The following is a 109,177-nucleotide window of genomic DNA, read 5'->3' on the forward strand; positions in this document are numbered from 1 at the left end:
GGAGCAGCCTGTGCCTGTGCAGGCACAAAAAAATGTCACAGTACTGATATTTACCAACTGATTAGCAATGACAGATGCATCCACCTTAAGCAAAAGAACCACCAGAGCCCAGGAGGAATTACATAAAACAAACTCTCACCTTGAGAACATATTGACATTATTTAAAATTCATGCTCCTGGTGACTCTGCTGCCTTTGCTTGTGCCCCTCATGATGGCAGCTGTGGTGGATTGCTGCCTTGAGTCAGCCATGCCAGTGACCTTCACTCTCCCAGAGGTGGGACTCTTGCCCCCGATGGACAGGACTGGGTGCTTTAATTGCAGCCTCTTCCCCCAAGACTGGAGCCTCAGAGGAGCAGAGCTGTTCCTCCCAGGGACAGCTGGGATACTGAGGCCTCACCCTCTGGAATGCCGGGCCATGGTGCTCCTGGGCTCTGGTGATCCTTCTGCTGTAGGTAGATGCACTCATCACTGCTGCGCATTTGCAACCAGCCCTCAAGGATCATTTCCATGACTGAGAGCCATTAGTCATCTGATCATCTTGCTCACCACTCCAGCAAGTTCTGCTGCTGCACTCCTTACATAGAAAAAGGCAGCTTTAATTTGGGGGAGGCAGCTTTAATCCTGCTGGAGGAGAAAAGTCATCAGGAGTTCATTCAGTGCAGTTTGACGGGAGCACTCTGTGTCGGCTCTCACGCCATCAGACGCTTAGTGAGAAGCAACTCCAATTGGGAATTAACCCATTTTGCAGTCACTGCTAAACCTCTGGGTTTAATTATTTTTAAGAAAGTATTTTAATCCCCATTGCTAGGTTGTTGTTTGTTGGTTGGTTTTTTGGGTTTTTTTCTCCCAGAGATCTCTTGGCCTCCAAGCAGGTTCATTTCTACAATGGCAGCTTCAGAACTTTGTATGAGATAGGTCAGATCCTGAGCTTAGGGGGCTCCAGGCCATCAGACATATCCAGGTATTCCAAGACTATAAGCCTCAAGGGCTCTTTACTCATAAAAATAGCCTTTGACTTTGCCCCTCCCTCCCCCACTGGTACAGCTAAATTTTATTTTCCTTTATGCCAAGCCTTTATTCCTGAACAACAGACTGGCCAGAGAGAAGGATAAAGAGGAACTGTCTAGAGGTTTGTGTATTGTAGGGTCACAGCAGGCCTTTCCTGATGTAAGTCACTAATAGCATGGCTAGACACATTAAATGACATAAAAGTCAAGAGTGGACAATTAAATATAATTTCAAAGTGATAGTTATCCTACTTGGGAAGGCCATTGGATTTACAATGTCTAATCCTTTGCAAAATGTCTGTATATTAAATAGCAACCATTAATTCAACCACATATCCTCTCTGTGACCTCGTTAGTCTATTCCCTTGCTAAAAATACTCTTGGTTTGTCCCTGGGAATACAGTGATTCTCATTAGCAAATCATGGTCACTCTTATTTAATACAGCAGCAGAGACTTAGAAACATGAAGAATACATCAAAGAAACTAAACAATGGCTTTCTGAGGGGTACAAACAGTCAGAGCAATCAGTTATTTTCTTGTGATAATACAAAAGACCCACCAGACCCCTACATGCAAAGCCCAGCAATAACCTTGTGCAGGCATAAACTAGTCCCTACCCCTCTGTGTGCTCAGACCATGCAACGTACCCACACTACACTCTTTTATTCCCTTCATGGCACATCTCGGAGGTCCTTGACAGGAGCTGCACTGACCTGGCAGGGTTGTGCCACCTGGAACCACCACCTCACTGAGAGCTCTACACCTGCGTCAGGCTCAGCTCTTGTTCAAGACACAGCTCTCAAATGTCTCGTCATCACAAGATGCTGGCCCTGAGTTACAGGCAGTTTCTCGTTGAATTTTTCCATGCTGTCACATCACTCCTGCAGAAGTTCTCCAGCCTGTGAGATGCAGCATGAGCCCTGCACTGACCTTCCACATAAAGGCTCAATTTGCTAAAAAAATGTGCTTACAGAAGTATTAAAGCAAAAAACTAGACTATACAAAGCATTTCCCATGAGCGTGCTGGTCACGGGGCTGGTCAGGATCTCCCTTTCTCCCTCTCTGTCCATCACCGAACCCAAAAGCAGAACTCAGTGAGGAGCAGCTGGTAACACCGGAGACAAATCAAAATTGATGAATCCAGCCCCTGTCACAGCTGGAAGCAGAGCTGCATGTGAGAAGCTCCCCTGCCTGGAGGAAGCTGTGCCTGAGAGGGAGCTGAAGCTCTCAGCTCTCAGCAGCTTTTCCAAAGGCCATTTAAAGACCTGACTTCTTCCCTGGCCTTAACCATCCTTCAGCAGCAAAACCCTAAGAACCTTCCAAACAGGATGAAAGAAAAGCAGTATTTTCCCTAACATTTCTTTTCAAATCACTGTTGCTTTCATAAAACTCATTTTACCTGTAATTTTATCAAATTGTTTTGGTGAAAACTGTTCACTTCCTACTTGGTGATAGTCACAAACAAAACCTGTTCATACGCCTATAGTAATGCTGGAAACATGTTCCACATTTGTTTTCTATACCTAAAATTATTTGAAATAACTTTCCATCAAGACATATAAACCTAATCTGTGACCCACACATTTCACCTGGTTCCACATCATCCACTGGAGCTGGAAGGAAAATGGACTTTAAATTAACATAAACCATAGCATCTGAGTATTTAACATTGCATCTTTTTTAATTGAGGACAAACAACTCCTCTGTTACATCCTTTCTGTTCACCACTTTTTTCAGCTGAGGACACACAATTATTTGTGATAGAAATTCTAAGAAGTAAATAAAGTTAGTTCTAATAAGTAACCAAAGTAACTTTTACTGAATAAGTAAACTACAAATCTTTTCTTTGTACCTACAGGACATATGCTCTCTTATATTGCCTATGATCATATTACCAGAGTCCTGCAATTGGGCAAACCTGGTAAATGAAGCACAGAAATATCAGGCATTCTGCAAGGTGTGAACAGGGCATCATCCATCTATGATAAAACATGCACTAACAATAACTTTTAAAAAGAATGTTCAGCTACTATTTACGCATTCAAAATATTTTTTAGCCATTCAAGACAGTTTAATTTTTTTGTCCCCTTTTTAAAGTAATTCATCCCACTCCACCTTGACATCTTGTTTACAATTTGTTTCTAGCCACAGAGAGCTGACAGATGTGATGCGATTAGCAAGACAAGACATTCTAAATACAGAGCAGACAGCACAGCAGACAACACGCAAGGGGCCTGCAAGCTCCTCTGCACACTCCATCATCCCTACCAGCCCTGGGTGTTCCCATCTGACAGTGGAGATGGGCACTAACCCCTGCAAGTCCACACAAGGGTTGGTTTCAAGATGGGCTGCACTTAGGAGCAAACCCAGTTTCTGTTGAATTGTAGAGAAAAAGTAGGCAGCTTTCTGCAGCCCAGCTCTTTCAGACAGGAACATTTCCAGCTCAGTTCCACTATCATTAGCAGAGTTATCAAAATAATTTTTGAAGTTCAGCTTGTGTGCTGTGACCTTGTTCTTGGTGCCACCTCAGCAGTGCAATGGGAACAGGAGCAAAGTCCCACAGCTGCTCTGAGCTGCAGGAGCAGAGCTGCCTGTGGTGAAACCCTCCCCTCCAGTATCCCGAGCTGTCAGACATGGAATCATCTGTGTGTTTTCCAAGCAAAGGGATGAGGATTGGAGGGCAGAGAGAAAACTGAGGAACTGTCTAACAAACCCAAATGAGCATTTCTGGTGTTGGCAAATTCAGATACCTGGGGTCTCTCTTGCCGAGGTCTTTCCATTATAATGCTTTGGCTTCTCAAACAGCTCCCTCCTTCCCCAGTCAAGCATCCAGAGAAGAAGCTACTTTATTCATTTGATGGAGTCTTTCCAAAATACTGCTCCCCAGTTTTGAAAGGTGCACAAGGCCATCCAATATCCACCTCTCAGTACCACACATCTGAGAATGTGCTAGCCAAGATCTGCAGACAATGGGGTCACAAGCCTCTGCAGATGCCTTTACTTACTGTCCTGGTGAAGTGTTTTCACCTAAAGCTGTCAAATCACACGGATAAAGTCCACGGTTAGAGACTGGAATTTAGAAGTTGAAAAAGGGGCATCCCACCTTCAGCAGGAACAGCACAGTGGGTTCAGGGACTGATTGTTCCCATCACGGCAGCCAAGCTCAGCATTTTGCAGAGGTATTAACCAACAGGGATGAGTTCAGATCCAGGAGGAGCAGCCTGCATTAGATACTTGGTCACAGCAGGCTTTCATTCACTTACTCTTGTGATGAACCCAATTACTTGCAGTTCAAGGGCTGTTCTCATAAAATAACCAGTGGTCATGAGGTTCTCCTGTGCTTTCTGTGGGTGGCCAATACAGCCACTTGACAGCAACACTCTTTGCTGTTGACATCAAAAATGTCACCTGACCCCCCCATCCTCCTTCAGGTAGATCACCTGACATTAGGGCTTTTGAGAAAAAACAAAAAGTAATGTCGATAAACAATTGGAGAAAACAAGTGTTTCAAACCTTAGCTGATAGCCAGCTTCAGAAGAGTGTAATAAATTATTTGTTCCCATTTTATGTGTAAGGGAATACAATCTTCCCAAGTGGCTTAGAAAAGAAACAGGAAAGAGAAAGGGCTATCTCCAGCAAGCAGAACTAGGAAAATAAAATGTATCATATCCCCTGACCAAGACCCAGCCACCGGGTAGGCCAGGCCAAAGATGCCCCTCCCAGACTCTGGCCCTGCTCTCCCCACATCCCCATCCAGAACCTGAACAAATGGCAGTGCTGGTTACTGAGGAGCCACCCTGCTGGACATCACCTCTCCCTGGAGGTTCATGGCACTCCTGCTCTCAGGCCACTGGTTATGCCCACCAGCCACAACATTCAGGGCTTCTTCCACCAGGTCCCTCCCTCCATGCCCAGCAGTGTGCCCCTAAGATTTAGCAATACAGAGGTTTCACTTGCCTCTTGGCTTTCATATTTGCATCACACACATTGAGATTCTTCTGCTTAATCCTGACCCCTTTCCAGTGGCAAAGCAGTAACGATGAACACAGGGTGTAATGGTTTGAATCTGCAAAGTCAGCTCTACATGGGGTGTAGGGAGAAAGCTCAGAGCAGAGGTTTCTGTAAAAAGAAACTCCAGTAATTTTTAGTCTGTTTGCTAATTGACAAACTGATTTTAGACCACATGAAAGACTAACTGCTATTCTTTTCAGCCAGTGAACTGTTAATGAAGCTGGAATTTGTCCTAAAGACCATATGGCATATGTCATCTCTATCAAGTTATCTAAATTCCAGAAAGTCAACATTTATAAGTGTGTAAATATGGAAGAGGAAAATGAAATGTGATTCTTTAAGAAGCGTAGTTTCTGCTGTAATCCTAAATTCCTAGCTGCATCTGTTTATTGAATAGCATTGGTCTCTCATGCCACATGATATTAAGACAAAAAAAAAATCTTAATTTTGAAAAGACAGCAAAAATTAAGAGATGAAGAATGTGAGGCATCTTTTAGAACTCCCAATCTGATGCCTGGTGTAATGAAAATGCTGGTTTACAGTGAGGATGGGTTTTCTTTGGAGAGGAAGTAAGGATAGGGAGAGCAAACAAGGTCACAGCTTTTTTCTCATCAGCATCTCTAAGTACAGGGTACATGCTTGGTGACAGGAAGAGGTCTCAGTCATGCCCCTAACTACTTAAACCTCTGCATGGCCCAGCCTGCCTGGAATCAGACTCACAAAATGTCTGAGAAATATTTAGGGCCTTGGCAGAAAACTGGGAGTGGAGGGGGAAGAAATCCCCACTCTCTCCAAAAGCAGTACCTGATGAGTGCTAAAACTAGATGAGATCTCCTGGACATGATCTTAGTGATCTCTACATGCAATGATTGCAGCTCAAATTTGTCCAATGCTTTGGAGAGCCAAGATTCAAAGTATTCTGATGAACAATCAAAGATAAAAGAGAAAATCCTTCCTCCATGCAGCTGGATGAAGGTATTTTTATGTCTCTGCTGTCCACAGCAGAGCCCTGCTGGTCCCTGCTCAGAGGGGCACAGCAGCACCTGCCTCCCCAAGGTCACGCTCCATCCCTTCAGCCTCCCAGAGCCACGGGCTGGAGCCCAGCTAGGGCAGAGCTGGCCACAGATGGCCCCTGGCTCTGGGCAGCTCTGGCACAGTGGGGACTGGACCCATCTCCCTGACAGGAGCAGGGATGGGATTTGAGGCTCCGGTGCCTCGGTGCAGGCAAGTATACGTTGTTATTCCATGGTGTAAGACAAAAGTCACAGAGCAGGGAATAATGTAAAGATGTTTCGTTTTTCCTTTCCCAGCACAGTGTCACTGCAGGCCAAATAGAAACCTCCTGGGTTATTACACAAGATAAATTTGACAGGATTGTAAATCATAAAATTGTCCCAAATAGCTGCTGACAGCAGACACTATCATTGAGTTGCATCTGATGTTTCCTTTTCTTTGTTTCTTCTTGCCACAAAAAGAAATATTCCCTCCTTAAAACTTTGTAAAATGAAAAGGTGAAGCAGAAACCCCAAAAAGATCTGAATGATGAACCAAAACCTGACATTTCATGTTTCCTGGGTCTGACTAAATGCAGTAATGCTGAAATAACGAGATACATAAAATCTCTTCTAAAAAGGCTTAGAAAAAAAACAGAAAAGTGTATCCTCTAATATTTTATGTATTTTTAAAATATTATTCAGAATTGACTAGGTAGAAAACACTGTGACTTATGGGAACTAGGGCATCACTTATGTGACATGAACACTTGAGACATCCCATTACACACAAAGTCAAATAGTAATAGTGTGGTATATCAACAGAAGCAATCTCTGTTTTGGGGACAGACGTAGGGATTTATTTTACTGTCTTTATTTACAGCAACAATCCTTTCACTGCTAATATCCTCAACCCCTGACAAAACATGCTTAAGGGATAGCAGCTCTCTCTTCCCTTTCTGGAAACTTGGGCTGTGCTTTAACTGCAATTAGGAAGCTGCTTTGATTTTGGTTCCAAGTTCACTGCTCCTGACCGTGGTAGAGGTTCTTCAGTCACACAAGGTTGTTCCCCTGGAGATGGAAGAACATCAGCCCCAATGAGTCTTCCCGGGTAGGAAGGGAACCTCACAGCCAGGGGCCGAGGAAACCTCAGCACCCAGTGCCTCGCCCACATGCGAGCAGGGAATACACACTCTATAAATAGCTACTGTAGGCACTCGTTGCAGTTACTGATCTGAAAGAGACAAATATTCAAAACTAAAGTTAACCACAGGCCAAAATGATCTGTACTTAAATGTATGAAACAGGGCAGCCCTGTTCTTCAAAGCAATTTTTTCAGAAGTTTTTAAGAAAAGATATGACCCCTCTTTACCCAAACTAACAGTGCAGCACACATCAGTAGGAATTTTATGACTCTGTGATGGTATTTGTTGACAGCTGTCAAACATTTGGGTAAAAATATGGAAAGATACATTGGCAGGCACTGAGTAAGAAACATGGGGAGGGGACTCAGGTGATCAGTGGTGTGTTTATTTCGAAGCATAAAACATTTAAGGAAAATTATTTCCACATTTCTAAGAAAAGGTTACAAGCAATGAAAAACAAACGGAAAAAAAAACCAAGCAATTTTTTTTACAGTAATGTTGAACAAGGGAAGTAAAGGCAAAGTTGTTAATTCAACAGAAGCCAAGTATTTAGGAACAATCCTGGTTATGAGGAGCACAGGTTAAAATAGACTAATTTTTCCTTTATTAGTGAATACTGTTCTGTGAAACAATGTTTAAAATCTGAAATGTTCCTAGAGTTCTTTTTACTGCAGTGTTGTGCAGAGAGATAAGAATAAACAAACTTGCTCTCCACTTAGGGCTGGAAAGTGTGACCCAACACCGACCTTCCCTCCCACAATCTCCATCTGGGCACAGAAGAAAGAGCAGAATCAAAGGCCAACAAGAAGTATAGTTACCCAAGGGGTTCCTGTGTCTGCCCCCTTCCAGAGCACTCAGCAGCTCGTATGCACAGCCTGTGCACAACTCCCCTTGCAAAGGGGATGAGAACACTCTGGTGGTCTTTAGATGCCCAGGTTACTAAAATTTTCAGCCTGAGATTTGCCTCCTGCACACAGATTTTAGCTGGGTTTGGGAACATCTTGCAAAGCAGTGAGGGGCTGGTGGGGAATTAAATGTCAAAGCCATGGCCCGCAGACTATGGGTCCACATAGTCTTTAGCTCCACAGGCATTTTAGGTGTAAGAATCCAAGCTCAGATTTATTTTGGAACTCAATCAACAGGCAGCAGGAATGACAGGAGGTGCTCTTACACAAGGAAACAGATGCCAGACAGCACAGAATGCTGTGGTTTGAGGGAGGATATGGCAACAGGCCAGCCAAGAGTGCAAGCAGGTACAAACCACTGAGCTTTGACTCACTTAAGCTAACTACAACTTATTAAAAAAATTCTATATATATATCACTTCCTATTCAGTCTGTGAGAGCTCAAAGTCCAAGCTAACTTCTAAACCATGACAAAAAATTCTAAAACAATATACATTTCTGTTCCAGTCCCAAACACATTTTCATCCGAGATCTTTTCACCTTGTGGAACAATTTCTCCTAAACCCTTACGAAACAGAGCTCCAAACAGAAAAGGTTTAATAACCATGTGGATAGCCTGACAGCATGAAGCTCTGAAAGAGCCACCTGAACCTTCTGCTCCCACTGCAGACTCACAGAAGCATTACTCATTTAATTAATAAAAAGTTAAAAATTCAAACAGCAGCAATAAATACTCCCACAGATGGGGTGCGGGGGGCAAACCAGCACAGGGGCCAAAGTAATATATATAGTAAGAGATTATCCCCTCAGAAATGTCAGCCACTTATGGCTCCTGCTGTAGCACCACTCCCAGATTATCTGGGCTACGTCATCTATACAAATTACCAGGTCATTAAAGAACTCTGGAAGACTCCTCTGTGTCACTGATGGTGGAATTCCTGAAAAGAACAAGCCATGTTTTTTTCAGTAAGACAGGTTGTGAAACCACATCCCACCATGTTTTCCCCAGAGTGGGTAATCAGCACGTCCAACAGAGCTGGACATCAAAATATGGAGCCTATGGACTGAGAAAAGAAGTTCACTTAATGACGTGTAAAAGACTAGCAACAAGAACATGTGAACTGGTGACAGGCAGGAAAGCCATCCAGATTTCCTAGCTTGCTCTCAAACTGCAATCACCTTTTCACAGCTGAACAGGTCCTGCAATACTCACAGGACTAAAAACTGCATCAATGAAGCAAAGTACAACTCTGCCTTTTAAGACTTCTTTTTCTGACCACATTTCTACACATAGAATCATTATTCACATTTAAACTAAAATACAAAAGAAAAAATCCCCATAAGCTACATATGGAGTGCAAGTAAAGAACACTTCCACAGAGCATGGAAAGCATAAAGTTCCACATGAGAGCCTGACTCTCCCTCCAGATCTCTGGGTAACTACTGCACACAACCCTCCACACACCACATAAGGTGCAAGCCAGGAGGAAACAGGACACACATTACTCCTGCAACATGCACATGCCTTTCACTAGCTTACAACTGCTCATGTATTTCCAAGAGTGCACAAGCTGAATTTATGAACACATTTATCAACAATGGGCTATTCTCTCTCTTGATGTAAGGACAGTGCCACTAAAAAAGCCTCATCTGTATCTCTGCTGATCAGGAGCAGAGGAAGCAACACAGATGTCAGGTACAAAACCAAATGATTAAAAAAACAGTGACCAGCAGATTCAGACACCAGTGTAAAGGTGAGGTGATCCCCATCTGGAGGGCAGATTAAGAAGGAACAACAATTCTGGTAGGCAGAATGAATTTAGCAAAGAAAAGTGCTATGATCTTTTCTGATCAGATCATCCCCAACTCTTTGGTTAGAAACTTCTCCAGATATTTGAACTGCACTTGTTGCTGTGGTATCAAATTATATTTTGATGTCCAACCAGCCCATCAGATTAAGACTGTAAGACTTATTTATCTGCATGTGAATTGCCCTAATCCATCATTGCCATTATTCCACTTGAAGTCCAGACAAGTGGTTTGAGCTTCTGACTGTTACCAGAATGCTACTTGTTAGAGATCTCACCCCTCAGAAACAGAATGGGCAACTTAAAAACAGCATTGCTGATAAGAAAACAAATCACTTTTGTCCTGAGAACAGGTAAAGTGATTCTTCCCACCCAAGGGGCCTGTAGAGCCACAGCCAGGCTGTCAGCCACATTCTGCTGCACCAGTGCTCATCCCTTCAGCACAACTCCATTATCCCAAGAAACCACAAGACTGGCTGGATCCTGGCAGGAATTGCTTTCTCTGGGCCAGGTTCTTGGACTTCACAACTTTCTAAGGGGAGGGAAATCACAGAAAAATGGTTATCTGCAGATGATGAACTCTCTGATGTTAACAGGGCAAAGAAACTTTACATAACCTAGATTTTCCCAGGTCTTCTTCCCTTTGCTCTTGTCCTACCTCAAAACGGACCAAGGGAAACATCATGTCTGGAGTCAGAGTGCTGGGTTTTGTAGGGATATCAGATGAGCCTTTGGGCAAATTGTATACGGAAGTGAGCACTTTTGGCATTTGCTACTGATTGGGCACCAAAAACGCAAAGTCTGAATGAATTTTGCAGTGTGTGTCTGCATCACTGGGAGAGGGCAGACAGCTCCCGTGGCTCTCCCAGCTGGCACACCATGTAGTCTTAATTTCATCCAAGTGCAATAGCTATAATTGCTTTTTATCCAGATACTTGTCTAATTTAGATACCACAACAGCAATGTGAGAGAATCCAAGACTTATGAAAAGGCAGCCTGACTGGAAATGGAGATGGGTATTTGCTGTATCCATGTGCACATGTACAGCTGTAGATTCAGAGATGGAAAGGCGTTCTTATGCTATGGTTAAGAAAGATGCAATGAGCATCAAATCATTTTATACTACATTACAGAAGAAACCAGCTTGCAGTTTTGGACAAGTCTTTGATGTTTGTTTTCAATCCTAGTGAGTAAATGTTAACTAATGCCATTATAAATACTTTAATCCAGAGGGAGATTAAAAAAACAAAAACAAAAACAAACCAAAGATTAATTTCATTGAAGCACTACATTTAATCCACTGACGACAAAATGTTCAAAAATAATTCTTCCACTTATGTAGAACAGATAATGAGTCACTTAAAAAAACCCAACAAAACAATAAACCAAAATCCCCTCAAGATTGTGGCTATATTCCAGCTCGTGGCTATTCAAGGCTCAGACACAAAACTGACATCCTGGCTTTAAACCACCTCAGAATGATCAGAACCCATATGTTAAGTTTCTTCCAAACAGAGAATACCAATGAAGATACCCACTTTAAACAGTGTCCCTCATCCCCAGCATACAAACAGCGGGATACATTTACATTATCCTAAAGGAACTGCAACTCCTTCAAGTACTTTTCAGTTTAATTAATAAAAGAGACACTGAATATGGATTTCAGGGGATTTAAACTCAAGCAGGGTCTAAAATATGGTCACTTGAGCTGCAAAAATATTTAGTAGCATGTGATACTTAAATGACTGACAAATCCTTAAAAGACAGAGCAACATTTTTCTATCCAGTGCTTTGGACAGCGTAAGAAGAGTATTCTTAGGGTGATGAGTCAATTTATCTTCACTGGCCAGTTTCCAGGAGTATCCACATATGCCACCATTCCACCTCCAACAACCTTGCATAGCCACATGGAATTGAGACTTCAATTTTTTTAAGAGGAAGAATTGCTTTTGATCTTAACCAAAACACTTATGAAACCTAAAGCTTAAATGTAGATTTTGGTAGTGACCATTACTAGTAAACTGCACAAAGAATAAATATCAGTACTTCCAAAACTGACACCACAGTAATCCTGCTGCTTGATGCATCAGCAGGGACCAAATACAAATAGCAAACTCCCAACAAAAGTCTATTAAGCTTCACTTGGTTATTATTAATAGGTAACACAGTAAGCTGGTTTAAACGGTTTTCCCCAGAGGATGCCTCTGTGACTGTGTTCATTAGCAAAATGACTTGTAACATTATGGGAAGTTCAGAACAAGCACAATGGCAAAATCAGAGCTGCAGTTTGTCAGCAGGGCACTGTATTTTGTCAGGTAAAGATTCCTGTGTATTTGCATGGCTGCACGCATAAGCAGTTCTCCAAGGAAAAAACATTAAGACTGTTTTTTCATCAGTCCCTAACAATAAAATGAATGCATCAGACCAAAATAGTTTCTTAAAAGTAGGTCAAAAATACCCATTCATGATCACTTCTGCATTGGTTTCCTAGCAAATTCATCTACCCACGTGGATATACGTAATGCGTATCCTGGAGACAGTGAGGCAGAGGAAGAAAACCAAATACATTAATGAGGTAGCTTAGACTGGGTAACTGCAGTTAAAAGTTTTATTGAACAAAAGAAGTAAAACGTGGTAGTCCAGGGTCACTGAGCAAAAGCAGCTCTCTTACTGAAGCTGCACTTTGTGCTAAATAACCTTATTAACTGAGTCTATACAGAGGACACATTATGCAAGTTACCTCAACAGCAAAGGAGAAAAGGTAGATTAAATTTGAAGGGATGGAACCATTTGGTCAAATTCAGTGGCTTAAGTTACTGTTTCTAGCCCTTAACTACCCATATTCAGTGCAGCCATACAACAGAATACACAACTGCACTGAGTCCCCATTTGTTAATAGTGTGTGCTCCCATGCAAGCGGAAGCCAAGTCCTAAAAAAAAAAAAAAAAAAGAAAAAGAAAAGAAAGAAAAAAACACAAACACGTTTAGGATGTTTTGTTTGAGGCATCATTCAACTGACTCGGGAAAAACACTTGATATATGTTATAAAAAACTCTCGGCCTCTACAAGGTTTGCTCCTGTACAGTGCTAATATTTTAAAATTATTTTACTTCTTCCCTCTGCCTAAGAAACTTCATATGCTCTGAAAGCACCCACAAAGTCAGGTGGGTAAACAGATATGTCAAAAATACTCTGTGTAAAGAGGGAGGTAGCTCAGGCCCCCTGGCATCCTTCAGACAGTTCACATTGATGTGGTCTACCTACCCCTGTAATCTGCAGTCAAAAATGAAAGGAAAAAGGATTTTAACATGAAATTTAGTGACATGCTCAATACAAATTTGACTCACTGGGTTCCCAAATGTAAGCTATAAGGTACCTCACACCCAACATACAACATTAATAACGTACCTAGTTCATACATTTTATAGACAATATCCTCTCATTTGTTAAACATTTGGCTCGGGTGAGTACATCTTTTATTGTTAACCACTTGAGAGACATTCTATGCCAAACAAACAGCACGAATAATGTCAAAGTCTTTTCTTTTTCCAGTAATTGTATGAAATGCTGTAGGCTGAGCCTAACAGAAACTACTGAAGGAAAATAATAGACCCCATGATGCACTGCAGAGGTGTTACTACGACATGGTGAGTCACGGGATGGTTCTAGGGTGCTGAAAGAGGAGACTCTCTAGACGGTGACCCTGTATTGTCCTCCGGAGGGAAAACAGTGAGAGTGCAGGCTCGAATGCCACCAAGGGACTCTGGAAGGTCAAATACTTTATGCCACTCATCTTTTTCTGGATCATACTTCTGAACTATTTCCACCATACACCGGTTATTCCAAGAATATCCTCCAACAACATAGATTTTATTTTCAAAGACAGCAACCCCAACATCACTTTGCCCACGTAACATGGCAGCAATTGGAGTCCACTGGTCTAGAGTTGGTGAGTAATATTCACAGCTTAGAACATCATCATAATCACTTGTTCCTCTGAAGTGATTTCCACCAATAACATACAGCTTGTCTCCTACAGTACACATGCAATGCAGACCTCTGACTGTCGTCATCGGAGCTTTCTGAGTCCATTTGTCTGTGTCAGGGTCAAAACACATGAGTTCCTTTTGGAAAGTATCATGGGTAATCCCCCCTAAAGAAACAAGACACATGTTAGAGTAGTGCTCACCCTAATAAGCATTAAATAGCAAAAAATACATTTTACTCAAGGAATGCCATCTTCCTTAAAACTTCTTCACTCTAGCTTAGATTACCATCACAAATGACGATTACCATTTCAAATGACGTTTGTTCCTTTAAATGGGAATATGGACAGAGGCCATGTCTCACATTGCACCTCATTACACATTTGATACTGGCACATTTTAAAAGAACAAAAAACTGTTAGCTATGCTTCTATTTTGCGAAATAATTTCTTTGCTTACATTCATTCAGTTTGCTAGTTTTGTTTCTCACCATCAAGAATCCATTTCCCTTTCAAGTTTTGATACCATGCCACTGTGTTTTAACTTTCACAGTAGAATTTTCATCAGAAAGCTTTTTTCATCAACTTCATGTGAATAGGGAGAGGACACAGATTTCAAATATTCTTCAGTTAATAGTTACCTATGCTTCCCTCTACATTTACCTCCTACATAGCTCCCTGCAAAAGCATCTGGAGAGGCTACAGGACAAAAGGAAAAGAAAAATCTCTAGGATCTACATAAAAAAACACAGCAGACAGCATATGCATAGGCCACCTGCAGTAAAACAAGCAAAATGGGCAAAACACAACTGACAACAGCACAGCAATTAGGAGCTCAATGGACTTGCTCACAGAAAAATAAGCACCTGTACCTTGTAGTAAATTCTAAAGCAAATTCCTCCTAGTCTACTGGCACAAGGGCCCCTAAATTAAGCTGCTCCAGAACATCTCCCCACCCAGTCCCTGTCAGCTAAGCAACTTTGTCCCACCTCCTGCCCTGAATTTCAGCTTAGTTCTTAGAAATTAAAATTTCAGTAGGAGAATACAGTCCTGTGATCTCTGCAACGATCACTGACAGACAGATTGATTCTTCTTTAAAAATTAAGCTAATAGCAGATTTTCAGACAACCCATTTGGAAAAAATAATGTTATGAAACTACAACCTCAGTGACATACAGGGCCAAGCATATTCCAAATTAAAAAATGGTGAAAGTACAGATTTCACTTACACAATATGATTAGCATGGGAACTTAGCCCTTTCCATTACCTCAATGAAGGTAAATGTTGTTCTCTGAAGTAATAAAATTTCCAATGCATTCCAAAGTTTATAGGGAGGGTGTGTTTAATTACATTGCTATATTATATCATATCATAATGATATATATACATGTTATAATTATTTATTACTGTTATATACAAATATAATTATATATTATAACAGTATTATATTTAATTATAATTTAATTGGTATATAAATTTATATATGTGGCTACACATATATAAAAACTTTATTCTGATTGGTAAAGTGAGTATATTCAATTACTAAGCATAATATTATCTACAATAATTTTGTCAGAGCCTGCAGTGCATGTGCTGTTTGACTAGCTTCATATGAAACTGCATCACTGCTGATACCATGGCAATCCTGCTGCAACCACAGGCTAATTTGTACTGTCTGCTGCTGAAACAGAAAAAGTTAGGTAAGCAATTGTTTCACAAAGATGATATCACGGCATGATTTACCTGAAATATACATTAAGCCCCCATACACGGTTCCAGCGTGACCATAGTGGGGTTCATTCATTTTTGCCACGTAGCTCCACTCGTTCATTCTGGGGTTGTAACATTCCACAGTGGCTGTTGGAGACAAATGAGAGCACAGAAGTGTTGAAACCAGCACGGCAGTTCGGTGCTGAGCTCAGCGCAGTGGCAGAAACATTCACAGAGGAAATGCCAACAAGTAACACTGTTCAGCTGAGGGAGTCTCAAGGGAATTATTGAGCATTGTCACAGAAACACAGAACAGATGGGGTTGGAAAGGGCCTCTGGAAATCATCTAGTCCAACTCCTCTGCTAAAGCAGGGTCACCAAGAACAGGTTGCACAGGATTGTGTCCAGTTGGGTTGTACCATCAGCAAACTTGCTGAGAGAACACTTTGTCCCATGCTGACTAATATTCTATTGCATTGCAGGGTTTTATTAAGGAGTGCAAAGCAACATACAGCACAGCATATGCAAGTCACTACATCAGTTTACCAAAGCCAAGCTAAAAAAAAAAATTTAAAAAAATTAAACATCCCTGAATCTGGAAAGGAGATGATCAGTGCCTGTATTGATGTACAACTCTATTTGTGCAGTTTTCTCTGTGAGCTGGAATGTTAAAATGATCAAGGGTTTTATCAGATCAGAAATCACAGAGGGCAGTACCAAGTTAAGAAGAAACCCAGCACCCAGTAGTCAGTGCAAAATGGATTCCTGAGAAGGAAACCTCTCTCTGACATAAGACAGGAGAGATGCAGAAAAAGGGCGTGCAAGAAGCATAGGGAAATACAAATAGAAGGCAGATTCAATAACGGAGCAAGCTCTGAGTATTGGCAGCTTGAATACTATAGTATGATCAGAGGGGCACAAGATCCTCAAAAAATGCATAATATATAGAATTTATGACCCACAGAGCAATTGTCAATAATTTAGTTATCTTAAAGACAAATCAAATCTCAATTTAAATAATTAAAGCCTGCCTAATCTCTGTTGGACGTTTATGAACTATATATAGAAAAATCCAATCTGTCTTTAAAAGTTGCATTTTACTTGCTCTAGAACAAGGTTTTTATTGAATCAAGGGTGGAAAATCTGAGTCAGCTCTATGGAATCAGTGATGGTGATTTAACAGTGCAGGATTACACATCAACTGAAAGAGAAAATACTCTTAGAATCTGAGAAACTTGCCATTATAAAGGCAGGATCTAGTTAGTGTTAACTTAAGCCTAATTACAGAATTATAGAGCAGGCCAGTAAAGAACATCAGACCGTAACACTTACAGAGTGACTATAAGGCACCTCACCCTAACTCCAAAGCTATTTCAAAAAGATCCTCTGGATAAGTTTGGAAGAGTATAGCTATGATCTCGGACTACAAAAAAAAAAAAATCCCTAATCATGAAAAAATATTATAAGGAACATTAGAGTGACCTTCTGAATTCTCTTTTAGTTGCTGCATAACCTCCTTATTGCAAAACAGAATGATAATACATAATTCCATGCAATTAGTGTCTCAAGTACACACATTGAAAAGAGAAGCTTTCAGTTCCAATGTCAGAAATACTGTTTGCCAGTTCAGTGATCATCTAAGGCTAGAAGTGAAAAACAAAAAAATCTACTTTGCACCTAAGAATTGTTAAATTGTTACAGCACATTGGATTTGCTTCAGCTTTTCCCTACCCAGGAGCTGAACTTGAAATTTATGAAATGCAGAAAAGTGCCAGTGCAGAACATTAAGTTCATAATATAAGGCAAAACACACTAAATTTCTGCTTTCTTCTGAACAAATTATATGTTGATTTGCATGTATACAATTATTAATTTCATATTCTTGAAACTGTTTCAAAATAGTAATAAAATCTTGAAATGCATCTGATTCTGTGAGAGTGCCTTGCACAAGGACTCCCAGTTCTGCCGTCTCAGTGACGTGTAAGATGAACAAAAAAATAAAACCAATACAAAGTAACCGAAGTCATGTGTGTCTGCAAGTACTTGTGATGCACCAAATTCTCGATTTTAAAAATCTGCCCAATATATTGGCAAGTTTCCAAGTCTCTTTAAGAGATCTGCCTTGGTTGTTTCAGTTTTCTTAATAAAGACAGAAATCTCCTCTTAAAAAAAACTTGTATTCTTTTCCATTTGATATGCTGCAGGCCTTCTGTATCCCATCAAGAACTTAGCCATAAAATCAGTGATGCTGGAGACACTCTCTTGCCCAAAGAAAGGTATAGGCACAAAGAACTGAGTCCACAAATGACACCTAAATTAAATCTGTGAGTTGTGTTTCTGTGCAGTGCCACCTTGACATCACATGCAGTTTTTGCCCAATTCCCAAATTCACACTCCCTCTTGTAAACATATCCATCCATTCAAATGTTCTTTTTTTAAAAAGGAAAGCTCCTTTCCACTCTGCTCTATTTAGCAATCAGATGCAAAGATGTGCAGAAATTTCAAAATCAGAAAGAAACAGATTTGATATGCAAGTAATTATAGCTGTCTCAGTTCCACCCCTAGAGCAGCCCTTTCCAACCCGCTGTTTGCTGCTCCTCTGCATCAAAACCATCACTCTACTGCTTGCACAACAACTGCATCCCCCTTCCCAAAGTGCTTCCACTCTGCACAGAGGTGAGGAACTTGTATTTTCAACACACTCCAAGGACAGGAAGGGCAGAGGATGTGCAAAGCAACTGCAGAGCCAGCAGCACTCAGACAAACATGACATTCAATGCTGGACAGTTTTATCTCACTCTGCACAACAAACTGCACTTAAGACAGAAGCCATAGCCAAAGTATCCCTTTAGCAAGAGAAGATAAACACGCAGAACTGGTACCCATTACCACCATCACTATCACCATGTTGTAAAGACATTATTTATCTGAGAAAGGATGATGCTGAGTCCAAGACCCATCACTTTCTGATGTGGCTTCAAAACTGTCTGGAACATTCCTAATATAGCTTAAGTACTGTCTGACACTCTTTCAGGCAAGCTATTCCAACTGAAACCTCTCATCCACTGTGCTGTAAAACAAAGCTGATCCCTTTCCAGCTGAAAAACCATACTCTTCTGTTAGACTGATCTGTACACTTGTTTCCCTGTTACATTGCAAGGTCATTCGATTTCTCTTTTAGCAAGATATTCTTCTGCACTGAAAAGAAAAAAATATTCAAAATTCCGGCTATTAAAGGTGCCCATAATTTAAGAGAGACATCTCTAGAAAAACTCCAGACAGAGGAGAGTTCACAAAGCACTCTAAAACTGCTACTTTAATGCACCTAAGTGAGAGTTATGGATTCATTCTTCCAACACTATGAATGATTCAGACCAGGCTTTATTTATGTTTAACAGCAGAACTTCTGATGTGTTCATTAGCATAATCCAGGGAAGACAGGCCTCATTTTAATAGAATTAAGCAATCTCAAAAAGACATGAAGTTTTGGCAGTCCCAAGGGATGTTCAGCCTGCACTCATTTTATAGTGCCATCTGTGATGCTATTTGAGGAGTATACAGATATTTAACACTTCTCTGTCAGCAGCTTCTATAGTGTCTTGAGGTCTGTTACAGCAGCACTTAGCAACTCTGTGATGTCCCAAACTCAGGCTCCTAATTTCGTTATATTATTTCTATAATACAGCTGGTTCCTGTACAACTCCAAGCTGACTTAGTTAAATAGTCCTGACTAATTTTGTCCTAGCATACCAAGGAGCCACTCCAAAATAAGCCTCTGCACAAGAGGTCCTCTAGTTCACACTCTGGTCTGGTATTCACAACACTACTCTGACAGTAAACAGCCCAATTGGGTACTGGTGCATATCAATCAACAACATTTAAAATACATTAGCTATACCTTTATATACATACATACATATATGTACACACACACTCTCTCACAGGGGAAGTTTTTACATAAACAAGGAAGGTTCAACATCACAGAGGGCATCTGAAAATAACTACCTTCCAACCTGATGGGCAGAGAGTCAAAAGAACAGGTAACTGGCCTGGCGGTTTTCTCTTTCTGGTTTTATTGCAGCACACTGAATGAATCTATGGCTTAGCCACAACCCAACATCCCTTAAAGTGCTTAGGAAAAGCCCATATATAAAAATGCCAAACTCTACTCAAGCCTATCAACAGCAGAGCCTGAAGTATCTGGAAGTACTGAAATGCACAAGTGTTCGAGTACTTACACACGGTGCTTCTGCCACCATCAAGCACCACAACTGAACTGTTAAAAGGAGCTATAAAAATCTACTTGTCAGAATAGAAAACAGACTCCAGTGTTTAGTTGGAATCTGCCAATGTGCTGTGCTCACAAGTATCTCTGTGAGCCACACCCAGCTTTCTCTTGGTCTCTTTTTCCAAAAAGTCCTGTTTTTTGCACAGTGGCCTTCTCCAGGCTGGGCTCCTCCCCATGCCCAAGTGTTGTTCTCCTGCTTTCTGGGAATACTTCTGGCAGGTGCCTGCCTTGACATTTAAAGGGAACTAACCAGAATTATCTACAATCCTTCCAGAAGTGGTGCTTAATTCTGCACAGCCCTAAGCTGTCACAGGTTTGAAAAAAATCTAAATTATAATATCATCATTCAGGACATTTAAAGGATACATTTACTACATTCCAACACATGTACCATGTACATGGAAATCCTGTCAAGTGAACCAAACTTTTCTCAGTGGCAGGCACTGGTAAAATAGCAGCTCATTATTACATTGAAGCAAGTGTTACAGATGTAGAAAGTGGCATTTACAAAGTTCTCAGAAGATGAAACATCTGAAAACTGATTTGAAAAGGTTTGATTAAAAGCCTCAAAAATGTAATTTTTATTCCTGTGAATGTCAGGAAAAAAAAATCATTTTAGTAACTTTAATCCTTTGGCCCTTTTCCATAAGAGCTGATCTTCCAGAAGGCTCAGTTCAGGATTTTGGAATTTTTCTCCTCTAACAACAGACTGAAATTAGTTTGAACCCAAGGGCAACTTCTTTAATATCTGTCCAACACACATTTGACCTTCTCTTCTATGAAAGGCCTGAGAGTTTTTCTCTTCTGAACAGAATGCGAAGTTTAAGCTGGATTGCATCTTCCAGTTGTCAAGGTTTATGAAAGAAATATGGAAATGGAAAGTGACTCACCTCACAATTAACAAGAAAAGAACCTGAAGCCCCAAATCAAAGCATCAGACAGCTACAATATTTAGCATTTAGAGTGCTCTTCCCACAGACTGATCCAGTGGCATTTTTCAGGTCTGTGTAGCAATTGTTACAGCATTTTAATGATATCTTTACAAAATAATTTTAGATAGGTGATAGATTTTGTATTTTAATTAAAGCAGAAGAGTTGAGGTCAGCAGAATGACACTGCTTGCTCTTAATTAAGGTAACGCTGCACTCAATGCCTCCACACACAGGTTGCACTGGCTTACTGACAATATTATTGTTTTTGTCAGACTTGCAAACTTTTCACTGACATTTTTATAACCCTACTTGGTTCAGCTTTTACAGTGCACAAGGTCAGCAATCTGATTATCTGCTATTAATTCATACTGTTAGAAAATAGCTCACTGAAGCTATATATCAGGTTTTCTGATGCTCAAAGATCAATACATGATGTTAGCTCGTACACTGAGTCTTTCAGAGGATATTGAAATTGTTTAGGATGTATTTTCAGGGAAATAAAGTGATACATATTAAAAAATTCTGAAAACCTCAGGATCTACATCAGAAAATGGCTGTCTAGGGAAAACAAGTTATTGCTAAGCAATTTCCCCTCTTTTTGAACAGGGAGCATTTTTAAATGTCCCATTTCACCAAACATTGGGATGGATTTTAAATTTCTAGCAAAGCCAGGCCACTTTTGTATGGTGGAAGCAGTGTACTGTATGTTTTCTATGAAAATTTGCAATATGACAATAAATTAAACCTGTGTATGTGAATAACCAAGAGGCTGTAATTTTAAGAAGTCACAGATCCTGCAGTAGAAATCAAGTTTTGTGTTGTTTCAATTAAAAATGTTTCTCACTGCATTTACTGATATCTGTGCAGTTCCGAAAAGCAAATCTTAGTAGCAAGAGGTAGAAGCCAGAAATGGACAAGGGACACTTGAGTATTGGGCTGAAAGCAGCAAAATAAATAAGATGAGATGATACATCTGGTTTAGATATAATACTATGCTAAACTTCCAAGCACAATCTCTGGGACATTTCACTTTTAAAGCACAGACAAATTTACAGTTGAGTCTCCTATCCCAGACTTGACTAAATGCTAACCACTATAGCTTTGCATAATGCAGTGGATTAATAGGGGTCATCCTCTGCAGATTTTTATTAAATTTAAACTTATCATATATTTATTCATTGTTTTTATATTGTTTCCTGGAAACTGATATTGGGAGTGGTTCTTCTGGTTTGTTTGGGTTTTTTGTTTGTTTTTGTGGGGGTGTGTTTGTTTTGTTTTTGTTGTTGGGTTTTGGTTGGTTGGTTGGGTTGGGTTTTAGGGGTTTTTTTGTTGCTTTGGTTTGGGGGGGGGGTTGGTGTTTTGTTTTGTTGGTTTTATTTTTCTGTTTGGGTTTGGGGTTTTTTTTGGTCAAGCTAAGTTAAATATTTGCAAGGAGGGACAAGAAGAGGCATCAGACCAAATCACTCAATCAACTCAACCATTCGTATAAATAAGTTACCTGCATCACAAGATCATAGGTGAAATATATCATTTTTAATAACTAAAAACAGAACATTAGAATATCTGAATTTCGCTAATCTGTGGGTGAAACAAATCACAGTCATTAGACTAAAACTAAACAAAACAAAACCTCATCAAAAAATGCCTTGGCATTTCAAATGCCAAATTTCAAACTATTCAGGAAAATTTGTGTCTTTTAAAATGTAATGTTCATTCGACAGCAAGTTTCAGCTAGAGTGATGTATCCTTCTTTGGATACAAATGGATTTTGTTTCTCAGCTGAAGTAAGGATTAATTTTTTCTTTTTAAAACTGCAGTTATATTCCCCCACACTTACACAGGCAGACATACACGCTTACTTTATGTTTCGTGGTAAAGGCCAAGACACTGAATATTATGCATCAATATACAAGACACACACATTTGGAATTTTTTTTTGTGGGACCCCTTCTAAAATTAACTTCTAATAGTATCCAGACAAATTTCTCTCTGCATTTGCAGTATTTCCAGAGAGGAGCAGCACTCCAATGACTTCAGCTTGTTTCTCTCCACCCATTCCCTGGGCAGCTCAACAAAAGGCATGGGACTGGCTCCAGGAGGACTCACCTAGCTCACCCGCTGCATTCCGACCTCCGACTGCGTACAAATGTCCTTTGAGGGCACTTAGGTGGAAGAAGGTCCGTTTCTCGTTTAAAGATGCCACTTGCATCCACTTGTTGTAGCGAGGATCAAACCTGAAGACCGTGTCGACCGCCGTCTTTCCCTTCGTGTCATAATTGCTCTGGCCCCCCACCACGTACAGGAAGTTCCCGATCACGGCGATGCCGTGCTGGTACCTTGGCGCATCCATGGGAGCCAAGGATTTCCACTCGTGGGCCTTCTCGTCATACATCCGTAACTCCTTGCTGACCACCAGCTGCTGCCTGAGCACTCCCCCCAGGGTCACCAGGTGCGTGCTGTCTGAGCGGATGGCCGTCCGCTCCGACTGCATCACCGGCTGCATGTACGGCATCATTTGGTAATTGCTGGCCTCCAGAAGCAAGTTGACACAGGTATTGTCAGTTCTCATGAAGTCCACCGTCTGAACGTAGTTAATAAGATCCTGGGGTGTCATCAGGGGAAACCTGATGTTCTTCATGAGCTTTGCAGCGTACTCCATGCGAGGTTCCTCATAGCGCAGCCAGCGACATGCCGCCTTGAAGAGTTCAAGTTCAGTGCAGTGCTTAAGGCTATTACTTGAAAGCACGAAGGCAAGACGTTCAAAGGGGAGTTTCACAAATTCACCAGTACTTAATAATGCTGGGAAGTTCTTCAGGATGAAATTATTAACATATTTATCCACTTCTGTGAGATTGTATGTGTTGGCAATTCGCCCAACCTCAACACAGTTTTCCAATGAAACCTATTGAGTAAACAGAAAAAGGAATCAAAACACTTTCTTAATTTGGTGTCTAAATGATAATGTAAAATCTAATGAATACTGTAGAATCAGCAATATTTCAGCATTTTGCAGTGCTCCAGGTGATTTACACATGAGCAAATATTCAATGCAGTATATATATTCATGACTGCAAGGGAGACCCAATTTATTCCTTATTTTGAAGAAAGAAATGAGACAAGCAACAAGCAGATGGCATATATTATGTCAAATACCTTATACAATGATGAGGCATAGCAGTTATATAGCACTTCATCTTTGAAAAGCTCTGAAAACATCTTTGTAAGAAAGATATGTAGAAAATAAAGTTAAGGCAGAAGTGATCAGCCCAAGAGAGCAAAACAAAAGTCTCACCATTAGGCATTTTCTGACATTATTGAAATTGAATTGACATAATAAAACCAAAGAGAATGGCACAGCTAACCCCTGTTATTAACTACATATTTCAGACAACTTATATTTACAGTGTTCAATCCCATATATAAATTTCTTCCTTAATAAATCAAGGCAGTGTTCTTACAGACTGTTCAAAATTAAATACATGCCAAAAATAAGAAAAAGGTGGTGATTCTAGTTTATACATTATTTTTTAAAAGAATGAAACTAGGAGGATTTCCCCTAAAAATACCCAGCTCATTAAATGCTTTAGCAGTATGGATCACATCCTAATTTAACTCAGTACTCAAGTGACTGTATCTTGGTAATCATCTGTTTTACACTGTAGCTGCATCTGCCTTTTTATATCTTTGGCTCCTGAATTTCTACGGTCACTTGGGATCCAAGACACAGGGAGGAAGAAACATGCCAGGTATGGGGCACAACTTCTAGTGGGTTTTCAGTGAATCCAGACAGTTCATTACAGAAAGCTCTCTGGTACATGTGCCCAGCAAGTCACTCAATTGCTTCTTGCTGAGAATTGTGGCTTTTTTTGCATTCAAACCTGATTCCAATCCAAGCTTATTTTACACTGTGCATGTCAGTCCTACTCAGTGTCAACCATCTCCACAACTTTGTGATTCTCATTACATTTGTAATGCCAGAAGAATTTAAGCTTACGAATCTCACGGTTATTTTTAAAAAGATTATAAAGTTTGAGGACTATGACCTGACTAGAGCCTAAGAATTCAAAAACCTTCAAATGACCTTCTGGTCATGACAGAGATTAGAAGATTTTAATACTGTATAACTCATTCTGATCATTGTCCTTTAATACCAGACAATTCAAATGTCTAATGAGCACAGGAATAGGAGATTTTCTTAATTCACTAGAAATTGATCTAACTTGCCCTAGAGTTAAGATCTACAGTCATCCAAAGTCTTCATTCACGCATCCTGAAATGCCTACTAATCCTGCAATCAGGTCCTATCTATAAAATGAATGTGCAGCAGACTGTCAGGAGTTCTATTATGAAAATATCTGTGCTTTATATGCATGGAAATAATTTTTATATTACAAGACAAATCACACTGTTTATATCAAAATATAATCACACCAACTAGCAATAGCCTGTAAAATATTCACTGACTGGGTTTGAGGATCAGCATCAAACAGGTTGCCCAGAGAAGCTGTGGCTGCTCCATTGCTGAAGTGTTCAAGGCCAGGCTGGATGGGGTTCTGAGCAACCTGGTCTAGTGGAAGATCCCAGTCCACAGCAGGGAGCTTGGAACTGGATGATCTTTAAGGTCTCTTCTGACCCAGGCCATTCTATTATTCTAATTTCTGTACATTTCCTTTTAGGTATTTTAATTTAAATAAATTCCTTGCATAATGGAAATAACAGAATACATAACCTGAGTAAATGAAACAGAATATTCTTACTTCTAAAATTTCTTTCAAGTTGTATTACAAAACAAAGCAATGGAAAAAACACTCCTTAACAAACAGCTGACTAGCAGTATACCACAAATCTTAACTCTTGCTATATAGTTACAGTATTTAAAAATCACTTTGGAATATATTGACTGGCACAAACTAGAGAAATGCAGCGCTTCCTCCACATCAAAGGCAGGCAAGATATTGTTGCATACGGAAAGGCACGCTTGGACTTAAAAGATCAAAGCAAAACCTGTACAGATTCTGTACTACTGGCATGTGTTCAGGATGCAATTGAGTATTTGGAGCTATTGCCGACTGGCTGCCACTTATTAAGTGCCCAGAGTGCATCAAGTTATATATTACCACAATTATGTTACACTGTAAATTTATGCAACTGAGCACAGTCCTGGACTTCTTATGTTTGAGAAATTTATTGACACATTACACACTGTTAATGACTGATGAACATGACATCAGCAGTTTCCAGTCAACCCCTGATTCTTGGAAAATTTACTTTACTTTGCCTTTATTATGCCTTTATTAATCCACCGGGACTGTACTTCACTCAGAGTTGATTTTTTCATATATGATTGCAAATACTTACCAGTGTGCTTATGAAATTGTCCACTATGTTTCACTCACGAACAAATTCCACCATTCACCTCAAATCAGACTGCCATATTAAATATTGTCTTAAAGGTTATTTATCTGGCAAAATTACTATTACCCTCTTTACTGTGCTCTATTATAATAATCAGTGTACCAGGCTAAATTATATTGCAAAAACTTAAAAGTAATAAAAATATATATTCTAGAGATTCTTAAATCCTGAGCCAAAAAATTACCCTTCAACAAAAAGAAATGTTGTAGCTACTTCCACTTGAATGTTCAAAACTGTGCAGGGTTCAGTAAAATAATGTTATTTAAATAAATACTTCAGTTACCCAAACATTAGGGGTTTTCTGGTTTTTTAGAAGTTTGACTTATGCTGTGGTTCTGTGTGGAAGTCAGTCAATCAGGAGCTCTTCAACAAAGAGAAGGAACTGATACTCTGGAAATCCCAATGAAATGAACAGGAAGAATGGAAGTATCAGATGAAAACATAAGACTGACTGTACAGTGTGTCCAATAACTAGTAAAAATACTCACAAGGAAAGAGCTAAAAGCCATAAATGTTCAAACAGCTAAGCAGCTCTACAAGAATTTGAGAATTTAATTTAAATAAATCCTATTTTGCATGGACTTTGACTACTGAGCAGAGCTGCTCACTCACATTACTCATTGTAATTGCTCATTACAAAGCAGAAGTTGCAGAAAATACTAAAATGCTTTTCAAAAAAGAAAGGTCAAGCACAGCACTGTGTTATGACAGCCTAAAAAATCCCAAAGCAAAACCCAAAGTACTTTCTTGAGAAAGCAGTTCACTTAATTCTTTGAAATTTTGAAGCAACCACTTTTCAAGCTCTCATAAAAACTTGACTATAAAACACTACAAAACTGGACACAGCAAAATGATTGCAAGTATAGGAGCCTTGGAGAACAGCTCAGGAAAAGTAACACGCACAAAAAATCAAGCCGTCAAACCCAGTAGCACAAAACAATCAGGTGTCCAACTTTGTTTTGTTTCAATGAGTGCACTTAATGTAGTGCTACAGAGAGTCAAAGTTTAAAAGGGTAAACACACTCCTGAAACCTTCAATATTTCCTGTGGGCTTGCATTGACAGAAGCCCAGAAAAAAACAGCACAGAAATTTGACTGGCTCAGAAAACAGAATCCATTGTACCCCTACAGTCCAAAGTCAAGTTTCTGGTGGCTGTCAGAGCTGGTTCCAGGGTCAAATCCCATGCTCCCACACAACAGATTAATTTGCTCCATCCTCAGATAACCAAGGTCTTTTGACAAGATATGACTTCCAAGTATTAAGTTCTCAATATTTGACTATTTCCTAGTAATTACAAAAGCATAAAGCACCAAATTATAGAAGGGATATATTTTTTTTTGTGCAGGTACATCCAAGACATTAATTTTCAGTGTTTGGGAATGTTTTCTTTAATTATAGCGTAACAACCCTTTCCCCATTACCCTGTGATTTTCCCAAGTGCTGTAATTCGCTTGGGTAAGTTTCTCATCTTTCTGCATTCTGTACGCTGCTGCTACTTTTGCAAAATCAGTACTGTGTCTAGAACTCACTACTTCGAAAACATTTCCAAAGCATTTCTGTGAATTTTAATTACATTACAGCTCAGTTAGATATGAACATGAGAGTCATCCTAGTCTATTGTACAACTACAATTATTTAAAACGAATAGTAACACTAAGACTAAAAACATCTTAGGAAGTATTCCATTGTTTCTCTGAGAGTCTGTTTGGTTGCAGAGCAAAGACAATCAGAGCAATGGGCTACTTGACAGTATGGGTGTAAATGCAGAGCAAATAAACACTTTTAAGTCAGCTACAACAGATACTAGTCTTTGAACGTCTCATTATTTTTGTTACACAAATTAAGCTGTTACCTTAAGCTTCAGTTTCTCTTTGTTAATATTTCCAATACCCTCTTTATGAAGTACACAATTACATTATGCCTTACATAAACTGACTTCTATAATCTCTTTAATAATGGACTCCCTAGACAATTCAAAGACAATTAAGTATTTGTCTGGGAATGGTTACCTCAGCACTCAAGCCAGCTAACTTCAGTAGAAATAACCTCAATACTTGCTCAGAATATTCATTTAAATTACAGAAACTCTCTTTCGAAAAGAAGGTCATTTGCTCACCAACTCCTGTTTCAACAAATTTAGAAGTAAGGTCATTCAAAAATTCATTACATAAGGATGCTAAGAACATAACTAGGCTAACAGAACAACCTCAATTTTGTACTTCCTCTGCAGCTATACCATGTATGAGATAATGTCCCCTTAGACATTGGTCTAAATGAAAGTATTCCTGAAAAAAAACCCAATTAATAAATTAATAGAGTCTTCCTCATTCTTTAAAAATGCGGTATCAAAAAAGGTATTTCTTATTTGAACAAAAACAGTGACTGAGTCAACATCACAAGTGAACACACTTTCAGAGAATGAGCGTTTTAAACAATAACATGATTTAATATGAAAAAAGTTCTTTCTTTAACAAAGCAAAATAAACAAGCAGCTGCCCTACCCAGAAAGGGGAAAGGGCAACATGGTGTCCTCAGGGCTCAGCTCCCATCACAGGACGCCCTTTTCAAATACCTGATTCAAAACACTACCAAGACCTTTTTCCAAGTTGGTATTTATAGTAATGTCAAACCTGGAAAGGCATCATTTTAGAGGGTAAAAAAATCTGAGCAACAGAAAATAGGTGGGGTAGGATTGAAGAGTATTAAGCTTAATGAAACATTATCACAACATTATCAGATGACTAGTCAGTTGGAAAAAATTTCCAAATTACAAGCAAAACATCATTATCAAGCCTAAATATGTCTAACACATCATATGAAATAGGTTGCTGTTATAACCAGCTTGGAGTCCTCTGGTTTGCATAAATCCTGGTACATATTTTTCAGTTAGGGAGGTCATATTTCTAAGCCTGTACTCCGCAGAGCAACAGGAATACCTGCTTCTTTATTTCACATTACAGAATCAAAAAGCTGAATTCCAAATAATTTTGTAATTTGTGTGGAGTACACCAGTCTCCCTGTTAAAGTCAGAGCTCTAGTGAGGTATGTAAGCACTTAACATCAACATTAGAAAACCTCCCGGAAACATTAAAAATAACTGCAGAGTGTCTCGCCAAGCAGAACTGCTCTGACAGCACAGCTCTTGCATCACTGCTGTTCTACAGCCCCACAGAGCAGGTGCTCCTCACTGCTGGCAGGACAGGAGGGCAAGGAAAGTTACTGAGGGATCCTATCTGGGTGTTGCTTTTACACTGTGTTTGAGTCAGCAAACACGTAACTGAACCCCCATCGAGATGGAAGGGCTCATATATACATATATGTATGTATGTATGTATGTATGTATGTATAAAAATACAGGAATAAAGTGAATGTAACTGAAGCACACCTAATGAATGCAGCAAGCAGACTAAAGCTAGAGTGAGTGCAATCATGCAGGGAGACCCTGAAACATCTCATATCAGACACGTAAGGGAAGAATTTTAATGCGGTAGAACACTTGTATCAAACTCATACTGTATCTAATACACAGAAGAAAACCAAATTTTTCAAGGAACCTATAAAGCTAGTTTGTTCTTTATGAATCGAAACTATGAATAATGGCAAGTTTTAGACATAACTTCTACTATTACGTAAGTCAAGTGTCATCACAGAAGAAAAAAAAAACTCCATACCAAGGCCTTAAACATTGTAAATGGGAAATGAATATTCTTACCCCAGAGATAAGAAATACTTTACAGAAGTCCAAAACAGGTAAAATCTGCAAAAAACTGGCAGCTTCCAGAGTGTCCTGAAGGTTGTCCATGTTAAGTGAAAGTTTTGCAGTGTAGATGAAATCAATGATCTTCTTTAGGCCTATTTTGTTCACACCATGAAGCTTAATGCACATTAAATCTTGTTCCTTCATTCCTCCTGAAATACACATGCAGGTAAATGTATATGATCATTTTGATGTGGTTGAAATTATTTCATAAATTTAGAGATAACTAAAGTACAATTTTAAAATTTAATTTAAAAAACCCACATGCAACAGTAAAGAGAGAGATGTTTAGTCCACAGTGTTGTTTGCAATCCTGGACTGACTCACACACAGCACTGAACTTGTGTCTCAGTGTCTGAATGAGAGAAATTTGGAGACAGCAGTACATGGCTTTAATAAAAACACCACCTGTGAACATGGCCTTGAAGTAATCACTTGCAGAAGCCATCATTGCTCTGTGGACAGGAAACACCTCATCACCATCTCCAGGAACAAGCGTCACATCACAGAGCAAACCTTCCACACGCAGTTGGTCAAAACCCTGCAGGAAAAGCACAATGCAAAGCATCTCTTTGATTTGGGAGGAGAATAGGAATCTTTCATTTTCTTTATGTAAATATTTATTTACTTTTATGTACATGTGTACTGTAGGTCCAAAAAAGTGACAAAGAAATAATTTGTCATCCTAAAAACATTATCTGTAATATACTTAATGATCATTATTAATTGAAAACAAGCAGAATAATCATTATTTTCCAGATACAGCTGACGAATGCAAACTACACCAAGCATTAGACAGTAGTTTTATTCAAATAATTAAGTTATTTTCAGGAAGGAGTTTCTTTTATAAGCTTTCACAATAGCAGTTGTTTCAGGTAGGACTGCTATCTTTTTTGGACCTACCCCTTCCGGTCACATATGCATTCTAGATACATTTCTGTTCCACAGCAATTTAAGGGGTTTGCAACCTAACGGGCTGCAAAAGTCTGTGGCCTGAAAGGAAAGCTGTTACCTGGTTCTATGATTATCAAATTTATTATGAAAGTTGACATGCTAAAAACTCCAAAATAAGCTTCCATTATACATCTGATCTCCCCTGAATTACTTACAACATCTAACTGTAATTAAAAAAAGCCATCTACAGCAGCATCCTAGAGCAAGATTTTCTCCAAAGATGTGCCCAGTTTTGGATACTGGAGGATGGATTAAATACTCTCCCCTCCTTCATTTACTGTGCAACAGAAGCTCAAACATTAAACATTTTCCTTCAAACTGATATTTTTCTAATACTAGCAAGAATGTATATATTGTCTCTGTACCACACAGTAGTGCCATAGTCAGACCCAGCACAGGGCACAACACCAAACCTGGCAGGGCTCTGCCATCTTAGGGACATGCCTTCCTTAATTAAATAATAATATTTAAGTGAGCTTCTTTGATACAGCTGTCACATCACAGTTTAAAAGTTGTTACCTCTTGGAACTTGAGAATGGACTGGGGTAGGACCCCGGGAAAAGGCCAGGGGTTTTTTCAAAGCTGCTGCTAAAACCTCTATCTCACAGGAAAAGAAGTCCCAAGGAATGCTTGCTTGTGGGCTTGACAGTACAAGAACAAGAGAGTTTTTGAAACTTTATAGGAAATATTAGACTAATAAAATCTATTGAGTGGACACATTGTTTAGAGTAGCCAAAATTCTCAGTACAGCTCAATACAGGCATGAGAATATCTGATTACCTGTAATACCACAGAACTGTGTGTATTGCTGGTGAAAAATCTTGTGGTTCCTGTCTTTGAAGACTGTAGATGGGCAGAGACGCCCATATCGCTGCTACCAAGAGATACTTTCATATGAGGATCCTCCTCTTCCACCAGAGATCTAAGAAAATTGGAACACAGAAACCTTAAGACCAAACTCATTTTCATTCAGTGATCTTTTGTTCTAAACCCATAGTCTTCAGGGATGAAATGTGGCAGCACAGAGGCTACAGGAAAAAAATCAGCAGGCAACAGAATCAGTCCTTAGTGGTTCCCTTCAGCTAATTCAAGAAAGTGAAGTGTTAATAGTCACTAAAAAGGCAACTAACTACTTTTTGGCTAGTAAGTTTTTCCTTTTCTTTCCATCCCCAGCTCCCTGATTTAGACACTTGCACACCATGTTATTTCTATGAGCCAGTATTTTAGAATGCTTGTAGAGGTTTCATCAGGTTTCCAAAATCAGGCATCTTAGCTTTTCCTTGGCAAACTGGTGAAGCACTAAGTGTAATATTAAAGAAAGTCTTTTCATTCTAACAGCTTGCATTACACCTCATTCATGCATGACTATTCATAATAAAAAATGTACATCATGGAGTTTCAAGCTGCAGCTTTAACCTGCTTTTAGAAGCACACAATTAAAACTCCTTTAGGACATGATAGCCAGTATTTTGTTAATGTGCAGGCAAATGCTTCATAATTTTAATTCAAGATTTGATTCCAAGCAATTACTGTCCAAATCTAGACAGGATGAGCTAATTTTAGGCAGACTTGTTAAAGAATTATTGCAGTATTATTAGCCAACTATTTTAATCTTGAGATGTAAATTAGGTTACATCTGAAAGCCTAACCTGTAATGCTAACCTGTGATTATTATACAATGTAAATAAAACTCTTCTACAGAAATATTAACAACTAGTTTCTGTAATTTCTGTGATCTAATGTTCTACCTATGAGCCTGTATAGAGGTATAACAAATATGTACACAATTTTAATTAGCAAACATAGGCTCTTAATCCACAGAAGAGGCATCTCCGTTATTAATCAAGACTCTATATCTCAAAAAAGATTTATAGCTGTTTGATGTAGTTGCTGCAAATTTCAGATACAAAAGGATTTTCCAAATTTTAAACATGCAGGTTAAAACATTGGCCTCAAAGCTAGTTTCAGAAATTACTTAAAGTAACAAGAATGTGCTTAAATTCTCCTCCTTCCCCCGGTTTTGATTATGACCACTATGTAAGGACAAATTTGGAATTTGTGGAAGAAAAATAATATTCATAATTTCCTTTTTTAAAAAAATATTTATCTCCACCTTTTTTAGGTACAAAGACCATGCAGAGCACTTTCTGAAACTCATATATTACCCTCATAGCATCGATGTGCCTTGTTCAAACCCATGAGTACAAAAGGTCAGCTACAAAAACATATTCAAAACAAATTCACCATTCAACAGTGTACATGGGCTTGAAACGGAGAGATTTTATGCATACAGACATAACATTGTAGGAACAAGGGTACATCTAAACAGCTGTGACTTCTAATGTATTCAGCTGAATAAACTAATGTGGATGAACTGCAGCATGCAAGACTTGTTCTATTTTTGAAGCACAATTATCTCTTTCATAAAACAAATCCAGATTAATTTAAACAAAGTTTCCAGGGTATACCTTAGAAAAGGGCTCTCCAGACTATCTCTGCATCCAACAAAAACAACTATGCAACAGAGCAGCAAGCAGTTGACAGCTCATGACCCAAAATATTTTTATTCACTCAGTTCTATGGTGTTTTGGGGTTGGTTGGTATTGTTTATTTTAGTTTTCATACAATCACATGGAGACAAGAGTCTTACATAATTTCAAAGGACATCCAGCATCTAAATTTGTACATGTCTTTCTAAGAAGAAATACAAAATAATGTGTGGAGACTTGTAAGAACGGGTGTGAAGAACAACAGATTCAACAAGCATGAATCTGACTCTTTGCTCTTGAAGCATCCTCCCAAAATGTTAGATCAGATAGATGTTACACGAAAGAGTATTTAAAATTCTTTCTCTGAACTAGGAAGAAAATAGAAAGTGAATAGTCGTTTAAAATCATTACGAAAAGAAACAGACAAGTAAACCAACCTTCTTGGTTGTTTGGAGTAGGTCTTTTACCATGTTTGCTACATTGCTACTTGACTTCCTGACAGACAGCATAATTCATAAGTTTTACAAATGAAGGCAAAGACCTTGAGCATGATTCATGTATTCCAAGAACGGCTGGGATAATGGAAGCATTTTTCTGAACGTGACACACAACTTCTCATAGCTCTGTTCTATACCTGTCATCCTCTATAGAACACAATGCCTTGTTAAAACTGCACAGTCAACAAAGAGGATATAATAAATTTTAAAATACTTGCAATACCTAAAAGTAGACATTTGACATGCCTGGTGTGGCTATAAGCAGTTATTTCCTCTACCTGATTTTCAATATATAATGAGTAGTTCTCCACATAACACACTTATGTGCAGCTCACCACCTGAAGCTCTTCTGCAGAAAAGATTTTTACTATTTCTCTTCCACATGTGTTCTTATGTATAGTCAGAAACATGTGAATGAGGCATTAAAAACTGCAAATTCCACACTATAAAAATTCCACAGAGTACCACCGTTACAATTCTAGTCCTAAACACTAACTTGGCTGCGTATGATTCCACATGAATAAAGACAAGCAGATTATATTAATCCTATATGGGTTTTAGCTTATATCTAAACAACTATGACCAAAAAAAAATTGTAATGTGAGTTTTTTTGTTTCTTTGTGGAGACTGGGGATTTTTGTTTTATTTGTTGCTAAATACATCACCTTTTTAAGCTACAGTTTAACAGTTCCAGAGGGCTGAGCACCCTCTCCCTGTTGCAGAAAGTGACATTCAGGAGCTCGGTTTGGCAGAAGTTCCAAAGCAAGTCAGCAATAACACCTGGCAATAAGGCACTGATCCCCTGAATTCCAGCCCGTGACATTCACCAAGAGGGAAAGAGTACTCCCAGAGCGACCACAAATTACGTCTTTGTCACTGGCTTTGCTGCAGTTCAGCATTTATCTCCACACACCACTAAGAACCTGTCTTTGTAAGACAAAGTGAAACTGCAACAGTGCTTAAGCTCTGTGTTAACAGCAATATACAAAGAGCAAAACTCAAGCATTGCATCATATACCTTGCAACAAAATCTTAAAGTATTTGGAATGTAGCTTCTGTTGCAGGGGCTGTAACATTAAGATTCAGAAATAATTCTGCCATTCACACCCAGAACAGATGGGAAATGCTCTGGATGCCCAACTGACTTCCCAACAAAACCACAGTAAGTTCATCTGTCTTGTTTGGACACTTACCAAAGGCATTATTTACATTTATTAACTTAGGTCTACAAAGCACTATAATTAACTCAATAGTAATGAATGTAAACCATATTGATTTTTTTTAAAACTTTAAGTACAGTATATCACAATTAAGCATACTACCAAAGAAGAAAGTTAATTCACTTTCTAATTAATTCTATTGTTCTGATCAATAGAAATCGTTAAACAAGAAGTACAGCAGTACCATTTTAACCAGACATTTAAAAAGTTAGGAAACAAAAGTTAAAAGAAGTTAAAACTACAGTAACATGTAGGGAGAATTCAGAACAAGCTGCTCTAAATGTAGATGTTAAAACCACCATCAACACACACACTTGGTCTGGAGAGGATTGAACATTATAGTGGTAAGAACAAGGTGGATGTGAAATGAATATTAACACTGCAGGAGGAAGATAGAGGACCTGCCTAACTTTCTGCAACCTCTGGGAAGCAGTGGCTTGCAGTTCAGAGAGAGGTGCCAGAGGTTAATTAGTTGCTATTACAAAGTAGGTTGAATCAGAATTTTCTTTCTAACTGCGTGTTGATTATTTCAAGTACAGCATAGCTTTTTCCTACAGACTGTAACCAAATGTGCTTTTCTCATGACTCCAAGTTAATCCTCCAAGTACTTCCAACTGATATTTTTGTAGTGATGAAATATGGAGTGTTCATTATATGGATATTAACACGGTTTAACTTTACAGCAAATACTGACAGATTTCACGGGCTGGAGTTACAACATGATCCACAGAGGCAAACTGCTTTCTAAACCACTTAGCAAACATTAACCTGTTAAAACTGTTCAGAGACGTCCAGGTGACCCATGATAAGCAAAGATCCATGAAAATCGTGACAAATTTTATTCTCAACTAGAATATTCAAATCATGGAGTTGCCATTTTGTAGAACTTAATGGCACAAATGAAATGAACCAATATTCTTTTATGATGATTTGTTCAGAAGTAGTCGAGTTTATTCTGACGCAACAGAAACAAGGCAACTAAGAACATTATTAAGGATTTGTTAATTTCCAACAGTAATCCATTCATCTGTTTCTCAGACTATTGCAGATACTCTCTGAAAACAAAGTAAGGAGATCAGCCTACAGCTACAAATATTTTAGAGTACATGTTCTCCAATTTATTTAAAATGCAGTCTTTACATAACTCAGTAAAAGCTTTGCCAAAGCCAGATTGGCCATAGAGTGAGTTCTTAATTTGGTGAAGCTCAACAGCTCATTTTTGAAAGGACTATAACCTTATTTTCTGTCAAATTACTGTTCAATGAACCGCGATCACAAGTGTTTGGTCACTGGTAAAATGACTTCGGATGCAATGACCCCTGGCATGTGCCAGGACTCTGGTATTTATCAGGTAACAAGGACAGCTATTTCAATTTCATATTAGGTTATTCTTATTGCAGGCCAAATCTCTGATTTTATGACCTACTAAATTAAAAAGGGGTACATTCCAGGGCTATCCTATGCGTGCACCTATGCATGTAATTTGCTAATGAACCTATTAATTAAAATTATTTACTATACTGCTGTCTTCCCATTATGTATAGATGTTCCAACTTCTTGAGTAATGAATTTAGGAATTCCCCAACAAAGTACCTAGCCACGTTGGAGCTCAGTAAGCAGAGCTGATATGGCAGCCTTGTATTAAAGAAAGCTTAATTTTTTTAAGAAATTCAAATATTAATATAATGTAGATTAAAAAATTATGCAATCGTGGTATTTCACATTTCCATTCCATATCTTCTACTCACATAATTTCAGAAAATCCTTTATTCAGGCAAAGAAGTTACTTTTATATTTGTCCTCCACTAAAATAACATCTCTTCCTTTTATTACTATTTTTTATCAAGAATTTCTAATTTAATTCTTTTATGGTATCAGCAACCAAGTAAATCTAATCAGTTTCATGAAATGATCAATGATTTCTTACTACAAAAAAGTTTCTATAGGAAATGCAAGTTCATGTTTTGAAACAGATGCATGATTCCAGCTAGCAAAGAAAGAGAAAAGGTCATTTTTGTTCCAATAGGCTGACATAGCAAGTTAACTCCTCTCCACAGACCAACAAGCAGGGGCAAACTTCAGTTCTTTCTTTGAGGCACACAGGAACTGACAGCGCTGCTGCTCAAGAGCCAAATGTACCATGAACACAAGAACAACACTGGAAGGCAGGACCTAAATTGCTTTGCATGGATCACCTCTGTGACACACACAGTGCATTAGGAGTGGGAACCATGCCTTTGTTTTCCTTTATCATTATGGCCAGTTGTCCTACGCTATCAGCTTCAGATGTCACTGTTTTTACTGGACAGTTTAAAGACCATATTATTATTAGATGAACTTGAGGCTGCCACTGAAACTAAAAACACCTGTAAAAGCCTGTATTTGCCAGGCTACTGAATTTCTTCAAAATGCTGTTTAATTCTGTTCACTTGAAAGGGGCCACTGCAACCAGAAGTTTACAAGGCCTCTGCCTCAAGTGAATTATTATTGCACTGTAATGCAATAATATTGTGAATTCAGTGTCCTAAAACATCTATGGCAGCTAGTGCAGAATACTACTCACTTCAGACTATGTTCTGATGTTAATATTTTAATATTTCACTTTTTAGACCTGAGCTTTTTCATATATTTGAAGGACAGCAGTGACAGCAGAACATCTAAAAATATTTTCTTAGTAACTCCATACTGAGCTCTTCTAAATCTCCACTCCAGGAGAAAGGCACAAGGTAAAACTTACTGTTTTTTAAATTAAAAAGCAAACAGATATGCCATTTTCCACCTTTCTTCTAAACTGAGTGTGTTCTGTAAAAGCAGAACATAAAAACAGGCTCCATATAATAGACCAAAGCAGTGAGAAGTGGGTCTTTAATTTTACAAGGCTCTGGGCACTGGAAGGAGGAGATGAGGACACAGGATTTGCAAATCCCCAAAATCAGCAGAGAAAGATGAAGGTTGTTTGTGGGTGCACGCTGACGGGCAGAGACAGGCAGTGCACCATCTTTACCTGCTGTTTTGACACAGTTACAGCCCAAGATGTTCACTGCAGTGACCAGCTGAAGAAGGTGAAAGTCAGCACAGAAGCAATGTAGCCTGAGCAGCTCTGCCAGCCCCATCACCAAAGGCAGCAAGACTACAAGGGGAACAACAACCACAACCTCACCTGAAGGACAAGAGACCATGACGTGCTTAACCACAGTCAGGCTCCAGGTAACCAACTGAAGATATTTCTAGAAGCAAAGTTTTGGAGACTAGTACTTAAATGTCAAGTCTTAGTCTTTCCATTCTTTTGTCCCTCTTTTTTCCCTTTTTTTTTTTTTTTTTTTTTGTTTGTTTGTTTGTTTGTTTTGTGGGATTTTTTTTTGTTTGTTTTTTAGGTGGTTTTTTTTGGTTTAATACAGTCAAGTGTCTTTGGATTTCAACATGAAATCACCACATTGTGCCCAGACACACAAGCCCACACCATCAGAAATTATATGAGCTCCTACAAACACTCTGGTGATTCAAGACATTGTCATTGCTCCCAGCACCAGTGGATCTCAATGGCAAGTAGGAGAACACAGAAACAAAGAGACTCTCAACATCACTTAAATGTTTTTGTATCGCTTTCTAGTAAGGCCACACCATGACCAAAGACAGCAGAAGATCAGTTGCCACAAAGCTAGCAGAAGAGGACTGAGCAACATCAACTGTTTTGGTATGATTTCCCAGGAATATGCACACAGAAAATATTTTCTTCAAAATTCTTTTTTAAACAACTAAACAATCACAGGTCTCAAGCTGTTTTCAGCATAATTACAGCCCGCTGGTTAATTCAAATTTGTTTTCCACAGAAACAAAGCAATATTTGGCTCAGTCAGTGCTATAAAGCTTTTGTTCCTAACAGCATTTAATCTCTCTGGGAGCCTTAGTATCACATCCACATTTATCTGTTTGACAAAGGGTTTGCATTCATTGAGTCATTTGTAGCTTAAATTTGCAGACTTGTATTGTTTAATGACACTAAATTAGAAACAGTTCGCTGATGACGTTTTGCCAAAGTTGGTGTTTGTCTATTGATTTCTACTATTGGAAACAGAAAAAAGCAAAGGAAATACACATTTTGTAGCTTTTCTACATAAGGAGAACTATTTTATGCCCTTAATGTTGAAAAAGGTAAAATAGAACAGTCAGAGGTTTCACAGCTTAGGCTGGTCTAACACTGCACTTATTTTCTGCTCTTTATATTTCATCTTAAGGACTCAAGAGTTAAATAAGAATTTTGAGTAGGCAGCTTAATACTTCCTGTGTATTACAAAACACTTACAAAAACCATTCTGCACGCACCAGCAGATTACAGTTGTACCTCATGTGTCCTTAGTTTTCACACACAGGAATTAGTTAACAGAATTGCTCCTTAGAGACAAATATAAGTCTAAGGAGGCACCTGCACATTCAACATTTGGTCATAGAACATACAACCATTGTGTTCCTATAACCGAAATACAAACTGCTCCTTTCGAGAGTGTTAGATGGTCAGAATAATTCTGTATACCTTAAAAGTCAGTAAGATTCTAACATAAGGCTTTGGTTTGTAGGTGAGGTTGTGGTTCTGCTTCCACAGCAGAACCACATTCCTCTTGCTCTGTCACTTCTCACAGATGTTTTAGCATTCTTTTACTGCAGTTTGCTGGAGAAGATGTAGAAGGGCATTAACTACTTTCAATTCTAAAATATTTCTCTCCTATGTGATAAAGCATTTAGATCTATGCATGACAGATAAGAGGAGCATGTGACTTGTTCATCCCATGAAAAAACATATTTTTTCAATTTAGACATTGATACAATCTTAGTCACTGCCGGACAGAATATTACAATACTATAGCAATAATATAGATGTGCACTTCCACTTTAGTGTGATAGCTACATATTATTACACTACAATTCCCATTATATTACCATTTAGAACAAGCAACCACTATTTTAAAACACAAATATTCACCATGCACTTTTTGGAAATGCATAGGTACTCCCATCCAAATGTCAACAGAAAATACCACTTAACACTAGAAAAGCCAGTGAGTAGAATGTGACTGGAGAGCAAGGTTTTTTTCACAGTAACAAAGAAATAATGGCAAAAAAAAAACAAACTGGCAGAACTGACATGCTGGTAGAACAGGCTGAGTAACATATCCTAGATAATTCAATAAAGATACTTTACTATGTCAAAACACAATGTCAGTATTGCAACATCCTGCTGTATAAAGAGAAGTGTGTAATTCTGGGGACCTGTAAGCCACACCATCTCCTATAATGTCTCCCCAGAAAAAAAAAAGTAGCCCCAGGAGACTTCATTACAAACAAGTCGGAGGTTTTTTCTCATTTTTCTCAGTTTATAACAGATAAACTAAGAATGATCTATTGAAATACCTATTACATAAAGAGCAGAAGAAAGATCAACAGGCATAAAGGAGAACTCTATACTCAAAATTTCTGGGATTAAAAGCAGTCTCCTACTAGTATGATACAAGCCCCTTCTAGTCCCCAGTCATCCAATTCATCTGTTTGCATGTATTATCAGATAATTTTAAAAAACATTTGAGGTGAGCCGCGTATTGACTTTCAACATGCTGAAATCTGAAATATCAAGGAAGCAATGTCATAAAATGGAAATGGTGCCAAAGACAAGTGAGCGTGAATATCATGTAGTCTGTCAAAAGCTAAGGAGCCCAACAAAAGGTTTCATTTACCAAAAATGACCATTGAAGGCAGCAGACACACATAGGGTGGTCTCACCAAAGAGAACTGATACAGGAGGTGTAAAGAATTACACACACATCTTTTCCCATTTAAGTATATATCACTGAATAGCATAAATTCAAAGAGCTCCTTGTACAGCAAAGCAGATAGTTGGAAGAAGACACAAAAACATTAATCTATATAACTAATATAAGCAGCTAAAACTAATGCTGCTTACTCCAGCGTATTAAGAATTTATTCCACTTTTCTGCATAGTAACTGATTTCCATGAGAGCAAAGCATTTCCTATCAGACAAATTTCATAACCATGTGACTCCAGACAGACTGTGTTGCAAGCCCTTTGATAGCAATATATTTGGAATACCACATCTATTTATTTCTCCTAACATTAGCCAATTATTTATGAAAACACGCACAAAGGATAGTTTCCATTTAATATCAACATACTATTCCATTTGAATGGATAGAAGGCTCTAAGATTACAGGTGGATTATTCTGAATTAAGGATTATTTTATTTTACTTATCTTCAAAATTGGCATGAAGGTGACTAAAACCACGTAAGTCAACATTTAACTGTCTAAAAAGCAGCTAAGAATATTCTTGCATGACACAACTTTAACAGAACAGTCCTTCGTAAAGGGTTTTTGCAAATAGTGCTTTTTGCATTACTGAATTCTTTGTAGATGTTCATCATAGCACTTTAATCTCCTGAGTTTCCACTAATATCTCTTCCATTTGTATTAATGGAAGATTTGCACAATTTTTTTTAAATGACATTACTGGTGTGAATAAGAAATAATTCTCTTACTTCTCCATTATGAGATGTCGTGCCCCATGAACAATAATTGGGACTCATGTTCCTTTATGCCTCAAAGCTGTTAAATACAATTCAGAACTGTTCCTCACCCTCACTGTAGTTGTCCTTTAATTCTTAACCTCTGCTTGTGTCAGTCACTTTTTTTGTTTTTAAACATTTGGCAGTCATGTTAAAAAACAGCTAAGATGCCACAAGACAACACTTTTTCAAGTGTTATTCACTGTGTTATTCACTTTCCTCTAATTTGCTTGCTGAAACTGTCCACATAATATATGAAATCACATAGGTCTCTCTCCACATAGTTAACACAACCACAAATATGAATATGATTTGACTAGTGGCGCATAAACTTGCTGTAACAGCTTTCACAATGTTTGACAAACGGCATCTATACTCTAAATCCCAGCAAAACAAGTGCCATGAAAGAAAATGCAGGCTGACAAAGGCGTGTGCATGTACCAGAGCCGCACATTCCTAACTCGTGCACTAAGCCAGCTGCACTACACCTACATATACTGGCACATGCCAGTGTTCCAATTCTAATAGTGCCTAATTTTCCCTGAGCAATGTCACTGGATCTCTCCAGCTTGCGGGAAAGTTCAAGTTACTCCAGATCAATTTCACCAGAAGTCAGAGAATGTGTGCCTTCCCTATGAGCAGGACCCTTCACCCTCTGTAGAATGTCAAGAGTTACCTCTTGCAGTCACGATGTCTTGAAAATATCCCTAATAAATAACTGGTGGTATACCAATTCACCAGCCAAGAGGCAGCAAGTCTCTGCTGCTCCTTCCCGTTGCCAGGAAAGGGGTACCAGATCCTGCAAACCAAGCAGACATCTCAGTGACAGAACCACAACCTCACCTACAAACTCATCACACCTCAACTTCTGCAGGTCCTTCATTTCAGGTACTACACAGCCATAAGATCTCCACGGCACAGAACTCTCCAAGATGAGCTCCTCATGCTGATTTTCCCCCATCAGCAACTACCACAAACTCCCCAAGCAGAGACTGAGCTAAGCCTGCACAGCTGCAGGACAGCCAACATTTTGCAGTGGCACTTTGTACATAGGTGCTTCATCCAAGAAGCCAAATCTGCTCACAACCACAAATCTCAGCATTTTGAGACAGGGAAACTAAGGCAGAGTTCAGCTATCATGTACGTAGACCAAAAAACTGTAATAAAATCTATGTGCCCTGATCATCAGTTTAATCTCTAGATAAGTTGCTTGTAAATCATAAGCAGGTGCTTTAAAAGCAGATGAAGCTTTTAAAGCTAAGGCCAGCTTTACCAGAGCAACCTGAAAAACTGGAATTTCATTTTAAATACATGGAAAAAAAACCACTTTTAAGACCTTCCTATTTTGCATTCCAAACTACACTAAACCCCCTATTTTGTAAGATTGAGATGTCAAGTATTAAAGGGATTAAAAGCTCATGCATACCTTTGTAGACCCTAGATCTAAAATATTTAGTAACAAAGTGTTTATCTGTGAATTCTGGAGTTTTATGGCCATTTATTTTACATCAATATGTGTTCCATTTCACACATCACTTATTCCTCAATCCTTTACTCAAAACATAAGCCCTTTGCCAGTCTGCAGAATACTACTTATGACAGAAAACTTATAAATACAAATATGAAAAACATCAGGTAATATAAAACAGTATCAAATCAACTGTTATCTCTGCAATGAAGGTAATTAATCCCATCACCTATTCCACTGGTCAACCTAAATTACAAGGGATTTTTTAATTAGTTGATTTATATTGCCTAACCAAATAGGTGCCATTTTCTAATCTTTCTCATTCTTTATAATAAAATATATGAATCATTTTAGCGTTAGATATACGAGTCCTCCTAACGTCGGGTCTGTGTGCCAATAAAGAAATGTCTTCATAAACATTGAGATACATTGACTCATTATCAAGAGATGATTAAGGCTGCTGATCACATATTTCTCATGCTCCAGATAAACCCAGCATCATATAGTTTAAACATAACTAAACCTGTTCATACTTTCAACACACTGATAAAATCAGCCACACGATCCCCATCACAAAGGCTCCAGCATTCTCAGGGCTAAGATTAGCACTTTAAAGGCAGCGCACAAAAGAAATGCTCCGTTTCAGCAGCAGAGAGATCAGGCTGGGCTAGTTATGATTTTTCTTGCATTTCAGACTACTACAGTTTAAAAACAACAGCATAAGATAAAACACTAATGGCACTGTTTCCCTGAAATAAGTTAAAAGGTCTCACAACTCTTATCATCATGATACTTTCCTTATATTTAAGTCACCTCTTTTTAACAACTCAGAATAGGTAGCAATTCATTGGAAATAGCTTCTCATCTGGTAGCCTTAAGTATATTTGATGCTTCCCATAAAAAGACTGAAGCACATCCACGTGTTGTAATAAGATTAATTAATCTTAAATGTGAGTGCACCTAGCACAGGTTTTGTACAGCCAGGTTTGTTCCCTCAGCCTTTCTGCCTGAGAACAATAGTGACCATGCACATGGCGCTGGATTCTTTCAGCCCCACCATAACAATGCTATGCTCCATAACAACAAAAAAATATACATTTAGATGACCTGTGCACCTCTCTTACAGCATGTACGTACTGTAGCTGAAGCAAAAGCCGATCTGCAAGCAGACAATACAAGCTTAAAAGTATTAATATTGTAGGCATTCGGCTGGAATATTATTGGAAAGTAGTAGCCTTTACAGCAATTTCCAGATAGAAAAGTCACTTACACTGCTACCTGTGCATTTTAGGCAGGAAGAATTTAGTACCTGGAGCTTAGTAGTTTTATTTCAGAGAAGGAAAAAAAAAGCCACCTGTATATGCTAACACTCACAGCACAGAACTCACAGCAACAAAAGGTGAACAAAAGCTGCACCAGGATTTGGCAAGACAAAGGCAAATTGTGAAGCTCCTTTACACTGACAACCTGTATTACTATGTAAGTATTCAGATATGAATGATTCAAATTTATGTTTTAAGCTTTCATTGTAACTTTTTATGAAGATATTCAATTTGTATTAAGGCTAAGACTTTAGAGAATAAAACAAAGCAGGATGATTTTGTCTCTACAAGAACTCACACGAACAAAAGTGCAGTACAATACAGCAGGTGATTTCAAGCTCAATTTCCAAATGAAATAGTTAGGAAGAGGAAATGTTCACATAAACACTATACAGAAAGCCTGCCAGCCTCAAAGCTTAACTTGTCATTTCAAGATCAGCTCTACAAATTAACACCACCACAAACTTTTCAAATGAATATACACAATATCATTATGAACAGGGCTTAATCTGCACAATTTCTCTACGTTTCAACAGAAAGGGAAAGACTTGACACGACATCCATCATGAAACATCCAGGATAAAATCAGGGTGGGGGGTCTACATAGCAAACAAGATAAAATTCTGGGTGCCAATGTTATTTAATATGTAACAGGGTATTTTGCCACAGGGTAGTCTCACGAAAAGAATTCCCACCTTATTATCCTCATTTCTCTCACTTACATGTATGCTGGAGAAAGTGGCGATGACCTGGATGTTTTAAGCACAGGAACTGGGAATTTCCAGATAGCAGGAGAGCTCGTTTTCCATTTCAATGGCATGTTGTCACCACGGTACTACAATAACAGTAAACAGCGTTTCCATAACAGACTACCAACTAGGACTTCCATTCCACACACTACTGACACAGCAGTGGCTGCTGCTAAGAACAAGGAAATGATTCTGCCAATGCCCTTAAACCGATGCTTCCAATCTGTAAAACAGGGCTGTAAGGCATCTCCTTTTAAATCCTGCTGTCCCCTAAAGCAGTATGATGATTCTATCCTTCTAACTCAACAATAGTGCCACCTCGTTAGAGAAGCACTGACTGCAGTATATGTTAAGAAAAAAAAGGAAAGACTGCACTCTGCACACCAGCATAATGCAGCTTTATTTAATAAAAGCAGCTAATTTTTAAAGAACTGTTTCTGATACTATTGTTCTACCTTAACAGGGACACTGCAGCACTGTACTATAGTCTCTTCCTATTAACCTCATTTCTGACCAAGGGAAGCAGAAAAAAAAATGGGTTTCATATGAAAATGAAACAACATACCTACTCAGAATACACTTGTCATCCTCTGAACATTCTTCTTTTGAGCTGCAACAATACAAATGGGATATAAATCTCAGCATAGCCTTAGGCCACGGCTAATAGAGATCAGTGACTAAATTCAGCAGCCTGTTTTCCTCCTGTGCAAGCTCTGACCAAACAATACAAGAATGCCATTATGGAAAAAGCCCATTGTAAAAATCAGTCCTTCTAATCCATAGCTAGGAAGACAAAATAAAGCAGAAATTGCTGCAGGTTTCTGCATGCTCTTCTAATAGCTTCTGGTTCAGGATGCTCTCATTTTCCTATTCTCATTTCCAAGGAGGAAGAGCAAAATCTCATGCATTTTACAACATGATATGCGAACACAAATATCACTCTGTCTTCTGCAGTAGAGAAGCAGAGACTAGCAGGCTGCTAATAGCAGTCTTTGTAGGAACGCTATCAACAATCTAATTCTCAACGCCCCCCCAGCAGCTCCCAAATTGCCTCCAGAACTGACGAAGCAGATGGTCACGCAGGTCCCCATCAGGGACCACTCCGCAACTCAGGGCTCTGCTTGGTGACCTCCCGGGGCTGACGACAGCGGGGAGCAGGGAAGGCAAGCTATTAAAAAGGGAATGGGGAATTTAATAGCATCTTATGCAGAAGCAGAGCGGGTTTCTAGGCAAAAGAAGGCAGAGACTCAGCTATATTGATTACCTTACAGAAAAAAAAATACATCACATCTAATTTATTGCCACAGCAGACCAAACCAGCACTAAGATATTTAGTCCACAGATTTCAGAATAGTCTCTGTACAGCATGACAATTTTTCTATTCATCAGGACATCTTAATCCTCTCATTAAAAAGCCAACACCCTGTCACACTACTTAAGAATAAGGAATTGAACCAGGAGATATTTCTATAAATTTATTCATTCTAGTAACATTTAACAACACTCTGATAGGTTTTTTGCAATAGTGAAACATCTTAAGTTTCACTGTTACACAATGTTTTTCACAATATTAAATTCAATTTTGGGATGAAATCACCAGGGAATAATTACTGCTCCTCATCAGCATTACTGAAAATGTTTGCCCAAAACAGTTTTGAAGCTGTTACCAAAACCAAAGGCAAGAAATGAAAATAACACAGGACAACTTCACTCAAAACCAGATGCACCCCTTGGACAAACAATTGAGGGCCTCTCTCCCGCTTCTCTGAAGTTCTAAATTACGAATGAGCAGCATTAACTGAGGCAACAAATTTCACAGGAACTGAGAAATTTGCTGTGCTACTGAGACACTGAACAGACACCTCTGTGTATGACAACAGTGTTTATATGCTGTGACTATTAAAAAACACAAGTCCTGCAAAAACATCTATGCGGTTTTAGCACAGATATACTTTCAGCAAAAGAATTCAAGTATTTACATGCCAACAGGCACTCCTGGCTATACACTTGGTCCATACTGTGACTAGTCTCTCACACAAACACCACACTGGACTACTACATTATGCCAGCTCTGCACTGAAGGTCTAGAAATCAGGTTGAAAGATGCTAGATAGCAGCTATTATAATCACAAAGTAAAAAAAAAAATCATAAATTTGCATTCATGCACTCAACTTCGCTTTTACATTCACCATTATACAGCAAGTGTCTCTTAAAACACAATAAGCAAACACAGTTACTTCCTTCCTCACAGAGAGTGCAGTCAGTGCAACCAACTGGGAACTGCTTGTAAGGTCTCTGTTTTACTGCTCTGTCACCCCCAAGGAGATCTTCACATGTTTTATTTATTAAGAGTAGTGTGACTAATTAAAAAAAAGAAAAAAAGAATGAGGCTAAAGACAATCAATGAACCCTTTTTTCAGAAGTAACTCCTGAAATACCCTTTTGATCAGTAAAACAAAATCCAGCTCAAGCCACAAAGTCATTCCCAAGCATTGACGGACATTTAAGTCAATCCACACAGGCACAGAAATCAGAGTTACTTCCTACTTTTGACTCCAACTAGACCCCACCCTAGAGGGCAACATGAGTCCTCAAATACCTGCTCTCCTTTGTGCGCTCCTGGTCCTACTTACTTTTCCACTTACCCTACAAACAACATAAATAAAACTTTTGCAGAAAAACAGTAAACATTTTTTGAAAGTACAGGAATTTCAAGCACTGCCAACCAAGTCCCCTCCCAAAATCCAGCACAAACTACTCCACCAAACAGCCTGTGTACAAAATCCAGAACTGAAGAAAGTAGCAGTGCCAGGTACTCTAAAAATAGGGAAATGCCTGTCACTTGCTAAGGAACAACCATGTGAGAAATGAATCACCTATCCACACATAAGGAGAAAAAACATAAATCAAATTCCATTTTCCTCCTGACAGTCACAGATTGGTTGCATATTCACAAGGAAAATACTATTATTATGCATTTTATGCTTTACATAAACTATTCCTAAGACAATACAACATCTCAGTATATAATTCTGGTTGTTTAATTAAGATTTTAAATTAACAGTTTAGCTGCAGATTTAAAAATATGGGAAAAGTAATCTGATCTCCTGGAGTGCATTGCACCCACTGAAAATGCATTTTCTGTTCTCATATTACATAGCTTTGCCACTCATCCTCAAATGACGAATTCTGAGGGCCAAAAGCAGCATTACAGCTCTTGTGCAGAATCCTCCTTGCTGAGAAAAGTTATTCCCAGACAAGTGTTCTGAAAACATACCAACTTGGCACACAAACTGGAGACATGCTTTAAGTTTAAAACTCCTAAATGCTGAAATCCCATGATAACTGCACAAATTAAATGTAATTTTGGGACCATTCAAAGGACTTGTTTTTCTGTTGTTTTCTCACAAGCAAGTTCACATTCAAAATTAAAAGCATCTACTATTTATAACTTGCTTGAAGTTACATTCTACTTATTATACAAGTCTCCCACACATCCTTTATTCTGTGTACAAAGACAAGAAAGTGTTTGGGGTTTAAGCAATTATCTCCATGCTCGTTTTTCCAAAGCTTCACTGAGCACAGAAAGTAACTGACAGAGTATCACGAACTTCTGCACAAAACTCAGCCATAAAGGAAAGGAACAGGTGGCATAAGAAGAAAAAAGTAAATAGTGCCACCAAGGGCAAGATCTTAAGGTGCCATATTACACACCTGAGATGTTAAGCAAGGCCAGAAGCCACTGGCTGGGGCTGAACAGCAGTGCAGCTCTGATCTCACAAAGAAACGTGCTTGTATTAAGAAAGGAAAGTATTTTCTAGCCCTCTTCCTCTATCCCTGCACCTACATCCTGCTTCGCTATTGACCAACAAGCAAAATTTGGCCCCAAATGAGAAGAGCAGACACACAGCATCACACTCAGCAAGCACATGACCAAATCACACACAGAGCCCTCTTTGCCAGGGCACTGATCACAGTATCTTTTCTTCTGCAAGCTCTTCCTGACCTTCAGAGCAGGAACACACCTAAAACCATATCCCTTGTGCCCCTCTTCCTTTTCTGTGGATATCCTCTTCCTTCCTTTGTGCAACTTGAATGGTAAGCTGCTACCACCGTTGTGTCGCACATACCAAGTGTCAACACATTGTCCTCTTACAGCCCCCTGCGTTCACATGTCTGGGGCATCTGTACTTCCAACAAAACTTTTAAACCATCTCCCATAAGACTTAATTTCACAAATGTTCAAAAAAGAAGAAAAAAGCACAGGCAGAAAGCTGTATCAGAGCCCAGGCAATATAAAACTGCACTGAAAGTATTTATTCTTAGCCTTTGAATGCCACCCAAATTTTTGTACAAAAATTAAGTAGGAAAAAGTTAACTTCTAGAGATATTGCTGGATTTTCATCCGTTTTCACAGATGAGTTTGACTCTTTTTCTTCAGTTCTTAAACTGTTAAAAAAAAACCTGAAAAAAATACTTGCTCAGTCAAGTGTTTTGCTGTGTTTAAAAAAAATTGCTATTCCAGTTTAACAGGCTACTTACTCTCTCCCTTTATTAATCTCTTAGGAGTCAGAGGAGCTGAAAGCACTAGGTGAAAAGTAGGGTTATGCTATATCACAACTTTCTCAATTCTTCCTAACCCTTTCTAGCATGACCTGAAAAGTCTTCTCACTTCCAGAACCTCAGGCTCCTTAAGCTTTCCAGAAAGAAAAACAGTCAAAGCTACAGTGACAGTATGATGTACATCTCCCATTCTTATCTAGAAATGTAGACAACAGAAAGGTCTTAATATTTGTGTCACTATTTCCTATTGATTTAGTGTTTATATAAGAAAAAATTCCAGATTCAACAACAAGATAAATACCTTAAAATGGTAGTGTAAGAACAGTAAACATATTCAAACTTCTGAGATTCTTTTCCCCTACACCTGTGTTCAAAAATTCATTGATACAAAAGCATTTTGTATCGTTTCCATTTTAAAATGCACTTTTTTAATATCATAAAATCTTGTTTTATGATATTAGCAAGCACAGCTTGCTTCAAATTGAAGGCAGAAAATCAGTTTCACACAGGGAGGAATTGCTTTTATCTTTTCTATACCTTCAAACCATCAGCCTCCTGAGCTGATGAATCCTACACTACATACCAGTATTTTAATACAGAAGAAAATAAAGCAGAACCCCCAAAATCCAGCAAAACATTCCCAAAGGCCTGGAGCTCAAATGCAGTAATCATTTCAATACCAAAATCATTTCAGCAATTTAAATACGGCTGAAAAGGCACAAGTCTAGAAACTGAAAAAGTGCACATAAGGATGTGTACCATTTCTCTACAGGTTCCCTAAAAAACTGACTGTGTAATAATTTGATTGGCTTCCTTATTCAGCTCTTTCCACTTCACGTGGGTGCTTCTCATGCCTCCACCTCTGGCTTTTCAGTCTATTAAACTGCAGCTGTTCCAATTACTGGAAGAGAATAATTAAAATATGGTGTTGACAGTACTGCCCTATATGTGTTCAGTTAATTAATACAATTTCTTTGACCACATATTGTCAAAATATTCATACCAAAATTCATATGAAGGGAAAACAAACCGTTGCCTAAGGAGGAATCAAAAGGAAACCACTGCAGTCACATTTGCAGTCCTCTCACAGCAACACTGTAACATTCCCCAAATACTGAAGTACAGAAAAAGATTGGCAATATGCACCTTGGAAATGCTTTTACTGAAATGGCAGCTTTTCTAGAAACAGCAAAGATTTTACTAAGAAACAGTCTTTGCATTTTTTTTTTTTAATTTCATTAAGAAATTAGCTTTAAAACTGCTTAAGTTCTGATTTTATGCCTGTTACGGTTGCCTTTATGCCAAATTATGCCTGTACTTTGACTTGCTACCTGCTATGCTGTCTCAATTTTTTTTTATAACTGAGGGTAAAAAAGGCTTTAGACATCAGATATAAGTTACAGCAGCTTTTAGAAGCAGTTGTGCTGTAGACATCAAGGTGCATGTGACCTCATAAATGGATCAGAGATGCTTACAAAGTCGTTACTATCAAATATATTTAATTCTTTTAAACTAGGCTGACTGCTCATGGAACGAGGAACAATCATAAAGCAGTGAGATAAACTGGGTTTGCAGCCAACCCCTCCTGCTGTCAAAATGCTGTAAGCAGTGCGGGCTCTTGTCTCTATAGCAATGTGTGGGGTCCTTTCTCAAATAGGAAAAAAAAAACCCTCCCCAAATCTTTAAATATTAAGTTAAGCAGTCAGGGCGTGTCCTATGTGTTTAACATGAAGTGCTAGATTTTTCTATCCACTCACTCAGCATTTTTTCCTGTATAAAAGAGGAAACTGCTGTAGTAACATTTTAGGATGCATCATTTCAGTGGAATTTATTAAACATAAATATACACATGCATAGTGTATATATAGGGGATTGTGTACATAGCATGTGTGTATAGACACACACACACGCACTATACATAGACATACATTATTTCTATATACATTTGACAAATACACATTACTCTGCATCTGACACAGCCACTTCCCCTTCCTTTCCACACACCTGAGATAGGACAGATTCAAGTTCTCATATGATTTTGAGACTACCAAAGTAAGTATATGTTCTTCAACAAATCAAAGATGCTGAGAAGGAATCATGTTGAGAAATCAGTTTCTCCATTTCACACATTCTTCAAATGTCCATAACTCTGGTCTTTGCATCATTCGTTTAAAAAAAAAAATCTGATAGTCTAAGTTTGAAAATTCTGAAATTATTCAGCAACAGTATACATTCAAAAATCCTCACATCATTTCCTATAAGGCCACAATCAACTACTTTTAAAACAATTCAAGTAAAATAATTTTGCTTAAATCTTAAGTCAGGTTCCTAAAAGTTTGCTGGAAAAGGGAGACAAAAAATGCACAAATTCAGTCCCTGCAGTATTCACACTTCTAATATTTGGAAGCATTCATTTATTAAATTATTAAAGCCTGTCTCAGGTACATTTGGTGATTACACACAGTTTCAGAAATATTTTGAATATTCTGATGTGTGTGTTTCTTACCATGAAAGTGGGTTTTACTTTATGCCACTTATGGATGTCTTGCATTCTCTCATGTGTATTCTCAAAGAGAGGTTTTTCTAAATTTGAGGTTAAGATTTCTCAAGATGCACTGTTAACTTAATTACAAGTTACAGGTTATAATATATATATTTTTAAAAATCAGCTTTGCTTGGGTAAATTATTGTTTTGTAAAAGTTGTTAGGTAAAATAAGGTCTTGAAACATTTAGTAGGAAGTAAAACCAAAGCGAGCTAATGAAGGTTTCCAATTTTTGATCTAAGCCCATGTACTCAATTGACAACACACCACTAAGAAGAAATGCTTTTGAATTAGCACCAATTTATTCAATGAACTTGGCTCGTCTTCCCCAGGTGATTATATTTAAGAAATCAACACAGAGAACTGAATGCATAGTCACAGCAGCCAGACTGACCCTGCTGAAGATAACTGTCTGAAGGAACAGTTATTTCTATTAGGTCAAACTGTGAACTACAAAGAATTTATTTCTAAACAATTTCTCCGCAGCTGTTATAGTCTGTTGGCTGCTCAGTTTATTTTAGTAAATATGCCTAAACACATTTATGCATCCGACTCAAATGCTGCAAATATATTAAACATTTTAATAATGGAACAGAAGCCAGGACTGAGCACCAGCCATGAACAACTTCAGTATTTTCTGCACCACAGAGAGCAAACTGCAAACTACAGGAGTCATGTGTTGGGTAAAGTTTTTGGAAGTATTTTTAAAGGCTGTAGGCCTTTTCTTCCATTCTGGCATTATTTACATGGAATCTGTAATCTCTTGCATTCTCTAAACCTTACCATCTTTATCCATTAGAATGTTTCTGTGATCCTGCATACCTACAGAAAGTGTCCCTGATGAAAAGAGTAGAAGAGCAGGCATGGGGAGGCAAGAACAAAGCCCTTGATCACTGCTCTTGTATGCTTCTGTAATGACTCAGTTTCATTAAAAGCCAAAATTACAAACTTTTCCTGAACATAGGAATTCCTACTGCATTGTCACCTCTGATGTCTGCAATCCATAACCCACAATATCTCCACTGTGGACACTCCTGACTTCTCTATCCAAGGGCCAGAATCCCTCAGGAAGACTGACAGAGAATGGTATTGAAAAGGTTGCAAGAAAGATGCTGATGCTTCAAGTCCGGGTTGTCAGAAATCATTGTGTGCAGCCTGGGAGCCATGAAAACTGCAGGTGTACTTCTTCAGGAGGGCTTGAAACTGCTGCAACTTGCTGCCCATGGCCACTGCAATGCAGCTGGCTGGATTCCTTGAAGGAGTCACGAAGAGACACCCAGATGCAATCAATTTAACTACCTGCCATCAGATACTCTGAAGCATATTAGACACAAATTTCTATGATAGCAATATGACCTTAAAGTTCAGCTTGCCTTCACACAGGGACATGTGAAAGTCTTAAGCAGAAAAAGTTCCATTTCAAACTCATCACTAACGTTAATTGTTTACTGCTAGTGGTAACTTCTCACATTCACTGAGAAGAAGAAAAAAGTATAATTTCTCTACACTAGAAAAGGAGTTTCCAGACCACAGATCATTCAAATGAATGCCATGAGAACAGGTGAAATTAATACCAAAACTAGAACATCTGAACAGGCAGTGTGGGGAAAAAGTCTTGTACTAAATTTTCATTGTACAATCAATGAGTGTGTTCATGATACAGAATTAGCCTTATCTTAGTGGTCATCAACATTCAAAAAACACTTGCAACTTTCAAAATGCATACCTTGCTTACATTTAGATTTTTCCAGAAGGTAAGAAAACACAATCACACAAACAATTCTTCATATGAATTGGCTCCATTTCTCTGAAATACACCACTATGTTCTACTTCTAAATCACTAAACATCAAAACTCCTGTGTAATAATTAAATTATAGACAGAAATTTACAAATTGCTTTCATCTTTAACAGCTCTGAGAACATAAATTTAAGGAAAATTCCACATTTCCTAGGCAAAGTTTCAAAAGATACCAGTTAGTTATTTCAAATTTATTATGGTGGGCAAATATACAAGCTATTAATTCATTTCCAAAAGCAGATTTAACGTTTTAAGATATTCACTTAGCAGACTGGAAGAACTCTGCAACTGCAATACCCTTATTTAGTGGCAATCCGGATAATTTAGGATCAAATGAGGACATGCTGCTTTGCATAAAATAATTGTACATAGCAAGAAAAGTACAAGATGATTTTAGAAAGACCCATGGAATAAGCAATCTTACTTGCATTTTTAAAAACTATGAACTATTTAAATCAAATACTTTGAAGTCTTATGATTATAATCCTTTCTTTCATAAAACTTTGGACATCTGACTCCTATTCAAAGTGCAGTTCAGTGCTTTCACCATTGTCCACGCAGCAGCTTCTACAGATCATTTTACCAGCACTCCACACACTCCTGACCGTCTTCTACATCTTTATAGCATTGCACATGTGGCCACATGCCTTCTCATGGCAAATTCCTCTTCAGAAACACAGAACTGAAAACAAATCAATGAAGCTCAGAGGAGAAGAAGGTGGATGGAAGGCTCAGCCAGTGACAGCCACCACTAGCACAGCTGCACCACTCATTCCATTCACCTCATTTGGTCAGGAAATAATGGGTCTAAATTGTGCAAGTAACTCCATGCTCCTATGCAAAACAGTCAGATCGTTCTCATCTGTGCTGCTTTAGTGGATCACAGCTCAGGAGAGACCACATTAGATAAAAGAAAAAAATTTAAAATCGATAGATGTGTGTGGTGTAGAGCTCCTTGCGGTGAAATAGCATTGCACAGGTGTGATGCAAAAAGACACAGTGCAAGAGTAAGCTAAACCAAGAAATATCTGTATTTCAGCACCTTCTGCAGCTGCAGTAATGCACTCTTCTACAGCTGAAAATATCTTTTTAAAGCATACACAGAGAACACCAAGCAACCGTGATAACTTTGAGCTGGGACAAGCCCTTCTCTGAAATAGTTTTAAGTAAAGCAGTTGTAATTCGGGGCTTTGTCTGCCAGAGGGAGCTGGAGGAAAGAGAAAAAATCCCACGCATCTCATTCCTTCAAACGTTTCACAGTTGTCCTATGCCAATTAATATAAGTATTCTCACCAAAAGGGGGTTTAGAGTAAAATCAACCCCAGCTGTGTCTGGCACCCCTGCACTGACACCCTACTACCAACACTTTGCCCATCACGCCCAGTGCACTGTAGAGTGAGTCCCTCTACAACTTAGAATGACAACATACCTCCATTTAAAGTGTATTTAACTGTTTTTGGATCAACACGGTAGGGGAGAAGATGCCCCCAGAGACAGACTAATAAGAAAAGCATCAAATGAGATGGTAACTAACACGTTCTTACATCAGCTTGTCAATAAATGCAGGGCATCAATGCAACAAAGACTATGTTTCCAGTAAGAACAAGATACATATTATTGGAAAATAATTGTCATTATTGAAAAATAATTTATTTGAATCTGAAAGTTATTGTCATTAAAAGGCTCATTGGTCTTTTTTGCACATTTTTCATATACTGCTTCTAACAATGTTGGTACACCTCAAAATCTGCCTGTGGTTAGAGGTGCTACCACGCAAAACTATCATTCATGTTACCATACCAATAATTTATTCTTTTATAGCACCTGCTAAAGACCTTAAAATAAACAAGAATTGGTCTCATTTTGCAAATTGATAAAGCAAGCTATTTAAAATCTATTTATGGGAAATTGGGATTCTGTAAAACAGCGCACGAAAGAATTTCACTGCACACATACTGGATGACCCTTCTCTTCCCTCCTGCATTTTCAGGTAAAATACTTCCACCTTCAAAAACTTTACCTATAAAACCCAGCACACAAGGGTTTTGCAGTGAAAAAAAAAAAAAAAAAAAAAAAAGGCAGACAGGTATACTTTTAAATGCTAAGGTCTAAGTCAATCCAGCTTCCCTTAGAACAAAATTTCATCGACAGCTTTGAAATCAGCACAGTAGCATCAGCGCAGTGCACACTTCTTGCAATCAGAACACTTTTAGGAAAACCAGTTATGCCACCTTCTGGTATTCATAAGAACTACTGAACAAGACAAATATTTTAATACATTCCCATTTTGAATTGGAAAAAAAGGAAAAAAAAATACAAACAGAAAACTCAATCTGTGAAACCAGTGAAAAATACTACTCCTTTTAAGCATTGATCTGTGCAATATGATAGCTAGGACTAACTAGCTTGGTTTAGTTTGTACCCAGCCTCAAAATTCCTATGCCTGTACTACCCAGGAGATGGATTTGACGATCCTTAGGGGTCACTTCCAAGTCAGGATATTCTATGACACCTACTGACAAACACAGCACCCTTCCCACACATTACCTGGTGTGAGATGTGAGCTATTCTGGCCTTTGCCCCATCTTACCTGCTGCAGCAAAGAACTGGGAAAGGCAGAGAGTGAAAAGGATAAGAAAACTTGTGGAATGGCTTCTGTACAAGAATCTCCTTTTAGATTGGACTTAGCAGCATGGAAAGCAGAGAGGAAAGAAGAAATACATTGAGCGTCTATAGCGTCACAAAAAGCATAGTAAATGTGGGGTCCTTATTCACAAGCCTTCCAACACAATAAAGAGAAAGTTTGCATGAAACTAGCAGATGTTAGGTGGGAAAAAAAAGAAACAAAGGAAATGTAACATGCTGCAGCTATCCCACCAGCAGCAGCTTTTCAGTAACTGTTTATTACAACACAGATTCACTAAACCAAAGTGAGAAAAACCTTTTAAAGCAGAAGTGGTTTTTACCCAGTGCTCTGTACACGACTCCAGCACTCACATACAAGGCCAGCGATCAAACTTCTCCACCTTACCTGCCACTACCAAAGCACCCTTAATATTGTAGTGGGACACACACGTGGTTATGTAAAAACAGATACAGACCCCCTTCCTCCTGTATTGTATCTGGATCTATGCAATTACACTGCACTGATAAAACACACAGGAAGATGAATTTAAGGCATGATTTCAAGAAATTTTTGGTCTTTTCCGACCTATGTCTTCAATATAAAACTGCTTCTAGATGTCAAAGTCCAACTAACAGTTTCTGAAGCAGAAAATGCTTCAGGGAAGGAAGAAAGTAGGCACAGAATTAGATATGAAATAACATTTACAAATAAGTGAATAATTGACTCCAAAGTGTGTCAACTGATACCACACAATCCCTCCCAAGAAAAATATTTAGTAATTCTCCAATCTTAGACAAGCTCTGATACAGAAAGTAGGTATTTCTGTATAGATTAAAATTGTATAAATATAATTATATATAAAAATTATACCTTTCTAGGTATAATTTTACACTGTAACTTTGAACTTCAAATTTAAGTCTATGAATTCAAAAAAAATTTGGAAGTTTGTTATAGGAATCAAAGCCAATACCATGCTCAGGCACTAATGAACTAACAGCGGAAAAAACATGAGACAGCTGAAACACAAGGACATCTATTTGCATGCCCACTTGCTCATCACGCCTACCCACAAACCTCTGCATATTCCTTCAGCCATGTTTACTCAGCTCTCCTGCAGAATGTGTCCCATGGTATAATTATTTCCCAGATCTCTAAACAAAGCAAAACTACATTAATCAAAGCTTTGCTTTGATGTGTTCTTCCAAGTACAGTGTATTTTATTCATTCTGAAGTTTGGCAGTTTCATTTTCTGGAGATGCTGAAATTACAATTTTGCCCACACAAGACAGAATGGTAATATGCAGGAGGGCATACACGAGAAATACAAAACATGATTTTCATCATAAGCAACACCATAAGTCATGCTGCAAATATCTTATTTGCCTGAAAGATTTTACAAGAACTTCTGAAATAACTAATATAACAGCAAAGTTGCACAATAATATTTCAGGAGAATCATGAGAGTAATTCAGACCAGGCAGAATGTGACTGCAACCACCTGAACAAAGTCTTGCTGCATATTGCACAAAGTGTTGCCAGGAAAATGCAATGCCATAATCCCACATAACCAACTGTTAATATTTTTTTAAAAAAAAAAGCCATGCACTAACATCAGTCATGCCTGAGCTGCTCCTGCCTCCCCATGTATCTACAGACTTTCAGAACTGGAACTGAGTAGATTTCTGCAATTTACCAAAGCATTTCTTCAGTCACTTGGAACACATTCTAAATTTCAAACCTTGTACTGAAAGCAGTGTTGGTGTCTAGAGATTCAAAGGCAATCTCAAAGGAACTCCATACTTTCATGATACTAATATCCTTGAGAGCTGAAGTTTTGGAAGCTTTTGAACAGCATATACTGAAAACATGAAAAGAAGGCAAGATTAATTCAGGGGACCTGTGGGAAATCTCTGCCGAGACAAATACACTATTCCAAAAGCGCAGGATACAGCAGTCAGATTAGGAAGGGAGGAAGGCAGGAAGGCAGGGCAGTAAACCAGATATTTATTCAGTAGGATCAGTACTGAAATCAAAGTAAAATGCAGTTGGTAGCTTAAGATAAGATGAACATTTGCCCCAAGAGTTTCGGTAAACACTGACATAAAAACTGTTCTGTGAATAACAGACCTCTGCAGGAAAATCAACAGTTACAGCAACTATTAACCCAGGAGTTTTACACAAATACTGTTATAGAAGACTGTACTTTCTTTAGTGCTTCTCATCAAATTTCTGTGAACTTACGTTTTGGCTCATATACTGAATCAAGTAACAACATGCACAAACATACGTTCTTCTGTTTGAGTCTTTCACTCAAGTAGAAATATAAGCAAACTACCAACACCTTGCTGTCCAAAATCAGCTGCTGGGGAGAAAATTCTAAAACATGACAAAATTTTGCTGGATCTTGAAATAAATGTCCATTCACAGATTTATTCTTTTGCTGGGGGAGACAGGGTGTGCAGATGGCACTAATCAAAGACTGATTTATTAAAATCTTTATTAAAAGACCGATTTGAAGACTACCAAGTATTTTAATTAATTACATTCAATAAACAGTTAAGTTTTTCAGAATTGTCAATCGTTGTATAAAGCATCTGGCTGTAAAATAACTAAATACAGAATTTCTAGATAAGCAGTCTATTTATAATTGTTTTTATCAATATCCTAGAACAACGCACAAGGCACAGTGTGACTAAGCTTTTACTTCAGGATTCTAATCTGATGAAAGCCTACAGAATCCAAAGGGCAGAAGTACAATTAACTAAAATTATTGAGCCTTAGCTTTCTGGTGTTGAATGCACAAATTCTTTTTCAGAGCAAATTCCAGCAATGTGATTCAGTTCATTCACCCTCCTCCCTCCCTTTGCTCCCGAGCTCGGCATCAGTCTTCTAACCCAGTTAACTGGCTGGAGAACAAGGCCATTCCTGTTCTCCAGCATCGCTGCTCATTACTCCTGAAGCATGTACAGCAGAGGGGTGGCTGCTCCTACTGCACATTAAGCCAGCAGCATCACATAATTACTCCTCATCAGCCAAAGTCTTTGCCACACCCCACTGCAGAACAGCAATGAAAAGGATTTCCGGCTCCCAATGACAGATCAGTGATGTCCTGGCAAAGGCCCTGAGCAAAGCCCAACACAGACAACCATGTACTTTGCTGTATGGACTGAGCTCTAATTATCTGAAAACAGAACTGAACAGAGTCACACTGGCGCTCTAATTACTGGGACACAGAACAAGAGAAGAGAAAACCTGGCTGTGAGAGCAAAGAGGAACCAGACAAAGGCAAAGATGTTGCTTCTGTTGGGAGACAGCAGCTTTGCAAAGCCTGCAAACTCCTCTGCTTCAGCTCTCGTGTTCTGCTTCATTCCCACATTGCTCTGACTCACTCACGTCACATCAATTTAAGCAACAGCAAACACGGCTTTGCTCCTCGTCCAGCTGGGCTTCTGAGGGACTTGCTGACTTGTTGATACATGACCTCTGTGCTCTATGGGACAACAGAAGCAAAATGAGACCATCTGAAGATTTAACGCATTCACTTCAAATTAAGTTTTCTCCTGGATCCTTGGTTGATCCACCACCACCTAACCGGCTGTCAACTTGGATTAAACCAACCTGTAACAGGTGAGCTGGAGCAGAAGAATGAAAGTAGAATTCGGGAATTTGGAACAGGGTAGTTGCATGCTGAAAATATTTGGATTCCAACATGATTGAGCTGAATGTGCTAACATAGCTTGGGAAAATGGAAGGAGATTAGCAAGCTGCTCAAGTCTCAGCACTGCCATAGGAAGATCAGGCATAAATATGCACGCAATATTGTGACAAGGCAGAACAGCAGTAGTTACAGTTTTACAGAAGGTATTCCATGACAGATGTGGACATTTAAACAGTGCGCTGTTATCTTCAATTTTTAAATTTTCTACTATCTGCAGGAATCATATTGTTGTCTGGATTTCAGTATGTGTTTATTTATGGGATTGGAAGTCAGGCTGCAGAACACACTGTTTGAAAAACTGAGCTGTTTCCCTGAACAGCCTTCGCTGGTCCTGCAGGATATGGGTATAATAACTCTGAAGATCACATGAAAAACTTAATAGTTGTTTCAACTTTCATTCTCCAGGACAGGACATTAATGCAAATATAACCCAACACTTCTCATTATTACAAGATGTCCTTAACAACATTAGTAAGCTTACAGTGCAATTCATTAAAACAGATCAGTTTCAGACGCAAAACTGATGTCCCCATAAAATGAACACAAGCAAGACTGTTTTTCCAGCACAGTCTCCACCACTGTGCGATTATTTTCCAAGATATGACCGATTTTGCATCCAAGTGAGTGGCAACCTGAATCAGAGACATCCCAGATGTCCAATGATAATGGAATAATGGGAAATGTAATACCAAGCTGCACACAGGAACATACACAGACAGAACACTTCTAGCATAAAAAAAAGAGTGGAATGTACACATATGATGTTTTTGATTGGTTGAGTTTTATACTGCAAGAGGGGTTTTGTGTTCAGGTGTGGGCAGTGCTTCTGTTCAAATAAGGCAAAAATATATACATCCTTCCGTTGTTTTGGGGTGGGGTGCAGTTTCTTTCATTTGTTTTAAATGTAGGAAGTACCAAATTATTTAGTAACCATGAAGAAAGGGACACTTCTCTTTCCAAAATTAGGTCACTTCTTCTGTTAACAGCAAAATTAAATAAAACAGATCAGATGCAACCAAAGAAAAGTTCTATTTATATTTTTCCCCCTCCCTTTATGAATAGCAGATAATGTAATTCTTCCATTTTGACTAAATGGAGGGACATTGATTAGAGCTAAACTTTAGCACCAAAAGAATTTTCTGGGAGTAAGCAGAATTTAGACAGCATTGTTGCTTTTCAAGATTAGAACTTTTATTTCATTTAGATGATCAGCTGCTAGCTATGGAAGATTAAACTGTGTATTACAATGATTCATTTTTGAAACAACAGGGGTAATTTTGAATGTTGTATACATTATCAGTTTAAGAACTATGCCAGTCTGTACACAAAAGGGATACACACAGTTTAAATATAAGGTCACAATCAATAAATTACATGCGGACAAAGAAATAGCATACTCTCAAAGGGACAATGCTATACACACTATGTGAGTAGACTATTTTAGATTTCGGATTTTAGGCACCTTATCATAAGCATAAAGTTGCTTTGGTTAAAGCCCTTCTTTTAACTTGATGCATTCAAAAAACAGCAAACGGAGAAGAGAAACAATTACTCATAACCCTACAACCACCACTCATCAGGAGCACAACTATAACTAGCAGAATCCATCCGAGTAACAGAAGACAGAGAGAGGAAACAAAAGGGAAAGTGACAGCAGCATGAGGTGCTAACAGGTGTCATCAGATGGAGAAGTTTCCAAAGTCAGAGCTTTCCAGAAAAAAACTGCTTACAGTATGTTGAACATCCTACAAGCCCGCCAGACCTTCCAAGCAGCCAGGGCAGTTTCCAAGCTCACCTACCCCATTAAAAGCAGCAGTTGACCTCCTTTGAGTGAAATATGAGCTATTTTAGATCCACACCTCTCTGCCTCCCACATGAAGTTCAAGTTGCAAACAGTTCATGTGCAAAAGGCACTGGCCTACAAACCATACACTAAAGCTGCACTGGGACAGATGACAGGACCCACAGCCATGTCTAGTGGAAACTGAACTGCATTTAATCCAGAAACATGCCCAAACCAAAACCAAAGCCCAGCTTTTCAACGTGCAAGAGGATGTTTCTGCTTTAAACCACTGTTCTTTCTTTATGAAAAAAAAAACAACAAACAGGAGTACACCTGTGTCATGTTTCAATATATCATTAAGCCTGCGTATTAATTTCTAGTCACAGAAGATGAACTTTTGCTTTTTTACCAAATATTCCATCACAAAGAAAACATTACATTTACCTAGCCAATCTGTAAAAAAATTATAAATACTTTCTTTTAATGCAAGTCAACACTAAAGCTGTGAGTATTTACTCTACTAATCTTTACATCATTTTAGTGGTTGTTTAAAAACAAAGGTTATTTGGAGAGTTAACAGCATTTACTGGAGAAAAACTTTTTACTGAAGATGTTAATTCTTCCACTGAGATTAAGAAACCTTTTCCCCCTTAACAAGCATAAACCCTGTCACACACACCATACTGAGACCAGGTGTAACAAAAACAAGTGTCCAATAAATAAGGTAAGAAGTTTGCCACCTCCTTTAAAAAAATCCATTTTTTTTTTTCTAGTTCTTTATATTCTAATTCTTACATAAATATATTTTAAAAGGCTTGACATGGCAATGCCAACAGTCACATTCTGAATGGCAATGGAATTCTAAAATATTCCAGTGCACATGCCTGGCAAGAAAGGACAAAATCATGAACCTAGTGAGGACTGAAAGTATTTGTAACATCACTGCTATCAGCGAAGAGATGACTGCTAAATAAAATGAAGTACAGAAGAATTACTTAATTACTTGAAGGAAAGAGGACTGAACATGTACTGGTTGGGATTACTAGAGAGTGGAAGCTTTCAGAGATGGAAAGAACACATACATAGGAACTCTGCTCTAAGGAAAGTTTTGTAATGGTTTTCTTCACAGTTCCACAGAATTATTCATTAAAGAGCCATTTTTCACACTAAGCAGAAATGTGACTAAATAAAACACTGCTAAGAGGTTGTGTGCACTTAGAGTGCAAGTCTGAAAAGTGAAACTTGAGACTAAATATGCATAAGTCACCATAAATGCCTCCATCAGACAAAAGGCACTTTTGTGCCTATTTCGGAGCGGGGGGGGGGGAGGGGGGGATGCGGCGGGGAAGAGAGGAAAAATAAAGGGGAAAAAATCCGTTGCTTCTGATCCAAGACCAAACATATAAGGAAAACTCCCCCCAGAAGCAGCAAGCAGCATACCAATGAGTTTGGTCATTCTTCAAAACTGATTTAGCTACTGGCAAAACATAACTTCAGTAATTTAAACTGTTGTCCTATGAATTATCTGTTGAGACTGAGACAGAAGTACACAAAATCAGTCAATGAAACTATAGAAACTATTAAGGTTTCTTCATTCTAAACTTGCTAAAAGAAGGTTGCTTAATGTCAATACACGCCTCGGAACAAAAATAATTGAGCATTTATTCTTAAGATGAATGCCCAAAACAATGATATTAATCTAGTTAAATGTAAGGTTTAAAATGGCATTAGTAATCCAAAAGAAAAAAGTGGAAGTCTTAAACAACATTAGCAGAAAATACTCTTGCTGCAGTAATATTTTCAATCACCTACCAACATACTGAACACTCACAGCCAGGCTGTTACATTTCATGCAGTGGTGAAGAAAAGCACGTGATGGATCCCTATCACTTTCTCAGACAAACACTAAATCAAAACTATCATTTCTGACAGGATGTCAAGATGTAAAGTTCTTTTACAAAGTAGTATCAGAAACTGTTGTGCCAGCAGCATATTTCATCATAAACTTAAGACCCCTAACCTTACCTTTCCATTTAAATATGATGCCCCTATTCAACTGCAAAATGTGTGAAAACTAATCAAGATACTTATATTTGAGCATGCAGCTCAAAAATTTTCTACAGAAACATACTGCACTACAAAAATAATTATTTTTCTCATTTCTTTGAAAGAATGAACCCAGCCACTCCAACATAAATTAGCCAGATCAGCCAAACTACCATTATGGGTGTATAAAGTACAGCACAAGATAATATAAACAATGCTATAGCTTCTATGTTCATGTTGTAAAGGAACAATTATGTTTTAAGTGAGGATTTAATTTCAAGAAAAGACACCGAAATAAGGCTGCTGGAATTTCTGTTCGGTTAAGGTGATCAACTCTGCATTAAATGACTGCTGAAGATCTGTGGAGTCCGTCTCCTGTTTACTATAAGAAATTAAGTCTTGTGGTTTCAAAAAAATCTACATCACAGAAAGCCACAAAACAGATGAGACATTCTAAAACATAGAACCACATCTAATCACAAGTTTCCAATATCTAAAATGTACTTGTAGAGAAGATGGGAATTGTTCCCTTCACAGGGATACATTTATCTCATTTTTTCATCAAAAACCTCTCTTGAAAACATGTTAAGAACCAAATTACTTTCCAATTAAAATCAATATAAAGTAATTTTTGTCACCACAAAGCATTCCAGACAATGAAAATATTCTGTATTACAATAAAGGGAAAAAAGCCTACTGAACTGTACTAGTTTTTCTCTTTACCAACAAAGCATCAAGAATTAAAATGAAATTCCAAAGTTGAACTAGGTTCTCAGACATTTTAATATTATAAAGCCTTGGGTGAAAGTGACAGTATTTATTTCAAAATGATCTTCTCATTTCTTCTTTTCTACCCACATGTTACCTTGGGTTTTGGACAGATCTTTATGTATGCCTTTTATCTTTCCTGCAGTACTACATCACTAGGGACGTGCAGTTTTGCCTGACTGGTAATTTGTGTGCTGTAGCACTAAAGAAAGAGTGTTTTGTTTGCAGGATCCTGTCCCTTGGCATGAAAGTGAAGACATAGGAAATGTGAAGGGTGCTGTTTCAGTAAAAAACTTACACATTCAGACCAGCAAGGGCCTTAAACAAATGCAGTTACATTGCTAAATTATTTTCATCAATTTATGTCATCAGTTAGGATAAACTGGGAAAAAGCCATCTTCTAGAAGTGTATGCTGCAAATATTAAGAGTTACTGGCAAATAGACAACATCTTTTTCTAAAACTGTTTCTATATCATCTTCAAGATGCAGCCTTTTCTGCCTTGTTATCTAGTCAGGTAAAATCCATCTTTCACAAAATTAAATTGTTCTGGCTTCCAACAAGTCCCACATTTCCTAATCTTTGAAACTACTCAACTGTCTTCCTGCCTTGTGTTTTCAGCCACATTAACTTACTACAGCACAACCATCCAATACACCTGCTTCTCTCACCATATCCAGCATGAAAAGCTGCTTTCTGATCCCCTTCCTGGTTTTGCAACACTTTTTCCCCTCGATTAGATCAACCCAAACACTTCTATGCTCTCTTCCATGGGACCCCTAATGCACAAAGGCACCAGAAAAGAAGAAGCAACAACAATTTCTCCTTCAAAACAACACCAAGCTAGCAATGACACATGGCACACAGCAGTCAGAGTGATGATACATGGCAACTATCACTTCTTAGGCACTCAATTTTCCACAGATCCCCACACAATCCACAAGCTCTTAGAGCAAGAATTAGGAGCTCCAGGCTGGCACAGCACAGGCACAGCATTAAATGTGTAATTAAGCAGCAATTGTTAAGGTAACACGTTGCCTCTTGCAATCCCAGTACATAAACTTGATAATCTCTGATCAAAAGCCACCAAAACTAACTATGATGAGGGGTGCAAGCTGAATACAGAGCACTCTGCTAGCACAGTAACAGCAGAGACTCAGGCCTTTCCATCAGAGGCTATTCTGATCCAGCTGCAAACACCCATATGCAACATCTGTTGAGTATGGGCTGCTTAGGAGCAAGGATTAGAGAGCATCAGATAACATTTTAAAAAACATTTCCCATGGATTTTTCTCTTTAACTGGACACTACAACACTGTTCTTTATTACAAAAAGAAAAGAATAAAAATCAACAACAAAACTATTTAGTTTGGTTCCTTGAAGCAAAAGCAATTTTTAATAACTTGTCCAAAGACTAAATTTTAAGGAAGCTTTGTTAATTAAAAAAAAAACAAGCCACTCTTCATATTGCACTGAAAAGTTCATCAAAATTCAGCTGAAGGCAAAGTAAGCATTTGTTGGATCAGTTCAGACTTCCTGAAATGCCATTTACAAGCAGCGAATTTCAGGTAAGCCACATACACTAAAACGGAAGTGAGACTAATGGAGCAGGATTCACTACTATGAACTCCATAATACAAACCCTTATTTAAAATCAGTGCATGTAATTCTTGTTTTATATAAACCATTCTACTGCTAAATTAGCTTGTACAGCACACAGCACGCTGCTAAAGCAGCGTCAACACCTGGCTTCTGGAAAAATACACCCTGGCAAGCAGGAGACAACCCAGCAAAGGACACATTACCAATGTGCAGAGTAAAGCTCCAAAAGATCTATTGCTTTGCTCTCACCATCCTAAAACACTTCCCAAAACAACTCAGAAGGATACCTGTACCAAATCAGAATACAAACTGCTTCCCTGCATACCACCTCAACCTTTAATAAGACATTGTACAGCAGCAAAAGAAACCTCTTGCATTGTTACTCAGAGAAAGGAAAACCCTTCTACAGTCTTAATGAAATCTAATCTATAAGCTCAAAATCATTCAGCAGTTTCAACCCCTGCATGACATTTGCAGGAACACAGCTGTGCTTCTGTGCTCCCAAGCTAAACAGGATTATTTCACTTATTAGATTATTAGATGCCTAAGTACACTGGCATCTTGGCTCTCAATTCAATCCCTGTATTGGCAGTTAGGGGCCAATTCCTAAACTGCACTCCAAGAGGGACAAGTCTGACAACACCAGTCATTGTATAACTTCAAAGCAAACAGGATTGCATTTTACATAAAGATTCATGTAACTTAAGTTTTAAAGCAGAGCTGTCTGTTAATACATTAAGGGAAATGTAGGACAACACGTAGATGAACACACTTTTAGAGAAATTTCAATTCACTATCTCGTGTCTGCCACATCTGAGGGCCCTTCTCCCTTTGTACATCACTTCTAAATTTTATGTGTTCCAAATGAGCTTTTGTGTCCATATTAATGGCCTAGAGGATGACACTGCTTCCATCCTCTGCCTTGTGTCTAAGTGAACAGATCAGCCCTCTGCAGCCTCAGACAGAGCAGGGACAGAAGCTCTTCCCAACAACACCTTGCCTCAAATGGGGCAGGAACCTGAAACTCTCCCATTTCTACATGCAGCAGATGACCTCAGGCCAGGGCTCTGTGCAAGGACAGCCTTAAAACACCACACTGAACACAAACTAGCAGAAAGCAGAATTTTTACAATGCTGAGGTATGTGTAGTAAAATACTGAATTAAATGAAATATTCTTCTGAATTTTGCGTCAGATGATCAACTTTTTCATGCCTGGATTTGCATAATGACCCAAATTTAAACTCACATATCTATGGCAAAATTAATCAAATTATTATTAAATGGCCCAAAAGCATCTAATGAATTTAACTTAGAAGTGTTCTTAAAATGTTTGTGAACTTAAAGATTTCCCATCTCTTCAGTATTCTGTAAAGGACTTGCATCTCATCTGCACTTTCCAACCCTCATAAAGCTTTTCCCTGACATAACTCACCTGTGGCTACATCTTCAGCATATTAAAGCTCATTCATCATCACCTACACTTAATAAATCCACAGTGATGAAATAAACTCTGCCAACAAAAGGTTGATTAGATAAGCATAGCATGTAAGGAAAAAACTGTACTTAAGAAATCCAGCAAAGTAAAACAAAACAAAACTGCATTGTCTCCAAAAAGACAACAGAATCATGACATTTGTATCCCACCTTTTCCCCACTACCAAGTGAAAAAAATCCTGGTATGAAACCAGGTGCTGACTGTCAATTATTTTAAGAGCATAAAGCTTTATGTGGTTACAGAGAGGAAAGGCCAACAGAACGTAATAATTAGTCCATTCATGAGGAAACTGAATAGCTCAGATACAGCATGTTCCTCCAGTGTCCAACTTGTCACATACACCCCTGATCTACTGACTATCAAGGGCACAGCTCAAGTACCTTTTACTGTTGTACAAATTAGACTCACTCTGACATAGGCAGATGTCGAGCAGAACAAGGCACCCTCATTCAGCCTGTCCAGAAAAAAAATCAGCACCAGAAATGCTGTGGACCTCTGCATTTTGGTTGAAGTTCATGTCAAATATTATCCACTACACTTAAGAATTAATATTTCTGAAGTTCATGAATTTACAAGTCAATACTACATGAAAATGAAAAAGATTTTATTGTACATTTGTTCTTTATTAGCAAAGTTATTTTTTAACTTAATGGACTCAGTTGCAGTATATATTTCAAGCCCTTTAAAATCTGCTGCTTGAACATTCAAAAGGTGAAAAGTTTTCCATTTTTTCAGCAGAAACTCTCTCTACACATCAAAACACAGTAATAATCACAAAAAGAGCAATGACAACAGGCAATTTCCTTTATACAGCCCACAAACTTGATAAATACTTCTCAAGATATTACAGCATAAGGGTTAAAGATTATGATCATGCAGAACCAAAAAAGGAACCAGTTCCTTCAGATCCATCCTGTATCAAAAAATAAATTCAATTCTCAACTTACCCCATTGTATTTTACACACATTCACCCTTGCAATAGTAAGACCTAATGGAACTGTCCACAAAGATATTACCAGTTACTGCAGCTACTAATGCTAACCCTGAGGAATACTAACGTAGCAAATCCCAAAATGCTCCTCATGGCGGGTGTCACTGTCTGTGAGCCTCATCCACTCAAGTATCAGGTCACAACCTGACCCAGCCCAGTGCTAAAGACCATGAAAAGTGGACTGCTGTGCAACTGGAACATCCTTAACAGCAAACATCTGTACAAATTAAATGCTAGCCCCACAGAATTACTGCTGCCTATTTTACAAAAATCTTGTCTTTTCCAAAAATGACCTCACTAACATAGTCAAGATCTGTAAATAAGCTCTAGGAAAAATGTATATTATCAATAACTGTAGCATCACCATAAGAACACTTCAAGGAATATAGACTGAGACTTGGAACACTTATAACTAAACTTCTTGTTTAATAAAAAAACCAAAAATGAACAAGTTCTAATTTTATTAAGCAGATAATATTAAAGAGATCTTATATACAAAACAATGAAATAATGAAGAATATTGCATATTATCGTTGCTACTCAGCCAACTGCAGCTAAGACTTCACAGACATAGTGAACAAGAGATTCCAAAAATAATAGAGTATATCAAATAACACTGTCTCCTGGGTAAGTCAGCTGGATCTGGACAAGGATTTCTCCTGCTGCTTCATAAAGAACCCAGCATCTGGCCAGGAGATTGTTATAAAGAAATCCTCACACAGCCTTCCTGAACCAGCAAGCAGATCCTGAAAGACGCCAAGGGAAAGATGACTACAAGCCAACATTATCTTTAAGCTGATTTTCTCTTGAGTGAAAGCAAGACAGCCTTTCAAATTAGGCACTATTTGCAGATGCCAAACCAGAATGAGGACATAGAGCAATAGTGACTTTTTTAGAATTAGTTACTAAACAAATCACAAAACTGTATCTATGAAAATACCCAAAAGGCTCCAGGAAGAGGGAAGTCTAAAAATCATTAAACTTTTCTTTTCTTTAACTTTTCTTAATCTTTATGCTGTAACAAGAAAGGCAAATCACATGTAGGAACCCAAACTGGTTCCTACCTAGGAGTTGAAGCAATTACTAGTCTATTGTAATAAAAGGATTTTTCTTCAATTTAAGAAAAGAACAAAGAAAAATTTTCACTGTGTAGCTTTAATGCTACAAACATTAGAAATCAAGGTGCCTGAGGTAAGAGCAGTTCTTCTAACTTGAGCTCTTCCTTGCCAAGAAAAGCACTGAAGTTGTCCACAAAGGCTCTGTTCTCTTAGATAATTATCATTAGAACAAAGCAGCAGCTCCAGAGTATCAAATTATGGTTTAAAAGAAAGCACTCAAGACCACATTACTCATATTATACTTATATTAAAAAAAAAAAAAAAAAAAGGCACAAAGACTATCATGGAAAATCCTAAAATAACATGCTGCTTTAATTCACAACTGTTACTGGAAATCTGGCAAAAAAAAAGGAAACACTGGGACTAATTACTCCAAAGGAATGAGCTGGCTGAGGATCCTACTGCACTAAAAGCACAGCATTTTTATGGAATCCATCTGAAAAATAAGACATTGCATCACCTAATTGTGCTCTCTAAAAATGACCTTGTCTCCACAAAAGTAAATCCTTTAAGTACTTATTTAGATACAGTTATACTCCATCATGGAGGTACTTCCTTTCCTGTAATATTTTTGGAGTGCGGTTTAGCTACTTGATCCCAGAATATTGTTTACTCCAGCAGACAAGGACTGAAAACTTTCAGGAAAGCTTCTACTGACTGCTACTATTACCATCATCTTTATGGCAGATACAGCACGCCTGCAATCCAAAACTGGACAAGGAAAATAAAGCGTTAAGAACCTGACATGCAGAATAAACTTCTGTAAGTAACAAGTTAACCTTGCTAAAGGTTCCCCATAGCCACCATGTCCGGGGTTTTACTGCTGTCTACAACACTTCTAGCAGTCAACAGCAAAAGCCTTTGGTAGGCTGACCACTACAGACAAGTAAAGCATTGTGGTCAATCACTTATGGAACCATACATTGCTCTGTCCTCCAGCTCTTTCCTTCAACCATGGTTCCCATGAAGGGTTCTACACTTACAGCTTTTCAGACCCAAATGAAACTATTAGGCAAATGGCACAGTTATTCTAAATTAGAGAATTAAAAAAAAATCAATTCCCACATTAGCATTTTGGGGTTTTTAGAAAACACACGTCACGTCAGTTACTCACAATGAGTCTCTCCACATCATCTCTGATAAGCGGAAATATCTTCTCTGTTCTTCATGCACCTGTAGTCAAACAGAAAAGAACTGAAGCAGAGTCACAGACAGACATCCCCAAATAGCACCTCCCGTGGATCTTCACTAAACAAACCAAGATTTGTTCCAAACATTCACGCACAATCTGTTTCCCCATTTCACTTACTTTCTCTGGTAAAATTACAGAGATGAAGGAACACAAAAGCAAGAAAAGTGCTTCTTGTTTGCACGCATTAGGCTGCTCTTTGCTGTGGAAACAAGGATGAATTATGAAAACTAATCAAGTGAACAGAGAGCACATGCCCTAGATTTTTCAAATAATCTCTTGGTTTAACCCAGTTGTTCCTGAGCCTGCCTATCCCATGAACAATTTTGCTAAAATGGAAGCTGTGACTCATTAAAGCCATCTTTTAAAAGAGAGAGAAACAGTTCAAATTATTTATAAGAAAGATGTCATCACATTAATTTGTATAGAAAAGGCCAAAATCTTAATGACTTCCATTCCTAAGGTCTAGTTGATAAACAAATTCTTAGTTCTTTTTCTTTTTATGTCTCAACAGTATGGTATCTTACAGCCTTTAACCAAAATGAAAGACTACAGACTATATTCTGGCTTTGGAAATCATACCTCCACTTGAAGGGACAGTGAAAAACTTGTAAATTTCTATTTGCTGACATTTATTTTTTAGCAAACATTGCAAAATATAAACTATGCAATACCCCTAAAAAGAGCCACACTTCAGATTTTTGGTCTTTTATATAGTTTACATTTATAACCATAACTGAATGATAAAAACTTAGTAGCTGTGAGTATTAGGTATTTCTTTAAAGCAATTTGCTATTAATTCACAGCCCAAAGGAGAAATTCCCTTTTTCTTAGTCAATACTTTCAAGATACAAAAGCAAATTTTTAGATAAGGTCATAGTGGCAGTTTGTATATAACAGAAAACAAAAGCTTCTGCAAATCATCCTTTCCCCTTCAACTACTCTGTACCATGACAAATAAAAATTTGACTTCAGAGAGTAGAGACAAGCTCTCCTAATTTAAGAGCCTGTCTAAAATCTTATTTTGCTAAAGCAGACTTAGACATTTAGTGCAAAGAAATAGTACACAGTATTTGTAAGCATGAATTATAAATTCAGTCTGTGCTTTGCAATACTTTAAACATGCTACAACTGAGACAGCATCAAACAGAATTGTTTAATAGCACCTAACTTGCCCACTCCCTCCCACTGATACTACAGCAGCTGTCAGAATAAAGTGGTTCTTAACTCTTGGTGTTGCTACAACTCAGGACATCCTCTTGGTTCAAATAAACTTTAGGTTTGCCTCTGTTAAAGAAAGTCTGCTGAGTAAATAGGATAGGTTTTATCCATCTCCCATCACAAAACTAGCATTCAGAAGGGGCCACATCACCTGAGCTGTTCTCCTACCATCATTACTCCATTATTTGTGAAGTCCTATGTGATGTGCAGTGTGGCTACTGCAATTAGGATGGGTGCTTAAGTCTCAGTCCTTGTTTTACCATCCTGTGGACATTACATAGGCTTCTCTAATGAGACCAATACATTACACAACAGTATTAAGGGACAAAAACAATTACATGTTAAATTGGAATTTTTCATACTCAGAAAAAATTGAGTTAACTTTCATCTTTAACAATGGAGCTCCTATCATCCTCAGTGTTGATTCTACAATCCCAGTACATAAATATCAGAAATTCACGCCTCTGCTTATACCTCTGCCACAGAAAGGAGAAATCTGATCACTAGCACAAACTTGCACCCCCTGTCAGGAGCTGAATTTCTCACTAGTGTGCAAGATCCTGAGGTCTTTGTTTGCAGGGTTTGCCCTTGTAGCTGCTGTTATATTTTGCCATCATTCTTTCAGAAACGCAAAAAGAAGTAAGTATAATAATGAATAAGGATTCATTTCCTATAAAAACCATTACATTTGTTCTAACTATCTTCAGCCTGAATACAGGAAAGCAATTTAAAGGATGTGTGGCTGAGACCCATGTAGAATTCTTGAGCATTCCTGAAAAGTTAAATTACTTCTAATTCCAAGTCCATAAAACAAACATGCTACATGCACTGTCATATGCCACTGAATGCAACTCATGTGGTGGGTACACCATGAAACTTATTTTTATGCCTGTAATTCATCTGTCAGGAAGCTCTAGATTATTTAGGGTTGATAGTGCACACTGCTTATGTAGGTTACTTGTATCAGTTACAGCCAGCTCTTCAGAAAAAACAGCACATTAGTCACAAAAGACATGCCAAGGGCTGACAAAGTGTGCAGGGCACAGACTAGGAAGGCATTAAATGAACAAGCTCACACATCGTCAGGGGCAAACGTGAGCATCCAGGGAACTTGAGAAACACTCGTCAGGTCAGAGGCCAGACCTCAGCAAACATCATTCCTTGAAACCAACAGGCTTTGAAATGATTCTCAGAAATCACAAAGCAGATGCTGGGATTCAGCCTGACCTACAGTGATAGCACAGTCCCTCCTCCTGCACAGCAGACAACCTGAATCAAAAACTAACAAAACACAACTGCTGAAAAACAGAGTGTTTGTGAAATCCAAGGGAGCAAGAGGTTGAATTCTCACCTGGGAACACTACTGAGGGCCACAGTCCCACATTACTTAGTTTCACCCAACCAGCGCTTGCCTACCTTGTGTGGACCAAACCACCCAGCTGCACAAGCCAACAGCAGACAGCTGTCAGGGGACAAGCAGCGCCAGCACAGCCAGTGCTGCCTCCCACCAGAGGGACGGGGAGATGCGGCTCTCCAGGCAAATCCCCGGCACCCACTGGGCAAAGAGAGAAGGAAGCAGAACTGTCCCTCCCAGCAGCAACTGATTAAATCTGACATTGAACTATGCTCTTAAAAGAATGGCTTTGATCTCTAAATAAATAATAATAAGAGAATCTCGCTCTAAATACAGAGAATGTATGTGTAAAAGAAGTACTATCATCTTAGAAGTAAGATGCAGACCAGCCTGGTATAGGCAGTGTTCAGCATGAACTTCGTACACAGCTCTAGAGAATAGCACAGCCTCCCAGTTTTTATAACAGGCATCAGAGTTGCATTACTCAAGAGCAACATTAACCTTTTATCACCTGATAATCAGTACCAAGTAGAATTGTTTACTAACTTCCACCCACAAACCAGAAGTATATAAGTACTTAAACATTTTCTATAAAAATCAAGTCCAGACACAAAATAACCCCCACATTATAGACTACAGAAAATACAACTGAAGCTACCAATTAGCTTCAGTCAGCCAAAGTCCTGCATTTTGAAAATCTCAGTGTGATAAACAAAGCCAACAGCTGAAATACAACTGTAGGTAGCAGAACAGATCTTATCCTAATGGAAATCTTGCAGTTTTATTATGTGAAGAAGTCTTACCCACCAAAAGCAGTGCTCCCATGCTTGTCAACTGCAGCTACAGAATGGCCTTCATTAATGTGTTTTAAAAATATGTTTGATGAAAATTTTATTCAACCTATTTTAGGAACACAAAACAAGCTTCAGCATGCTCGCACAAGTTTAGAAATCTTCAGTAATACTTCAAGTATTAAAAACCCTCATGTTTCTTGGTATAGTATTTCACTCACACAGAGGGAGAAAACAGTTCCCTGAAGCAGACCGAGTCATTAATAAACCACATATAAATAACACCTAAGTAAAACACCTGCAGTTTAAAATGGCACCACAGGCAAGCAGAAAATGCTGTGTTATATTGAATAGTTGTGCTAAGCCTAACAGACCTAGGTTGGATGCCCTTATATTATACTCTAAACACTGGGAGCTTCAGCAATTACAGCATAGCATAATACAGTCCCAATGAATGAATGGACTTCTCTCCCATTCCCTTGAGCCCTAATGAGATCATCTCCCCACACAGCAATCCCAGCCTGGGACCGAAGAGAGAGGGACAAGGAATAGGCTGCAGATGACACACTGCAGTGACAGTGAGTCTCAGATGCCAGCATAGGAACGGGATAAGCATGCAGCAGGGATCAGTGCCCCAAAACACAAGAAAGCAAGTATGACACAAGCCAACTCGCTGCTAGAGCCACAATGACCTGACAGATTAATGACTCACCTGGGTTCAAATCAGCTCTGTTCCCTGGACAGCAGGACTGCTCTGTCTCTTCTGCCCTTGGCTCAAACATCTGTACCCTCTAGTCATCCCCAGCTGCACTCCAAGCATTGTTCAGAGCTGTGCACAGCACCCAGATGGCCTGTCAGTGGCAGCTGCCCAAAACACTCTCATCCTCCTATTGCTGCTCCTACAGCCACAACAGAGCAGGCCCTTACAAGTGGCAGTGCCCGTAACTCCTGCTGTTTGCCTGTGTTCAGACAATAAAGCTTCCATGCCACCCCTCTCCTAAACGCAATGTGAGCTTCTGCCTCTGTGCTTATGACCGGAGGAAGGTTTTCAGTCATTATCTCTCAAGAGCACTGACAATACTAAGTTAGGAATCTGAACCTTCATGGATTGCCTCCATTTGCCAGGAACTCCATCCTGGACAGTCTGTGTCACAGATTTAGAGGCACCAACTACTCTCTGGAAGTGTTAATGAAAAGGCTAGTTCACAACAGACTGGAAACAAGTGATAAAAACAGGAAGTAAAAGCCTGTAAATCTTCCTAGTAAAACAACACACATACACTTTAGGAGGCTGAAATCTTCCAGTCTTCACAAGTGACTCCTGGACAGCCAGTATAGATTACCTGGCAATAAAAGCAAAAAAAAGCTCAGAACATTAAAGCCCATTTTCTGTTGTAAAACCTTTTGGCAGCCTCTCCCATATCACATACCAGAGTATCAGAACCACCTGAATCACTGAGAAATTGAATCCTTGGTACCTCCTTAGTGCTACCATTCAAGTAGCCTTATGACAAGCCACTTTGGAATCACTTTCCACTGAACTCCAAGCCTTCCCACCTGCTGTTACTTCCATCAACCATGTCCTTTACCTAGAGGCTTCTCCTAAGCTACATCCGTGGGAGAAGAAATCTACATTTGCAAATAAAGGCCTGAGAAAAATGCTCCTAGATCAAGTTAGTCAGTATGATTTCCAACAGCAATCACTGTCAGCAAGGTTCCTAATTTTGCAGTGCTGTTATGGACAAAGGTGGAAGCTAAGGGAACATCAGGCTGCACATCAACTTAGAGGCATTAATTTTCCTTTATTTTCTTTCTAACAGACCTTGAAATGGCACAGGCATTGTAGTGACAATTCAGGACACACTAGAATTTTACCCAGAGCACAACACAGCTCACACCACTCACTGCCTTACCATAAGGCTCACAAATGACATGAGAGCTGGGTACGATGCACTTCACACGTTCATAATTCAGCCTCAGTTAGTGACACATGGATGTTTTCTAACACAACAGCTTTAAAAGCAAAATGAGATTTGGATTTCTGATGATACTTGTGCTAGAAATGGACATTAAGAACCTCCCAAACACAAGGATCTTGAACACCAGTACAACTGTCCAGCTTTTTGGGCTCCAATAACCACCTTGAAAGAAAAGCCAGAAGAGAAGCCACAAAACCTTTAGATAACTGATTGGCAGGGAACAAAAAAACCCCAGATGTCCCAACCTCTCAAACAGTGAATTTGGTAAATAAGACAGTTCAAAATGAAGAGATGTTTACCTCTGAGCAGCACAGCTTAAATTGTTAGCTCAGTCAATCCATGATCAGAAAAAGTAAACTGAAGCTTTAGCTGCATTCTGGAAAGATTTCAAGGCTATTTAATATTCTACAAATATATACATTTATCTTTTTCAGGTGAGCTGAACAAACTTCTCAGAAAGCCAAAAGTAATCAGTCTTAGCAAAATCCGCTTGAGTTGCATACCTTACTTGGTACAAAGCACTAAGCTTCCTGTGTCTTTATCAGCTCCCCTAATAAAGAACACAAGGCTTGGTGATTTTATCTACAAAATTTAACAATTCTAGTTTGTTCATCAAAAAAGAGTCCTGATATTTTTGAGATATTAGCAGTGTCTAACATCTCAGGTATATAAACCAGCTTTTTGAAAGCCCTTGGAAAAAAACTGCTGCTGAAGAAGAATTAAACTTGACATGGTCAGAGTCCTACAAAAGAAAAAATACTTTTTCATTTGAACATTTCCATGTTAAGTATTTAAACTGCTGTGAAGAGATTAGATTACAGGAGTTTTCAAGAGATGTACGTTTCCAATGGACTATATCTGAATTATTATATGTAACAATACAAAAGCCTTCTAATTTCTATCCCAGTGAAGCTGACAAACTGTGTAAGTTTTCTGCAGACACCGCTGACACTTTACAAACATGTTATTCACCCAGACAGACTCTCAAGTCATCTATTTTTTACTGGGAAAATTAATCAGGGTAATTTTCAATGTGTTAATTTAATGATGTCTACTGCAACATCTGGAAAAAGCTATGTAAAGAATAAAGAGCATGTACATACATTCATATTTACATATCCTTCAAACTAGGAAGTCTCAGGATACCAACAACACAAAACTATCTGAATATTTTGATCAACATCAAGAATATCTTTAAATCTTGCTTTATTGGCTACAGGAGCTGTATAATCAACCTCTGTTACACACTAAGCTTCATATAAGAAAAGCAGCACACAAAAGTCTGACAGGAAAGCTCAGACCAAAGACCCAGTCAGCCAGGCTGCTTGACAGCAGCCAATTCAGGAGCAGTGACAGTGAAAGGACATTGCGTTCTGGCACCTTTCCACTGCCAGGGTTTTAGCGATCTCCTCCCACAAACTGCATCTGGAATTCAACATTGAGCACTTCAAAATTCACTTTTATCCTTTCACTAATTTGTCTAATTACATTTCAATCTAATTTGCACTCAAGATATCCCATGACAATAGAGTCTTGATATAATTATACACTGGGTAACAATGGAGCCTCACAATATAATTACACATTACAGAAAAGCATTCTTCGGCTACTACGTCAATAATTTCCTAATGCACCACCCATAGCAGCTTCCGACCTCCAATGCCATACTGACTGCAGAGACTTCCCCAACTATAGTTTCCCAAAGAATGCTCTCCTACTGATCCACCCCTCTGACCTACTCTGCTGTCTCTTTACTGTCTGGAAAGCTGGGAGTACCTCCACATGGAGCTACACAGTGTGTTGCCTGGTTGTGTTAATTGAACAGGAATGGTTTCACTGGGCTTTAGTCACTAAAGGAAAATTATTTGCATACACGAAGTATCTGAACTTTCTTACTGTTCATGGCAGGATCCCAGGGCTATGTTTCGCCATTCCCAAGCAGTCCAGGTTAATTTTGACATCTAGAACAAGGTTTGGGAAGAGAAAAAATTGTCACTACTATCCACTGAAATACTTATTTTAAAGAACTGCAGGGCAGAGCATCTCCAACAGAGTTAACTATTGGCTTCTGCAGCCATTTGAGCTCTGTCTCTACAGTGAGTGGAAAATTGGATAGCCCCGCTTCTTGCCTGAAGGGAAAGTTCACATAACTCACTAAAAATCTGTGGCATCCTGCTCTTTTCCATGTGTATGGAATGCTTCATACAGAATCCCACAAGATCACAGCTCTACATAAAAATCAATTTCAACAGTAGCACAGAAGAAAAGATGTCAGATCTAATTTTTGCTTTGAAGCTACTCAGGCAGTCACTGTCTCAGAATCAGAGCCACCATTTCATGTCAATCACTAAATGCATACAAGCCATAGGAGGTACAGAAGTCCTAACAAAAGTAATACCTTGCACTGTGATCCCAAGCCAACCCCCCTTCTCACGAATTCCTCCCAGCAGCTGTTACCACAGCAGGAAGCAGAAAGCTCTGGCTGGGCTTGCATAGGGAGCACCAGTCACAGCAGAGCTCAAATAGCACAAAGTTACAGCGAAAAGTCATCTTACAGCCACAAACAATGGGATAGAGGGATTTAGGAGGAGACACGGCATTTCTTTTTAATGCTGAAAATATAGCACAACTGATTCAAAAGGAAAGAGCAGGCAGTTACCCCAAAACACAAGGAGCAATCAGCAGTACTGTTACTTGCATTGGCATTAATTTTTTAAAATTCATTTTAACATAAAGAAGAGTGAAGAAATGCTGGCAATAATGCTGCTGGCTTTCATTTCCTCTGCATTTCCTCCCAGAAAAGAAAATAACTAAAACATTGCACTTGGCAATCCATATTCTCACACTGTTAGCACCAGTGTTAGCACCACTTCTATAATTCAATGAATGAACAGTATTTTTTTCAATTACAAGCCCTTGCCAATCAAATTCTTCATCCAGTTAAAACAATAAAACAACACTAACAACACCACATAGCAAAGTGCAGGTTAACCAATAATAGTGGACCAGAAGTACATGGGACATTTAAACTTCTTGACCACAACAAAGGGTTTAACTGAAGATGAGGGGCTATGGCAGTCTTTATTTCATGAAGCTTTCTATACACCTCCTTAAAATGTGTCAAATTATTTTGCTTTTACATATGCACAGCTATGGGTGGCAGCAATCAGAATGACTCAAGTTCCAGAACTAAAATACCATTGTGTCAGGAATGACATACACAATTCACCAGGAAGCCTCTTTCACAGTTTGTTTCAGTGAAGAAGGCCAGAATGACATGAAATTAGAAAGTAGTTTCTGGTGGTTTATTACTCCCTTCAAAACCAGGAGTAAGATCCAGATCCCCCCTATCCCCTATGAGCACATTGTGCCCAACCTGCAGGGCAGCAAAGCCGTGTCAGGCTGCTCCAGTGACACACACGAGCGTTACTCTGCAGGGCCTTGTGAAAGGCTCTTAGTAATGAAAATCTCGAACAATGTCAGACTTGTTAGACACATCTGGGACGGCACTGAAACAATAAAATCAATACAAAGAGCATTTTCTCCTCTGACCCACTCATTTTTTCCTCCTCCCATTTCTTTTACTGCCATTATTTATTCCTGACTCCTTGTTTAGGACCGTAAAGTGTTGTCATGCAACCCCTTACCTTGCACATTCACATTTTCCAGCCCAGCTCCCTCCTACCATTACTTTTACTAATGAATAAACAATCTGAACTAGTAGTGGGAACTGGTTACAACCATAACATGGACTCTTCTGTACACGCATGGGGAATACAAGACACTGCTGCACAGCAGCCCCACACCACATGCCCTGGCACCTGGCAGCACCACCAGAAGGATGCCAGCACTGCCATTCCCTGCTTCTACATGAAATATGTCTAAATTTAATCACTTCTTTCACTCCACTCCAGTAGATCATTACAGCCTAACCAGGAAATACACTTATTCCCCATGAGGATGATGAAATGAGATTTTTTATTTTCAGCTGTAAGCACAGGGTATTTGCAGGGAGAAGCCACAGTGAACCTCTGCCCTAGGTTTGGATCGCCTCCTCTAGGAACAGCTGTGCCATGGAAGAGCTCAGCACCCTTGGCTGCTTGTCCTTGCTCTCTGCCATAAGGCTCCAGCTGAGCTGCTCTTAAGTACTTTCTAACCTATTTACTCAGGATCAACCAATACAAAGAGTGATTATTTAGGCTGTTTAAACCACTCCAGCTTATTTTGGTTGACATTCTGCAGAAGAGCTCACATAAATGTCTAAGCTGCCAGAGGTAAGGTTTACAACTCCCTCACTGAAATATTTTCTCCTCCTAAAAGCTAGGAATCATAGCCAACAGCAAGAGAAAGCCAGCAGCAGACAAGAAATCCCTGCTGTCATCTCAAAAGAAGCCAGTGCATTTGGCACACTCATCATCACCACAGAAATCAATTTTAAGAGGAGGACAAGTCCAGTATATGTATGCTCAGTCCTTTCCCTCAGAAAAGACATAACTTGGAGCTCCATGAGCCAGGACAGCCATGTGAGCACCTACAATAAGACTTCACACAAACCCCTGCCCTTGGAGGAAGGCAAGAGATCCTGGTAAGGTTCACCACATCGCCTTAAGGCTACAAAAAAGAGAAACATGTTACCACCACAGGCTAGACAACTCCCTTACTAAGGTGTCACCAACAATAATAGCCATTCCTTGATACAGTTGTACCCAACCCCACCCACTGCCATCAAACACTAGAAAAATAACCAGTGGAAGAAAGACTACGGCAGCATAGCAAGATTTAGGAACAGAAACTGCCTTTTTACTCTGCACATGGGAGGCACTATCATAGCAAGGTCTTGGTGCATCACTGTGGCTCTTACTTATCATCAGGTAGACACACCAGCTAGAACACAATGAAAAAAAAAAGATAAGGAATTGCAGTAAGAACACAAAATCTGAGTCCCTACCTTCTTGCTAAAGGGAAGTGCTAAAGGAGTTGTACCATAGTTCATTTAGAGCCTCACAGCAAACTCCTCCACATACCAAAATTTACATTAATACAAGGTACTAAACCATTCCTGAAAAAGATTAGCAAAGATACGGGCCAGGCTGTCTTATACCAAGTGATACCACCAACATCACTGAGATAAATGATGAGTTAACAACATTTCTACCAACCCCAAGAGAGGTAATAACATGATCCTCTCATTAATTTTATCCTTTAAATAACTCTGTTTGGACATTAAGGACAAAATTCTCAGACTCAGGGGTAAAATATGGTACCAAGCCTCCCTTGGATCACAAAACTCCTCACAATAGTCTTTTTATTATTACAGATGTCAGTGTTTGGTACTGCCCAAGCCTAATAAGGAACAGAGACAATGAATGCTGGCACATTTACTTCCCCATGACAAAAGAGAGCAACCACAAGAGACTGGTCAGATTTGCAGAGCCACCAAGGGAGCAGCATAAGGCAGCTCAAGCAACCTGGCAAATTCAATACTGACAACTTATCTAGATTTATTCTTCATTTCCTTTGTAGTTTAAGTGTTTAATTCCTAATTTCCAGCTTCAGTGTGTAGACTTGCAGAGTCTTTTGTTTGTATGTGTCTCATAGGACATACATCCTGGTGGAAACACTTTAATTCCACTGTATAAAAACAAGCTTTGCTTAGAACAGCAAACACAAGAGCCCAGATTAAATTTCTAACCATTAAATTGCAGTATTATAAACTGAATGTTAAAGACAGCAAAACTGATAACACTTAAAATCTTTAAAATGTACTATTAAAATCTTCCAATATACTGTACCAATAAAACAAGTCGTTAAGTGTCAGCAATACAACTTCACATGCATTTTGTAACTTGTAGTTGCTACTACTTAAAAAGTTACTCACTAACATTGAGCAGAAAGATAATGGCCGGGGCGGTAGGCATAAACTATTATTACAAGTCTTCTACAATTCTGGCACCATAGTGGATAACCAGCTTCTAAAAAGAAAAGAAATATATATACATAGCACATGCCCACGTCTGTAGGATTCTAGTGCTGCTCACAGCTTTCTTTAAATAACGGATGTGCTACTCACTTCCTCAATTCTATTCAAAATCTGTGGGCAGCCATAAACTTGCCCAGAACCATGTGTTTTGTAACACTGAAACTGGTTGAGAGTCAGGCACTGAGAAGCCAAGAGTAGGCAAGGCAGAAGAGCAACCCATTTCTCCCTCTTGGCTCCCCTCAAGAGCCAGGTATCTGTCAGCAGGACACAGGACAGGGTTTGAATCCTTCAGACCTGAGAAAAAGTTTTCCCCTTTCCTTAATATAGTGTAGAATTTCTGCTTTAATATAAATATTTACCTGAAAACATGAATTTAAGGATTACATGGATCATTGTGCTTCCTCACAGATGGAAAGCTAATTGGAGAACAGCTATCCCAGGAAGAGTTCTTTAAAGGTATCTGGAAACATGACAAGTTTGAAGTGAGAGCAATGCCCTGGTCCTGCTGAGCTGAGTTTGATGCTTCATCCCCAGAATCTGCTGGGAGAAACCATGCTGCTTTTCCTCCACTCACCTCCTGACATGATTCCTGACCTGCAAGAGCAATAGCAAGGTGTAGCCACAGGGTGAGTTAGCAAACTGATAAAAGCATTACTGAGTGGGTAAATTTCCCATGAGCTAAGCGGTATGAAGGAAATCATCCTGCAATCACTCAAGCATTAGTTCTGCGAAGGAACCACAGCAGGAGATCAGGGCAAAAGGCAGGACCACCCAGAGGCACTTTAATGAAGTACCTGCCCAGCAAACTGTCCCCAAAGCCTCCAGCATTATATTTTGCTCTCTGTGAATTTTCTGCTTTTCTGCTGAATTTTCAATCCCTAACAAGTTTATGAAGAAGCTTGAAATTTAAAAGAAATATTTTGCTTTTTTTTTTACAGAATTATTTTAAAATGTAAAAAACACACTGCAATCATATATGACAGAACCAGAGCTTCAACTTAAGAAAGTCAGTGCAGTAAAAACATGCTGTGTTCAGATCATCATCACAACATACTGCTGGATACCTCCATTAGCATTATCAGATAAGGTTAGTTATTCAAAGGACTCAGAGTTCTCACAACAGTGAATTAAATGCATGTAGAACACATTCAACTTAAAGTAGAACATGCCACTCACATGGAGATCCCAAAGAACAACCAGGAAAACTAACTGGGTTGAAATTCACATTTATCCTTGCTTTTTTTAGCCTATCAGATTCTCTCTAATATTTAATCATAATCACATTCATTCTGCTGAATTATTTCATTACATAGCACCTCACCTTCCTCATAACAATTTGCATTTGACCAGATGGTTATGGTGTGAATTAAGCCCATTTACCATGCACCATGGTTTTCACTTGTCATGACACTAAATCCTGGTCTGTGATTTCTGAATAACAGACTGATAAAATGAGTTTATTCTCCTCACCAAGAAAAAAGGAACAAAGTTCTTCCCCCACTCCCCTACCAAGCCGGAAATTAACATTCATAAGAGGACTCACATGATGAGTAGCTGAGTGCTGCAATATTTGTTAGAACACATACTTTTAAGTCATCCAAGCAAGGACAGGCATTCAAATCACCCCATCCCTAGTTTTAACCATGAGATCCATGCAACACATTCCCATAAGCTTTGTGCCAATTGTTTTTCTTCTTGCAAGGTGGAACAGCTTAGACAGGACCTCTGTCCTAAAGCAGCTTACACCTCCCACTTCAGGCAAATAAAGAGACTTCTGAGAGGCAGGACAAACAAGTCCATATGCCAGGAGGCAGGAGGCAAAGCAAGTGTCTGCCATCACAGGTAAATAGTCCTGCTGCTTTGCCTACTGACAACCAGTTCTGCTCTAGTCCCTTCCACACCTGCACAGAGAATAGCAGCAGTTTTGCTCTGTCAGTAGCCTTCCACGTACATCACTGTCTGAGCACCCTCCAGAGACAGGGCTCTTGAAAAGGGAGACCAAAATGTGCAATCTGACAATTCAAGGAGGCGTGGGGCACCTGGTAAGATTGATGCTCATTAATAAGGAAAGGGAGAAAGGTCTGAAGTTTTCCTCAAAATTTAAGTGTCTGCAAGTCAGGGCAAAAGCTCTAAGAACTTATTTGAAAGAGAAACTTCTGTTCACAAGCTATTTTAATTTGTACTTTTTCCTGTACATAGGCTTGTTCATATTTTAAATATTTCTTTAATATTTAAATATTAAAGAAGCCAAGCAGAATATCTGGCATTGCCAAACAAATCTCACATTTCACAACTACAGAAGACACCATCAAGCAGCTGCATCAGTCACAAGGAAGACAACACAAAAGCCCCAAGGAATCGCATGACAATTGTCATTCATATTAACAAAGCACTGTTTCCACAAAAAGAAATCAAATTACGTATTTCCTACAGCAAGTTTAAAGCAAAAACATCAATAATACAAATCAGTAGCTGGGGCATTCATCAAAAAGTAATACAGCCAACTCACTTGAAAACAGCTTCTCAGAACAGGCATCGAAGACATCAAATTCATTACAGGACACTGAACATGGAAAACCACCCAAATTTTCTTAGTTAGTCTTCTGAAAGACACAAGCCAATTAAAGGAGTCAGGTTTAAGTTTTGTCACAGGTTGCAAGCTCCTCCTAGGTTTAAACAGACCCCTCCCTACCTCAAAATCCAAAAGATACATTCAGGAAATCCACGTCTGAAACACTTCTGCCACCAATACCGAGTCACAGATTCCAGCTCCCTGTATCTCCCACCCCAATGCACTTATGGCCTGGTTCCCTTGTCAGAACCTCCTGACAGAGGATATCGGCTGTCTGCACTGCGTGGCATAGGCACACTTTCCCGCCAAAACACCTCCTACTGTGTAAAGCCCTCAGACACAAAGTCTTATGAAAATAATTCATAATATTTCATAATAATGAATAATTTCATAATCAAAATTCGTAATAATTCACATAAAACCAGAAAATTTTTCAATTTTCCTGAACTCCCGCTGAAAGCATGCCTTTGCTCCCAGAAACTACAGTCTAACATTTTTAATTACTTCGTAGCTTTTCCAAGACACTTTACTTGGCGCTCCCAATATACTGAGAAAAGTTTCTTCCACAGCAGTACTCTAATTTATCCACAACGCTCTAATCTCCCAATTTAAATAAACCTGTTGCAACACTAATAGTTAAAAGGAAAATCATAAAAATGTTTCCAGTCAGTGCTCTGACAATGCAATACAGCTGTGATAATGAAAAAAACATGAAAGTTGAGAACCTTGAAAGGAAAGCAGAACATATGTTGCCCCATTTATTTAAGCTTTTACCTCCCACTCACACTGACACCCATAAACACTATGCTAGATCTGTGATAAAAGCATCCATCCCTGTGAACCCAGCCCCAGGCTGTCAAAATCAACTCTGATAAGCTATTAAGAGTCATTAGAAAAGTTTTGCACTATTGATACAGTGAAACAGCCTCACACTGAATATGTTCTGAAGCTGCTATTCTTAAAGCACTTCATAATTGTTCAATTTTTGCCATAGTGCCGTTTCACAGATAGTTTTGCCAGCACAGACATATTACCTAAAAGAGTAATGGAAGAGAAAAAGAAAATTTTAAAAACCCACACCATATACTAGGCATCACAACTATTTCAGCAACCTAACGACCATGAAAAACATGAGCGTTCCTGACAGCTTTGCTTGTGGTGTTTGTGGAGGTGATAGAGTAATGCTAGCAGAAAGACTCCCAGCAGAACACACTGCAGATTCCTTCGGAATCTCTACCAACACTTTCTTTGTAGTGTTGATTAATTACCCCTTTCTGACAGCTGGACCACACCAAGAACATACAGCCCTGGACATAACTGCAATGATCTCTTATTTCAGACGACAGAGGTTATATACCTTTAGGAACAGACAACCTGGGCTTGACCTCTATTGTCAAAGCAACACATACAGGTATCGTATTACACTGAGATACATTCAACAGGAGATAGCTTGTTGATTTTTTTTTTAAAGAACTCCAGCATTTTTCTCAGCCTGTTGGAAAACAAAACAAAGAAAAAAACCACACTTGTGACTAGAATTCTTAGAACAAATTGGGTGGGTAGGTGTTACATTCCCCTGGGGAATGGTTTCTTCCCCCTCAGGGACCCCTAGAGCCTGTAACCGTGTAGTTTAACCCTTCCTCCCCTTTCTGACCCTATTAGCTGTGTCCAATTACCCCTCCCTGGGATAAGCTCAGAAAAGACCCTCTCCTTCCACACTTGTCCTCTTTCTCCTCTGGTCACCACCTGGAATAAATGTCTTGAACTACAGCTGGGGGTCAGAGCTTCTTTTGGAATCTTTTGTCATGTCCATGAAATATTCCTCCAGAGCCCTCTAAGGTTGGGGCTAGCCTTGGAATATTGAACGCGCTACAAGGGGATTTATTTCAGGTAGGGACCTCAAATATCATCCCGTTCCAACCCATGGGCAGGGACATCTCCCACTAGACTAGGTTGCTCAATGGCCCATCCAACCTGGCCTGGAAGTCAGGGGAAAAGGCAAGGCTTTACTTTGTATGTCCAATCCCAGTGTGCCTCTAGACAGGTCATGTGCCAGCAGAAGAACCCTTCTTGCAGCAGCTACACCTCACTTCCCCTCTGAGCATCCCGTGCTGCCCCAGCTGCAGGGACTCCCTTCCCCGCTTTGCCCCCACAGCTGCCTGAGACGATCCCAGTGCTCATCATCGCTCCATGGACACACTCTGCTGTCTTTTGGGGGATTCCAGTGCAAACTAGATCAGGGAATCTGGGCACAACCCTTTTCTTCTGGCCGGGTACATTTGCTGACCTGCTTCATACATCACCAGAAGTTGTGTCAATGATACCATCAATTACAGAAGTCGCCAAGACACTGTTACTGCTAAAGATTAGGTACAGTTGAACTATGGCCTCAGATGACACTCAGTTTAATGAATCTTTTACAGAAGAGCAGAAGAAATTCTTTAAAGTAATAATAATAATAAAAAAAGCTGGCTGGGGCAAAGTCGCTTTAATTCATTTTTGACACCTAGTGTCATTGGCTTACTAGAAGCAGCCTTGCTACTTTGAAGCAGAGCAGCATGCTAATTTGTGCTGGCACCTCACTATAATTTTTTGAGCTTTAAAAGTGAAGGAAAATGTTTAGAAGCACAATTTTGAAAATCATAGAATCAAAGAGATCACAAGAAGTGCATTCGGGATAGCATTTAATCCAAGTTGCTACAAAAATTTTTTTTACTATCAACACTTTGCAGCATATTCTAGTATTAAACAGGACTGCAGAACAAGCTCTACCATGAAATCAGAGAAGTGGGAAGAGTGCCCCGAAGGTTATTCATTAGCATTATCTCTATGTGTAGCTCACTGGGGAAGGAATAAGGAAAACTCCTCTGTGACATTCTATTCAAATGTATGAGGCATATTTAAATGAGTAAGGAAAGTATTTCTGATGCAGATTTCACAGCAGGTCCAAGACAGCATCAGATTCATTAACACCTAGAACATCCAAGCTGAAGAACCCTTTGCCATACAAAATTGAAAAAGATGTGCACCTTCATCTCCTGAATTACACAAAGGAGCCGAGCCAAGACTCCTAGAGTTCTTAAGTTAACATCGCACTTTTCATACGGAGGCGAAAAGTCCTGAACAGTACCTACTAAAAACAGAGCTTGGCCTAAATTTTCTGCGAACAGTGAGAAGCGGAAACTGACAAGTTAATTACAACCTACAGCTACGTACCCCTTTGTAATGGTTACATCTCAGAACTGATCCCCAAAACTCCCTCCTGCATCCAGACCTCATCCAGCCTACTTAAAGACCCGGCAACAATAAACACTGACGAGCAGAACGAGCAGAACGGGCCGGGTGAAGGAAGAGAACGATTACAATGGCTGCACAACAAAGCCTGGAAAGGGAGAGTTAAGGACACTTTTTTGCGAGTGGCACAAGCGCCGCAGCCCGGTCCGCACACGCCGCCAGCCGCGACCCGGGCCGGGACGCTCCCGCTGTGTCCCCGGCCACTCCCCGCGGTGACCCCCGTCCTGCCGGACCCCGTCCCTGCCCCGCCGCGCACGGCGCACTTTGGCTCTGCCGCGCACCGAGCACCGCTCGCTGGGTCCCCGCTCAGACGGGGGCACCTCGTCTGCCTCGCTCCCCAGCGGGGTCCCCGCACCGCCCCACGCCGACCTCGGCACAGGGGTTACCGCCCGCCGCCCCCCAAAGTGCAGCCGGGACACCGCGGTCCGCCGCGCACGCAGGGAGCCGCCGCAGCCGGCGGCGCTGCCCCGCGGCCTCCGAGCCGCCCCCGGTGAGGGGGAGAGCCTCGGACCCTCCGGTGCGAGGCAGCCCCCCCGCGCCTCTCACTGAGTGCGGCCACGCTCCCCCCGCGGCCGCAGAGGCCCCGCAGGACGCGGCGCCCTCCCGGCCCCGCCGGGACCCCGAGCGGGACAGAACCGAGCCGGGTCCCCGCGCCTCGCCCTCACCTGCGGCTGCGGCCGCCCGGCCCCGGCGCGGCCCCGCTCCGGAGCGTCCCCGAAGTGCCGAGCGCGGCCCCGCTCCCCGCGCGCGCCCGGCCCGCCCCGCCCGGCCTCGCGTCACCGGCACGGCGGGTGCGCACCGCGCCTGCGCGGGGCGGGCCAGGGGAGAGGGGCGTGGTCGGGGAGGGGGCGTGGCCTGTGTGCGCGTCGGGAGGGATGGAAGGAGAGAAGGAGGAAGGAGGGATGGAGAGAAGGAGAGATGGAGAGGAGGAGGGAAGGAAGGAGGGGGGAAGGAAGGAGGGAAGGGAAGGACGGAGAGAAGGGAAGGATGGAGAGAAGGAGGGAGGGAGGGAGGAAAAGAAGGGAGATAGAGGAGCCACGGTGCACAGGGGTAGCAGGTCTGCCAGCAGGTCTTGTCTCCAGCAGCTTGGTGCATCAGGAGAGCCGCTGGCACAGCAGGGAGCACAGAAAGAGGCAGCAACAGTCATAAAATCACAGAATGGTTTGGGTTGGAAGGGACCTTAAAGACCATTTAGTTCCAACCCCCTTGCCACGGTCAGGGACACCTTCCTCTAGACCGGGTTACTCCAAGCCCCATCCAGCCCGGCCTTGGACGTTTCCAGGAATGAGACATCCACAGCTTCTCTGTGCCAGTGCCTCACAACCCTCAAATACCAAATACAAAAGCTCAAATAATTTCTTCCCAATATCTACTCTCTTTCAGTTTGAAGCCATTTCCCCCCATCCTGTCACTACAGTTCCCAATGAAGAGCCCCTCTCCATTCTTCCTTGTAGTCCCCTCTCAGACACTGGAAGGCTGCTCGCCAAGCCCTTAGGGAGTGTGGCTAGGGAGTGCATGTGACAGGTACATGCAAACATCTCCTTGGGTTCTCCAGGGGATTCATTTAGGATCAGCAATATTACCAAGAGAAAGGCCAGCCCCAAGCTGCCCTCCCAGCCATAGTTTTGGCTCCTGAAAAGCTTGGAATTGCTTCACCTGCTCCCATAACACTGGAAGATGCTAACCCTGAATTTTCTTCACAGTACTCTCCTCTTTTTCATGTGGCCACATCTTTGATTTGGGAACAGCTGTTCTTCTGCCGTTCTGCCTGTCCTGTTTCCTGTAAACACCTTTAATTACTGAACACCCAACATTCAGCAAATTTTTGTCTGGAGGTAATCTTAGGGCAAATAATGCCTTAGTTAAACCCGGTCAACCCTAATGAAGTTATAGGAATTTTAGCAATGCAACTGAGGGCAGAACTTGATGCAAAACTAATTATGAAGCCATAGGTAACCTTCCAGCCAAGACTGCAACCAGCTTCTCATTCTTTTAGCCCTAGAGGAAAAGTTGAGCAGCCTAAGAGACCATAACACACAATTTGAGGGTTGTGTATATCCAATAGGACTTGCCTTTAAAGTTCTTTTTTATTTGGACATTTTTTGCATTGCTTATCAAAGCCACTGCAGCATCAATTTCAGAGCAAAAGATATCCTGGTTGAGCAACTCCCTAACAGATTTTGCTATGAGCGGTTTTGGGTTCACTTCTGTTCTCCTCACATCATCGAGAACAACTGAAGCAAATTCAGGCACAGGGAACCAATTCACCTCTGAAGCTGACAAAAAAAATCAGTATCTCAGTTGCAGAAGAAAGCAATTTTTAATGTATATTTTCCCAAGTGCTGTTCTTGAAAATGATCTCTTGCATGAGCCAGTGCAAATCTTGACTTATCTTTACAAAACTTCAGGAAGAATTCACCTTTGCTAACAAAAGACATGGACAGAGTGACACACTGGATATTACACAGATGTTCCAAATAGAATAACTCCAGTACAGGAATGTGCTCAGTCACAACATTTACAGAAAGAAGGTTGCAACAGTGATTTCTTCACCTTTTCGCTTCTTTCTTTCCATTAGAAAAGAAGGGGAACTTGCCATTTAAGTGGACAGTAGCTATAAAACACATGCCACTCCAGAGATTGCTTTTTTCTACTGCTCTTTTTATCACAAGGCAAGGTAAAGTCTCCAATTCACATTTAACATGGGCTCTTCCCCAAGTTCAAGTCCACAATTTCAACTGCACAGAAACTTTCTGATCCTCTTTGCTCATTTACCTGGTGAAAGGTGGGGGTTTTTACAGCCCAGGATCCATCTCATTTCACAGTCGGATATTCCTTTTTTTTCTTCTTTTTTTTTTCTTTTTTTTCTTTTTTTCTCATAAGGACTTGGCAAATTGATTGCATACTCATAGTCCTCCAATGCTCTTCCAAGAGTTTCACCTTGAAAACTAGGCAAGTTTTCCTGGTCTTTACCTGAGACCTCTTAGCACCAAATTCCAGCATACATCTGGAAGTCCTCAGGAGCCCAGCTGAGCAGGGGAGGTCTGCAAAGCTCTGTTCAGCAGACTTAGGCCTTCTCACTAAGAAGTTGGTTATTAGGGTTACTTAGATATTATATTGTCATTAAAAAACTTGTTCTAAGCATACTTTTCTACAAAATTTTGATGCCTGTTGTATATTTCTCTGCAAGAAATCCATCTGAAATTTTCTGTAGACCCTCTGTCAGGCATCTCAAAGTACAAACACAGCACAAGACAAATACACAAGATTAGTAATGCAAAGCAATTTACAAAGTAATTTTTATACATAATTATAATACATATTACAAATTATCTTACAGTGAAAGAGTATTCACAAACATTTCCTATATTAGTCTACTTACAGAATAGTTCCTTTCAAAACGGCCTTAAGTATTTATGGTGAGAAATCTGATACAATTTGATAATTATACTGAACATAATTTGGTGTGATAATACATGTTTACAGCATCTAAGAACAGTATAAAAAAAATTAACAATTACCAGTTCAGGCAGAGCAGGTTTATATCCACCTCACAGTCACTTTGCATTGATATTACAGATTAGAGAGAGCAATATCCATTAAGGAACAGTATTTCCTGTTTGGAAATTGTACAGCTAGACTTTATCTCAGAAGAAAACACGTACCCACCACCACCTGAGCTCGGAACAATTCACTGAGCATTTGCCATAAATTGTAACAGAATCTGTCACAAAGTAGAACACAGAACTTGGGTAGAGGAGAAACTAAGCTCTGTTGAGTTTCAATTGCTTGTGGCAACATTGTTTCACTATTTGCAGTTCTGCAGGTAGTTGGACTTGATTTGAGCATGTGAGGAGCTGCAGCTCACACGTAGTGATTACCCACACGTGTTTAAGACAGCATTTCTGCAGCTCTTTCAACCAGCATTGCCTGCCAAAGTGAACTGTAGCATCCATGACCCCTTCTCCAAGTGAAGGACTACAGGTGGAGATGCATCTATATGCTTCCAGATGTGAAGCAAGCTCCTTTGCTGCATGAATCCTTTTTAGTTCCTCTTACTTCCTTTTTTCCACAATTTAGAAAAGTTACTTTCAGGGTTTATACCTTTTCTATAAAGAAAATGTTCTGTGTAGGAGAGATCTGCATATTCATGCCACAGTAACAGCCTCACAAAATTAAAATCATTCTAAAATGAGAAGGCAACGTGCATATTTTTCAAGCAGTAAACACTGAGAATGTTTTGTGGTAAGAAATCATTCATTTTAAGTGTTTTTAAAGCTGACTTTCCCCCCTCAAGACAGCTTGATTCCAGCCACGCACTGTGCATATCCAAAGTTCACTGACAGCTCTGGCTCCCACTAATGCACAGCAAATCCTATGGAGCTGGAGAAGAAAAGAACATCTGCTGAGTACAGGCAGTTCTGAGCTCCCGGCTGTTCCTGCAGGCTGCTATCCCATTCCAAAGGCCGGGACGTGCAGACAGAACAGCTCGGCACTGACCATCTGGAGGGGCTCTGTGAGCACAGCCTCCAGCAGAGAGAGAGGGATCTGAACAGCAATTCACATTTGCTGAGGCCAGTGAAGCCTCATAAAAAGTCTTCACTCAGAGTGGAGTGTACCTGCACCCTGTTCTTGGTGTTTCCATGTGGTGTGAATTAGCAATTTCCCCCAGAAGGTTATCAAAATAAAAATCCCCGGAGGGCAGAGCAGTGCTCTACAACTTTGCCCTACTCCATCTCCACTTCCAACAGCACCCAGGAGACACCAGCCACTTTCCAGGAACACCAGCAAGGAAAGCCTCCCAATTTCTCAGGTATTTCCTGTAAGAAAGACAGCCTGGCAGATTCTCTCCCTGTTCTGAGAGGCAAACATGAGATACTTTTGGTCCCCAGCATAAAAATGGAAAATTCACCTTCCAGCCTCATGCTTTAGGGCAGAGAAATGGGTATTAGCTTCCTCACCCAAGCACTGGTCAGATCAAAGCCAGCTGAGGTGCAAAGAGACACAGCCATGCCTCCCCAGACAGCTGCAGGCAGCCCTCAAAAGTAAGTGACACTAAAATATATATTAGAGCTTTTTCAAAAAGATATTTGAAATGTCTCTCCTTGCAAGGTCAGTGCCTTTGCACTACAAAAGTACCAGATAAAAGAGTAGTTCCCAGTGCTTGGAAGAGGAAATAGCTGCCTGATATGTCCTGGCACACAAAAACATTCTAAATTAAATTATAATACTGATAAATCCTGCATACACATGCCTTATTTTTAACCTTTTCATCATCCACAGCCATTTTCACAAATATAAAAATGAGGACTAAACAACAACCCAAAGATTAATTTTTCTTGATACCACTTTGAATGTCTCATCTCTCTTTGCCCTCTTAATGTTTTCTCGTTGCCCTCCACAGAGTCACCCACCACTGAAATGCAGTTGCTGGGGCAGCAGAGAATCACAGACAGCTTGGACAGCCTGCCCTTCTGTACCAGGCAAGCTCAGCACAGAACAGGAAAGTAATCAGCATAAACAGCATTGCTACTCTCAGAGAAACATTTCCAATGTAAATGGAGCATCTCACTGGAGAGGCATAGTTAAAATATTAAAATATGTAAGAAGGGGGAGTTATTTTGGCCACTGAGCATTAAAATTCATCATGCAGAATAAAAAAAAAAAAAAAGACAGAAAACACTTAGCTTACAACTGATCCAAATCTTAGGAGTTCGGAAAGACAAATGAAATGTGAAGGGAGTCGAAGAAAGGATGGGGAAATCAGAGAAGATGACTGCAGGGAGTACAATCTGTAACCAGCATTCAGGCAGAAAGGAGGCCAAGCAGAGCAGGCGGAGATTTAAATGCCTCAAGGATTCAGAGTGGTTCTAAAATTTAACCCAACAACTACAAAGAGAGAATCTGACCTAAATACGCCACTGACATCCTTACATTGTCCAGTGTAGGAGTAACTTCAGTAGTTTGAGGCCATGAAGACTGATATAAAAGCAACATTGACATTTTAATGCCATTTTAAAAACTCATACATGCTAAGATTATTGATTGACTTATTCTTTTCAAGACATACCAGTAGATTTTACATTCTGCATCACACCAGTTTTGCATAAAAGGGTGAAGTGTGGATCAGACAGTCGGAGGCCCATTGCCCAGGGTACAGCTTCTTGTGGTAGACACACAAAAAGGTTTACCCACTTTGTCTTGCAGGGTATGATTGCAATATTTCCATTTGTAGCAAGGACTCTCCCATCTTCAATTGACTAAATTGTCTTGGAGCCTTTCACTCAAAAAATAAATAGTAGTGGAACTTGTCATTTCCTCTGAAGCAATTTTGGAGTTTATCATGTTTTTCCTCCAGTGAAAACCAGTGAAGCAGAATTTCATATTTAGATGAATAACTATTCTTAAAAGAGATTTCTTTGTGCTATAATATGTCACAGTAAGATATCACTATCAAAAGATCAGAGAGTGCTTTTCCTTAGCTGAGGTAGAAAGCCATTTGGGAGCAGGGGCAGGCTGCAGGTTGTGCCTGAACTTGGTGCAGGACTCAGTCAAGACATTTGTTTGGTAATTAAGGTATTCTTCCACAACAGCTTTCTTTTTTAATACAAGAATTTTCCTGTGAAGTCTTTCCTTGCTTGCTCTCTTTGAGACTCAAATTTATAAAGAAGAGTGAAACAGCTCAATATTTTAGTTGTGCTATTTCTCTACGTTGCTTTTATCTTGATTTCTATGCACATTATGAGGCAGTCCAGAGAGGGGTAGGAATTGGAAGATTTGTATCTTCATTGTGTCTTTTGTAAAGTTTAGCTTGTTTTATAGCTTTTACAGTTGTGCGGAAAAAACAGCCAGATGTAATTATTCCTCACTGTTAGGCAAAAAGTGAAGTAGTACAAATCAGGAAGTGCTCCAACAAATGTCAGAGGAAAAAAAGCAAAATACAATACTGTCTTTCAATCCCATCCTTTTCCAAAATGCACTACAATAAGGTGTTTGTTATCATTCCCATCAATTTCTCTTTTTTTTTTTTTTTTTTTTTTTTTTTTTTTTTAATGTCTGTACAGCAGCATTGAGCTTTGAAGTGCCAGCATGGGGATACTTTATGATTCATGAAATAATTACGTTTGCATTCACCATATACAAGTTCCAACAGCTAACAGAAGTGCTGGGGTAATCAATGTCTTCTGCAAGTTCTCGCTGTCCTTCTAGCTTGGGCAACAACTGGGACAAAACTTTTTGCACAGAATTACTAATCACAACAGATAACTACTTCCACCTCTGTAGACTGTGTATTCTCCAGGCTAAACAATTCGTCATTGCATGCTTATGCTTTTGTACCCTGCTGGCAAATGTTTCTAACTCCTTTCATATGACTGCAGGGCAGCTTTCAGAACATGACAGGAATTTTAAAACACTAATAATAATTCTTAATTTGAGCAAAATCAGCTTAGTTTTAACTCATAAAACTGGTGTTACAGGTCTTTCTCATCACCGAGAGGAAATGAGAGTTCAACACTGCCAGAAATGCAGATAAATAACATCACTTTCATCTTCCTTTCCTTTCCCACAGGTGGGGACGAACAGGGAACAAGTGCCAGCAGAGGAAACTCCTTCAGCCAACAACAAGTTCAGCCAAGATGCAGGAGAAGTGGCCTGTGCCAGATGGAGAGATTACGTATATAATTTCTCCCAGAGCAATAGGAAGAGCAGTGGCTCTTGATGAGGCAGTGGATCCTTACAATACAGTATTGCACTCCTCGTTTGCTCACTGCACATGGCATAATCCACATGGTGGTTTGATACCTGGGAATTTCTTTCCATAGTGAAGAAAGCAGTGCACCTTTGGTTTTTTATAATTAGCAGTAAGGATAGAAAATGTGGAATTCTAGAAATGCCTGTATGTCTTAGTAAGTTATCATTCATCACTACAATATCAAAACCGTTGTGTAATATTTTTCCTATCACAAAAGGAAAGGTAATAAAGCTGGATGTTGCTTGTCTCTTGCAAACGCTTATGCTGATCTCTGGAGCACTGCTCTTGTCAAAGTTGTAGGATCTGATCACAGTTGAGTGTGATGCAACTTGGCCATGTCCTGGCATAAGAGCTGCCTCTGACCACCCCTAATATCACAAAAGCAGTGAAAGCAACCTTGTGCTCTGCTTCTCCACAATGTGAGCTGCTAAATGGGCTTTCTGCAGCGGTCGATAGTTCTTATATCAATCTGTCTTTAGGGTTCACTCACGATTAGAGATCACAATGAATACAAAATAAATTATTGATCCATGTCAGGAAATACATTAACAAATCCATCTCCAAGCAAGAGCAGCTCAATGGTTCCAAGTGGAGCAAATTTAGTGACTGTAAGTGGTGTGGAATGACTCCATCAGCTGAGCTCACCCACCAGTAAACCCATCTTAGTAAACCTTCTGAGCCACGCCAAAGTATGGACAGGACAACAACACAGGACTACCCAGTGGCCATTTCCAAAACAATGCTTAAAAAAAAAAAGTTTCACATTGCCATAGGATAAAATGTAGTGCCTTATCATGATATTCCTGAAGGCAAGGGAATCTGCCCTGAGGCAGATTCAGGCACCTCTAGTAAGGCTAACCAGCACTGCAGCAACAACAGTGAAGGGTTTATCTCTACAGAGATAAACAAATTGTTGTGAAATGTGCTTGCACCACTGAGAGCTGCAGTGTGCACAGCATCAGCAGAATCCAGTGACACCAGCTACCTCATTACAGGGTATTTTACTGCAGTAGCTGCATGGGTATAAATCCCAAGTTTTGAGCCATGACCGCAGTCTAAGTCTGTGTCTCTATTTTTCTGTGCAGCACAAGGATAATGACTGCAGAGAGAAAACAAAGATGTTGAGTCTGGTATTTTATCTACAGGAGAACATTTCAGCCACTGCATTCTGAATAGGAAACACCAAGATCTATTACAGCAGGCAGAGCAGTGGCAACTGATCCTGAGTAGATGGCATAAGGGAAGCAAAATTCATGAACAAAAATGCAACACTACACATATTGGAAAAGAAACAGGCTGAGTTTCTTGAAAGATTCACAGCCTAGCTCCTAAACAGACTATGCAAGGTCTGCTCAGGAATGTCCATGCCAACCACAGAGATTTACTCTCTCCAGTAGCTTTCTAAGGTGGGCTTCATTTAGAGAGGGATATTTGATCATAAACAACAACAATCAGAGTGTAGTATCATGGTTTCACTACCTCTAGTCCATCTCCTTCACAGCATAATGCCATGTAAAAGTTTCATGAATCTACATATACATGTTCTCTGTCCCTCAATAGGTTATCCTAAATTTTGTGTGTGAGAAAGAGAGGGCACAGAAAAGAGTAACAATACTGACAGAAACCTGGATCACCGTCAGCTCTCCTGGCTGTGCTCCAACACTGATAAAACCCTGCTGGTTGTTGCTGGGACAGTGGGGATATACTATTTTAATATCAAAACTTGATCCTCTGTGTTATGGCAGAAGCGCTCAGCAGTGTATCTCCCTTCAAGGAGACCAAACGAATTAGCATAAAGTGGGGATTGTAAATAACAGGTCATCAGTATTGGCAGGGAAATTATAGGTGTTTGGCAGCAGGATAAATAGTGGAGTTGAACCTGGCCAACTGCTTTTGAAGCTCCTTATTTACTGCTGGCCCCAGCTGCAGGCTCTCATGGCTGTAGACATTGCCCTTGAAGAGTCGGATGGAGATCCCACAGAGCACCTGTCCACAGGGTATAGTGGCAAACCCTTACACCAAACAGGGAAATGCAGTTTCAAAAGCATTGCAATAAGATGGGGTGTCTGTGTCAGTGAAGCTGCACCTCATTTGGCTCAACATATCATTGAAAATTATTTCCATGAAACTATATAGAAAATACTCTCAAAATATCCTTGAAAGGCTCCTGGAAATAGTTGTGAATATCTGACAAGCAAGTACAGCGAGTACTCCTCTTTTTGCCAGTAAAACCAGAGGCACAGGAGCGAGTCCTGAGTGTCTTTTCTCCAGGGTTTTGTTGTCTGGGCCTGTGTGACAGTGTTTTTTATGTGATGACTGGAGCCTGCACAGCTAGAAATTATTGGAGCTTTATGAGGCTGATACTCCATTTTCTTTCAAGAGCCCCAGATATCTGCTCTCTAGCAATCCCTTCAGTGCCAGGGAGACATCCTTAGAGAAGCTCTAATCCAGGTGGTTGAGCAGAGAGGGGAAAAGAAAACTGGTTCTTCATTTCCCTTTAGGAACAGAGGTTGCAATGCACACAGTCCATGGGGTATGTCTTGCAGGTTGTCCTGTCTAGTCCATGATTAAGGATGCAGTTAATGGTCTTTTGCCGTTCCACAGCTGAGCAGGATAACTTGATCCTTCAGAAAGATCCCAGGTGCCTTCCTGAGGATGCTGAACACTCTGTTGTGTCTGGATGTATTGTATCACACCCATTTAACACTCTGCCTCCCTTCCCTGCCTTGGCACACTTGCAGTTATCTCGCAGAGGGGTTCTTGCTCTTTCTTTCCACTCACATGTCCTGGGCACACCAGCATCAGTCAATTTTCCTTGTGTGGGCAGATGTGAAGCCAGGGGGAAACAGCTATTGCAGTGCACAGTTCCTATCCTGCTGGGATGCTCATAGCCATCCCGGGCCATGCAGGGATACCCAGTAACTTTGGGGGTTGGATTTGGTTTTGCCTTTTTTTGTTTGTTTGTTTTGGTTTAGTTTGGTTTTGGTTTTGTTTGTTTGTTTGTTTGTTCATTTGTTTTAATGCAGGAAGTAATTTAGAGCATATTTTAACATTTGTTTTAGTATACATGTAATATTTTTTACATTCAGCTTAATTTCCTGGCCAGTCCCTGTGTCCCAGTAGGGGGTGGTGCTTTTTCTGTGACTCCTCCTGGCAGACAGCCAGTTTATTAAAAAATGAAATGAGGATCCTCATTAAATGAGAAAAATCATGTCCATCCTCAGAGCTTCTCTGTCTCAAGGCACCATTGCAGAGCTCCTTAACCCTTTCATGCAAGTTCTCCTTGTATGAACTCTTTGTGTGTGGTGCTGCAGAGGAAGTTCTCAAATACCATGGGCTGTTCAGGAGAAAAAAAACATTGAGGTACTTCCCATGACTATTTTTTTCATCAGCAGACTTAGCATTTAAAATGCACATTTCTGACAGCAGCAATTTTTACTGTTCCTACCACATAATCACCCAGGGTGTCTGAAAAAATAATTACTGCCTCTGCCTCACCACATCTTTCCTAGTTGCCTGTGGTGCTGCAGGTATGCTGGATGCTGCCTGCTTTTCACTATCTAGCTCCTGAGGGGTAGAGAGGAATTGCACTTCAATACAGCACATCTGAATTTTAATTGAACTGTAGCCTGCAGCTAAGTGGAAAGACATTGAAATCAAATTTCAGTGTTTCACTCTAGAGTTGATGTTCCACCACACCCTTGAAATAATTGATCAACCCTTTCCCCTGTCTCTGTCTTCACCCATGGCTCTGGGAGACTCTGCCAGCAGCCTGGTTCAACTTCCCAGGCAGGTCACAGAGAACCTTGGGACCTTGTCCCAGTGACACGTCTTCAAACCTCTGACTGGTGCTGGCAGTGGTGGCCCACTTGCATTTCCTCTATTTTAATGAGTATAACATAAGGACAAGGATTTCCAGGTGAGCCCTGAGTCTAACAAAGGATTGTGGTAGTGTAACCCGAATCTACAAGAAAGCCTGGGTTTTGCAATGTCACTCCATCCTGGTGCTGCCAAATACAACGCAAACATCAGAAACAAAAAGGTAATTGATTCACCCATCCCTTTGACTTTGGGGGTTTTGGGCATGCAGCACCCCAGAGAAAAGAGCAGCAAGGATGCCTTGTGGTGCCTCCCTGACATCTTGAGGATACATGAGAGGTTCTGGTGTCTGTGGGAGTCAGTGGAGGACCTGATCCCTCCCAAACAGCAATTTAATATAACCTTCTGCTACAGCAACTGTATCCACTGGTCCAGGAGTGATTTAGCTCTCACCATGAGTGCTGTTGTTCTCAGGTACTCTGTGTAACATAAAACATGGAAAGTGTGCAGAGGAGGGTTGTAAAAGTTGTTGTTTTAGCTGGAATAACGTAAGAACCAGAGAACACACAATCAGAAACATGAAGCAGCTGTCAATAGACACACCCTTGCAAGAGTGGAGATCCAATAAACATTTGAATATACTATACTGATCCCTGAAATCAAAATGTTAAAAATAGTCTCTAGCTTTTGTTTTTCAGAAAGGAGAGTATCCCGCTGCCAGAAGATTCCCCTAGTATTTGAGAGGAGAGGTCACCATCACACCTACCAGCTGATGTGAACCTGCTGCCCACCAGGAGCAATGGGATATTTGGGGTTTGTAGAAACTGCTTCCCACAAGCACATCTGTCCCTGCTCCATCCTTGTCCCCTCAGCTGCAGCAGGAGGAGAGGGCCCTTCTCCTGCATCCCCAGCTGTGTGTGACAGCAGGTGAAGAGGAGAAGGAAGGGCTCGGGCAGCTGTGCTCATGGCCTGGGAGGGGCACTCACATTTCTCAATGGAAAAGGTCAAGGTTTTTTTTCCCAAAGCTTTGAAACCATCTGCAGAGCAGGAATGTGGCCCTCTGACCTGGCCTTGTTTGTATTACTTGCCCATGTGAAATTGAGGGTGGATGCAACATTGCAGTGCAACACAGCTGCCCTGTCACATCCGCTGCCAAGCAAGGCTGCTGCCCCGTGGTGATTGACCTCTTTTTCCAGACAGTTCCACTGCCCATCGCCACCAGTTAGCCCAGCACACTTCTTCTCCATTTGCATCTGAAGACTCTACCTGCTATTTTAGGCTTGAAGTGTGAGTTACCTGTGCAAAGTGTGTTGGTTCTTCCAGTTCTATCAATGTCACAGAAGAAGCTGTCTCTTCATGAAACTTGTCCCACTTCCATTCTTGAAACACCACAGGTACAGCAGTGCTACTGCTAAACATTTTCTAGCCATTTAGCTGGTTTTCCAGTTTCCTGGTTTAAAGAAGGTCGTAACAGTATAAAAATAAACTTCATATTAAAGAGCAAAACTTGCTCAGTATGTCTTGCTTCACTATTGGAACAGGAACCATTTTTCCAGTTGCTGGCTAATCATCAAGAAACTTTATAGACTATGCAGAGGCCTCCACGGGTACATTGTTAACTCTTGCTGCTACTTCTTCTACAGCCTCAGCCCTTAAAGAGACATTTTAAAAATTATTTCTAAAAAAGCTTTTTGTTTCTATGTCATGGCTTCAGCTTTTGGGATTATGCTCTCAAAAAGGAATTCCTTGCAATTTTTAAAAGAAAATTGAGTTAAAAATGCACAGTCCAACAAGTAGGACAAATGTGGCCAACAGAGGCAGGGAGAGGCTATGAAAGAAGAGGCAGGATGTCAGAAACAGGATGTAGTGTGTTGGCCTTGAGATTCTGACCTGGAATTTGCTTTGATCTGTGCTCCCTCTGTCCTGTTAATCTCAGGTATGGCTAAGCCAATGGCCACAGACACCAACATGCTCCTGCCCTGCAGCCATCCACCAGCACTGAACTCTATCCATACAGGGGGGTTGTATTAATTTGAAGTGGTTTGAGTTGCTCTCATATTTTCACATCTCTGTTCCAAGCATTTGCTCCACTTTGAGGAGATCAGAAAATCACAGGGGTTGGGCTCTGCTGCTTTGGGCATCTGCATGGGGCTCACAAGGATTCCAGGAAAGAGTGGTCCCTTCACATCCTCAACAGCTTTAGACTGAGATTCATTTGAAAGCACAGGTACCATCATGGAATGTAATTGTGTTTACAAGCATGAATGAAACTCATCAGTTTGGCTTATTATTTCAAGTTTTTGCTTTTGGTTTTTGCTTGCTTAATGCTCCATAACTATTGTCTCCACAGCCAAAAAGACAAAGCTGTTCAGTTCTCAGCCACAGTTATTTATATGTTGTAATAACACTCCTCAGGACATAAGGAAGAGTATGAAACCAGTAGTGTAAAACTGGGACAAAGACACAACCTTCGGGGCCTTTCTGCTCAAAAGCTGTCACTAACATTAACACCTCAACTTTTGTTTTCTCTGCTGGATTGCTCCCCTGCAATCCTGGGGCCAGACGGTCTTTAATTCTGTTTATTTGAGCTTAATTCAGGGCAAAAGAATTCCATGTCTTTGGGGACGTCTGTCCCACTTTCAGCACCAGACAGTGCTGACACCTCTGAGAGCCCGGTGATAACAAACAGTTTAAGAGCCTCTAAATGTTGGAAAAGCAGAGCCAGCACTGATCAGGTCACACCCAGCTCTGCCGGTGTTGCAGCTCTCCCTGTGTGGCCACTATGGGTTGGACATATCCCAGCCTCCTGGCAGGTCCCCCCTTGCAGAGGAGAGCTCCTCAAGAGACCAAAGGGAGAAGAGGCTGGTGGAAATCCAGACACATCTGAGCACTTGGCAGGTACTTACTGTCCCTTTCGAAATGTTTCCTCTAACTCTGAAATCACAGCTTGTCTTCTCAGGAGTTTGTTGAGACACTGTTTTTCTGCCCCTTGGTTGTTTTTCCCTTAACGATTCCCTAAGGAGAATTGGCTGATAAAAATAAATACTTAATAATTCTTTGGAAATCAGATGTGGATGCAATTTCCTTAAATCTCCACTGATAAAATACAGGTATTTGTAGCATATATAGAGTTCCCTGTACCCACTTGCATTCAGATGATTTTCTAATTGTTTTCCTTGCTATTAGCCTGTCTGCAAAGGATTCACAAACAACATTAGAGGTCCCACCCCTTCACAAAAAAAGCCTGTCCTAAAAATGACTCTTAACCAGATGTGCCACAGTATGTTACACACACACTGTGCTATTTTTATCCCTCTCTGTTTCCGTCAGTGATTAAAGCTTTTATGATGCAACCCAGCACTTTGAAAGGGTTTCTGCTGTTCCGTCCCGCAGCTCGGTGCTCCATCCCCCCGTTAATCTCTCCCCGATTGCTGGGAGATGCTGCCCCAGACGCTCTGGGAGACAGAGCTGGGCTTTGAGCGCAGCCGCCATCGCATTCAGTATCTCCTCCGGATAGGGATGAGCTGTCTGGTGTGGTCTTCCAAGTCCTTCTGGGCCCAAAGGAAGACAGTTCAGGCCAGGGGATATCAGGGTGGATGTTCCCAGCCTGCCCTTGCTTTGTGCCTGCTTGCCAGTTGTGCCCCCAACATCACTTACTCTCCAAACAGCTCTGCAGCTGCTGGGAGAGCTAATCTCACATCTTCCTCTTCCTCTTCTCCTACATTTCTCCCTTCCGAATATAGGCAAAGGCTGATTGGAATTGTACGTGGTTAAAAAAAAAAAAAAAAAAAAAAAATTACCTGATACATTTATCAGAAAAACCTGAATTAAAACTCCTGCCGCATTGTGTAGGATTTTTAGAAAAACACACTCAAAAAAACCCCAGACAGCTGTCCACGTTTCAAACCCCAATGCCTGTGACCAGGATCAGGGAGCAGAGTTGTGCCTGTGTGTTTCCCGGTGCATTCCCTGTGCCCGCAAGCAGCACGCCTGGGGCTGGGGAGCCGCTCCTGGACCCACCTGCACTTCCCTGGCTTCTCCCAGTGCTCAGAGCTGCTGCCTCAGCACCCGTACCAGGAGGGAGTGCATTGGATCTAGATAAGAAATACGCCTTGTTCAACAAACATTTGGCTGGAAATGCAGACAGGTAATCAAGATACTCATCTGCTTCAGGAAAGGCTTCTGAGGAGTTAAGGTACGCCCTTGCTACGTCATATATCCAATTATAATTCAGTTACCTCCCCTTGGGAATTAGCATAGAAGCTAATTACTATGTAAACTGCAGAATGTGTGGGAAATTGTATTGTATCAGAGCCAGTGTTACCCCTGGGAATGGGAGGGTTCAGGCACCAGTATGCTCCCTGCAGCGATTCTGTCTGCTGCTCCTGGATGCTAGGTGTTTGTGGTTTTTCCTTGCCCCAAGCCCCATGGGGTGGACACTACAGTCCCCTGATACAGCTGTGATCTAATACCAGGTCTTCTTCTCACTGTGGGCAGGGAAAAAAACAAGCCAGGACTGATGGTACCTGAGAACCTTGCAGAGAGTGACACAGGGATGTACAAGGAGCCAAACTGGGAGGAAACTCCAGCCACCAGGGCTGACCTGCTCCTTGTGCACTTTGGGACACACACACACACACACACACACATGCATACACACACATGCATACACCCACCTCACACCCAGAAGGGCAGATTAATTCACCCTGAGCACCACCAGAGCTTCTGTAATCCCCACCGCCAGGGGCCAGGGCAAGCTGTTGCTCTGTAGATAAAGACGAGTCATTCCCCTCCAGAACAGCAGCTTCCAAGCTGCCAGAGAGGATTAATTTTTGGGGGGGTTGTTTTTTGGTTTTGGTTTTGGTTTTGGTTTTGGTTTGTTTTTGTTTTTTTTTTTTCCCAATCATGATAAGTTTTTTACTTGCTCTTAAAAGGTACAAATTCAAGACTATAAAACAAATCTATGCATATGTGAGAAGATGGTGCAACTTTGTTTTGAGCAAGCCTTGGTAAGTCACCATTTCTGTCCCAGAGTACTGCTGGAAAGTTCAGCCATTTCCCAGTTTACTCTTTCTTTCTCTTTAATTTGACATTTAACAAAGGCCCAACATGTGCCCAGTGACTTGTGCCCATCACTGCTGAGCTTTGCTGAGCGAAGAGCTGCCCAAGCTTCATTCCCTGAGACGGCTTTCAGCTCCCATGAGGCAGTTCAGGCTGAACCCACAAACTGAGGCTTGAGCTTTCCTGATGGACAGGAAGGCCCAGAGTATGGTGGCATTTGGGACATATTGGTGTCAGCTCACCAGGATATCTGAAAAGACATTTGGAAGAGGGTATGGGTGGCTCTGTACATTGTTACATTACAGAAAATCTGTGGCTTATGTTCTGTGATTCCAGAAATCACCCTGCAGAGCTGCCTTTGTCTTTCTGCAGCCAGGTATAATTTGTGGTTTCTTGTTGCTATTATCGGTCCACAGTAAATAAGCAGCAGAAGTCCCATTAACATTTTCTCATAACAGCCTCCTCAGAGTCAGGATTGTGGTGTTATCTGCATTGGAGCAGCCAGTCTCTGAGCCAGAGCCCTGATGTTCCCCTTGATTAGGGCCATGGTGCTGTACCAAGGGTGCCTGTGCACTGCTGCACCCTGGGCTGAGCAGCCAGGCACAGTTCCATGCCAGAGCACTTCACATTAGTGGGCTCAAAGCAAATATTGCCATAGTTTCACATTCCTGACTGACTTTGTGTCAGAGTACATCAGCATAAGGAATTGGATGAGCCCTCAGGTTGAAGCAAGATGATGGTTATTTAGATCTAATGAACTGCAATAGGCAGAAATACATAAATCATTCCTGGTGAAGGAGTAAATCAAATGCAAGCGGCTGAGATGACATCGGAGCCTGAATTTCAGTCTGCTGAGGGCCAGATGCATCCAACAAGAGTACAAGCTCTGTGATTCCTGACAAGCTGCTTTTTCCAGCACCCAAGTTAAATGCTTCAAAACACTGACTGATCTACAGTTTCTGCTGAGACCATGCCTCTGGGACAGCCATCCCCTGTGAAAGTCTCTGACTTGGCCATCACCTATGTGGAGATGAGCAATCATTTCTACCTCTAATGTAGACAGCTCCCTATGCTGTGCAGGGTTTTGCATGAGCTTTCAGCCTCACTGAGCTTCTTTTATTCAGTTTTTAACTAATGGAAAGTAATTTGAACACTGCTGTAACCCCTGGATTCAGCAGAACTGCTGACATAGACAGGGCTGGATCTGGCCTGACCCTCATTAGCAAGAAAAAGGGCAATTGCTGTCCCAATTGCCATCAGAAGACGCCACCTGGCCCTGCCACAGCACCCCAAAGGTTTCCATCTTGGAAAAATAATAAATGCAAAAGCCAGCTTCACATCTTCCCCCTGCAGACTAGACGAAGCTGTGTTCAAAGGGATTAAATATGCTTGCTCTCTTTTGGTGATGAACTTGAGGCTGATGCAAGTGAACTATTTTTAGTGTTAGCTAGAGGCACAAGTGAATGGCTGGCAAAGTATAGAGTGCACTTCCCTGCTCTGCCAGTGCATCCAGCCAGGACTGCACCACCCATGCACAAAAGACGCCAAGAGCCTTGATGCCGTGCTCCATCTTGCCCCCTTTTATTTGGAGTATGCTCTGCAATTCTGGTTTCACAAGGAATTCCCAAGGCTCCTTCCAACTCAGACCCCCCCTGGGTAGGTGAGTGCCTGCCTTTCTTAGCCAGTGCCAGGGGATACATTGCTGTGTTCAGCATTGGGGTGGTGGCATGCGAGACCCACAGTTCTACTCCTGAGGCAACACTGCTTTTCTGCCTTGGACCAGCTCAGTGGGAAATGCCCCAGGTGTAGCTGCCTGTGCTGTGAGGTAACACTGTGACAGCACTACCATGGACTGGAGAAGGAGGGGGAATCTTCTACCTTTGGTTCAGGGCTGCCAATAATAGCACAAGCATCTAAATTGTCTTCTACTGCATATCCTGCACCTCGCACCATGGGACGAGAGAGGTGTCAGTACTGGATGAGTTTCTATTTCCGCCAAGTGCTCTTGAGCACTGCTGCTGATTTCAGATTTACTTACTGTAATGTGTCCTTTACTGTGGTCATTTGTCTTGTTCTTTAAAGGCTACAGTTTGACATTTGGTCTTTACTGGATTCCACATTGCTTGTGAGCATAAAGGTCCTGTCCGCTTAAATAAAGTTTTATCCAAGATGCTATTTACAAACTTCTCCAAAATGTCAATATTTGCTTTCCTGCAAGTTAGCAGGGTTCATCACGCTTCCTGCTGGATAGCACAGCAAACTGCAGGTGCTCAGTGTCCAGATGGTGCTTCTGAACCCTCAGAGAGTCCTTCTGGTAGCTGATGTCCTGGGGAGCTGCCCCTTGTACATCCAACAGTGAGTCCTCCAGTAAGGATCTGGTTCCTTCTTTTCAAAGTTTATACTACCAGTTGCCCATTGGGATTTTATAAACAGATATCTCTTAAACTGTTTTCTCCTGTTCCTTGACATATTTATTCGTGCTGCATGCATGGAGCTTTTCTGTCTGGGATATATACTTGAAGCAGAATTGGGCAAGTCTTTCTTTATGGTCTGGGTAGAGTCAGCTTCTCATTTGGCTGTCATAAAAACAAATGAGGAGTTTAAATCTGCAAGACAAGAAGATCCTGTCTTGTGCTTGCAAGCACTGAGTGAGCAGGACTCTATTGGAGGTGGTGGGTGCAACAGCCAGAGGGAGCTGCAAGTCTGAAACAGGGTCCCTGCCTACAGTTGCAGATCCAGGCCAGTAAAGGCACGCTTATCTGCCTAATAGCACAGCAGGAACTTTGCTCCGTGGACTGCAGCAGTGCCCAGTCTCCTGGTGCCAGCATTGCCCTGCAAGCACTGTGCCAGGGAGGGACAGGTCTCCATGGCATTACAAACTGCCTTCCAAACCAGGTATTCAGACAAAGCTCCAGCAACCTGTGTGCCAAATGCCTGGGGGCCTCATGCTGCTTTGGCTCTGGAGGCAACAGGACTGCAGGGGTCTCGCAGCAGACATCCCTCTGCCTGCAGAGTGAGCCTTGCATTCACACATGCTCAGTCCCCTGCAGCAGTGCCATGTGCCGTGGGAATACCTGAACTCCGATGGCAGGAGGGGGAGATGACATGTGGGTGCCATCCTCAGCACAGCACCCACGACCAGACACACTCCTGCCCCTGCTACCCAGGGTCTGCTCTGCCCAAGTGCCAAGGAAGGGGGGATCTGTTTCCATTGCACCAAACTGCACCTGTTTTCCCACAGCATTGTGTTGGTCCAAGTCATTCCCCAGAAGCAATAGTGCTTTTCTCTTACACCAGAATGCCCTGCCACTGCTGCCTGAGGAAGGGGGTAGTGAATTGTTGTTTGCTCTGCTTTAAGACGTGGTGAGGGGAGATAAGCACCAGACAGCAACCTAAGCAACACAGCAAGCTCTTTCCAATAGACACTGGCCTGCACTAGACCTCTTCTTCATGTGATGAATCAGTGTCCTTACCTAGATATTATAAAACATGATTTCCTTAATTCCATGGTATTCAGGATACAGAGCTAAACTCACAGGACTTAATCTATTTAAATTGTCCTGTGATGTATATTCAAGAAAGCAGAAGTACACTCATGAGAGTTAATCCATTTAAAATTGATTTTGCCTCTCAGCCTTGTGAAATATCTGTGCAGGAGAGCCTGGGGGCTTTCTGCATTTTTCAGTCAGGAAACAGACTAGTCAAGTCAACCAGACACAGGGCAGATCTCAGCTTGCTTTATTGCAGACACGCTATATCCAGTATTTCAACTAGTACCCAAGAACCAAACTGTAGGAAAGGAGCTGGAGAAAGCCACCTGAGTCTTATTTCTTGCAAAGAGGAAGGAAACAACCCCTGAGAACTGCTGTAAAGACAAG

General features: G+C 40.1%; 1 protein-coding gene across 7 annotated transcripts; it reads right to left on the reverse strand.

Annotated features, from left to right (window-relative positions):
• Positions 1–7,521: 7,521 nt before the first annotated feature.
• Positions 7,522–89,452, reverse strand: KLHL13 (kelch like family member 13). 7 transcript variants are annotated; one of them, XM_063422227.1, is made up of 9 exons: positions 89,332–89,436; positions 85,310–85,403; positions 71,401–71,459; positions 31,694–31,835; positions 30,368–30,500; positions 29,915–30,111; positions 22,893–23,688; positions 15,600–15,713; positions 7,522–14,023 (listed from the first exon to the last, which is right to left on the reverse strand). In XM_063422227.1, exons 2-9 carry the CDS (start codon positions 85,352–85,354, stop codon positions 13,536–13,538), a joined length of 1,974 nt encoding a protein of 657 aa, XP_063278297.1. In that variant the 5' UTR covers positions 85,355–85,403; positions 89,332–89,436; the 3' UTR covers positions 7,522–13,535. The 7 variants fall into 7 exon arrangements, with proteins under 7 accessions (XP_063278297.1, XP_063278301.1, XP_063278298.1 ...); XM_063422231.1 differs by lacking the exon at positions 85,310–85,403 and adding an exon at positions 78,717–78,781 and having other exon boundaries at positions 89,332–89,384; XM_063422228.1 differs by lacking the exon at positions 89,332–89,436 and adding an exon at positions 86,730–86,864.
• Positions 89,453–109,177: the final 19,725 nt, after the last annotated feature.

The sequence above is a fragment of the Prinia subflava genome, chromosome Z, assembly GCF_021018805.1.
Source record: "Prinia subflava isolate CZ2003 ecotype Zambia chromosome Z, Cam_Psub_1.2, whole genome shotgun sequence".
In the NCBI taxonomy this organism is placed as follows: domain Eukaryota; kingdom Metazoa; phylum Chordata; class Aves; order Passeriformes; family Cisticolidae; genus Prinia; species Prinia subflava.

Excerpts from the sequence above, each read along its gene's own strand:
- KLHL13 (XM_063422227.1), bottom strand. The coding sequence starts at position 85,354 with ATGAATTTGATGTCTTCGATGCCTGTTCTGAGAAGCTGTTTTCAA. Across the intron at positions 30,501-31,693 it reads ACAGTTCTGTGGTATTACAG|GGTTTTGACCAACTGCGTGT; the intron begins GTAATCAGATAT and ends CTTTTCCTGCAG. Across the intron at positions 15,714-22,892 it reads GAATGCAGCGGGTGAGCTAG|CCACTGTGGAATGTTACAAC; the intron begins GTGAGTCCTCCT and ends TGTCTCCAACAG.